This window comes from Salvelinus namaycush, chromosome 28, assembly GCF_016432855.1.
Source record: "Salvelinus namaycush isolate Seneca chromosome 28, SaNama_1.0, whole genome shotgun sequence".
Taxonomy (NCBI): Eukaryota; Metazoa; Chordata; class Actinopteri; order Salmoniformes; family Salmonidae; genus Salvelinus; species Salvelinus namaycush.
Window position 1 is genome coordinate 28321307 of NC_052334.1, and position 102343 is coordinate 28423649.

The 102343-nt window shown below is 42.1% G+C and overlaps 4 protein-coding genes across 4 annotated transcripts; 3 read left to right on the forward strand and 1 right to left on the reverse strand.

Annotated features, from left to right (window-relative positions):
- The first annotated feature begins 9203 nt into the window (after window positions 1-9203).
- Window positions 9204-53719, forward strand: LOC120023310 (centrosomal protein of 170 kDa protein B-like). The gene is made up of 19 exons (XM_038967332.1): window positions 9204-9395; window positions 12568-12705; window positions 20827-20916; window positions 21877-21953; window positions 22499-22589; window positions 23989-24139; window positions 43502-43615; window positions 44709-45194; window positions 45291-46258; window positions 46487-46636; window positions 47160-47277; window positions 47379-49073; window positions 50370-50598; window positions 51264-51399; window positions 51992-52129; window positions 52299-52387; window positions 52717-52810; window positions 52915-52966; window positions 53127-53719. Exons 2-19 carry the CDS (start codon window positions 12601-12603, stop codon window positions 53351-53353), a joined length of 5010 nt encoding a protein of 1669 aa, XP_038823260.1. The 5' UTR covers window positions 9204-9395; window positions 12568-12600; the 3' UTR covers window positions 53354-53719.
- A 3375-nt stretch (window positions 53720-57094) lies between these two features.
- LOC120023648 (5'-3' exonuclease PLD4-like) lies at window positions 57095-62706 on the forward strand. The gene is made up of 11 exons (XM_038967699.1): window positions 57095-57152; window positions 57243-57318; window positions 57483-57655; window positions 57809-57992; window positions 58072-58192; window positions 60756-60883; window positions 60983-61183; window positions 61407-61546; window positions 61668-61833; window positions 61927-62023; window positions 62178-62706. The coding sequence occupies exons 2-11, from the start codon at window positions 57244-57246 to the stop codon at window positions 62381-62383; spliced, it is 1491 nt and encodes a 496-aa protein (XP_038823627.1). The 5' UTR covers window positions 57095-57152; window position 57243; the 3' UTR covers window positions 62384-62706.
- Window positions 62707-62829: 123 nt separating this feature from the next.
- On the forward strand, window positions 62830-81587 carry LOC120023401 (signal recognition particle 14 kDa protein). The gene is made up of 5 exons (XM_038967416.1): window positions 62830-62937; window positions 63361-63433; window positions 76067-76179; window positions 80025-80057; window positions 80233-81587. Exons 1-5 carry the CDS (start codon window positions 62914-62916, stop codon window positions 80320-80322), a joined length of 333 nt encoding a protein of 110 aa, XP_038823344.1. The 5' UTR covers window positions 62830-62913; the 3' UTR covers window positions 80323-81587.
- Window positions 81588-83360: 1773 nt separating this feature from the next.
- On the reverse strand, window positions 83361-93801 carry LOC120023550 (neuroglobin-like). Its single transcript, XM_038967583.1, has 5 exons — window positions 93641-93801; window positions 89838-89945; window positions 88892-89012; window positions 88717-88797; window positions 83361-83506 (listed from the first exon to the last, which is right to left on the reverse strand). The coding sequence occupies exons 1-5, from the start codon at window positions 93799-93801 to the stop codon at window positions 83387-83389; spliced, it is 591 nt and encodes a 196-aa protein (XP_038823511.1). The 3' UTR covers window positions 83361-83386.
- Window positions 93802-102343: the final 8542 nt, after the last annotated feature.

A 102343-nucleotide genomic window follows, 5' to 3' on the forward strand; every position in this document is an offset into this window, starting at 1 on the left:
AGAATAAATGATTATTTTTGCCGATGGGACGTGGGGAGTATCAGTGGGGTCTGTAGAATCTATTTGGCATAATTTCACATGGCTATAAATAATACGGAGTGTTGCTGGCCCTTTACAGTGGTCAAAACAGCTTAAAATGGGGTGCTTGGACACAATACGGTACAAATATAGCACTGTACAGGAAACTTTAATTTGTGCCGATGTAAAAGTGGGGTGGGGAGTACTCAGTAGGCTCTGTAGAATCTATATATGGTGTAATTTCACATGGCCATGAATAATACAGTGTTGCTGGCCTTTTACTCCGCCCAGTACATTGGCCACAATGCAAACACTTACGAAAAAGATTGCAGTCAGAGTGTAGTATAACTGCAGTATGCTGCAAATACTGCATCAAAATAGTTTTGTTTACTGCAGTAATTTTGCAGTTTAACTGCAGTTATTCTGCAACTACCGCTTCCAATATACCACAAGCGACTGCAGTTACTGCACTTTTACTGCAGTTTCAAAACTGCAATCTTTTTTTGAAAGGGAATCACTGTATACCGTTGCCCATGGCAAGTAAGACCACAATTTAGCCAACGTTTGCCGTCTTTGTACACTTTTTTATCTGTTCTGGCGACTGATTCACGATCTCTGTACACTGAGATATACAGTACCAGTCAAAAGTTTGGACACACTCATTCAAGGGTTTTTCTTTCTTTTTTACTATTTTCTACATTGTGAAGACATCAAAACTATGAAATAACACATATGGGAACATGTAGTAACCAAAAACGTGTTAAACAAATCCAAATAGATTTTAGATTCTTCAAAGTAGCCACCCTTTGCCTTGATGACAGCTTTGCACACTTTTGGTGTTCCCTCAACCAGATTCATCAAGTGCAAACCAGATGGGATGGCCATGCTGGTTAAGCGTGCCTTGAATTCTAAATAAGTCACTCACAGTGTCACCAGCAAAGCATCCTCACACCATCACACCTCCATGCTTCACGGTGGGAACCACACATGCGAAGATCATCTGTTCACCTACTCGGTGTCTCACAAAGACACAGCAGTTAGAACCAAAAATCTGAAATATGGACTCAGACCAAAGGACAGATTTCCACCGGTCTAATGTCCATTGCTCATGTTACTTGGCCCAAGCAAGTCTCTTCTTCTTATTGGTGTCCTTTAGTAGTGTTTCTTTGCAGCAATTCAACCATGAAGGCCTGATTCATGCAGTCTCCTCTGAACAATGTATGTTGAGATGTGTCTGTTATTTGAACTCTGTGAAGCATTTATTTGGGCTGCAATTTCTTAGGATGGTAACTCTAATGAACTTATCCTCTGCAGCAGAGGTAACTCTGGGTCTTTCTTTCCTATGGCGGTTCTCATGAGAGACAGTTTCATCATAGCGCTTGATGGTTTTTCCGATTGCACTTGAAGAAACTTTCAAAGTTCTTGACATTTTCCGATTGACTGACCTTCATGTCTTAAAATAATGGACTGTCGTTTCGCTTTGCTTAGTTGAGCGGTTCTTGCCATAATATGGACTTGGTCTTTTACCAAATAGGGTTATCTTCTGTATACCACCTCTACCTTTTCACAACTGATTGGCTCAAATGCATTAAGAAGGAAAGAAATTCCACAAATTAACAAGGCATACCGGTTAATTGACATGCATTCCAGGTGACTACCCCATCAAGCTGGTTGAGAGAAGGCCAAGAGTGTGCAAAGCTGTCATCAAGGCAAAGAGTTGCTACTTTGAAGAATCTCAAATATAAGATATATTTTAATTTGTTTAACACGTTTTTGGTTACTACATGATTCCATGTGTTATTTCATAGTTGATGTCTTCACTATTATTCTACAATGTAGAAAATGGTACAAAATAAAGACACACCCTGAAATGAGTAGTTGTGTCCAAACTTTTGACTGGTACTGTATATAATGCTTGACACAATGGCAGAAGAGGCACAGATGTTTGATGTGGTTCCTTGAGACATTGGATGTCTGGACTCGGAGTGTTGCCGACCTGGACATCTCTCGACCTGGACTGGACAGAGCAATGGTAAATGGTGGTGAATTTTTGGCCTTGGAGATGGTCGTTCGCTTGGTGGTGCTGTTTCATCTTGGAGGAAAGCCGCTGTGCTTCGGCCTTGGTCTTGAGCCATTTGGAGAAGTCTGTCAGGTTGTACGGGTTGCCTGTTTGTCTGCAGCCTGCACCGTGCCTGTAAGTGCTCCACAAAGCTGTCCCTGTAGTACGTGGGAGTTTGCTGCACAAACTCCCACGTGGCTTGTGCATGACAGCTCTATGCCTTGGGGACCTTCAAGGGATTTCAGCATGCTGACCAGGAGGTCTACTTTGAGTGCGAAGCTCTGGAAGACCTTGGAATCGCCACCTCTGATGTCATGGGCATTGAGGATTGCAGCGATCTCACTCTGAGCCAGCTGGTGTGGTTGCCTGTACTGCATCTGCAAGACCTGCATGGCTGCAGTGTAGGGCTGCTGGTAGTGTCTACATGCTTGTGCTATCAGCCTGGCCTCATCCAGTGTCAGGTGCTCCATGAGGACCCTGTACTTGTAGTGTTCTGATAGTGCTGTATGAGGGTTCAAGAGGTAGTCCAGTGCCATCTTGAGGTCTGAACTCCCTTTCACTGTTGTGGACTAGATTAGTTGCAGGTATGGTTGGAGCGGATAAGCTAGCTTAGGTACAGATGGGTTCATTAGTTGTACAGGCTGGGCTGGAGGTTGCTGAGGTACCAGTGCATGTGGAGAATGATCAAATGGCTGAAAGGGTGCATCAAGTTCAGGAAGGTGGACTGGCTGAAGAGGTGCAGCAGGTCCAGGCAGGTAAGCTGGCTGGAGAGGTGCAGCAGGTAGTAGCTGATAAGCCCGCTGGAGAGGACCGGTCCATGGAAGATAAGCTAGCTGGGCAGGTGCAGTCCACGGTTGGTCATTTGAATAGGATCGAGCAGATGACTGAGGTTGGTAGGTGGACTGAGTTTGAGCAGCTGATGGCCGATACCCAGAATAGACCAGAGCGGTGGATGATGCAGACTGAGCCTGAGCTGCTGGATGGAACAGCTGGTGGTTGGAACAGCTGGTGGTTGGAACAGCTGGTGGTTGGAAGACTGGTCAGACAATGGCTGGTTCAGTGCGGTTAAAAGCATCCACAGGGTCGACCTCGCCAGGGCTTCCATTCCTGCCGAGGGGTATGTTAGCGGTAGAGGGACTGAGACATGGCAGCAGTGTCCTTTGGGTCTAGCCATGAGCTGAGTGTTGGATAGTGGCAGTTCATTGTACTGGGTGTGTTGTGAGGTGGTTGAAGTAGTACTGTAGGGACCTGGACCCTCACTGAGCAGGCTTGATACAGAGGAATGGATTAGTACGGCCTGACCGAGCTGGGAGGCCCTGGCGGTGATCTGGGCACTCAGGTTGACTACCCTTGATATAATGTAGTCGAGGGTAGTGAACTCTCCTTGAAATTGTGGAGACAGCGGACGTTGGGGGTGGGGGGGCGCAGGCTCGGCCTGCCCTCCGATGGGCTGCAGCTTAATGGTGCTGGCACTCTGCACCTGTACTCCTCCTGCTGGGGAAGTCAGGTAAAACTGTGGGGGCTGGTTGGAGAGGTTGGGCATGTGCTGCCATGGGTTGTTGTCGATGTTGTAGAGGTATCGGTATTCATCGGTTTTTGAGATCATGTCCTGGGATGGGATCTTCTGACGATGAGACTTTTGCTGTGTTTCTTTGCTCTTCCGCCATGTCACAGTAGGTGTGTTGCATCTGTCTTGAAGGACCAATGTAACTGAATGAAGGTTTAGGTGAGGGTGATGGTGATGGTGAGGCCCATCTACTGTGGGACTCCGACTAGAGAGCAGACGGAAGCAGAGATGCCGTTTAAGAGTATGTAGTCAGAGGAGATAGGTGACCAGGGCATGGAACATGTCATTTAGATGGGTTGTATTACAATTTTGAATAGGCTTGATGTCTTGAACAGTGCCTTGACTCAGTAACCAGCTGGTTGGTTATATAGGATAGGTAAGTATGGTTTGTCTAAAGAGGGGACAGAGAGTATAAACAATAACAATGCATAATTAATTGACTGTTCATGAGGCTAGCAACAGCAATATGCAAATGGCATGAGCATATGAATGGGTAAAGCTATACATAATATAGCAGTACTTAACAAACGGCATTGAGAGGGGTTGTGATAGCATGAAGCATGGTAGGCCGAAGCTAGAGCACGTTACATGAACAGTGGCTACGTAGCATGGCATGTGGCAAACTAACAAACGATAAATAAAGCTAATGAAATAATATTCAAGTAACAAGCAATGGCCATTAAAGCCGGGTTACAGAAGAGGGCTGCGGGCAGCTGAGCGTAAATGGAAGAAAAGTAAACTACAGGAGGCACTATCATCATTTCACTCCGTCCTCTCTACCTTCTGTTCCTCTGTATCCGCTGCTAAAGCCACTTTCAATCACTATACATTTCAAGCTTCTGCCTCTAACCCTAGGAAACTCTGTTCCACCTTTTACCCCTCAAACCTCCACCCCCCCTCTTGGCGGACGACTGTCAACCACTTTGAAAAGAAGGTTGACGACATCCACTCCTCATTCACTCAGCCTATTGAATCCACTGGTCCCACTCACAGAACTACGCCTTGGACTCTTTCTCTCCTCTCTCTCCAGATTAAATCCTGTGACTAGTGAGGTCCGGCCGCCCGACAACCTGCTCCCTTCTCGAGACCATTGAACGTGCGGTCTCTGACCAACTCTCTCGTTATCACTCTCAGAACGATCTGCTTGACACTAACCAGTCAGGCTTCAAGACGGGTTACTCAACCGAGACTGCTCTTTTCTGTCACGGAGGCTCTCTGCGCTGCCAAAAAGGACTCTCTCTCCAATGTTCTAATCCTCCTAGATCTATCCGCTGCCTTTGACACCTTGAACAATCAGATCCTCCACTCCACCCTCTCAGGGCTGGGCATCTCAGGCTCTGCACGCTGTTGGATTGCATCCTACCTGGCAGGCCGCTCCTACCAGGTGCCTCAGGGCTTGGTTCTAGGCCCTCTCTTCTTCTATCTGTACACCAAGTCAATCGGCTCCGTCATATGCTCACATGGTCTTTCCGATCATTGCGATGGGGATGACACTCAGCTACTTTTCTCCTCCCCCCCCCCCTTCTGACACCCAGGTGGGGACACGCATCTCAGCTAGGATGTCGGCTACACAACCTTAAGCTCAACAAGACGGAGCTGCTCTTCCTCCTGGGAAAGGCCTGCCTGCTCCAAGACCTCTCCATCACAGTTGACAACTCCACAGTGTCCCCCTTCCAGAGTGCAAAGAACCTTGGCGTGACCCTGGGCAACACCTTGTCATTCTTTGCTAACATCAAAGCAGTGACTCGCTCCTGCAGGTTCATGCTCTACAACATCCGTAGAGTACGACCCTACCCCACACAGGAAGCGGAGTAAGTCCTAATCCAGGCACTTATCATCTCCCGTCTGGAATAAGGCAACTCGCTGTTGGCTGGCTTGTGCCATCAAACCCCTGCAATGTATCCAGAATGCTGCAGCCAGCTGGTTGTTCAACCTTCCCAAATGCTCACCCGCTTCTCCGCACACTCCACTGGCTTCCAGTCAAAGCTCGCATCACTACAAGACCATGGTACTTGCCTACGGAGCAGCAAGAGGAACTGCCCCTCCCTACCTTCAGCCTCTGCTCAAACTCTACAACCCAACCTGAGTACTCAGTTCTGCCACCTCTGGTCTCTTGGCCCTCCCACCCATACAGGAGGACAGCTCTAGCTCAGCCCAAGATCTTCTATGTCCTGGCACCCCAATGGTGGAACCAGCCTTCCCCTGAAGCTAGAAGAGCAGAGTCCCTGTCCATCTTCCGAAAAGCCTTTAGTTAACAAAACACTCCCACTTGACTCTTCTCTCGCATTTGACACTTTTACCTCTTACTTGCTCTGACTTTGCAGATAGTTACTTTATTGAGATTTATTTAAAAAAAAATGTTTTACATACTATGACATGTGGTTGTCTCACCTATCTATCTTAAGATGAATGGACGAACTGGAAGTCGCTCTGGATAAAAGTGTCTGCTAAATGACTAAAAAGAAAATAATTATCATACAAAAGGCAGCTGCACAAAAGGTGTGTGAACTATTAACATGTATTACCAGCTACATGTAACAAAGGAACAGATCAATAAACTCACAATGACTTACCCATAAAGCTTGTGCCCTCTTCCCCATTAGCAGATGAAATCTCAAATAAACAAAACAGAGGTGAGGAAGTCCTGTTCTTAGTCCTTTTCTATGCAATATTGGATGTTGGTACTCACTGCTCACATTCAATGATGCATACTGGTTGTTGTTGGTGTGCTCAACTCTGTCTGGGTGAAGGAGCTGGCTTGAAAGGAGGCACCCTCAATGGCTGCCCATATAAATACCTGGCTATAGAGCTATATAGAGGGCACACCTGCCACGAGTGCCCTCTGTCCTTACATGACCATAGAGTTGGGTAGAGGGCACACCTGCCACAAATGCCCTCTTCCCAATTCGTCACTGATCAGGGAATTCTGTATAGGTGTATTTCATTAGCTGATATCCTGAACCCTGATATTGCATATAATTTGACATTTCTGTGTAACTGTTGATGATCAATTTGATTAATTAACGTCATTGTGATATTTGTTATGAAGTATACCAAATGTAATCTCTCTTGACTTTTTTAATAAATATATTGTACTGTTGTATAAATTCCAAAGTATACACCAGAAGGAAGATTATAAGATATTTGTATTTTACATTATAAGGTATTTTAGTGTGACAATGCACCCTATGACATAGTGCTGTATTTGAACCATATAGTGTCCATGTACCCTATTTTAAGCTGTTTGACCATAGTAAAAGTCCAGCAACACTTAATATGACCAAGCTTTTTGTTCAAACGAACCTGTTTTGTATTCTAGGGACTCTAATGACTGAACCCTGGTTTTATGGACACAAAATTGCATCCTTGAACAATAGTAAATAAACAATAATCATACAATCAAAATAATCATTTATTTTGTTTAATTTTAATTGTATATACAGTACCAGTCAAAAGTTTGGACACACCTACTCATTCCAGGGTTTTTCTTTATTAAAAAAAAAACGATTTTCTACATTGTAGAATAATAGTGAAGACATCAAAACTATGAAATAACACATATGGATTCATGTAGCAACCAAAAAAAGTGTTAAAACAAATCAAAATATATCTTATATTTGAGATTCTTCAAAGTAGCCACCCTTTGCCTTGATGACAGCTTTGCACACTCTTGGCATTCTTTCAACCAGCTTCATGAGGTAGTCACCTGGAATGCATTTCAATTAATAGGTGTGCCTTGGAAAGAAATTCCACAAATTAACTTTTAACTTCGTAATGCGTTTGAGCCAATAATTTGTATTGTGACAAGGTAGGGGTGGTATACAGAATATAGCCCTATTTGGTAAAAGACCGTCCATATTATGGCAAGAACAGCTCGAATAAACAAAGAGAAATGACAGTCCATCATTACTTTAAGACCTGAAGGTCAGTCAATCAGGAACATTTCAAGAACTTTGAAAGTTTATTCAAGTGCAGTCGCTAAAACAATCAAGTGCTATGATGAAACTGGCTCTCATGAGGACTCATGAGAATGAGGTGTGATTGTTTGGGGGTGCTTTGCTGGTGACACTGTCAGTGATTTATTTAGAATTCAAGGCACACTTAACTGGCATGGGTACCACAGCATTCTGCAGCGATACGCCATCCCATCTTGTTTGCGCTTAGTGAGACTATAATTTGTTTTCAACAAGACAATGACTCAACACACCTCCAGGCTGTGTAAGGGGTATTGGACCAAGAAGGAGAGTGATGGAGTGCTGCATCAGATGACCTGGCCTCCACAATCAACCGACAATCACCCGACCTCAACCCAATTGAGATGGTTTGGGATGAGTTGGATTGCAGAGTGAAGGAAAAGCAGCCAAGTGCTCAGTCCTTCAAGACTGTTGGAAAAGCATTCCAGATGATGCTGTCATCAAGGCAAAGGGTGGCTACTTTGAAGAATCTAAAATATATTTTGATTTGTTTAACACTTCTACATGATTCCATGTGTTATTTAATAGTTTTGATGTCTTAACTATTATTCTACAATGTAGAAAATAGTAAAAAATTAAGAAAAACCCTGCAATGTGTCCAAACTTTTGACTGGTACTGTATATTTTTTACCAGTAGGCTATTATTATGTTCTTGACATTAATATACTCTATAATATTCTATATTTTTACCAGGTAAGTCAGTTAAGAACAAATTCTTATTTACGATGACGGCCTAGAAACACTGGGTTAACTGCCTCGTTCAGGGGCAGAATGACAGAGTTTTGCCCTGTCATCTCGGGGATTCAATCTAGCAACCTTTCAGTTACTGGCCCAACGCGCTAACCACTAGGCTACCTGCCGCCCCTTTAGCTTATATAAAATAGTAGTTCTCTTTAGATTTTCCCCACATGTAGTTAGTTACCTTTGTTTAGTTTTTCATAATTGTAACATTATGCACTATGAAAAACTACAACAACAAAAAATAATGATTTCGTATCATACAAATACATTTTACCGCGGACTTTTATTTTGAAGGGAAAATCCTAAAACCGGAAGTCTTAATGTGGATAGGATCCAGCCAGTGTTCTTGCCGTTACGCTAATCAAAGTCATTGATGACGCTACTAAAGCATACATAGCGCATATAATAAAAATGTTTTCCAGTCTTCTGTGGCTTGACAGTAAAAAGAACTACATACTACATTGCATCCACCAGAAAGAACACTGTGCTGAAATCAACTGCATCTAGTAATTTAATAGGAATGCTGTCTCCATGTGGGCGAGTTATGAGATTACTGACCGTTTCTGAAACATAATTTCACAAAAACTGTTATTACAAAGTTATATTTACTTTGTTATTTATTACTTTGATGTGACATGATTTAATTCATTGTAAAAACATACTTTTTTCCATTCCCTACATGTTTGAGCGAAGTTGGACAAAACCCCATAATTGTGTGGTGCTTTTATTTAGCAACTTTAGATATTTCATTACTCTTCTCTTTCGGGTGCTAAGCATTTGAGTTGACATGTGGGACTGACTAGTTGCGTCACTCGTCTAGAGAACGTTGATCCTTGTGCGTGGCGGTGGAAGTGTAATGTCAGTTTTCGTCGGCTTGTCAAATATTGAAGGGAGGGTGTGTTCGCCATTTACCTGGACTAACATTATTGCTTCTTGAAACTACTTTACTAAAGAAGAGGACAGATACAGCTGTAAATTATTATTTATTGTGTTAACGCTGGCTACTATTCTGGAGAAAGCAGAGTCCGGATTAAAGGTATGCTTGTGAAGGGGGAGTCGAACTACTACTGTTTTTTTCTCGTTCGGGAAAACCTTTCCTATTTCCTGTATGATGATGTTTGGCCTTTAATTTAAACGGGTAACTAACTAACCAGAGAGACAGGAGCTAACGGACCAGTAATCCCAACATTCTTTCGAAATAAGATAATTTAGCTACTATAGCTAGCTTGCTGAAAGTGGAGAGTCAGTCTGCTTGCAAACTCACCATAAAGTCAAGTGTCAACTGCTGGCTAACGTTGCAACAAGTGTTGTTACAACCATTGTAACCTTCAGAATCGTTTGTTGTTTTTGTAGCTTTCCACCTGGCCTAGCTTGTTTGACAAGTGAGTTGGCTAGACATGATGAATTGCATATGCAACATTTTCCGGATATGAATATGGGAATTATTGGTTAGTAAAGTGGCTGAGACTGATAGCAACTAGCTTACTAACATTACTACAGTACAAGCCATTGACCACAGATCATTCTGGTATTATAGCATAGCCATATCATGTTTAATTAGTTGCACCTCGTTCCAAACCAATGTTGAATGGTAGGTAATTTTAAGCAAACAGCAATTTAGGTTGGCTGCATGATTGAGCAGAATTGTAGACCTAAAATCAAAGGTGATCAGAACTGAGGAGTTAGTATAGTTAAGGTACCCGAACAAACAGCCAAACTTGATAAGACCTAACTAGCTCTCAGAACCTTCTACTCGGTATGTAGGGTTTTCAGCCATTACATTCCCCCATATTTGGCTCCGTGTAAACTGACGCTGTGTTTTAACGTTTAGAAACGTCAATCATCGCTTACGAAATGGTTTTCCAAACATATGCTGATATGCCCGTTATCTTTCATGTCAGCTAGAAAGAATATTTCAAATAAGAGACTTACTGTAGCAGTTTTGCACAGATCCATAATGTGTTTAAATCCAGTTGACAAAATACACTTCCTCCCCCAAAACACACAGGTGTTCGGATCATGCTAATTAGCACAGGTGGTCTTCTGTCTGTCTTCCATTAACAAGCGCTGTAACATGGAGATATGCCCGTCAAGGAACACTAACCCTATAAAAGGTGTGTAGTAATTTCACTTTTTTATTATTATTTCTCACCGATATGAAAAGAGACCCCAGCAAAATCGGGTTTTCATTTATCTGCATGTCCAGACCTTATATTTAGCCTCACATTGGAGTGTTTAAACATTTTCTTTTCAGGACAGGCTACAGATTAAATAAATTATGATGAACTTCATAGGGCGGTGGAAGTGCACGGAATGAGCTTGATGCTCCTTTCCAATAACTGTCGAGGTTCTTGTTCTGCTGACATGGTGGTCGATGCTAGAATGCTGTTTGACAAATAAAAATATTCTCTTAACCATAATAATCTCTTCAAGTAGACTAACCTACCTGCAGAGCCTACCTGCACTGTATCTGCAAGCTGTTGGCTGTAGTGAAAGTGCTAAAACCAGAGTAGGTACATTTGTTATTTAATGCAACAGTTTGTGATAACTCTTGGTAGAGTTGAAAATGGAAACACACTGAACATTAGATTTGTATTTGTTGCATGAAAACGTAAGTGGATACCAAATGCTGTGTGCACTACATCATCATGCACTGATTTTTATCCACAACGCGTCAGTTTGGTGGAAACACCACTCGTGGGAAAATGCACATATTTTCTTTCACATCAAATCAAAGTTTATTTTTCACGTGTGCCGAATACAACAGGTGTAGACCTTACAGTGAAATGCTTACTTACAGGCTCTAACCAATAGTGCAAAAAAGGTATTAGGTGAACAATAGGTAGGTAAAGAAATAAAACGACAGTAAAAAGACAGGCTACATACAGTAGCGAGGCTACATACAGACACCGGTTAGTCAGGCTGATTGAGGTAGTGTGTACATGTAGATATGGTTAAATTGACTATGCATATATGATGAACAGAGAGTAGCAGTAGCATAAAAGGGGGGGTGGTGGGTGGCAGGACACAATGCAGATAACCCGGTTAGCCAATATGTGGGAGCACTGGTTGGTTGGCCCAATTGAGGTAGTATGTACATGAATGTATAGTTAAAGTGACTATGCATATATGATAAACAGAGAGTAGCAGCAGGGTAAAAGCGGGGTTTGGGGGGGCACAATGCAAATAGTCTGGGTAGCCATTTGATTAGCTGTTCAGGAGACTTATGGCTTGGGGGTAAAAACTGTTGAGAAGCCTTTTTGTCCTAGACTTGGCACTCCGGTACCGCTTGCCATGTGGTAGTAGAGAGAACAGTCTATGACTGGGGTGGCTGGGGTCTTTGACAATTTTTAGGGCCTTCCTCTGACTCTGCCTGGTGTAGAGGTCCTGGATGGCAGGCAGCTTAGCCCCAGTGATGTACTGGGCCGTACGCACTACCTTCTGTAGTGCCTTGCGGTCGGAGGCCGAGCAGTTGCCGTACCAGGCAGTGATGCAACCAGTCAGGATGCTCTCAATATTGCAGCTGTAGAACCTTTTGAGGTTCTGAGGACCCATGCCAAATCTTTTTAGTTTCCTGAGGGGGAATAGGCTTTGTCGTGCCCTCTTCACAACTGTCTTGGTGTGTTTGGACCATGTTAGTTTGTTGGTGATGTGGACACCAAGGAACTTGAAGCTCTCAACCTGCTCCACTACAGCCCCGCCGATGAGAATGGTTGCGTGCTCGGTCCTCCTTTTCCTGTAGTCCACAATCATCTCCTTAGTCTTGGTTACGTTGAGGGATAGGTTGTTATTCTGGCACCACCCAGCCAGGTCTCTGACCTCCTCCCTATAGGCTGTCTCGTCGTTGTCGGTGATCAGGCCTACCACTGTTGTGTCGTTTTTTTCTTTATGCGGATTTTAGAATATTCACATGCAAGTCTGTCACCAATTGGATAGAAACCTAGCTAGTAAGACTCGATCACATTTTTTGTATTAATGGGAATACTTGGGATAATATTTCCTAAACAAAAAGTAGTTTTATATCTTAATTCCTGGTGATTTTTTTTGGGGGGGGGGGGGGGGAACAAAAATCTGCCAAAATGTTTTTCCTGTATCAGCTGTATGTTAATAGATCTGAAAAGATTAATTGAGTTGTTAGTGAATGTGGTGACAACAAGAATCTACTGCGCTACATGTTGTCTAATATCAAGTCTTCTCGCCCCTCCCAGGATGCTAAGAAGGCTCTGAGTCGGGGCTCCAAGATGAGTGTGACGTCATGGTTCCTAGTCAGCAGCTCAGGCACAAGACACCGGTTGCCACCGGAGATGATCTTTGTGGGCCGGGAGGAGTGCGAGCTCATGCTGCAGGTGTGTACGACATCAAGATTCCCTAAAAACACGGCACTTCCATACAGCTACTACCAGAACTGGCTTTTTCGTAGCAGGTTAGGAGAATTAGCTTAAGGTTAGGAAAAGGGTTAGGATTAGCGAAAATGCTCTCCTAACCTGCTATGAAAAGTCACTTCCAGTCGTAGCTGTATGGAGGTGGTGTGTTTTTAGGGAGTACCCGAATGACATCCGCAGCACCTTCTGTTTAGACACCACATGCCATCAACCTGTCAACTGCCCATCCACCCTCTAGTGAAAGGATGACGCCTATATTAGGGTCCTGACTCAAGGAAAGCAAGTTTTATTAATGTACGAAAGATCTGTGGGAGTTGACCTGTGTGTATATGAGAGGTGTTTATTTGTGCACGTGTGTGTTTTAAGAGCAGTGCCTGCTGGGAGAATTGCCTCCCGCAAATGTCAAAGCAAAATGCAACTGACACATTCCACCCTGCTATTTTTCTCCATGTTTTCTGGTTCTAATAACTGTTTGGAATCATTTGCTAGTTTCTTTCTGTGTACTTCTCGCTCTTGACTTCTAGCTCTTGCCACTGGAAAAAGGAACGCTGCCTTCAAAATAGTTTATACACTTTCCTCAGTCTGTGGTTTGCTCAACATGCCCAGCCCACCACATCTGCTTGTAGAATTGAAAAGTTGCTCTTGTCCACATTCAGGCATCACTGGCTCCAGCAAAACCTCAGCCTCTCCTATTGGAAATGATGCTTACTTATAATCTCTCTTTAAGTGTGCATGCTTTCTGGTCTGGCATGTGCTACAGCCCAAGCATATTTCAGTCTTGTCCCTTTTTGGCATTGTACAGTCTTTTGTTTTTGTATTTGCAGCACAATGTAAAATGACAATACCCACAAAAACCAACGTTTGGTGACTGTCTGTAATGTGAGCATTCCGTTTGGCTTTTTGACAGATGTGGAACTGGAGCCATTTCAAATGAAAGTTGTTTAGCGTCTTGATGTTGTCTCTTTGTAAAAGTCTGTCTGAACAGTATGTGCCTCTACAAGCCCAACAAGTAGGCCATGAAGTCTTTAGAGAAACTGTATTCGTCACTCTGCAACGGCTGTGGGGTGCCAGAGGTCGCATTCGTCTCAGATAAGATAAATGGACATTCCTCTGGGAAAGTGGGTTGATGTTGTAACTGAGTGGTGTTTTATTTATTATTTGAGACCAGACCTTTTTTTTTGTCAAGGGCAATTCCATGGTAATGGAATTTTCACTTAAAATGTTTGCTAAACTAAAAATATTGATTTCAAAATGTAACAATACATACAACTCTATGCACAAGTAACACTTTCAACAATTTACACAGAAAATTTTACAAAATCACATTTACTGGAAGAACTGTGCAGATGCAAATTTTGGTAAAAGAATTTCGGTAAAATCCCCACATTTCACCACAACTTTTTTTTACATCATTTGGATGATGCAAGGTTGCCACTTTACAAAATAGTATGCATTACAATTTGTTTTACCACAGAGAATCAGATAAATGTAGGCTACAGTCTTTCTATTGGCTTATTTGCATATTCAAGCCTGTCTCAAAATACAACACTCCCCTTTTAAGGCTCTCCTGGGGGATGGTTAGACACCCTTGGTAGCCTATAACATATTGCACCATTAGGCTACAATTTAAACCAAATACTTTTTGTTTTTATAAAATAATTCTCTCCATGGCTTAACAGTAATGGCGTCCCATCATCAAAGAAATATATGGTTCAAAACGGACTCTTGGACAACTGATCCAAAATTCATACAACCACTGCATATAAAAAAAAAAAGAATTCAAAAGCAAGGAGGCTGATTGATGCAACCGATCAGACTGTTTAGCTTAAAATCGTAATGTTTTATTTCTTCTTATTAAAAGCTCAACGATGCTTACATGGCTATAGGCAATGCGCAAATGTTCCAAAATGCAATTGGCGGGAAAACACAATTCTCAAACGCGCACCCCAAGCGTAAGCAGTTTCATGTGACAGATATGAAAATATCTGTTAAAAATTAAGAAAGGGGAGCTTTGAAGGTGCTTCAGCTAGCATGGGTTACTAATATGACAAGGATTATGCCTTTGGCTGCTGGACAATTAAAATAACGTTGATTTGAAAACCAATAACGTAAACTCACTCACTTTTGTACATCGTCTTGGTCCGTACAATTGACCTTACCCCAAAAACGTCATACTTCCAGATCAACTGTAATGTCAATACCATTGTAAAGCACAATTTCTCCCCTTTCCAACAAAATCAATGACATGAGCTCCACGCTGCCCGTTTCTGCATAATTCAAGAAGGCAAGGAGCTCCGTCGGGTCTTTTTTTTAAATGGCGGGTGGGGAAGCAAAACTAATGCGTGATAGTGAGAAGGACAGATGTGTGGGAAAACTGCTTTTTTTTGTCACGGTTGCGCACATTTGTACAGAATGGGGTGAGTTTACATACATTTTTGCAAATGTATAAAAAACAGGTACCTTATTTACATTTACAGTATTCAGACCTTTTGCTATGAGACTTGAAATTGAGCTCAGGTGCATCCTGTTTCCTTTGATCATTCTTGTTTCTACAACTTGATTGGAGTCCATCTGTGGTAAATTCAATTGATTGGATATTATTTGGATAGGCACACACCTGTGTATATATAAGGCCCCACAGTTGACAGTGCATGTCAGAACAAAAACCAAGCCATGAGGTCGAAGGAATTGTCCGTAGAACTCCGAGACAGGATTTGGGTCGAGGCACAGATCTGGGGAAATGTACCCAAAAATGTCTGCAGCATTGAAGGTCCCCAAGAACACAGTGGCCTTCATGATTCTTAAATAGAAGTTTGGAACCACCAAGACTCTTCCAAGAGCTGGCCGCCTGGGCAAACTGAGCAATCGGGGGAGAAGGGCCTTGATCAGAGAAGTGACCAAGAATCCGATGGTCACTCTGACAGAGCTCCAGAGTTCCTCTGTGGAGATGGGAGAACCTTCTAGAAGGACAACCATCTCTGCAGCACTCCACCAAGCAGGCCTTTATGGTAGAGTGGCCAGACGGAAGCCACTGCTCAGTAAAAGGCACATGACAGCCTGCTTGGAGTTTGCCAAAAGGTATCTAAAGACTCTCAGATCATGAGAAACAAGATTCTCGGGTCTGATGAAACCAAGATTGAACTCTTTGGCCTGAATGCCAAGCGGCACGTCTGGAAGAAACCCGGCACCATCCCTACAGTGAAGCACGGTGGTGGCAGCATCATGCTGTGGGGATGTTTTTCAGCGGAAGCAACTGGGAGATGAGTCAGGATCGAGGGGAAAGATGAACGGCAGAGAGATCCTTGATGAAAACCTGCTCCAGAGTGCTCAGGACCTCAGACTTGGGCAAAGGTTCACCTTCCAACAGGAGAACAAGTCTCTGAATGTCCTTGAGTGGCCCAGTCAGAGCCTGGACTTGAACCCAATCTAACATCTCTGGAGATACCTGAAAATAGCTGTGCAACAACGCTCCCCTTCCAACCTGACAGAGCTTAAGAGGATCTGCAGAGGAGAATGGGAGAAACTCCCCAAATACACGTGTGCCAAGCTTGTAGTGTCACACCCAAAAAAGACACAAGGCTGTAATCGCTGCCAAAGGTGCTTCAACAAAGTACTGAGTAAAGGGTCTGAATACTTTATGTAAATGTGATATTTCATTTATTTGTTTTTTAATACATTTGCCAACATTTCTAAACCTGTATTTGCTTTGTCCTAATGCGATATTGTGTGTAGATTGATGAGGGGAAAACTATTTAATCAATGTTAGAATAATGCTGTAACGTAAATTGTGGAAGAAGTCAAGTGGTCTGAATACTTTCTGAATCCACTGTACATCTTCATTTCTGTTCCAATTAAACTGAGTGGATGAAAATTATCCCAATTTGTGACTTATTTTCCTTTCTTAGGGATTAGGGATATAGTAGCTGTGTTGATGTCTCTGTGGAATTGTCCTTTTTCAATAGCAATGTTAAGCGATTCAATAATAACTGATCCTAGCTCATCCCAAAAGTTGGGAATGGGTTCAGGAGGTTTTCCATCAATACCAGGCGCTTTATCTGTCTTCATATTTAAAAGAGCAGCTTTCAGTTCAGATAAAGTGACAGGTTCCTCTAATAAAACTGTCTCTTCCTGAGAAAGTTTGGGCAACGTAAGGTCTGCCGACAAGCAGAAACATCAAAGCTATTTGAAGAACTCTATAAATCTGACTAATATGCTATAAAACTTCTTTATTTCTGTAGGATCAGATATCAGTCCCTTAGTAGGGGATCTGAATAGCTGTATTGATGATCTTGTTTCAGCATGTTTAAGCTGCAGTGCCAGTAAGTGGCTAGGCCTACTCCCTTAAACAGTCACACCCTCTGCTCTGTTGCAACAGGTCATTAAGTTTCAGTCTACTTGTTTTTATCCCAATTTCTTTCTCTGAGTAGTTGTCTTCCTGCATTTTACAATGACTTTTCCAATTCACTGATCTTCTGAACTCTTTATTTCTGGAAATGGGAGGAAAAATGTGTAGTGTTTCCTCTTATGAAACCTTTTACAGCTAACCATACCATAGTTGAGTCCTCCACTGAGTAATAATTTATTTCTAAAAATTATTTTAAATTGGATCTAAACTGAAAAAGGAAGTCAGTTGTGTAGTGAAGTATTATTAAACCTTCATCTCAGTGCACATTTTTTAATTGGGAAGATTTGAAATTTACAGAAGAATGATCAGTTAGAATGGCCTGTAATGTTTTTATAAGTTCCATGTTACCTGTAATATCAGTAGATGTTGAAACATAGTAAATTCTTGAGAAAGTCTTAAATCTAAAAGAAAAGCATGTATAGTCCTTAGTTGTGTGATTTTGAAGTCTCCAACGGTCATTAAGATCTTTAAGAAATTGGTTAAGTGCACTGGAAGCATTCACTTGTGATGAGCTATGAGAAGGTTCATATCTATCTAGCTTAGCATCAATAATGGCATTCATGTCAGTTCCAATAATAAGCGTATAATCCGATTTAAATTGATCAGGCTTCTGGTTACAGAAGGGAGAACATCTTTGTCATATGGGTTAGGAGCATAAATAGATACAAATGCTATTTTAATTCCATACAGAGTGGAGCATATATAAGTAAATCTGCCCTGTATCATTTCCACTTTTTTCAATTGTAAAGGGTAAATTGTGTTTATGTAGGATAAGCACCCTTTTAGATATGAAGCAGGAAGCAGCTACCAGTTGGTAGTATTTGTTTTGAAGTCTATGGACATCACCCTCTAAAATATGTGTTTTGATGTATTTCTAATAGCTTGAATGACTTTTTCTGCTAGATGTTTTCTAAGACCCCTTTTTCATCTCTTTGACCAGAAATCAAAGCTTTTGCTTATTCATAATTTATAGGATGGAAAATGGTTGAAAGATTTTTTATAATAATATCTCTCTATATATACAGTTGAAGTTGGAAGTTTACATACTTAGGTTGGAGTCATTAAAACTCGTTTTTCAACCACTCCACAAATTTCTTGTTAACAAACTGTTGTTTTGGAAAGTCGGATAGGACATCTACTTTGTGTATGACACAAGTCATTTTTCAACAATTGTTTAGACAGATTATTTCACTTATAATTCACTGTATCACAATTCCGGTGGGTCAGAAGTTTACATACATTAAGTTGACTGTGCCTTTAAACAGCTTGGAAAATTCCACAAAATTATGTCATGGCTGTAGAAGCTTCTGATAGGCTAATTAACATTATTTGAGCCAATCGGAGGTGTACCTGTGGATGTATTTCAAGGCCTACCTTCAAACTCAGTACCTCTTTGCTTGACATCATGGGAAAATCAAAAGAAATCAGCCAAGACCTCTACAAGAGAAATCAGCCAAAAATTGTCGACCTCCACAAGCCTGGTTCATCCTTGGGAGCAATTTCCAAACACCTGAAGGTACCACGTTCATCTGTACAAACAATAGTATGCAAATATAAACACCATGGGACCACGCAGCCGTCATACTGGTCAGGAAGGAGACGCGTTCTGTCTCCTAGAGATGAACGTACTTTGGTGCGAAAAGTGCAAATCAATCCCAGAACAACAGCAAAAGACCTTGTGAAGATGCTGGAGGAAACAGGTACAAAAGTATCTATATCCACAGTAAAACGAGTCCTATATCGACATAACCTGAAAGGCCGCTCGGCAAGGAAGAAGCCACTGCTCCAAAACCGGCATAAATGGCTTAAGGACAACAAAGTCAAGGTATTGGAGTGGCCATCACAAAGCCCTGACCTCAATCCTATAGAACATTTGTGGGAAGAATTGAAAAAGCGTGTGCGAGCAAGGAGGCCTACAAACCTGACTCAGTTACACTAGCTCTGTCAGGAGGAATGGGCCAAAATTCACCCAACTTATTGTGGGAAGCTTGTGGAAGGCTACCCAAACCGTTTGACCCAAGTTAAACAATTTAAAGGCAATGCTACCAAATACTAATTGAGTGTATGTAAACTTCTGACCCACTAGGAATGTGATGAAATAAATAAAAGCTGAAATAAATAAAAGCTGAAATAAATAATTCTCTCTACTATTATTCTGACATTTCACATTCTTAAAATAAAGTGGTGATCCTAACTGACATAAGACAGGGAATTTTTACTAGGATTAAATGTCAAGAATTGTGAAAAATCTGAGTTTAAATGTATTTGGCTAAGGTGTATGTAAACTTCCGACTTCAACTGTAAATATATATATATATATATATATATATATTGCTTTCATTTGACATCCAATTTTGATATGCTCCATTGAACTTCACATTGCTGTTCATGGATCCTTTTAAATGGAAATTACTCAATACTGTGGAGTTTTCAAAGTGGTGATGATAATACCAAACAAACCAGGATAATGATACTAACCATTGCCCTGCCCAGTGCTGATTGAGACAGGAAAATAGCTACTCCATAAAGCCAGAGCCTCTCAAATCTCCAAATTAGTGGTAAACCAGTGGATGCTCCTCAGAGGAGGAAGGAGAGGACCATCCAACTCTGTGAACTTCAGAAAAATAGTGAAACATTTTTAGATAAAACTATACTAAATATATTCATGTCACCAAATAACTGTTTTAAAATACACTGTTTTGCAATGGTCTCCCTGAAGGACATCTACCTGAATTTGTCTAATAGAAACACTTGTTTTGCAATTGTTTTGGACTAATGGTTACACCCTAGAGGAGCTAGATGCAGGCAAGAGTGGTGGTATTGGCGGTATTGAATGCGTTACTGTCTGTCACCTTGATTACTCCAATTTTTCTATCGACATGTGCACCAATGTTAAACTTTCATTTGTAGGCTAGGTTGTAGCAACCTGATGATGGTGATAGGGAAAATTTGATTATCATGTAGTAGCCTTAACCTATCTATGTTACATTGAACTGGGTGAAAGGAAAATGAATGACTGTCATCCAATATCCTGTAATAGAAATAAGGCCATGCTCATAAAAAAATGAAGTGTCCTCCCTAATATTAAATGGCACCGACTGCCACTGTGGTTAACATGCAGCATGTGACAACAATAAGAAGGAACGATAGTAACAGTAGCAACTCTGCAAATGAGTTAGGTGGGTGAATGGTCTGTCTTTGTGGTGAAGAGGAGGCCTGGAGTGGATAATGAGTGGAAGAGAGAGCGAGTGGCTCAGCCTGCCTTAATTACTGCTTTTGTTCTGCCCGTTAATTAATGAGCAGAACTACAGTAGAGCTGTCTGTCTTGTCCTCCTGCCCTGCCGGCTGGTGGCTTGTTGAGGACCGGAATGATTGGTTGAGTTGTGTAAAGTGCTCTTTCTGCCTGTTCAGTGTCAGACTGGGGTTGTCTTCAACCAGCGGGTACCATAATGGCCCGGCGTGTATTGGTTAGGAGTAATAGGGATAATTTGCGAGAATGTAAGCAAACTCAAAGGCCTATCTGTTTGACTATGAGCACGGTGATCTACTGTACATGCATGTTGCCTTCATTGCGGATATTTTGTTTTACTGCTTATACTCATGACAGTATCTAGTCTGAAGTTTCTTAGCCATTGCCCATCAGTATGAGATGCTCAGGTATGTTCTCTGTTGCTTTACAGTCACGCAGTGTGGACAAGCAGCACGCTGTCGTCAACTACGACCCAGCCACAGACGAGCACATGGTGAAGGACCTGGGCAGCCTGAACGGGGTGAGTCTCATCATGTCCCCTGCATACAGGTTAAATAAAGGATCCAGCCAGCCACAGCCATCTCTGGAGGGTCCAGAGCACCACTACCAGTCCCTCAGGCCTTAGCACAAAAGTGCCCTCAGTGCCAGAGACAGTTGCTAGAGCTGTAATGAGTACTGTGTTTTCTGCTGGCCTGGGCCTTTTCTCTGGTGTTCCTTTCTCCCTCTCTTTCCTTCCCCCTGACACCTTCCCTCGTACTATTGCCACTTCATTGCACTGTTCCAGCCAAGCACAGGACTGAGGAGAGGGAAAGACTGTCCTTTGTTTCACTGTAGTGTTTCTCTCTGCACCAGCAGCCAACTCTAAACAGAGCAGAACTTAACATCAGTGGCTTGTTACTGAAATGTATCATGGCTGTTTCCTTTTACTTTGACAATTCTCTTTATTTAGTCTACGTATAGTGGTGAGCCCTCTTACTTACAGTACATTGTTTTAAGCACTGTTAGGCTATAACCTTCCACTAAGCGATACAGTATCTATACTTCTGGATTGTGGGTTTAACGTAGATTGTGTAATGTAATTAAGTCGTGTAGCTTTTGCTGGTGTGTGAGTGCTTTCAGTGTCAGCCTGCTCTCTACCCACCTGTCCCCTGACTGCCTTCCTCAGCCTACTCAGGGCAGATGGCCATTACTTAACTGCATAATCTCGTTAATGCCTTAATTTACAGGTAGGATAGCTTAAATTTCACTCACAGGCAACTGCTAAGCAGCACCTAGCTAGGAAAACCCCAGAGGCTGTGTGTGCAATTGAATGACCTGTTGCCAGTGTGACAACTAACTCTCATCGTCAGTATCTGTTTTTATTGCAATGGTATTGCACTAATCATGATTGTTGTGAAAACAAATAATTACTGTCTAGGTTTTTCTGAAGCTTTCAATGTAAACACACCAAAACAAACTGTTTTATCTCTTTTCTCCCCAGACTTTTGTGAATGATCTGAGAATCCCAGACCAGACTTACATCACCCTGAAGCTCTCTGATGTCATCCGCTTTGGATATGATATCCTTTTGATTATCTGATAATGATTGTAATTCTTTTGTTTTATTGATTCTTCATTGTTTGGGGACTTTCTTGATTGGATCAGAAGGATGTGTACTTTTCAACCTCTAAGTGCTCTCTGTGCTAGTTTCTTACAAACAATTGAATTCCATAAAGCTTTGGTCTATACTTGCTGGTAGAAAGGAATTTAAAACATTCATTTTCTTTTCCCTCTGTGGTTTGTGCACCAAACTCTCCCAACATGTTAATTCCCTGTGGTTTGAGTCAGGGGTTTTGGATTATGTCCAACTCTGGACTGAAAATCTTTTGGACCCTTGAACCTCTGAGCTGAAAAACATGAATAGTGAAAATGAGTTTCGATAACTGGGACAAAAGCTGCTTAAAGGTAGACGTTTAGTATGCGTTACCAGAACTTACCCTGCATGCTACATGTCACATGTCTTGAGTTCTCAGAAAGTTAGAGCTTCAAGGACTGCACAGGCTAATAATTACCCAAAATGGCAAGTGTCAGTGACATGTATTATTCTAACCCAATGGCTCCAGTTTGAATATGCTTTCCTTAACTCTGCTTCCACATTGTCATGTGTACATCCTGGAGAGGAGTCAACACAAGGTGCCAGAGGAGGCTCTCAAAGTAAGAGAACTTCCACATGTACAGTGCATTTGGAAAGTATTCAGACCCGTTGACTTTTCCCACATTTTGTTACATTACAGCCTTATTCTAAAATGGATCAAATATTTTTTCCCCTTATCAATCTACACACTACCCCATAATGACAAAGCGAAAACCCTCAGACCCTTTGCTATGATACTCAAAATTGAGCTCAGGTGCATCCTGTTTCCATTGATCATCCTTGAGATGTTTCTACAACTTGATTGGAGTCCACCTGTGGTAAATTCAATTGATTGGACATGATTTGGAAAAGCGCACACCTGTCCTATATAAGGGTCCCACAGTTGACAGTGCATGTCAGAGCAAACACCAAGCCATGAGGTCGAAGGAATTGTCCGTAGAGCTCCAAGACAGGATTTTGTCAAGGCACAGATCTCGTGAAGAGTAGCAAAACATGTCTGCAGCATTGAAGGTCCCCAAGAACACAGTGGCCTTCTCCCCCATTCTTAAATGGAAGAAGTTTGGAATCATCTAGAGTGGCCAGACGGAAGCCACTCCTCAGTAAAAGGCACATGACAGTCCGCTTGGAGTTTGCCTAAAGGCTCCTAAAGGACTCTCAGACCATGAGAAACAAGATTCTCTGGTCTGATGAAACAAAAATTGAACTCTTTGTCCTGAATGCCAAACGTCACGTCTGGAGGAAACCCGGCACCATCCCTATGGTGAAGCATGGTGGTGACAGCATCATGCTGTGGGGATGTTTTTCAGCCGCAGGGACTGGGAGAATAGTCAGGTTTGAGGGGAAAGATGAACGGCGCAAAGTACAGAGATCCTTGATGAAAACCTGCTCCAGACCCCTCAGGATCTCAGACTGGGATGAAGGTTCACCTTCCAACAGGACAACGACCCTAAGAACACAGCCAAGACAAAGCAGGAGTGGCTTTGGGACAAGTCTCTGAATGTCCTTGAGTGGCCCAGCCAGAGCCCGGGCTTGAACCTGATGTAACATCTCTGGAGAGATCTGAAAATAAAATGTGTAGTGATCCTCCCCATCCAACCTGACAGCGCTTGAGAAGAATGGGAGAAACTCCCCAAATACAGGTGTGCCAAGCTTGCAGCTTCATACCAACGAAGACTTGAGGCTGTAATCGCTGCCAAAGGTGCTTCAACAAAGTACTGAGTGAAGGGTCTGAATACTTAAAAATAAAATTAAAAAAAGTGTAAAATCCTAATTTTGCTTTGTCGTTATGGGGTGTTGTGTGTAGATTGAGGGGAAAAACGTAATCAATTTTAGAATAGTGTAACAAAATGTGGAAAAATCGAGGGGTCTGAATATTTTCCGAATGCACTGTACATGTCATCTATGAATGTGAGTGGTAGGGGCTTCTTCATTTCCCGTTTTCCTTTTTGTGTTTATTAGCATGAGAAGTACACCAGCCAGCTGCAGATGAGTATGAAGGCCCTGGAGGCCAGGAAGAGGGAGAAGGAGAGGCAGCATGCTGAGGAGAGAACCAGAGACTCATTCCGCTCCAAACAGGAGAAAGCTGAGGGTAAAGCTGCCCTCGCAGCAGGTAAACCTTGCCCAGTCCTGTTGTCCTTTTCTTCTAGAGACCACAGTATAGGTGCTATCCTACATTATAGACCAGGCCTATGAATTTTCTCTGCAAATGTAGAAGAATGGCGCTGGAGATGGCTGACGTTTTACGGGCTCCTCACCAATTGTGTTTTTTGGCTTTGTTTGTAACTTATTTTGTACATAATGTTTCTGCCTTTGTCTCTTAAGACCGAAAAGAGCTTCTGGATATCAGAACAGCGATTACTCTCCTCGAACTGGACAAATATGTTTTTTTTCTTTAACAAGTCGGACGTGAAGAATTTACTCCAGTTACCCAACCAGGCCCAAATCCCCATCATTTGAATGAAAGAAGATGCCGATACAGGGGACGCAGGTGCGGGTGCCATTATATTGGCCAACGTGCAATCATTGGAGAATAAACTGGATGAGCTCGGTTCGAGACATTCCTACCAACGGGACATTAAAAACTTGAATATCTTATGTTTCACCGAGTCGTAGCTGAACGACAACATGGATAATATACAGTTGGCTGGTTTTTCCGTGCATCGGCAAGACAGAACTGCTTCCTCCAGTAAGACAAGGGGTGGCGGTCTGTGTCTATTAGTCAATAACAGCTGTTGTGCGAAATCAAATGTTAAGGAACTATCAAGGTTTTGCTTGCCTCACTTAGAGTATCTCATGATAAGCTGTAGACCACACTATTTACCAAGAGAGTTTTCATCTATATTTTTCATAGCTGTCTATTTACCATCACAAACTGATGCTGGCACTAAGACCAGTCTCAAAAAGCTGTATAAAACTGTATAAGCAAACAAGAAAATGCTCATCCAGAGGCTGCGCTCCTAGTGGCCGAGACTTTAATGCAGGGAAACTTAAATACGTTTTACCTCATTTCTACCAGCATGTTACATGTGCAACAAGAAGAAAACAACTCTAGACCACCTTTACTCCACACACAGAGACGTGTACAAAGCTCTCCCTCACCCTCCATTTGGCATATCAGACCATAATTATATCCTCCTGATTCCTGCTTACAAGCAAAAACTAAAGCAGGAAGTACCAGTGACTCGCACAATACAGAAGTGGTCAGATGACGCAGATGCAAAGCTGCAGAACTTTTTTGGTAGCACAGACTGAGATATGTTCTGGGACTCATCATTGAGGCATTGAGGAGTACATCACATCAGTCACTGGCTTCATCAATTAGTGCATTGATGACGTTGTCCTCACAGTGACTGACCATACATACCCCAACCAGAAGCCATGGATTTCTGGAAACACCCTCACTGAGCTAAAGGGTGGAGCTGCCGCTTTCAAGGAGCGGGATGCGTATAAGAAATCCTGCTATGCCCTCAGACGAAACATCAAACTGGCAAAGCGTAAATACAGGACTAAGATTGAATCCTACTACACCGGCTCCAACGCTCGTTGGGTCTGGCAGGACTTGCAAACTATTGCGGACTAAAAAGGGAAGCCCAGCCGTGAAATGCCCAGTGACTCAAGCCTACCAGATGAGCTAAATGACCTCTATGAGTGCTTCGAGGCAAGCAACACTGAAGCTCTATACTAGCTGTGTGATCACGCTTGCCGTAGCCGACGTGAGTAAGACCTTTACACAGGTCAACATTCACAAGGCCGAAGGGCCAGTGGTTTACCAGGACATGTACTCCGAGCATGCGCTGCTGTACTCCCTGTTCACCCATGACTGCACGACTCCAACACCAAGTTTACCGACGACACAGCGGTGGTAGGCCTGATCACTGACAGCGATGAGACAGCCTATAGGGAGGAGGTCCAAGACCTGGAAGTGTGGTGCCAGGACAACAACCTCTCCCTCAACATGATCAAGACAAAGGAGATGATTGTGGACTACAGGAAAAGGAGGGCCGAGCACACCCCCGTTCTCATCAACAGGGCTGTGGTGGAGCAAGTTGAGAGCTTCAAGTTCCTTGGTGTCCACATCACCAACAAACTATCATGGTCCAAACACACCAAGAAGGTTGTGAAGAGGGCACGACAATGCCTATTCCCCCTCAGGAGACTGAAAATATTTGCCATGGGTCCTCAGATCCTCAAATGGTTCTACAGCTGTACCATTGAGAGCATCCTGACTGGTTGCATCACTGCCTGGTATAGCACCTGCTCGGCCTCCGACCGCAAGGCACTACAGAGGGTAGGGCGTATGGCCCAGTACACAGTACCAGCATATCAGTCTGTTATGCCTCAGGTAAAATATAGCTGCTGACGTCTATTCTAATATCTTATTCAAGTGAGGAAGATTGTCTCCTCATAAGCATTTTATACCACAAAGTGTTAGATGATCTGTTAAGATGCACACAGCTCTCCTTGTTAAGTCTACCCTTAGTGTGCGATCAAGCAATATTATGAGATGACAGGGTCAAAGGTTCAATCCAGTAGGGTCGGACAAGCAGCATTACTAATATGGAACACCAGTTGGCAGGATGAGTGAAGTGACATTGGGCTTGCCTGCTGAGCATGTTGAGCTGGGACAGTTACAGCCTTATCTCTGTCTGCCATGCCTCTGGACTGGGGAAGAGTGCTGAACCTACTCCTGGTGCCGCTAGCTCAAGGTGTGTGTGTGAGGCTGTGTTTTTCCATGCCACGCGAGCGTCAGTGGTCGGTTGGTTAGGGGGATTGTAGTTTTGCTATCTCTCACCTTCCAGTACATACAAGTGTCCTTCTGTCCTTGTCTCCACTTTTTGGCTGCATCTTTTTGGCTGTTATGTATAGCCCGACCGATATATCGGTTCACCAATATTATTGCCGTTATTCGCCTTTTACGTTTATATTGGTATCGGATAGGGCTGTGGCGGTCATGAAATTTTGTCAAACTGTCATTGTCAAGCAAATAACTGCCAGTGTTATAGTAATTAACCGTTAATTAACAAACACATTTATCATCTCCTGGCGCATGGACACGCATAGCCTACAAGCCACCAAAGCAGCCCTTTGGAACATCTACATTTTAAAAAGTCTAACTTTTAATATAGCCTACACCATCACAATAAATCCATTTTATTTTAGACTGGTCTAAAGAAACATATGAAGAAAATATAGTAATATTTTTGAAGAACATACTATCATACTTTCTTTGTTAGGAACTAATATGACTATGCCATATTGCTGTGGGCTACACTAGTTCATTTAGCAGACAAGATTTGCTCAGAATTCCGTGGCATAATTTTTTTCTTGTTTTATAGTATGAATAATATAATTGAACATAGCTGAAAAAAATAAAATGATATTTCCTTCAAATGATTTCCAAGGAAGTGCACACTTCCTTGCTGAGCAGTTAACAGGACCTTCTACAGTGAATTCAGAAATTATTCAGACCCCTTGACTTTTTCCATGTTTTGTTACATTACAGCCTTATTCTAAAATCTATAAGGATTTTTTTTTATCCATCTACACACAATATCCCATAATGACAAAGCAAAAACAGGTTTTTAATCATGTTTGCAAATGTATAAAAAAATGATAAAATGATACCACATTTACATAAGTATTCAGACCCCTTACTCAGTACTTGGTTGAAGCACCTTTGTCAGCATTTACAGTCTCGAGTCTTTTTAGGTGTGACGCTACAAGCTTGGCACCTGTATTTGGGGAGTTTCTCCCATTCTTCACTGCAGATCCTCTCATGCTCTGTCAGGTTGGATGGGGAGCGTCGCTGAACAGCTATTTTCAGGTCTCTCCAGAGATGTTTGATCGGGTTCAAGTCCGGGCTCTAGCTGGGCCACTCAGAGACTTGTGCTGAAGCCATTCCTGCTTTTTCTTAGTTGTGTGCTTAGGGTTGTTGTCCTGTTGGAAGGTGAACCTTTGCCCAAGTCTGAGGTCCTGAGTGCTCTGGAGCAGGTTTTCATCAAGGATCTCTCTGTACTTTGCTCCGTTCATCTTTCCCCTCGATCCTGACTAGTCTCCCAGTTGTTGCCGCTGAAAAACATCCACACAGCATGATGCTGCCACCACCGTCCTTCACTGTAGGGATGGTGCTGGGTTTCCTACAAACATGACGCTTGGCATTCAGGCCAAAGAGCTCAATCTTGGTTTCATCAGACCAAATAATCTTGTTTCTCATGTTCTGAGAGTCTTTTAGGTGCCTTTTGGAAAACTCCAAGCAGACTGTCATGTTCCTTTTACTGAGCAGTGGCTTCCGTCTGGCCACTCTACCATAAAGGCCTGATTGGTAGTGCTGCAGAGATGGTTGTCCTTCTGGAAGGTTCTCACATCTCCACAGAGGAACTCTGGAGCTCTGTCAGAGTGACCATCGGGTTCTTGGTCACCTCCCTGACCAAGGCCCTTCTTCCCCAATTGCTCAGTTTGGCCGGGCGGCCAGCTCTAGGAAGAGTCTTGGTGGTTCTAAACTTCTTCAATTTAAGAATGATAGAGCCCACTGGTGTTCTTATAGACCTTCATTACAGCAGAAATGTTTTGGTACCCTTCCCCAGATCTGCGCGTGAACACAATCCTGTCTCGGAGCTCTACGGACAATTCCTTCGACCTCATAGATTGGTTTTTGCTCTGACATTTTTTTCCCCCACCTTTTATTTAACCAGGTAGGCCAGTTGAGATCAAGTTCTCATTTACAACTGCGACCTGGCCAAGATAAAGCAAAGCAGTGCGACACAAACACAGAGTTACACATGGAATAAACAAACGTACAGTCAATAACACAATAGAAAAGTCTATACACAGTGTGTGCAAATGAAGTAAGATTATGGAGGTACGGCAATGAATAGGCCATAGTGGCAAAATAATTACAATTTATCAATTAAACACTGGAGTGATAGATGACCAGAAGATGAATGTGCAAGTAGAGATACCGGGGTGCAAACGCGCAAAAAATAAATAGCAATATGGGGATGAGGTAGTTGGGTGGGCTATTTACAGATGGGCTATGTACAGGTGCAATGATCTGTAAGCTGCTCTGACAGCTGATGCTTAATGTTAGTGAGGGAGATTTGAGTCTCCAGCTTCAGTGATTTTTGCAATTAGTTCCAGTCATTGGCAGCAGAGAACTGGAAGGAAAGGCGGCCAAAGGAGGAGCTGGCTTTGTGGGTGACCAGTGAACTATACCTATTGGAGCGCATGCTACGGGTGGGTGCTGCTATGGTGACCAGTGCCAGTGGGTTTGACCTGGAGCCAGTGGGTTTGGCGACGAATATGAAGCGAGGGCCAGCATACAGGTCGCAGTGGTGGGTAGTATATGGGGCTTTGGTGACAAAACGGCTGGCACTGTGATAGCAAATTGGATGCAGTCTGAGTAGAGTGTTGGAGGCTATTTTGTAAATGACATCGCCGAAGTCAAGGATCGGTAGGATAGTCAGTTTTACGAGGGTATGTTTGGCAGCATGAGTGAAGGATGCTTTGTTGCAAAATAGGAAGCCGATTTAATTTTGGGTTGGAGATGCTTAATGTGAGTCTGGAAGGAGAGTTTACAGTCTAACCAGACACCTAGGTATTTGTAGTTATCCCCATATTCTAAGTCGGAGCCGTTCAGAGAAGTGATGCTGGATGGGCGGGCAGGTGCGGGCAGTGATCGGTTGAAGAGCATGCATTTAGTTTTACTTGCATTTAAGAGCATTTGGAGGCCACGGACGGAGAGTTGTATGGCATTTAAGCTTGCCCGGAGGTTTTTTAACAGTTTCCAAAGAAGGCCCAGAAGTGTACAGAATGGTGTCGTCTGCGTAGAGGTGGATCAGAGAATCACCAGCAGCAGGAGCGACATCATTGATGTATACAGAGAAGAGAGCCGGTCCAAGAATTGAACCCTGTGGTACCCCCATAGAGACTGCCAGAGGTCCGGACAACAGGCCCTCCGATTTGACACACTGAACTCTGTCTGAGAAGTAGTTGGTGAACCAGGCAAGGCAGTCATTTGAGGAAATCAAGGCTGTTGTCTACCGATAAGAATGCGGTGATTGACAGAGTCGAAAGCCTTGGCCAGGTCGATGAATACGGCTGCACAATATTGTCTTTTATCGATGGCGGTTATGATATCGTTTAGGACCGTGGCTGAGGTGCACCCAAAAGGACTTGAGTTCCTGTATGTTGTTATGATCACACCACGTCTCGTTAATCATAAGGCATACACCCCCGCCCTTCTTACCAGAGAGATGTTTGTTTCTGTCGGCGTGATGCGTGAAGAAACCAAGTGGCTGTACCGACTCTGATAACGTATCCTGAGTGAGCCATGTTTCCATGAAACAAAGAACGTTACAATCTCTGAGGTCTCTCTGGAAGGCAAACCTTGCTCGGATTTCATCTACCTTGTTGTCAAGAGACTGGATATTGGCGAGTAGTATACTCAGGAGCGGTGCGCGATGTGCCCGTCTACGGAGCCTGACCAGAAGACCGCTCCGTCTGCCCCTTCTGTGGCGCCGGTGTTTTGGGTTGCCGGCTGGGATCCGATCCATTGTCCTGGGTGGTGGGCAGAACAGAGGATCCACTTCGGGAAAGTCATACTCCTGGTCGTAATGTTGGTGAGTTGACGTTGCTCTTAAATTCAATAGTTCCTAACGGCTGCATGTAATAAAACTTCAGATTTCCTGGGGTAACAAAGTAAGAAATAATACATAAAAAAACAAAATACTGCATAGTTTCCTAGGAACGCGAAGCGAGGGGGACATCTCTGTCTGCACCGGAAGCTTTAGTGTCCCAGAACTTTTTGGAGTTTATGCTACAGGATGCAAATTTCTGTTTGAAAAACCTAGCCTTTACTTTTCTTACTGCCTGTGTTTATTGGTTCCTAACTTCCCTGAATAGTTGTATTTCGCGAGGGCTATTCGATGCTAATGCAGTATACCACAGGATGTTTTTGTGCTGGTCAAGGGCAGTCAGGTCTGGAGTGAACTAAGGGCTATATCTGTTCTTAGTTCAATTTTTTTTGAAAGGGGCATTCTTATTTAAGATGGTGAGGAAAGCACTTTAAAAGAATAACCAGGCATCCTCTACTGACGGAATTTACATTTACATTTTACATTTTAGTCATTTAGCAGACGCTCTTATCCAGAGCGACTTGCATACATTTTTATTACATTTTTAATGTTTTTTTTTTTTTACATATTACATATTACATTTTTTTTACATACTGAGACAAGGATATCCCTACCGGCCAAAACCTCCCTAACCCGGACGACGCTATGCCAATTGTGCGTCGCCCCACGGACCTCCCGGTTGCGGCCGGCTGCGACAGAGCCTGGGCGCGAACCCAGCCCAGCCTGGGCGCGAACCCAGAGACTCTGGTGGCGCAGCTAGCACTGCGATGCAGTGCCCTAGACCACTGCGCCACCCGGGAGGATGGCGCAGTGACCTCATGGAATGAGGTCAATATCCTTCCAGGATACCCGGGCCAGGTCGATTAGAAAGGCCTGCTTGCTGAAGTGTTTTAGGGAGCAGTTGACAGTGATGAGGGGTGGTCGTTTGACCGCGGACCCATTACGGACGCAGGCAATGAGGCAGTGATCGCTGAGATCCTGGTTGAAGACAGCAGATGTATATTTAGAGGGCAGGTTGGTCAGGATGATATCTATGAGGGTGCCTGTGCACTGTCAACTGTGGTACCTCAATATAGACAGGTGTGTGCCTTTCCAAATCATGTCCAGTCAATTGCATTTACCACAGGTGGACTTCAATCAAGTTGTAGAAACATTCTAAGGATGACCAATGGAAGCCGGATGCACCTGAGGATGCATTTCGAGTCTCATAGCAAAGGGTCTGAATACTTATTTACGTAAGATATTTCTGTTACTTTATTTTTAATACATTTGCAAAAATGTCTAAACCTGTGTTTGCTTTGTCATCAAATCGTATTGGTCACATACACATATTTAGCAGATGTTATTGCGGGTGTAGTAAAATGCTTGTGTTCCTAGCTCCAACAGTGCAATAGTATCTAACAATACACACAAAAAGTCAAATAATGGAATTAAGAAATATATAAATATTAGGAAGACCAATGTCGGAGTGGCATTGACTAAAATACAGTAGAATATAATACAGTATATACATATGAGTAAAGCAGTATGTAAACATTAAAGTGACAAGTGTACATACATGTAGATATTACCTCGACTAACCGGTGCCCCCGCACATTGACTCTGTACCGGTACCCCCCGTATATAGCCTCGTTACTGTTATTTTACTGCTGCTCTTTAATTATTTGTTACTTTTAGTTTTTGCGCATCGATTTTTTTACTTAACACTTATTTAAGCATTTCACTGTTGTATTCGGCACATGTGACAAATATTTGATTTGATTTGTTCCATTTATTAAAGTGGCCAGTGATTCTATGTACAGTTGAAATCAGAAGTTGACATACACTTAGGTTGGAGTCATTAAAGATTGTTTTTCAACCACTCCACAAATTTCTTGTTAACAAACTATAATTTTGGCAAGTCGGTTAGGACATCTACTTTGTGCATGACAAAGTAATTTTTACAACAATTGCTTACAGACAGATTATTTCACTTATAATTCACTGTATCACAATTCCAGTGGGTCAGAAGTTTACATACACTAAGTTGACGGTGCCTTTAAACAGCTTGGAAAATTCCAGAAAATGATGTCATGGCTTTAGAAGCTTCTGATAGGCTAATTGACAGAATTTGAGTCAATTGGAGGTGTACCTGTGGATGTATTTCAAGGCCTACCTTCAAACTCAGTGCCTCTTTGCTTGACATCATGGGAAAATCAAAAGAAATCAGCCAAGACCTCCACAAGAGAAATCAGCCAAAAATTGTCGACCTCCACAAGTCTGGTTCATCCTTGGGAGCAATTTCCAAACGCCTGAAGGTACCACGATCATCTGTACAAACAATAGTACGCAAGTATAAACACCATGGGACTACGCAGCTGTCATACCGCTCAGGAAGGAGACGCGTTCGGACTTTGGTGCAAAATGTGCAAATCAATCCCAGAACAACAGCAAAGGACCTTGTGAAGATGTTGGAGGAAACAGGTACAAAAGTATGTATAGCCACAGTAAAACGAGTCCTATATCGACCTAACCTGAAAGGCCGCTCAGCAAGGAAGAAGCCACTGCTCCAAAACCGCCATTAAAAAAAGCCAGACTACGGTTTGCAACTGCACATGGGGACAAAGATCGTACTTTTTGGAGAAGTGTCCTCTGGTCTGATGAAACAAAAATATAACTGTTTGGCCATAATGACCATTGTTATGTTTGGAGGAAAAAGGGGGAGTCTTGCAATCCGAAGAACATCATCCCAACGGTGAAGCATGGGGGTGGCAGCATCATGTTGTGGGGGTGCTTTGCTGCAGGAGGGACTGGTGCACTTCACAAAATAGATGGCATCATGAGGGAGGAAAATTATATGGATATATTTAAGCAACATCTCTAGACATCAATCAGGAAGTTAAAGCTTGGTCGCAAATGGGTCTTCCAAATGGACAATGACCCCAAGCATACTTCCAAAGTTGTGGCAAAATGGCAACAAAGTCACTGTATTGGAGTGGCCATCACAAAGCCCTGACCTCAATCCCATAGAAAATGTGTGGGCATAACTGAAAAAGCGTGTGTGAGCAAGGAGGCCTACAAACCTGATTCAGTTACACCAGCTCTGTCAGGAGGAATGGGCCAAAATTCATCCAATTTATTGTGGGAAGCTTGTGGAAGGCTACCCAAAACTTTTGACATAAGTTTAAACAATTTTAAGGCAATACTAATTGAGTGTGTGTAAACTTCTGACCCACTGGGAATGTGATGAAATAAATAATTCTCTCTACTTTTATTGAGTTTGAGTTTATTTTATTTTTACAGGGACAGTGCACACCAATAAATGTTTCAGTAAAAGTGCCAGTTTTAGCCAGCTGGCTAATTTTCAACCGCATTCCCTGGGCAGGTTATTAAAAACAATTACAATATAGACAATCATTGAGCAGTGAGCACATGCAGAGCAACATAGGACAAGCAAGACATAGAACAAAAAGCAACAAGACAAAATCCATAAAAGCAACAAAGTGTTTCCACCTCACAAGCTACAGACAACAGACAACATGGAAAGCCGCAATACACAGCTAGGGATTATGTTCACAAATCTGATTGACCTTTAGCCATGTCTTCATGCATTTTGTGAAAGTGTGATATGTGGTGCAGTTATGTGTGTCTGATGGCAGTGTATTCCAGACATGGGAAATCTCTCACAGAGAAAGCGGATTTACTAACGGTGCTTTTCCTTAAGGGAACTATACAGTCACCTCTCATGGCAGACCTTGTGGATCTGCTGCCATATGTTTGGGTTTTCTTTTTAACAAAAATACTGAGTGGAGGGGGAGCCAGGCCATTTAGGATCTGGAATACAAGACATGCGTCGGTGTATTGCACAAGATTTTCCCAACTCAGGAGCTCATGCTTTCTGAGGATGTAACAGTGATGATGGCTATTGGGCTTCCTATCAAGCACTTTGAGAGCCTGTTTGTAGACACTGAATAGGTTTTCATGTTGTACAGCAAGCTTGGGCCCAACTAGTCAAGCAGTATGTTAAGTGGGGAAGTACAGTTTTGCTACCTCTGTAGTCAAACAGTTTCATATAAATCGGAAATTAGCTAGGTTGAACTTGGTTATTTGAATGACCTTTTTCACATGCTTTTTAAAAGAAGAACATGCAAACTGTTTTTTTCACATTGAGATGCAAACACGAGTCACTGAGCCACTTTGTAACCTGGACCATTACAGTAGTGAGTTCTTGTGCAGCTTGTTGTTTGCTCTTTGCATACACATATATCACTGTATCATCTACATACATTTCAACTTCAGACCCAGTACAGACAGAAGGCAGATCATTAATGTACAGGCTGAACAGGAGGGGCCCCAGTATTGACCCTTGGGGCACGCCCACATCATAGCTAAGAGTGGGCGACAGCTCATTGCTCACTCTGACACACTGAGTTCTGCCTTCAAGGTATGATTTCATCCATCTCAAGGCATCGGGGGAAAAGTTGAACTTGGACAATTTTGTGATGAGAATCTCATGGTTAACAGTATCAAAAGCCTTTCTTAGGTCCAGAAACACAGCCACAACAACGCCCCCTTTGTCCATCTTGGACTTCACATTTTCCAGAAGAAAGCAGTAGGCCGTTTCTGTGGAGTGTTTCGCTCTGAAGCCAAACTGCATGGAGTGTAATGTGAAGGGGCTGTTGTTGAGGTGGGCAATCAGTTGTTCTGCTACACACTTCAACAACCTTCGACACCACAGGTAGTATACTAATGGGCCTGTAGTTACTCACGTCAGCAGGGTCGCCTGATTTAAAGATGGACGTTATTATGGCCGACTTCCATACCCTTGGAAACACCCCCAGACCAATAGATGTGTTGGTGACCTTAGTAATGGGGCCAATGAGTGACTCTTTGTAGTTTTTAAGAAAGGTAGAGTCCAGCCCAAACATCTTTGGCTTTAGAGTTCTTTAGTGAGCTAATCACCTTGTTCACCTTTGACTCAGAAACCTCCCTTTATGATTTTATTTTATTTTATTTGGATCTCTTTTAGTCCCTATTTGGACTAATCTTCCAAGAGTCCTTAAACATTAAAATACAATTTATAATACGAACACATTTTCACATATAACACACTATTACAAACATACATAATATACTAACATAATGACCCAATAAATACTCAATCTAAAAAATATTGATTCTTCTACTATAGTCCCACAACATTTCTATATATTATATTTAAATAGTTTTAAAATAATGTTTAAATTTATATATTGAAAGGTTTCTGGTTTGCTCAGTTAATTTATTCAATTTCTTTATTGCTCTAAATAGAAAAGAGAAATATGTTATTTTGCCTTTCTGTCTGGATAACACGTAGATGGTGGACAATCTATTCCTAGTATTTACGGAATGTGTGTCTCTTACCAACTGAAAACCGTTGTGAATAGAACTTGGCCGTTTTAAATTATGTATATTATGAAATAAAATAAGCATGTTTTTTTCAATTATGTTGTCGATTGATGACCAACCAAGAACACTGCGCATGACTGCAACAGAAGAACCATATCTTCACCTTAAAACAATCCTTGCTGGTTTGTTCTGTGCATTTTGCAGCCTCCTAACTTCACTTGATGATGCATTTCCCCAGACCACAGAACAGTAGTTCACCTATCTCTCAATTAATGCTTGTGTTATTTGCTGAATAATTTTTCCTGGTAAATATTTAGCTATCCTTCTGATTATGCATGCTGTTTTTTTTTTTTTTTTTTACATAGATTAGTTATTTGAGACGACCATGATAAGCAGTTGTCTAGTTTCTGCCACTTCTTCAATTTGTACTCCTCCCATACTTAATTGTATCCCATGCTGTTTTAGCCTTTTCCTAGTGGAACAGACCAACATAACTTTGGTTTTCTTGGTGTTTAAAACAAGTTTGTTTTAGCAAACCCACTCCCTGATTCTCCAAATCTCCTTGTAAAGCTTGCTGTACCTGTTGAACCGATTGTCTTGCTGCATAAATTGTAGTATCATCTGCAAATATAGTAGCTTGAGTTTCAGCTAAGGCATAGGGAAGGTTGTTGGTATATATTAAATAAAGAAGTGGCCCAAGGCAACTGCCCTGCGGTAGTCTTATGATAAAGACAGGTTGAGCATCATTCACTAGCACTGAGCCCAAGAAACCAGTGGAGGGGTTCTGTGTCAGTACCCTGACAGAGTCAATAAAGTAGGAATTGAAGGCTATTGCTATTTCGATTGCATCCTGTGTTAGATTGTTATTCACCATGATTTCTAGTCGTTTTCCAGTGTTACTATGGTCTTTCCCTGTTCTCCCAGATCAATTTATTCTGACATTTCACATTCTTAAAATAAAGTGGTGATCCTAACTGACCTAAGAGAGGGAATTTTTACTAGGATTTAATGTCAGGAATTGTGAAAAACTGAGTTTAAATGTATTTGGCTAAGGTGTATGTAAACTTCCCACTTTATATCCAACTGTATATAGGACAGCAGCTTTTAAGTTGCAGGGTTGAGTAACCAGGTGGTAGCCGGCTAGTGATGTCTATTTAACAGTCTGATGGCCTTGAGAGAAGCTTTTCAGCCTTGTCCCAACTTTGATGCAAATGTACTGACCTCGCCTTCTGGATGATAGCGGGGTGAACAGGCTTTGGATCAGGTGGTTGATGTCCTTGATGATCTTTTTGGCCTTCCTGTGCCATCGGGTACTGTTGGTGTTCTGGAGGGCAGGCAGTGTGCCCTGGGTGAAGCGTTGGGCAGACCGCACCACTCTGATGAGCCCTGCGGTTGCGGGGGGGGTGCAGTTGCCTTACCAGTCGGTGATCCATGATGCTCTCTATTGTGCATTTGTAAAAGTGTTTGTGTGTAGATTTCTGTGGAACATTTGTTATTTTACCTATTTTAGAACAAGGCTGTAACGTAATAAAATGAGGAAAAGGGGAAGAGGTCTGAATACTTTCCGAATGCACTGTATATGCTTAATTTAAAGTTATTTATGAAACTTTAGTTGATACATACGTTGGGCTATATGTTTTGATTTTTAATACATTCTAAGGCTGCAAGATGCGACTCTAATGATGATGCTTTGAAAAATGTTGCATGAAAGGCATGACTTCAGCTTTGTTTCTTGTGCAGGCTGCACACAATTCATCAGTCTCTCATTCCCTATTTAGCAAGCCCTTGATAATATTCCCACCAGGCCTTGAATTTCCTGGCAGCATCCCCCTTGTGTGTCCATAATGCCCCCTAAAAAATCAATACCTTTTGTGACCAAAGTGGCTGTTGTGGGCTTAATAAAATAATTATAATTCCCTTCTCCCGGCTGCCATGCTCCGAAGCACCTCTCACTCACATGGCTCTCTCAGATATCTCAATTCTTATAAGCCAATGCCCGTCACGTGATCGGGTCCTTCTCAAAGCATCTCAGCTAAGAAGTAGGCTACAAGTGAAGACGCACACATCGGGGACGCAACTGCGTATTTCGAGGCGCATATTGAAGATGCAAGAACTGTCCACGTTTAGCCTACTTTTCGTCAGCCAACAAGATGAGTAGGCCTAACGAACAGCAAAAGCACTGGCCTATGTCAATATGCTATCGCCCGTAGTACAAAAGTTGACCTATTCTATTGGAAGAAGAAATACATTTTCCAAACATACTCTGGGACAGTTGTGGGATGCGATAGACCCCTGATTATACAACCACTCGCATCAACATTTTTTTTAAAGCAATGAGGCTGATGCAACAGATCAGAAGGTTAGCATAATAGTTTATCAACATTTTAAGCTTTTTCTTCCCATTATTGGCGCAGCAATGCGCATAAGGCAGTAGGCTATAGGCATGAATGTTCCAAGATGCAGTCAATTAGCGGGAAAACGCTGTTCTCATAAGTAACCGCAAATGTGATTATTCATGTAATACTTTATTATAAAGGTGCACTTTTATGGTGTAAATGATCTTCCCCAAACGTGAAACTCATGCACCGCCTATGTATGCCAGTTAGGCTCTTCACCGGTTGTAAAGCAGATTAATACGCTTAATTTTAAGTTATTTGGCCACTTTAGTCAAAACATATAGGCCTATGGGCTAGGCTACATGAGGTGTGCGACTGAAAAGTTGCGCACAAATAAAAAGGCATGCGCTTTTTCTTTCCTTGCTGCACGCACTGGGCATCATTCACAAGTGATGATACATCATTCACAAGTAATAGGCTAATATTATCACCCATCAGACTATTCTTAATTTCATGTGGTCTTTACCTACACTAAATAATATGTGTGAAATAAGTTTTGATTTAGAATGGACCATTATCATGCACTCAGGGGCATGGGGAAAATAAATGCATGTCATCTATGCACTTAAATAGCGAATGGAGAACGCGTTTCCCGTGGTTCATTTTCATGCCAGCCAGGTAGCCTATACTCCTGTTGCAAAGCAATGTGCTTAATATTAAGAAAATTCAGAAATAAATATAGTAGGCCAAGCCTATAGAAAGATGATAGCATTTATTTATAAAAGTGGAGGACCTATCAAAACTTTGTTTTCTCACGCAATTGCAGAGCCTATAGAAATGTTGCGCAACATGAGCTCATTGGCTCTCATGAAGTGTTTTGATTTGAATTTAGAAAAGAATTTGCATTGATGTCAGAGTGATTAGAGGGCCAATAGAGTGCTGAGTACCAGGCAGTTAGCAAGTTTGGTAGGCTAAGAATGACCATCGGCAGCATCAGAGCTTGGAGAAGCCTAGTTACCGTGACTAAACGGTCACGTGGAATTTGTCTGTGGTCATGACTCCTGACCGCCGATGTGGTGGTAATACTTTCACCGTTACAGCCCTAGTATCGGACGATAATTCAACCAATATTCAATAAATAGGATGAAAAAAGGGTATTTCATGCTTATTTGAACACTTGCTTATCTGAACACTTGCAACCATTCTCATGATGTCATTATTGCCACAATGTATGAAATCAGCATTTGAAGCATAGTTATAGGACAAATGCTCTTTTGGATGGAAATTCATGAGAATTCAGTGTGGGAAAATTACTTTGTTTTTATTTCCCCGCTGTAAAACACTAGTCAGATATGTCGGTATCAGTAATTTTTGTCTCCCAAGAATCGGACCCGAGAAAACATATTGGTCGGGCTCAACTTTAATATGATTTTCAGGGCAGTTATGTTCCTAAATCACTGAGGGATGTACTGTCTGATTCCAATGAGTGATATCTTATTTTTTATCTTCATTTTCAAATCTTGTAGAGATGTTCATTGTTCACACACACAGTCAGTACATCTGGCAAATTGCTAAACATCTAAATAACACAGGGGAATCGAAGTTTCAGGCACTGCATTTTGAATGAGTTTCAGAACACACACGACTGCTGTTGGCTGAGCAATTTCCACACTACTCTCAGATAGTTTCCATTTACAAGATGCAGACATGAACTCTACTTGACAAAAGAGCTCTTTATTCCAAACGATTGGGGCACATTTTTTTGCACGATCGCTTGATGTTTTCTCTTGAATTCTCATCATACCTGTACATAGCCTTGATGACTTGAATATTGGATTTGGAATTTGGGTATGTCAGTTGGTTGTGTAAGCCAGCCAAGCATACTTGGAATGATCATATACTGTAACTCTTCATAAGCAGTACTGCTGTCTCGCTCCACAATCTTTAAAACTGGATGTCATAGCTCCCATGACTGTAAGTTGATCAACCATGTTGTATGACAGTAGAGTAAACCCTTTAACCCAGCTGATCCCACTCTGTAATCCAGCTCATACAGACCCATTATCCAGCAGTGGAATGCAAGGATGGACCATCACTAGTGGCTTTAACTACTGACAGTCAGAAGGTTATGACACGCCAGACTTCCAGCCATTTATACTTAGTTTAAATGTTTACATTCAGCCTTCATCCCACTCTGCCTGTATGTGATGGGGTAATGTAGCTGCTGACTGACTCTTTATTTCCTCCTGATGAAGCAGCTGGACTGGTGAGGTGACCAGTGTCCCGGTACCTACAGGCCACACCCTGTTGACAGTCCAGTTACTCCACACTGTGAGGCTCAGAGATGTCTGTTTTTCCTGAAGCCTTACAGGGTGTGGACTGTGGAGGTAGTCTTCTCCTCCTGCTGTCTCTAAAGCCTGCTGGCTCTCTGAGGTGATCTTGTCTGGCCTACTGTAGTCTACCCTGACAGGCCATGTACTTTTTAATATATACTGAACAAAAATATAAACGCAACATGTCAAGTTTTGGCCCAGTGTTTCATGAGCTGAAATAAAACATCCCAGAAATGTTCCATACGCACAAAAAGCATTTTGTGCACAGTTTTGTTTACATCCCTGTTAGTGAGACATTCTCCTTCGCTAAAATAATCAAAAAATCTGATTTTAAACGGCATGATCATTACACAGGTGCACCTTGTGCAGAGGACAGTGAAAGGCAGCTCTAAAATGTGAAGTTTTGTCATACAACACAATGCCACAGAGGTCTCATGTTTTGAGGGAGTGTGCAATTGGCATGCTGACTGCAGGAATATCCACCAGAGCAGTTGCCAGAGAATTTAATGGTCATTATCTACCTTAAGCGGCCTTCAATGTTGTTTTAGAGAATTTGGCAGTACGTCCAACCAGCCTCAACCGCAGACCACGTGTAATCACACCAGCCCAGGACCTCCTCGTCTGGCTTCTTCACGTTTGGGCTCATCTGAGACCAGCCACCCGGACAACTGATGAAACTGTGGGTTTGCACAACTAAAGAATTTCTGAACAAACTCTCAGAAACCGTCTCAGGGAAGCTCATCTGCGTGCCCGTTGTCCTCACCAGGGTCTTGACTCCAGATCGGCGTTGTAATCGAATTCAGTGTGCAAATGCTCACCTTCGATGGCCACTGGCACACTGGAGAAGTGTGCTCTTCACAGATTAATCCCGGTTTCAACTTTATCGGGCAGATGGCAGACAGCGTATGGCATTTGTGTGGGGTTAAGCGGTTTGCTGATGTCAACGTTGTGAACAGAGTGCCCCATGGGGTTATGGTATAGGCAAGCATAAGCTACGGACAACAAACAAGTGCATTTTATTGATGGCAATTTGAATGCACAGAGATACCGTGATGAGATCCTGAGGGCCATTGCCGTGCCATTTATCCACCGCCATCACTTCATGTTTCAGCATGATAATGCACAGCTCCATGTCACAAGGATCTGTACACAATTCCTGGAAGCTAAAAATTTCCCAGTTTTCCATGGCCTGCACGCTCACCAGACATGTCACCCATTGAGCATGTTTGCGAAGATGTTGCGCTGCATGAGGCAAATGGTGGTAACACCAGATACTGACTGGTTTTCTGATCCACACCCCACTTTTTTTTTAAGGTGTCTGTGACCAACCAATGGAAGTCTGTATTCCCAGTCATGTGAAATCTATAGATTATTTAAATTGACTGATTTCCTTTTATGAACTGTAACTCAGTAAAATCTTTGAAATTGTTGGATGTTGGTTTTTATTTTTGTTCAATGTAGAACATAATGTGGAAATGTATCCTTATGGTTTCCACTGCCTGAGAAGAGCTCTGGATTTAAAGTTTATTTTCATGTCTTTCATTAGTGGTTTCATCATTCCCGATACACACCAACATAGAAAAGCTTAAAATGACTCAGTGCAGCACTAGAGAGAGTCCACAAACCATTTTAGGCTGTGTCATCCATCCTGTGTAGCTAGAAATGAAGCATTGGGTAAGCCACATGGAATTAGTGACATGCCCTTCTGTTTCCTTCCCTCTCTCTGTTGATGTCTTATTGTGTGTCCTGGGCAACAGCACTTTGGAGTTGTAGTGCTATGGTTTATTTAGGCCAGTGTGAGAGAGCCCTAATGTGTCTGTTTAGTTTTCACAGACACCAGGCATGTGGATAATCTGATTTATGCCATATAGGCTAGCGTCCTGGGCTTGCCAGCCAGCTGTTAGATGTCATCACATTAATGAGGGTGACAGGAAATCTGCCCTAGTGCCCTTATTGGTCAGATGTAGGGGATGGATAAAAACAGATTCATATGGTTTGTTAGTGCAATTTTATATAAAAGAAAGAAAATGTAAAGAATATATTTTGGTTTATTTGTTACTGAATTATAAACCACTTACCAACCTGGAATCTGTGTGACAATCAATTAATATTTATAAGCAATAAATATAATTGAACTGCGTCAGCAACCCCTCATCTCATATATGGAAACGCGCATGGAACCAACCTGTATTTTGGCGTCTATAGAAGTGGCCTTTTAGAATCTAGGGACCACCACTACATGGATCAACCATGATAATGCATTCAAGCAGGACAGCAGCAAGTACTGTATGACCATATACTGTAGATGGAAGGTTATCAGTTTGTCTCAATGTTCTGCTCTGAAGAGATGAGTCATCGTTAACCAGTGTTGTTTGAAAAGCTTCATATTTGTTATAATTCTGCATCTCCTCCCTTTAGTGAAGATTAGGATTACCATGTCCAGTCTCATTCTCCTCCGAGGAGGATTGTGTATCACGTGACCTCATTTATAACTCCAGGCCCCTCTACCTGCTTTGTCAATGGCTGATTCTTATCAAAGTTATTAAATTGATGAAACATTTTAGTAGGACAAAATGCTTAATATTATCCACTGCGACTGTTTGTGCTACGCTTATTTGTAATGTTTCAATGTACAGCTTCACTTCAAACCCAGACATTATAGGGTTTGCAATCATTCTGCCATGTGTCTATTACATCATTCAGTTTTTGTATTTATTATAGTCCAGCTAAATTAAGGAAGTTGCTGCTATACTCACTCTGTTCTCTCTCTGTCCATGTATCTGCTTGTGTGTGTGTCTGTTAGTGGCCAGCGAGGCTCCAGTGTCCAGACCTACTCCTCTGTATGGGCAGCCGTCGTGGTGGGGGGAGGATGATGCTGAACACGGTGAAGGACAGCGGCCAGACGAGGACCCGGCAGGTCTGGAACAAACACTTCTCTACTATTAGTATACTATCAGTTCATTTGTTTCTCCTGATATGTGAGAGTGAGCATGTCACTCTGAAAGAGGCCTGGCACTTCAATATTGTTATTAGCTGTGCTAACTCATAAAGGTCACAGCCATTGTATTTGATTAGAGTGGCAAGCATATTACTTTGTTATGCATCACACCAAAAGTTTTCAATACATCCATTGAGAGATAGATGGTGTTTAGCTCTGTAGTGCCTACTGGTGACCAGGAGCTGCCAGTGTCACACTGAGCCAGGTTGGTCCAGGGCCATCCCAGGCCAGCGGGCAGTGCCTCGTGATGGATTACCCCTGTAAGACCAGGGGACAGGGTGGAGGAGAGAGGAGGGAGGGTGACTGTTAGCGTCATGCTGCCCAGCCTGGCTGGAACAGATTACCACTCTCCTTTGGACTCCATGCTCCCACAGTGGCATTTCTTCACGGCCAGCTGGCCTGGCACCCATTAATTGGCTGATGTTTTTGTTTGTTTACTTAGTCAAGCCACCTTATTATTTGTGGCTGCAGATTTATAGGGAATACTTGGCAGACTGAGTTTTTCTGTGATTTGTTTTCCTTTAAGTATTTCATTAGAGTAGTGACTGTGTTTCCTTCCCTTAACCACCTCATACTGCATGTCCTTTGTGCCTGCAGTTTACAGTAGGGCTGGGAATTGCCAGGGACCTCACAATACGTTATTATCATGATACTTAGGTGCCGTTATGATATGTACTGCGTTTCTCATGATTCTCACAATTCTGTGTATTGTGATTCGATATTGCGATTTGATGTTCCAAAAATATTGCTCACTAGATGTCTGCTGCAGAGAGACGAGAGAGCATGATAAAAAATAGTTTTGATCAGTCAGGGAAATAAAAGTGAGTTTTGGCGCCCACAAGCGCTAGCTAACGCTAATGATATCAAATATATCAAATATCGATATAATATCATCCAAAATAATATTGCGATATGTAACTTTATCGATTTCCCCACCCCCCCAAAATCACTAGTTTACAGTATTGGTCTATATAGTATTGATCTATATTGTCCCCTGTGTCTGCCCCTACAGAGAATACTAAAGAGAGCTACAAACAGGAGGCCAACGGCTCCCTGTCAGACAGCCAGGCCAGGTCCATCTACTCGCACCACAGGGAGCCCAGCTACTTTGAGATCCCCACCAAGGAGTTCCAGCAGCGGGAGCTCCAGGAGGTTCCCACTAAGGACACTGACCCCCCTGCTGTCCCTGTTCTCCCCCCAGCCCCCACCCCCACACCCCCTGTGGTGCAGAGCCACGCCTCCTTCACCATCGAGTTTGATGAATGCATGCCGGGCAAAATCAAGATCAAAGACCATGTGACCAAGTTCTCCTTCCGCCAGCAACGCAAGCTCCTGAGTAAGGAGGCGGTCACCGCACCCACTGAGGTGATGTCAGCAGAGAGCAAGGTGGCTGATTGGCTGGACCAAAGCGACGTGCGCATGATGCAGAGGTGGTCTCGGACAGAGGACATTTTCAGCACCAACAGTGACCTGCCCATCTACAACAATGCTTCCACAGGTGAGTGACTCAATGATTTATACACTGAATCCACTGTTACTATCCACTGTTACTGTCAGAGCTTTCAAGCTAACATGTTTCTGTATTTATTGTCAGGCCATCACCATGAGGATGGGACTCGGGGCAACTCTGAGGATTCTGTTGTGAACGGGAAGCAGGTTATCCAGTCAAAGCCCCCTAGACCCCCTAGACCCTTCACACCCCCTGACTCAGAGGAGCTTCTGTCCAGCTCCCCTCCAGAGACTCACTCCCCTCCTCAGAGCCATGGCAAAGAAGACCCCCAGCAGGCCTTCGTCATCGAGTTCTTTGATGACAATCCACGCAAGAAGCGTTCACAGACCTTCACCAACAACACAGTCCAGCCCGACAGCCCGGCCCTTAGGAACAAGCTGGAGAAGAAGTTGGGCCCCAGCACCCCCACCCAGCAGTATACCATACCCCTGAAGGGCCCGGGCTCTGGAGGCCCCCAGAGGGCCGGCTCCCTGAGGCGGGAGAAGATGGAGGATCGGATCAATACTAGCTTCTCTTCCCAATCTTCCTCCATACAGCCCAGGCCCTTTAGAAGTGTGGGCCGCAGGTCCAAACTGGCCCAGGACTTCACTGCTGAGTTCCTGAGGGAGTCCAGACAGGAGACTAGACCGAGCATGAACACAACCTGGGAGAGGAAGACTTCACCTGTGTCTCCTACCATCAGCCCACCACCAACAGAAATGGCACCAGTGCCCAACTCCCACCATACCCCACCAAGCCCCCCTCAGCCCCCTGTCCCATATCTGACTCAGACCTCCACCGTCAACCAGCCTGTGCCCCTGAAAGCCCCTCTAATATCCCTGGTCAACCATACCCTGGAGGCCGCACGTACCCTGGAGGCCGCACGTACCCTGGAGGCCGCACGGAGCCTGGAGGCCACATGTACCCTGGAGGCCACACAGAGCCTGGAGGTTGGAAGCCCCAGACGCTTGGGGAATGAGGAGGATGATGCCTTGAGTGAAGCAGGCACCTACACCATCGAGACAGAGGTCCAGGATGAAGAGGTGGTAGAGGCACGCAGCAAGATAGACCAGGCAAGTCTCTTTGCCTTACTCTCTGTAATAGTCTTATCTTTCCAAGTTTGTTTTAATATCACACCTTGTCATGCCATGAGCTTCAGCCTGAGAACCTGCCTTGTCAAGTATCCGACAGCCATGCTATCTAACAAAAGCCACCATGGTTGTCACACAGGAGCGTAGAGGACTTGGCAGCCTCCAGCCCTGGAGCGACAGCATTCACACATCATGCTTTGTTTCTGACAGGTGTTTGGGGTTGTTGAGGGGCCAGAGCAGCCCAGCCACACTGCAGCAGCAGCATATAAGCCTGTTAAGGCTCAGGACAGGGAGGAGCGTAGGGAGAGTAGCTCTGTGGATCTAAGGCCAGCTCCAGGGCAGGGACAGAATCAGCTGCAGGTAAACCCCCAGCCGGCCTCCGTTTGGTGACAGATTCCCAGAGCTAACACAATCAAATAAACAATCAATCAGTCAATTAATTCATCTACTGGGTCAATAAGCTGGGAAGCACAAATCTGCATGTTTTGGTCTCTTGATTCTCCATGGTTTCTCCTTATCTCCCTCGCAGATTTTGTGTAGTCTCTTTTGGTTTCTGGGGGTGTTGGTGGTGTAGTTCTTTACTTCCTGCTGGTTTTGGATGTGACCAACTGGTTTTCTCTTGTGGTGTCCTTGGTTTCAATCTGAGGAATAGGAATGGCTTTGTGGCGGCTGGCATGTTTTTGCTGTCATAGGATATTTTTTTATATCTGAAAATGACACTAACATCCCAAGCCGTAAATGTGTCTATTCCCTAATAGATTTTTAAATCGTAAATTATACTTTCTTGAACGGGATTATGTGTTATTTTTCCTTGTATTGTAAGCGTTATTGTGTTTACTGACTGCTGTTGTGACATGAATAACTAAAGTGATCCTTCATGCAGGTGTCTGGTGGCTCTAAGTGGGTGTCTCGCTGGGCCAGCCTGGCAGACAGCTACACAGACTCTGGCCCCGCCTCAGGCCTCTTCGACATCCCCTCACAGATTGAGCTGTCAGGAGGAGGTAAGACACCTGATGGGAATTTGCACAGAATTTGAAATGATAATGAGTTATAGTCCTGATTATCAACTTCATAAAAAATGCATCCTTCTGTTTCCATTCAGTTGGTGGGAGGACCGGCTATCAGGCGATGCTCAGTCGCAACGTCAAAAATGTGGAATCAGAAGGCCAGAGTTCCAGAACACGGCGGATTCTGCCTCAGGCACCGTTGGTGGAGAAGAATGAGACTCCAACTCCCAGCATTCTAGTCCATCAGGACACTTACTCTACCTATGATGTCAGAGAGAAGAGCTCCAGAGCCCTCTGTCCACAGGAGGGACTCCACAACCTGTCTGTACAGGACGACCTAGACCCAGACAGCCTGAGTGATGTCAGTAAGTCAGACGACGGCTCCATCGTAGAACAGAGGACGACGCCCACACCAGATATGACAGACAAGAGTTCATCTCAGAGCAGAGAAGAGGAGAGGCCCAGACTCCCACCCAAGTCTACATCATTCTACATCGACTCTGAGAAGCGGGGATCCAGACCCAATACGCCCAGGACTGAGAGAAAACTACCACCTCCTCCTAATACACCACAGCTCTCCACAGCCACCCTGACCAAACAACGGGGTGGACAGGACTCACAGAAGACTGTGAAGCCCAACCCGTCAGCTCCCAAGCTGGACTACCAGGGTAGAGTCAGCCCTCAGCCCAAGGAGATCTCAGTGTGTCTGGTCAGGCAGGAGAGCTTCACTAAGGACCAGCCAAGTGATGCTGCACAGGTCACCAGACTCCCCCACATCTCCAGCCAGCCTGCTCTGAATGACCCAGACCCTGCTGAGGTGTTCCAGGGTATCTGCAGCCAGGACACCCACTCCTACCTCAAGGAGACTGAGGACGCTCTGGCTGCCCTGGAGGCCAAGCTCCAGGCCCAGACTGATGTAGTTCCTTGTCCCATAGATGACACTCTGTCTGGGGAGTCTGACATGGACTCAGCTAGCACTGCCAGCCAGCGCAGCAACCAGACTGCCCCCAAGACCAGATCTAAGAAGCCCTCTATCACCTGTGGCCTTCAGAGGGAGAGGTCCTCTGCCAGCTCCTTCACCCAGGAGCCCAGTCGCCTGCCGTCAGCCCATAATCGCCTGTCAGAAAAGCAGCGGTCTCAGGGAGAAGATAGCAGAGATAGTAAGCCTGAACCAGGCAGGAGACTGGGGATGAGACGCAGTGTGGGCAAACATGGCTCCATGGACCTTAGCGATGACCCCCAGAGCTCCAGCTTACCCTACTGGCCTGATACCATTTCCTCAGACCAGGAAGGCTACCGGCCCACTACACGCAAGAAGTACACCGCCCCCCTGCAGAAGGAGGAGTCTTCTAAGTCCTCCAAAGTGTCCCAGGCCCTGAGCCGCTCCAACAGCATGTATGCCCCAAGGCCTACTAGAGCCTCCATGCTTCGTCGGGCTCGCCTGGGCGAGGCGTCCGACAACGAGGGCACAGAGACGGACAGGATCTCCCAGGAGGCCAGTGGGCCCACCAAGGCCTCCCAGGACAGTAAGAAGCAGCTCTCCAGGCTGGACATGCTGGCTCTGCCCCGGAAGAGGACCAGCTCCTTCCACACTCCCAGTGATACAGAGTCCTCCGCACCCAGGACCGGCTTCTCCAACCGCAGCACAGAGTCCAACAGCGGCTCTGGGCGTAAGGCCTCTGTAGCCGGACCCAGCTCTAAGCCTGTGCTAGGCAGGGCCTCTGGAGCTCCCTGCAAGCCCATCACCCGCGGCCGCTCCAGCAGTGCCAAATACACCAGCAGCACAGCCAGTGAGTTACACACACAGTCTACTCTTTGCAAAATATGATATAACATTACAGTCTTTTGACAAAGTGGTCATTACAGGTAGAAAAATGTGTCTTAAGTGTTTAAATATGTCCCAGACAATCTTGAAATGTTACAGAAATGTAATGAAACATAAACATGTCAACTTCTGGATTGGAAGCATCACAATGTAGGTTTGCGTAAAGGAGACCAGTCCTATTAATGATCTGGATGAATTGGTTTAAGTGAGTTTGAGACAATTAGTTCAACTAACAAGTTACAAGGGGGCAAGCCTAGGTTGTATTCTTCTGGAGATTGGTTTCATGAGCCATGGTTTAAAGGTCCCTGACCTTTGGCTTTTAATAAGGACCTTCACTAACAACACTTATGCTGTATTGCTATTTGTAATTTAAATATAAACCCTGCAATATTTTCTATAGGGGCAATTTCACGGTAACAGATTTATGCTGAGATGCTGGTTTTTCACTTTAAAATGTATGCAAAACAAAAACCAATGATCGCAAAGTTCAACAAACTATACAGCTCAATGCACAGACTTAACAATTTCCACAGAAAATTTTACAAAAACACATTTAGTTGAAGAACAGTGCAGATGCAAAGTTTGGTAACAGAATGACAGCACAAACCGCCATTCTGTTACTGTGGAGTTGTATGGTCTGTCTGACTGCAATTATAGTTTTTTGTGTGACATAGCTTTTAAGGTGAAATCAGTCTCAGCATCACTCTGTTACCGTGGAATTTCCCCTAGAATACCTGTGGTGAAAGTGGATACCATCTGCTCAATGTTCTCATAATCATTATATAACGTTCAATCATAACACGACTGTCTAGAAAATTGTTGTGAGAGTATTGTGGGTCAGATGTCGAATACTGTACGTACACTATCCTTTGAGCGATAACAATTACATTTCTCTTTACTTTGTGTGACTTCTTCTATGGTCTTCAACAGCATTACTATTTTTTACAGTAGCCATTACTATTGTTGGGTTGAGTGCTCATTTCAGGTTGTGAATGTTTTTGAATAAAATAAAATCCTAATGAATAACATATACAGAAAGACTTAGGTTGTGATCTTGCATCAGTACATTTACCATCTGAATGAGCACTTCTACAAAACCCTTCTGTATGGGTCTCTGGGGTATATTTGGGTGTTATGGGATATGTGGGGTTTGTACTTTTTTTGCGGTGTCCTTTTCATGGTGTCTTTGTCTTTTCCTGCCTTCCTTCTCCTCATCCTCCTAACCTCACAAACACCGTTCAAACCAATTCATGGCTCCAAGGCTCCAGACAACGGCAGAAAGGCTCTGACTACACCTCCACCTCGGAGGAGGAGTATGACTCTGGTAACCAGATCACCCCTAAACACAAACGCTCCCAGACCCCCTCAGCCTCCCGCTCCCAGCACCTCATCCCCCCGCGCCCCAAACCCCGCTCAAGAGACTCGGACCAGGAGAGTCACGAGGGAGACGCCTACCAGAACTGGTCCTCCCACAGTGCTGAGATAGCAAAGTGAGTTGAGATAGCAGGGGGACAACCAGGGCTGGCTCCAGGCATAAGTGGTCGCTTAGGGCACCAGACCCTTTTTTTGTATTTATTTTTAGGATCTCAATCGGTGTCTCAACATTGAGTTCAAAATTTGGTTGTGCATCAGCATTTTTTCTCTTTTTATGTCAGCCATTAGCAGTCACTCAATGATGGCTAGCAATTATTTGATTGGTAAGTCAGTCTAGCAAGCTATCTAAACATGTAGTAATCATGGCCAAATACTGATCGGGCACGCAGGGCATGTGCTCAGGGACCCTGACATCCAGGGAGCCCCCATGGATTTTGTTAGTCACTCTCACTTAGATATAATTAACATGGCATTAGTCATGGCAAAATGTATAGAATTCCAGAAAATTGGCTTTAAAACTGAAAAAGAATTCTCTCCACCCCATGACAATTTTGTGGGGATATTATAGGAAATTAGCTGTAAAAATGCCCAAAACAATATCTCTGCCCCATGGCAAAATTAAAAGAACAGCATTACATTTCTTATAAAATTGTAAAAATGTCTCTCCGCCCCATGGCAAAATGTGTAAAACCTCTGAAAACTTGCTTCAAAACTGCAACACTTTTTCGCTCTTGGAGGAGTGCCTGAGGTGTCCCTATATTGGTCTGTTTTCCCCTTCTAGACTGAGTCAGGACCTGGCTAAAGATCTGGCCATCCTGGCCAGGGAGATCCATGACGTGGCTGGTGATACTGATCCTCAGAGCTCTTCTGGAGTGGAGGCCAGCACACCTGCCTCTACCATGACCACCCAGGATGAGGTATGTTAACCACACTGCCAAGTCACACACTTATGGGCCTGATGGAGAGCTTTTCAATTTATATATTTTCTTTAGCACCCATTAAAGTATATTTACATTTTTACATTTAAGTCATTTAGCAGACGCTCTTATCCAGAGCGACTTACAATTACATACATTCATACATTTTTTTGTACTGGCCCCCCGTGGGAATCGAACCCACAACCCTGGCGTTGCAAGCGCCATGCTCTACCAACTGAGCTACACGGGGCCTTCATATATCCTTACCTGTCTTCACTGGTTCATGTTACAATGGCTGGAGAAGACATACTCAACCTTTAAACCAAGAGTTTCCATTCACTCCATGCTATCAGACAGCACAGCCATCTCCTCAGGCTGCTCAGCCTTCTCAGGTGCAGATTTATCAGTTCACTCTCACAACAACATTTCAATTGGTTGCTCTCACATCTGGGGCCAATGCAAAACATTCCGCTGTCATTAATGGGGTCGTATCCATGGATTCATCTTGATCGCTCTGTTTCTATATGTTACCTTATGATTGGCACATATCATAACCACCCTTAACTAATGTCTGGCTCCTGTTATATTGCAGTTGGTTCATCCTATTCCTGAGGCTGGTGTGAACTACCAGAGAGCTCCCCCTGGTTCACCTGCTGCCGGGGACCCCGACCAGACCATGATGAATGAGCAGGAACACAACTCTAAGCACAGAGGATGGAACCAGGAAGAGGTTAGGCAATAACATTGTTCATACCGCTTCAATCCATTTTGAAAATTTACATTTAAAAAGCAAATAGATTGTCTCTTGATAAGTTGCTGTTTAGCCCAGCGGTGATCAGCCTTGTCTTTGTGAAGTGGAGAGCTGACTGAATGTATTTGTCTGTCATCTCTCTCTCCAGGTTGTTATTGATGACCTTATGCTGAATCCAGTGTCCCAGATCTCTCTGGCTATTCGAGAAAACACAGAGCAACTAGCTGAGAAAATAAAGTAAGAATGTATACCTAGACAAGAAGCATGTGCAAAAGTTCACAATACTTTGTCAGGCCATTCTCCCCACAGCTCATACCAGAACCAGATGAGAAGTTGTATTAATCCTCTCTGATATGCAGTTATCTTGTTAGCTCTGCATGACTAAGTGAGTGATCACAGCCTGCCAGCATGGTTAATGGACTGAGAGTGAGTAGAATATGCTGTGTTGGGCAGATAGTCTATCCTTAGGGAGATATGGGACATCAGATATTCAGTTTAGTAATTCCTCATTTTATACGTGGTTGCTCTGTCTGTACTCGAGTTCGTTTTTTTTTTTGTGCTTTCAGGGTACTATTCCACAACAAACAGGACGTTTGGGAGGAGATTGAAGCAAAGATCAATGCTGAAAATGACATCCCTGTCCTGAAAGGCTCTAACAAGGTTGGTATTTCCTCAAGTTTGGACCAGGTGTTTATAGGTATTTCCGATGATTTGCTGTATTGTTTATTTCCCTCGGCAGTGTAAAATGCCTATCTGTATTTCAGGAAATCACATCTATTCTCAAAGAGCTCAGAAGAGTTCAGAGACAACTTGAAGGCAAGTGCACCTTCATCACAAATATTGAGTAAATACTCCATGTAAACAAGCATCACTTAAAAGCTTTTTTTATTTTATTATTATTTTTTTGTTTGTCATTTGCTTTTCTCCCTCAGCATTTCAGATGTGTTGATTTATGCCAAATTTGTCTGTCTCCCAGTCATCAACACCATCATTGAACCCAGTGGGAACCTTGAGCCAGCCAAAACCTCCACTCCTATCTCCCCCTCCTCAGCCAGCGTAAGGCCATCCAGGGCCCCTTCGAGAGACTGGAGGTCATTAGGTTCCCAGCGGGGTGAGGGTGGGGTCTCCTCTTCCAGCTCCAGGTCCAGTGAGAGTGTCAGGAGATCAGCTATGGCCTCAGAGGCAGAGAGCTATGTGGTCTGAGGTTCTGGAACACAGTGCCTCCTCTTCACTGCTGCGCCACAATCCCAGGTGTTGAGAGAGTGGATTTGAGAGGGGGAAATGGGCACTGCAAGAGAGAACTGTGGCCCCACTGCACGAAGACACTACTGCACTGTGTGTACACTACTAGAGAACTGAAATGCGTATTTAACTGCCATGGTGTGAGAAGGGGATTGTACAAGACACACTAAAGCCATGCATTGGTTAGTTCAGCTGAGAGAAAACCCCTTTAAGGCAAGGCCATTATTGTGCCATATACAGTGCATTCGGAAAGTATTCAGGCCCCTTGACTTTTTCCACATTTTGTTACGTTACAGCCTTATTCTAAAATGTATTACATAGTTTTTCCTCCTCATAAATCTACACACAATACCTCATAATAACAAAGCAAAAACAGGTTTTTAGACATTTCTACAAATGTGTTAAAAATTAAGAACTGAAATATAATATTTACATAAGTATTCAGACCCTTTACTCAGTACTTTGTTGAAGCAGCGATTACAGCCTAGAGTTTTCTTGGGTATGACGCTACAATCTTGGCACAATTGTATTGTTCATCATTCCCTCAATCTGGACTAGTCTCCCAGTCCCTGCTGCTGAAGAACATCCCCACAGCATGATTCTGCCACCACTATGATTCACCGTAGGGATGGTGCCAGGCTTCCTCCAGACGTGACGCTTTGCATTCAGGCCAAAGAGTTCATTCTTGGTTTCATCAGACCAGAGAATCTTGTTTCTCATGGCCTGAGATTCTTTAGGTGCCTTTTCGCAAACTCCAAGCAGGCTTCATGGGCCTTTTACTGAGAAGTGGCTTCTGTCTGGCCACTACCATAAAGGTCTGATTGGTGGAGTGCTGCAGAGATGGTTGTCCTTCTGGAAGGTTCTCCCATCTCCACAGAGGAACTCTGGAGCTCTGTCAGAGTGATCATCGGGTTCTTGGTCACCTCCCTGACCAAGGCCCTTCTCCCCCGATTGCTCAGTTTGGCCGGGCGGCTTAGTGGTTCCAAACTTCTTCCATTTAAGAATGATGGAGGCCACTGTGTTCTTGGGAACCTTCAATGCTGCAGAAATGATTCGGTACCCATACCCAGATCTGTGCCTTGACACAATCCTGTCTCTGAGCTCTACGGACAATTCCTTCGACCTCATGGCTTGGTTTTTTGCTCAGAAATGCACTGTCAACTGTGGGACCTTATATAGACAGGTGTGTACCTTTCCAAATCATGTCCAATCAATTGAATTTACCACAGGTGGACTCCAATCAATTTGTAGAAACATCTCAAGGATGATCAATGGAAACAGGATGCACCTGAGCTCAATTTCGAGTCTCATAGCAAAGGGTCTGAATACTTATGTACGTAAGGTATTTCTGTTTATTTTTTTATACATTTGCACAAAAGTCTAAAAACCAGTTTTCGCTTTGTCATTTTGGGGTATTGTGTGTAGATTGATGAGGAGAAAAAATATAATTTAATACATTTTAGAATAAGGCTGTAACGTAACAATGTGGAAAAAGTCAAGGGGTCTGAATACTTATCTCAGTTAATCTCACTTTCACAAAAGCATACTTGATTATATGCATTTTATTGACCTGTTTCGGTGATTTTCATTAATTGGGAAAATGTTGCTGCAATGAACTTAGAGCACAGTATATTTCAAATCCGCTTGAGTATGTTTTATTTAATTAAGTATCTCTTACTAATGCAATTAAATACGATGAAAATTCAAGAATATTTTGACTTTGATTTGGTGAAATGTATGAATAAGTAGAAAGGCGTTCTCCAGGATCCCTTGATAAACCAGTGACTGGGTTTATCAAAGACTTCCCCACTGTTTTCTTTTTCTATTGACCACTTTTTACCTCTATGGACCAAACTTGAAGAATGTATATCAAGTATTTAATTGTCATGATTTATATAGTATTAACAAGTTTATAAGTTGGCACTTGGACACTTGCTTTGAGCTAAGAGAATAATGTTATTTGTCTAGTCTTTTAAAAGAGACTGAAGCATTTTAGAGATGAAATGTAAGAATGGGTCTAGGAGTCACTGTTTCACAAGGTATTTCACGTTGCCAGTAGAAACATGTCATGATCAGATGTGTTTTGTGCCTTTTTTTAATTCTTTAGAGTCAAAAGTAGCAATTAGGTCTGCCTCATGTCTGACATTAGAAGTTTCCTTGTTCTCAGAACTGAACATCTGTGTGGAATGTACTGTATGGTTGGGTGGGCAGTGCAGTGGGGCTTAGTGGTGCGGTAGAACATCTAGGTTTAATCACCTGACAACAGCCAACTGTCTGGAGTGAGTAGTTGCATAGCTCAGCCCAGAGATTTTAAGCTTTAACACCGAATAAAACACAGGACTCATTCAGGACTTCTACCAGCTAGCGCCATTTGGAAAGTGTTTGTTAGTATTGCCGATAGGTTTGATTGTCAACCTGTCAGTTGATTGCACACCTGTCAATACTGTGGTCAGCGATATCGCAGTGCTGTCTACTTTCTGTTCCCTTCTTGATTCCCCTTTCTCGGTTTAAACTGTGATCCGTGGCTTCAATTTTACCGTTGAAGTTTACCGTTGAAACGTCTAGTAAAAGTTTTTGTGTGTGTCCTTTCAAACTATATAAACTAGTGACACTGTACACTCCTTCATTAAGCACACCACACTACCTGGTCTCCTGTGTTGTTGATGCCAGTTTATTAGGCCTATTAAGTTCAGTGTCAAAAGCAAGATGCACATGCTGTTCATTGTTTTATTATAATCTAATTATAATTGTGAGTGACAATTAGCAGAAATTCTGTGCAATTATAAATTAAATAAACATGTCTTATGATATGTGTACGTATCTAAAAGTTTGATCTGGAGATGACCTCCATCTAGTATTTTGCACTATTGTAATACCATCAGGACCCTTCAACCTTATATGCTGAGAAGCTACACTTTAAGCCCTCTTTTTTTACTAATGGGGTTGCGTTCATTCTTTTAAAGATTGTATAAATGCTCTCCTGTCCAGAATGAGAGGAGGCTGAAAGTTCAATGAAATTAAAGGACTGCAGTCCACAAGTGCTTTCCTCTTTTCTAACCAGTTTGTGTAGTTGTACATGAAGTAGTAACCGCAATTTCCCTCAGTGCCACAAAGCCTTTTGGGATATATTGTTTCATACCACAAAGTACAGTACTTGTTTACACCCATGAGCTCAGTTAAATCTGTCTCTTTGAGCTTTTGATTGCTATGGCTCTGTGCTATCCCTTGCAGTTCTTCATCAAAAGCGCCAGTCAAATTAGATATATCTTGATGTAAGTTATGAGTCCCATTTTGTTAAACCAATTCGTATCCCTTCAAAGTCGTCACCATAGTTTGGTTTTTTGGTTGTTTGGCTCTTGCACCCTAAACAAAAAAGTTTCCACTTTATTTTTTATTGATGTTTTCCAGAATTAATCTATTGAAAAAGTTATAATTTTGTGCATAATTTAGAAAATGGGATTCCATTTTTTGTAATAAACTGATTTGTAATCAATTATGTGGTGTACTGTCATCTTCATAATTTTTATTCCAAAGTCACTTGTTTGATATAGGCCTAATATTGTAGAACTCAACACATTTACATGTTTTACAAGTCATTGTATTTGTATGTCCTGATCTGTCAGAAAGAGAAATGAAAGAAAAAACAGGAACCATGTGTGTTACTGTGTACAGTAAATATCATACTTCTTAGTTTCATATCAGTTTCTGTGGATTAGAGGAAGAACAAATCGCTTGTAGTAGACAACACCTGCTTTACTCTGTAAGTCGTTTTTTTATGTTAAATGCTGTTTAAATGTATGTTTAAAATTATATTGATGATCAATAACATTTTAGGTCTGAATTTCAACAGGATGTCAGGAACATTAGTGCCAGAGATGTCTTCTCCTTACAAGACTTTACATGATGGCTATGTTCCCAACCGAAGGGTAAGAGTTGCTTGTCAAGCATTTGTCAAACTTTTCAGTAGAATCTTATCTGTTGATACAACTGAAGTCTGTTCTAACTATTATTCATATTCATGTTGAAATAAAAATAATTCTGTCCTCATTTTTCATAAACATCACACTTGGTTGTGTGTCCGTGCTCTCAGGGCTCAAAACGGCTTGTGTCTATAGCTGTGGTTATGGGATGTTTGACTGCTTTGGGTGCACTGCTCTCCTTTTCTATATTGGACAAGTGCACAGAAGAAGAGCATTTCCAAAATGACAAGCTCTTCCAAGAAACAAGAACTGATCAAAATAACATTTCTGATGAGCAAAGCCGGTGAGCTTCATGTACACAGTATACGTTTTTGCTTTAACACAATTGACAATGTAAAACAGTGCCATTTTTTTCAAGGGAATTGGATGCTTTGTTTCCAGTTTGTAATCATCCCCAAAGACTAGTAATTAAGAGGTCCTGTTGTGAATTCCTCAGAATTATCCTTGTGGAGAGCATTCCCCTGTATATGAAATATGACGACAATGCAACCTTTGGGACCCCAGTGGACAAGGCCTGGAGAGATCTCCTGTCCATGGCAACTAACCAAGTCGATGTGGCTTCCTTCTACTGGACTCTTACCGGTGATGACATCAATATGAACTCTTCCACTGACTTACCTGTGAGTTCTAAAACAGCCACTGCAGGCAAATTCATCCCTTTAAATTTGCCTGCACTTTATCTAATGTCACCATCAACAGGGAAAGGACATACTGGAGCAGCTTGGAGCTTTGCCTTCCAGAAACATATCAGTGAGGGTTGTGACGAGTATTCCCTCTATGCTGACAAACTCCACAGATCTACAAGTTCTGAGACAGAAAGGTCTGAAAACATCCCTTAAACCAACCCTGGTCCTCCAGTAGCCCCTACAGTAGACATTTTTATTGTAACCCTGGACACACACACCTGATTCAACATGCAAACAAAAAAAAATGACGGCCTACCGGGGAACAGTGGGTTAACTGTGTTGTTCAGGGGCAGAATGACAGATTTTTACCTTGTCAGCTCGGTGATTCGATCCTGCTACCTTTCGGTTACTGGCCCAATTCTCTAACCATTAGGCTACCTGCCGCCCCAAATCATCATGCCCTCGATGAGTGAGATGCATTTGTCCAGGGCTACAATGAAAATGTGTACTGTTGGGGGAACTGGAGGACAAGGGTTGGGAAACAAATCACATTTTATTAGTCACATGCGCCAAATACAACGGGTGTAGACTTTACAGTGAAATGCTTACTTACAAGCCCCTAACCAACAATGCAGTTTAAAAAATATGAAAAAGAATAAGAAATAAAAGTAACAAGTAATTAAAGAGCGTTATAGAGTTATTAAAATAACAATAGCGAGACTATGTACAGGGGGCAGCGGTACAGAGTCAATGTGCGGGGGCACCGGTTAATCGAGGTAATTGAGGTAATATGTACATGCAGGTAGAGTTAAAGTGACTATGCATAGATAATAAACAGAGAGTAGCAGCAGTGAAAAAGAGGGAGGGGGGGGCAATGCAAATAGTCTGGGTAGCCATTTGATTAGATGTTCAGGAGTATTATGGCTTGGGGGTAGAAGCTGTTTAGAAGCCTCTTGGACCTAGACTTGGTGCTCCGGGTACTGCTTGCTGTGTGGTAGAGAGAGAACAGTCTATGACTAGGGTGGCTGGAGTCTTTGACAATTTTTAGGGCCTTCCTCTGACACCGCCTGGTATAGAGGTCCTGGATGGCAGGAAGCTTGGCCCCAGTGATGTACTGGGCCGTACGCACTACCCTCTGTAGTGCCTTGCGGTCGGAGGCCGAGCAGTTGCCATACCAGGCAGTGATGCTTTCGATGGTGCAGCTGTAGAACCTTTTGAGGATCTGAGGACCCATGCCAAATCTTTTTAGTCTCCTGAGGGGGAATAGGTTTTGTCGTGCCCTCTTCACGACTGTCTTGGTGTGCTTGGACCATGCTAGTTTGTTGGTGATGTGGACACCAAGGAACTTGAAGCTTTCAACCTGCTCCACTACAGCCCTGTCGATGAGAATGGGGGCGTGCTCGGGCCTCCTTTTCCTGTAGTCCACAATCATCTCCTTTGGTCTATTTTATTTAACCTTTATCACTTTGAGGGAGAGATTGTTGTCCTGGCACCACACGGCCAGGTCTCTGACCTCCTCTCTATAGGCTGTCTCGTCATTGTCGGTGATCAGGCCTATCACTGTTGTGTCATCAGAAAACGTAATGGTGTTGGAGTCGTGCCTGGCCGTGCAGTCATAAGTGAACAGGGAGTACAGGAAGGGACTGAGCACGCACCCCTGAGGGGCCCTTGCGTTGAGGATCAGTGTGGCGGATGTGTTGTTACCTTCCCTTACCACCTGGGGGCGGCCCGTCAGTAAGTCCAGGATCCAGTTTCAGAGGGAGGTGTTTAGTTCCAGGATCCTTAGCTTATTGATGAGCTTTGAGGGCACTATAGTGTTGAACGCTGAGCTGTAGTTAATGAATAACATTCTCACATAGGTGTTCCTTTTACCCAGATGGGAAAGGGCAGTGTGGAGTGCAATAGAGATTGCATCATCTGTGGATCTGTTAGGGCGGTATGCAAATTGGAGTGGGTCTAGGGTCTCTAGGATAATGGTGTTGATGTGAGCCATGACCAGCCTTTCAAAGCACTTCATGGCTACAAATGTGAGTGCTACGGGTCGGTAGTCATTTAGGCAGGTTACCTTAGTGTTCTTGGGCACAGGGACTATGGTGGTCTGCTTAAAACATGTTGGTATTACAGATTTCGGACAGGGAGAGGTTGAAAATGTCAGTGAAGGCACTTGCCAATTGGTCAGTGCATGCTCGCAGTACACGTCCTGGTAATCCGTCTGGCCCTGCGGCCTTGTGAATGTTGACCTGTTTAAAGGTCTTACTCACATCGGCTGCGGAGAGCGTGATCACACAGTCGTCCGGAACAGCTGGTGCTCTCATGCATGTTTCAGTGTTATTTGCCTCGAAGCGAGCATATAAGTAGTTTAGCTTGTCTGGTAGGCTCGTGTCACTGGGCAGCTCTCGGCTGTGCTTCCCTTTGTAATATGTAATGGTTTGCAAGCCCTGCCACATCCGACGAGCGTTGGAGCCAGTGTAGTACGATTCAATCTTAGTCCTGTATTCATGCTTTGCCTGTTTGATGGAGGGCATAGCGGGATTCTTATAAGCTTCCAGGTTATAGTCCCACTCCTTGAAAGCGGCAGCTCTAGCCTTTTAGCTCAGTGCGGATGTTGCCTGTAATCCATGGCCTCTGGTTGGGGTATGTACGTACGGTCACTGTGGCGACGACGTCATCGATGCACTTGTTGATGAAGCCAATGTACCTTGTATATTATCCTACTGTATTTGAATCTTTAAATGTAATTTCATTGGTTTTCTGTAGGAGTCCAAGTCAGAAAGGTGCACTTTGGGCGTTTGACTGGGGGTGTACTCCACAGCAAGTTCTGGATTGTTGATAGGAGACACATATTCCTAGGAAGTGCCAACATGGATTGGAGGGCTCTTACACAGGTAAAGGTCTAGTGATGATATAATAGACTTACCTTTGAATACTCCACTCGCTTTGCTCCTACATGTGTCATGACAGGTAACAATGCACTATCATCTTAGGTTAAGGAACTGGGAGTGGTGATCTACAACTGCTCCAGTCTGGCTGAAGACCTCCAAAAGATATTTGAGTCCTACTGGGTGATGGGTCATCTCAACAGCTCCATCCCAGACCCTTGGCCCTCCAAATATGACACTGCCATCAACAAAGAGCATCCCTTGCTGCTGAAGGCTGATAATGTTTCAAGCAAAATCTACATTACAGTGAGTCTCTTCTGTTTCACTTCCCCATTCTGTGCTTTCAAAGGGCCCAGATCATAAAACCAATAGCATCTGAATAAAACCTGAGAGAATTAAAGAGCGTGCACATTGTCCAACACATAACAGATTGAATGGAGATTTCTTTATCATCTAATGACCATCACATCACAGTTCTACTCCTCACAGACCTCTTCTTCCCATGGCATGTCTGTCCTCTCTCTCCTAGGGTTCTCCTCCCTCTTTCTGCCCGACATCTCGGACTCAGGACCTGAATGCCATCCTCTCAGTGATATCAGGGGCGCAGCACTTCATTGATGTGGCAGTCATGGAGTATTTTCCCACCACACGCTTCATACACCCTCAAAGGTGAACCTACTGTCCTACCAGGCTTATAGCATTTTTCAATATGCCCTTGAGTTTTACTTACAACTCTGCCTTCTTGTTTTATTGTTAGATTCATTTAATCAACCTCTAATTTATCCTTTAGGTACTGGCCGGCCATTGATGATGCATTAAAGAGAGCTGCTTTTGAGCGGAATGTTAAGGTCCGTCTGCTGGTCAGCTGTGGACGTGATTCTGATCCAACCATGCTGCCTTTCCTTCAGTCTCTAGCCTCCCTGAATTACCCTGCCCATAACATCAGCATTCAAGTGGTAGGAAGACACATATAGCATACTGGTATTATTATTCAACCATGTGGTTGTCTTCTTTTCTGTACTGTAATGCCAGATTGTCCTCTTTTTCAGAAACTGTCCATTGTGCCAGTAGGGAACCAGTCAGAGATTCCCTACTCCAGAGTAAACCATAATAAATACATGGTGACTGATAGAGTGGCATATATTGGTAAGTGTTAGACAGGTCTAACAACAAGGCCTACAGTAGACTTTTCAGAAAATAGTTTAATATGATGCTACTTTATTGTGAACAGACACAGTTGTATATATGAAGGCATTACATGTAATGAACAGCCTGAATTCCAAATCCTTCTGCCCCTCAGGGACATCTAACTGGTCTGCTGACTACTTCAACACCACAGCTGGAGTGGGGCTGGTGGTTTCCCAACACACACCAAACTGGCCCTGGGGGACCCAGGCTCTGCAGGGGCAGCTCAGAGCAGTGTTTGACAGGGACTGGCACTCTCAGTTTACTGTATGTTTTGCTGACTTGGGCCATCACCCTGACTGTGCACTCTCAAAAGGATAGGCGCTTTGACTACCATCCATACACTTAGCTATAACAATGTTTACTTTAGAAAAGTATGGCTTAGGGAAATAACAGTAAGCCTGTTCGGCTGCTTTTTCTAGCCTTGGGGTTGTTTCTATAAGGGACGTTGCAACTGAACACATGATTTGCATCATCATTTGTTTGTTAGACCACTTGTTACCTTTTTCTCCTACTGAAAATGTACTTTTGGAATGTTTCATACGTCACTGTGTTACCTTTCACAAGCTAATAAATGCAGTTTCATGATGTACTTTATTGCTCATTATTTTTGCAACGAAATTGTATTATACAAGTTCATTAATTTTAAATAAAGGCAGCAAAATACTGAGCTCTGTCTAGTTTATTTAAGGATTTGTGATTTTTTTCCTCTACAGTAGATGGCAGTAATGTAAATTATTCAGCGTGTACTTTGTAAGTTGAAAGGTCACGGAGCAGAGTTTCATGTTGTAGTACGTGTGCTTCTGACGGGCTAGCCATCTAGCTGAAGCTACAGAATTGCAGTGGGAATCATGGTACTACTTGAAAACGACTCGGTATGATAGAAAGCCCCATCGACTAATGTAGTACATCTTAGCTAGATACTGTCATTATTAGAATACTGGTTTAATTTGATAAGTGTTGTGCATTGGCATAGTGGAAAATAAACCACGGCTGCCTGCCGCCATAGTCACTAGCTAGCATTTGCTAACTATTCGTTTTGATTGCTTCTGTGGTCAGCTTTTTAGAATAAGAAATACTGGACACGTTTTTAGTTAGAAGTAGCTAGCAAGATAGCTAGGTCGTAGAGAGTGAGTTCGAATAAATATATCTAACGTTACACACACATGGACATATGTCGGCGAGTTAGGTAGCTAACGTTAGCCAGCTGGCTAGTATTAACATAACGTTAATACTAGCTACCACTACAGTTTATCACTGTTAACAAACCTAAATTACATCAGATTATTTTCCTCTAGTTTTTGACAGAGCTGACACGGCTGTTCCAGAAATGCAGGACCTCAGGCAGTGTTGCCATCACGTTAAAGAAATGTAAGTGCTCAGATCTTGTCAGCTGTGACTTATTTTGTGGCCGAGTTTATCCTTCAGTTCTTCCAGGAAATGTTCATGTTAGGCCTATATCCTCTTTTGAGCTCAACCTCAGAGGTTTACATTTACAGTGAGTTTAAATGTATTTATACATTTTATTTTACTTTTTGCAGTTTTTTTTACAAGCAAACATGCATAGACAAACAATAAACTTAAAGCAGCAATATGTAACTTTTTGGGCAACTCCACCAAATTCACATAGAAATGTGAGTTAAAGAACTATCATTCTCATTGAACGCACGTCTCTTAGAAACGGTAGATATGTTATGTGTGCTATGCTTCCCGTTAAGTAAAAGTTTTTCCTCTTACTTTCAGTTTTGTACACCAGCTTTAAACAGCTGAAAATACAATATTTTTGGTTATGGAAAATATATTTCAGAGCGGTTTAGACAGTAAAATGATACTCTACACTACACTTGCTTGTTTTGTCACGCAAACTATTTAAATGTTAGCAAACATGAGATGGCGTAGCGATTCTGCATATTTAACATGCATACATTTTTAGGGCTGACCCCAATTAGTCGACGGGTCTATTGTTTGGCTGTTGGTCGACCTGAGATTTGTTTTAGTCGAGCAGTAGCAAATATATGTTTTATGGCACGAGACGCCTGTTTGATTCGCGCCCATCTCAGTGAACTAATCCATTGCGGAGGCTGAGACTAATCTTAATCCATTGCGGAGTGGATGGCACAGTCCAAGAAGGTCTGTGAGGCTAAAATGCACGTCTCACTCCAGAATGCACTCTACTGCCAATTTGTGCACGTTCATTATTTCGTAACTTAATTGTGTGAATTGTTTGCCTTGATTGTTAGTGTATCAATTCCCCATTACATATACACTGCTCAAAAAAATAAAGGGAACACTAAAATAACACATCCTAGATCTGAATGAATGAAATATTCTTATTAAATACTTTTTTCTTTACATAGTTGAATGTGCTGACAACAAAATCACACAAAAATTATCAATGGAAATCAAATTTATCAACCCATTGAGGTCTGGATTTGGAGTCACACTCAAAAATTAAAGTGGAAAACCACACTACAGGCTGATCCAACTTTGATGTAATGTCCTTAGAACAAGTCAAAATGATGCTCAGTAGTGTGTGTGGCCTCCACGTGCCTGTATGACCTCCCTACAACGCCTGGGCATGCTCCTGATGAGGTGGCGGATGGTCTCCTGAGGGATCTCCTCCCAGACCTGGACTAAAGCATCCGCCAACTCCTGGACAGTCTGTGGTGCAACGTGGCGTTGGTGGATGGAGCGAGACACGATGTCCCAGATGTGCTCAATTGGATTCAGGTCTGGGGAACGGGCGGGCCAGTCCATAGAATCAATGCCTTCCTCTTGCAGGAACTGCTGACACACTCCAGCCACATGAGGTCTAGCATTGTCTTGCATTAGGAGGAACCCAGGGCCAACCGCACCAGCATATGGTCTCACAAGGGGTCTGAGGATCTCATCTCGGTACCTAATGGCAGTCAGGCTACCTCTGGCGAGCACATGGAGGGCTGTGCGGCCCCCCAAAGAAATGCCACCCCACACCATGACTGACCCACCGCCAAACCGGTCATGCTGGAGGATGTTGCAGGCAGCAGAACATTCTCCACGGCGTCTCCAGACTCTGTCACGTCTGTCACGTGCGTGTGAACCTGCTTTCATCTGTGAAGCGCCAGTGGCGAATTTGCCACTCTTGGTGTTCTCTGGCAAATGCCAAACGTCCTGCACGGTGTTGGGCTGTAAGCACAACCCCCACCTGTGGACGTCGGGCCCTCATACCACCCTCATGGAGTCTGTTTCTGACCGTTTGAGCAGACACATGCACATTTGTGGCCTGCTGGAGGTCATTTTGCAGGGCTCTGGCAGTGCTCCTCCTTGCACAAAGGCGGAGATAGCGGTCCTGCTGCTGGGTTGTTGCCCTCCTACGGCCTCCTCCACGTCTCCTGATGTACTGGCCTGTCTCCTGGTAGCGCCTCCATGCTCTGGACACTACGCTGACAGACACAGCAAACCTTCTTGCCACAGCTCGCATTGATGTGCCATCCTGGATGAGCTGCACTACCTGAGCCACTTGTAGACTCCGTCTCATGCTACCACTAGAGTGAAAGCACCGCCAGCATTCAAAAGTGACCAAAACATCAACCAGGAAGCATAGGAACTGAGAAGTGGTCTGTGGTCACCACCTGCAGAACCACTCCTTTATTGGGGGTGTCTTGCTAATTGCCTATAATTTCCACCTTTTGTCTATTCCATTTGCATGTGAAATGTATTGCCAATCAGTGTTGCTTCCTAAGTGGACAGTTTGATTTCACAGAAGTGTGATTGACTTGGAGTTACATTGTGTTGTTTAAGTGTTCCCTTTATTTTTTTGAGCAGTGTATAATCAGTAATAGCTTATATTTACCGTTAATTTCTAATCTACAGTTTTTGTTTGGTTATGGTAATTTCTGTTAATACATTCAATATATTATTATTCTAGTCTTTTACCATTATCATTGTCAGAGTGGAAACGTTGTTTGAAGAGCGCACAACCTATGCTACACTTGTGCGAAACAAGTTTTGGTTCATTACATTTACAAGTTATGTCAATTTAGTCATTGTCTTTGTTTGGAGCGCTACTGTGAATGTTGAGTAAGGACTCGAACTGATTATGCATAGAGGTAGGCTACCTGGCCGGGGGGCAAATGTAGGCATATAAATGTGCCCATTTGGGGATATGATAGTATTTCTGATTGGCTTAACGCACCACCACTAATGAGCTGTGGAGCTTCTCAAAGTAATGTGTTCTTCACCTCAAACAGCAAGCAAACAAAGTCTGTTTTTACATACATTGAGAATAACAATAGTTCCTCAATGTATTTGAAAAATCTTTCCAGGGCTCACTGGCGCAGGAAACTGATGGCCCAGAATATTTCATAAGTTGCAAGTTTGCTAGCGTGAACTTCTGGCTGGACCCAAGTTGATAGTTGATACAATGTTTCAAGTCCGTTGCAGAAAGGCCATGGGTAGACAATATTTATTTTTATTAGGATATTTTCTACCTGCAGGCTGCAATGTTTTTATTTGTTGCTTTGTGTAGGCTATTTTTTTCATATTTGGCAATAGAAGTTACTTTTTGGGTTTGTATCATTTTTATTTAGATTTCGATAGAATTTTGGTTAACCACATGACAATGATTTTTAGATACGAAGACGTTATTATAAATTAAATGAAACTGTTCCACGAAAATGTGCATAAGAAAACCATAACTGGTACGCAGGTTGGTAGAAATTGTAAGATAAATTGGCATTCTACATGAGAAAGGTTACTGACTCCTCGTGTAGCCTATTACCGCCACCTTCAGGAGAGTAACGGCTGCGAAAGCCAGTAGGACCTGAAGGAGAATAGTCGGGGTTAGGTTAAGGTTTTTCGCTTCTGGTTATCTTGATCTCTGGCTCCCTCTTGAGTCATTTGTGGTGCATTTCATCAAACTGCATCAGACAAGCGTATATTTGATTTCATTAAAAAACATAGGGTGTGTCTATATATGGAAAAATACACTGTAAAACATTTCTACCAATCAATTGGGTGAAAGAACAGGCGACTTTCGGTCACACAATATTTTTTTTAGTCTGGCACAGCCGTAATACCTTTCCACCTAGATGAATAACATCACATATGCTCAGACCCAAATGTCCCCAACGTATCCACACCCAATGTTGTTTCTAATACTTTTAAGACTACCGCATATGACTTTATATTGTGTTATGTTTTTCTGTTTGTTGCCAGACTTTTTTTCAAATTTGAATAATAAAGCATTTGATTCTTCCATTCTCTTAACGTTGGAGTATCATTTAACTTCCAGTATTTAAGTAATAGCTTCTTCAATATAAGTGACACTCAATGGTTTGGACAATATTGTTTATCTCACCACACTCCCATATGCCATGTCTTGAAATATGCCGATAGACGGATTAAACGTACATTTACATTGTAAAACTTCCTACAGCCAGCTTTCTAATTCTGCTCATATCTTTTGGACTTTATAACACTCCCAGAATGCATTAATTATTGAGTCATTGTTAGTTTTACACTTACTACATGACTTTGCCATGGTGCTGTATAATTTGAATTTTGTCTCTTGTATAATACATTCGATACATTAATTTATACTGGATTAGGCATACATTTTTGTTAACTGTAATTTAGTTTTTTATATTCAAACACTCCCTACATCTTGTGCCAATATCAGTTATTTTTATTTGTTGGTTCCAATAGTATACATTTTTTCTGATTCAAATAGGATTCCCTCAATTTTGCTCTGATGCCCCAATTTTGACCTGAAAGCTTATGTGAAATAAATCTTTTAAGTTGCATACAGTATATTTGATCATGTCTACATTGGTCAGTCCAAAATTGCTTTTTAATTCTGTCATGGAAATATTTATTTACTTTTACCACGTCATTTACGGTTTCTATGCCTTTAGTTTTCCATGCGAGTCAATTTATCAGTGAATTCTGAAAAGCTATCCAAGGATTGTTCCATAGTGTTGTGTTTTTAGGGAGTAATATTGGTTCTTTGTACAATCTGTTTCATTTTCTTCCATGTTATAGTGTTCTTAACTAAGAAGGTGTTAATGTTCTTAGCTCCATCCTTTGGGGATGAGCATGGATATCTTCAATATGTTCCTCTTTAAATCAAATCAAACTTTATTTGCCACATGTGCCAAATACAAGTGTAGACTTTACAGTGAAATGCTTACTTACAAGCCCTTAACCAACAGTGCAGTTCTAGAAGAAGGAAGTATTTACCAAGTAGGCTAAAATAAAAAGTAATAATAAAAAGTAACACAATAACGAGGCTACAGTGGGGCAAAAAAGTATTTAGTCAGCCACCAATTGTGCAAGTTCTCCCACTTAAAAAGATGAGAGAGGCCTGTAATTTTCATCATAGGTACACTTTAACTATGACAGACAAAATGAGAAAAAAGAATCCAGAAAATCACATTGTAGGATTTTTAATGAATTTATTTGCAAATTATGGTGGAAAATAAGTATTTGGTCACCTACAAACAAGCAAGATTTCTGGCTCTCACAGACCTGTAACTTCTTTAACTTCTAGTTCCTCCCAAACCCGGATCCGGGAGCACCCCCATCAGTAAAAAAGCTGACTAGCATAGCCTAGCATAGCGTCACAAGTAAATACTAGCATCTAAATATCATTAAATCACAAGTCCAAGACACCAGATGAAAGATACACATCTTGTGAATCCAGCCATCATTTCTGATTTTTAAAATGTTTTACAGGGAAGACACAATATGTAAATCTATTAGCTAACCACGTTAGCAAAAGACACCAATTTTTTTACTCCACCATTTTTTTACTGCATCAGTAGCTATCACAAATTCGACCAAATAAAGATATAAATAGCCACTAACCAAGAAACAACTTCATCAGATGATAGTCTGATAACATATTTATTGTATAGCATATGTTTTGTTAGAAAAATGTGCATATTTCAGGTATAAATCATAGTTTACCATTGCAGCCACCATCACAACTCTCACCAAAGCAACTAGAATAACTACAGAGACCATCGTGTATTACCTAATTACTCATCATAAAACATTTCTTAAAAATACACAGCGTACAGCAAATGAAAGACACAGATCTTGTGAATCCAGCCAATATTTCAGATTTTCTAAGTGTTTTACAGCGAAAACACAATATAGCATTATATTAGCTTACCACAATAGCCAGAAACACAACACCATTTACCAGCAGCAAAGGTTAGCGATCGTAACAAACAGGCAAAAGATATATAATTTGACTAACCTTGATATTCTTCATCAGATGACAGTCCTGTAACATCATATTACACAATGCATATAGGGTTTGTTCGAAAATGTGCATATTTAGCGGCACAAATCGTGGTTATACAATGTGATTAGTGGCCAAAACTTCAAGCAATCTGTCCGGCGCCATCTTGGAGAGGCACCTATTCTAATCGATAAGTAATCATAAACTTGACTAAAAAAATACAGGTTGGACAGCAAATGAAAGATACATTAGTTCTTAATGCAACCGCTGTGTTAGATTTTTAAAATTAACGTTACTGCGCAATACAGCGTGCGCTAAAGCGAGACCGCACCGAAATTCATGGCGGAATTATTATTTGACATTTGTCAACATAAATACGAATTAACAGCATAAAGACTGCTTACTATTTGCTGAGCTTCCATCAGAATCTTGGGCATGGTGTCCTTTCTCCAGAACAATCGTCTTTTGGTTGAAAGATGTCCTCTTCTCCTGTAGAAATAGCAGCTAACGATAGCCATCCACTGGAGAGGTGTCCAACTCGTGATAGCGCGTCACAAAGAAATCCCAGAAAATCGCAATAAACTGATATAAACTGCTATAAGTCGGTTTAAATTAACTACCTTATGATGTCTTTAACACCTATAACGAATAAAAACATGACCGGAGATATAGAACTGCTAAAACGAAAGCTTTTGCAGGACGCCATTGTGATGTCCCTCTTGCGCCAGGCGCCCCGTTGAAAAGAACGGTACTTCCGTTCCATGAACTTTTATAGTGCCCGAGATGGTGCAATCCACTCCATTCAAATTCTCACCGCTTACTGACATCTAGAGGAAGGCGTATGCAGTGCATGTAGCCCCATAGCTTACATGGGGACTTATAAACTGACCCTAGAACAGGGACCTCGATTTCAGAAATCTCACTTCCTGACAGGAAATGTGCTGCAGAATGAGTTCTGTTTCACTCAGAGAAATAATTCAAACGGTTTTAGAAACTAGAGAGTGTTTTCTATCCAATAGTAATAATAATATGCATATTGTACAAGCAATAATTGAGTAAGAGGCAGTTTAATTTGGGAACGAATTTTTACAAAGTCGAAATGGCGCCCCCCTATTGACAAAAGGTTTAAATTCTCACGAGTCACAAACCCGGATCTGGGATCCCCCCCCCATCAAAAAAGCTGACTAGCATAGCCTAGCCTAACGCGACAGGGATATCATATAATATAATTTTCATGAAATCACAAGTCCAAGACACCAAATGAAAGATAAACATCTTGTGAATCCAGCCATCATTTCCGATTTTTTTAAAGTTTTACAGCGAAAACACTGTATTTCTATTAGCTAACCACGATAGCAAAAGACTCAACCGCATATTTTCACAATTTTTTTATCGCATAGGTAGCTATCACAAATTCGACCAAATAAAGATATAAATAGTCACTAACCAAGAAACAACTTCATCAGATGACAGTCTTATAACAGATTTATTATATAGCATATGTTTTGTTTGAAAAATTTGCATATTTCAGGTATAAATCATAGTTTTACATTGCAGCCACCATCACAAATCTCACCAAAGCAGCTAGAATAACTACAGAGACCAACGTGAAATACCTAAATACTCATCATAAAACATTTATGAAAAATACATGGTGTACAGCAAATGAAAGACAAAGATATTTTGAATCCAGACAATATTTCAGATTTTTTAAGTGTTTTACAGCGAAAACACAATATAGCATTATATTAGCTTACTACAATAGCCAACAACACAACCGCATTCATTCAACGCAACGGTAGCGATAGCGAAAAAAACAGCAAAAGATATACATTTATTCACTAACCTTCACAATCTTCATCAGATGACAGTCCTATAACATCATATTACACAATACGTATATGGTTTGTTCGAAAATGTGCATATTTAGCGGTACAAATCGTGGTTTTACAATGTGAATACGTAGTCAAAATGCACAAAAATTGTCCGGAGAAATCTTGAGGCACCTAATCTAATCAAATAACTAATCATAAACTTTACTAAAAAATACATGTTGGACAGCAAATGAAAGATACACTAGTTCTTAATGCAACCGCTGTGTTAGATTTAAAAAAATAACTTTAGTACGACATACAGCTTACGTTATAGCGAGACAGCGCCCAAAATCAGGGCGGAAAATACGACTACACATTTTCGACAGAAATACAAAATAACATCATAAATGGTTCCTATTTTTGATGAGCTTCCATTAGAATGTTGTACAAGTTGTCCTTTGTCCAGAATAATCGTTGTTTGGTTGTAGAATGTCCTCTTCACCTGTCGAATTAGCAACCAAAGCTAGCCATGTGGCGCAGGAGTGTCCAACTTCACCATAACGCAAAGAAATAAAAATGCCGAAAATCGCAATAAACTGATATAACTCGGTTTAAAATAACTACTTTATGATGTTTTTAACACATATATCAAATAAAATCAGAGCTGGAGATATCTAACGTCTTTACCGAAAGCTTTTCAGAACGCAATCCAGGGGTCCTTCCCGCGCCTTGCTGAACAAAGGAAACTTGGGGTCATGTCATTCCAAGAGCTCTCATTTGACCTCAGATCAAGCTATACACCCCATTCCACCTCTCACTGCCTATTGAAATCTAGTGGAAGGTGTATGCAGTGCATGTAGATCCATAGATTTAAGGCAAATTAATAGGATGGCCCTGGAACAGAGCTCCGATTTCAGATTTTTCACTTCCTGACAGGAAGTTTGCTGCAAAATGAGTTCTGTTTTACTCACAGATATAATTCAAACGGTTTTAGAAACTAGAAAGTGTTTTCTATCCAATATTAATAATAATATGCATATTGTACGAGCAAGAATTGAGTACGAGGCAGTTTAATTTGGGAACGATTTTTTACAAAGTGAAAATAGCGCCCCCCTATTGAAAAAAGGTTGAGGCTCCTCTGTCCTCCACTCGTTACCTGTATTAATGGCACCTGTTTGAACTTGTTATCAGTATAAAAGACACCTGTCCACAACCTCAAACAGTCACACTCCAAACTCCACTATGGCCAAGACCAAAGAGCTGTCAAAGGACACCAGAAACAGAATTGTAGACCTGCACCAGGCTGGGAAGACTGCATCTGGAATAGGTAAGCAGCTTGGTTTGAAGAAATCAACAGTGGGAGCAATTATTAGGAAATGGAAGACATACAAGACCACTGATAATCTCCCTCGATCTGGGGCTCCACGCAAGATCTCACCCCGTGGGGTCAAAATGATCACAAGAACGGTGAGCAAAAATCCCAGAACCACACGGGGGGACCTAGTGAATGACCTGCAGAGAGCTGGGACCAAAGTAACAAAGCCTACCATCAGTAACACACTACGCCGCCAGGGACTCAAATCCTGCAGTGCAAGATGTGTCCCCATGCTTAAGACAGTACATGTCCAGGCCCATCTGAAGTTTGCTAGAGAGCATTTGGATGATCCAGAAGAAGATTGGGAGAATGTCATATGGTCAGATGAAACCAAAATTGAACTTTTTGGTAAAAACTCAACTCGTCGTGTTTGGAGGACAAAGAATGCTGAGTTGCATCCAAAGAACACCATACCTACTGTGAAGCATGGGGGTGGAAACATCATGCTTTGGGGCTGTTTTTCTGCAAAGGGACCAGGACGACTGATCCGTGTAAAGGAAAGAATGAATGGGGCCATGTATCGTGAGATTTTGAGTGAAAACCTCCTTCCATCAGCAAGGGCATTGAAGATGAAACGTGGCTGGGTCTTTCAGCATGACAATGATCCCAAACACACCGCCCGGGCAACGAAGGAGTGGCTTCGTAAGAAGCATTTCAAGGTCCTGGAGTGGCCTAGCCAGTCTCCAGATCTCAACCCCATAGAAAATCTTTGGAGGGAGTTGAAAGTCCGTGTTGCCCAACAACAGCCCCAAAACATCACTGCTCTAGAGGAGATCTGCATGGAGGAATGGGCCAAAATACCAGCAACAGTGTGTGAAAACCTTGTGAAGACTTACAGAAAACGTTTGACCTCTGTCATTGCCAACAAAGGGTATATAAAAAAGTATTGACCAAATACTTATTTTCCACCATTTGCAAATAAATTCATTAAAAATCCTACAATGTGATTTTCTGGATTTTTTTTCTCATTTTGTCTGTCATAGTTAGTGTACCCATGATGAAAATTACAGGCCTCTCATCTTTTTAAGTGGGAGAACTTGCACAATTGGTGTCTGACTAAATACTTTTTTGCCCCACTGTACAACTGTTATGCATGGAATTTTAGATCCACTTCTCCTTAATGCAACCGCTGTGTCAGATTTCATAAAAACTTTACGGAAAAAGCACACCGTGTAATAATCTGAGTACAGCACTCAGAGCCCAAACAACCCAAACAGATATCCGCCATGTTGTGTAGTCAACAGAAGTCATAAATAGTATTATAAATATTCACTTACCTTTGATCTTCATCAGAATGCACTCCCAGGAATCCCAGTTCCACAATAAATGTTTGTTTTGTTCGATAATGTCCATCATTTATGTCCAAAAACTTCCTTTTTGTTCGCGCGTTTAGCCCAGTAATCAAAATTCATGAGGCGCAATCACTAGATGCAGACAAAGTCAAAAAGTTCCGTTACAGTCCGTAGAAACATGTCAAACGATGTATAGAATCAATCTTTAGGATGTTTTCAACAAATCTTCAATAATGTTCCAACTTGAGAATTCCTTTGTCTGTAGAATTGCAATGGAGCGCAAGCTAACTATCACGTGAACGCGCGTGGTCAGCTCATGCCTTTGGCAGACCTCTGACTCAATCCCCTCTCATTCGCCCCCACTTCACAGTAGAAGCCTCAAACAAGGTTCTAAAGACTGTTGACATCTAGTGGAAGCCGTAGGAAGTGCAATATGACCCCATAGACACTGTGTATTCGATAGGAAATTAGTTTCCTGGTTGGATTTTTTTCTCAGATTTTTGCCTGCCATATGAGTTCTATTATATTCACAGACATCATTCAAACAGTTTTAGAAACTGCAGAGTGTTTTCTATCCAAATCTACTAATTATATGCATATTCTAGCTTTTATGGCTGAGTAGCAGGCAGTTTAACTTGGGCACGCTTTTCATCCAACGTTCCCAATGCTGCCCCCTACCCTAGTGAAGTTAAACAACTCCTTTGTAAGATACATGTTTTAAAATGAAACATGTATGGAAACAGGTGAATTAAAACTCCTCAAAACTTACCAGGAAGCATGTAGTCCTTGGTTCAGACTGTGTAGTAGTGTTGGCTCAATAGCATCTCATTAGTGTGCAAGATCTTGAGAATCAGCTGAACATGTGATGGAAGTGTGCACTGCACATGTGATGGAAGAATGCATTGTGCATGCAGAGGGTTGCAATTCCATTGAATAGGGGATAGTTTAACCAAAATATGGCACAAGACCTAGAATTGCCTTTACTGTTCACTGTTATGAGCACATTTTTAAATGAATTTAAGCCCTGGAATTTGGGGAATTTTGCTTAACTTCCCATGGAAAGTTTCCGACCCTTTGCAACCTAGGTATGACGCTACAAGCTTGACACACCTATATTTTGGGAGTTTCTCCCATTCTTCTCTGCAGATCCTCTCAAGCGCTGTCAGGTTGGATGGGGGAGCATCGCTGCATAGCTATTTTCAGGTCTCTCCAGAGATGTTAGATCGGGTTCAAGTCCAAGCTCTGGCTGGGCCACTCAAGGACATTCAAAGACTCGTCCCCGAAGCCACTCCTGCATTGTCTTAGCTGTGTGGTTAGGGTCGTTGTCCTATTGGAAGGTGAACCTTCGCCCCAGTCTGAGGTCCTGAGCGCTCTTTTCACGAAGGATCTCTCTCTGTACTTTGCTCTGTTCATCTTTCCCTTGATCCCAGTCACTGCCGCTGAAAAACATCCCCACAGCATGATGCTGCCACCACCATGCTTCACCTTAGGAATGGTGCCAGGTTTCTTCCAGATGTGACGCTTGGCAGTCAGGCCAAAGAGTTCAATCTTGGTTTCAACAGGGTCTGAATACTTAAGTAAATAAGTATTTTTTTTATTTTTTTATAAATTTCCTAAAATTCTAAACCTGTATTCGCTTTGTCATTATGGGGTATGTGCTGTAGTTTTGCTTTAGGATATTTATATATTTTAATTTATATATTATTTCAGCTGGGAAGTTAAATGCTTCCGAAGACGGTCAAAAGCATTTTTTGCATCAACAGCCATTATTGATAAATCTACATCTTGTTTTTTTGCGTATTGTATTATACTGAGAAATGTTCTTGTATTTTAAGTGTCTATTTAAAAAAATAAAAAAATAAAAACTGATGAATATGTATCAAATCTGGAAATACTTTTGCCATTCTGTTGCCCTTGAGTTTAATTATTGTTTCAATTTTATAAAATGTATGGGTCTAATCTGTTGGGAACTCCAGAATTTACTGGTTTTAATATAACTGAAGTAACTGTTTGATACATGGACCTAGGAAGCACTGAATTGAGTGACATGAGTTGTTATTTAAGTAAATAGAGGCGCTACTTTGTCCCAAAATATAAAATACAATTCTATGGGAAAGCTGTGCTTTTCTCAGCGCAAATGTTTTAATTGTGTAATATTTTTCTGTGATTTTCCATTTTTTTGTGACTTTATCTGCTGGTAGTTGCTTCAGGGTTATTGAATCTAAGGCTGTCGGATCAGTCCAACTACAGTGAGTAATCCTGTTGACCTGTAGTTTGTTGTCACGAACTTTACAGATGACGGGAGAACCAAACCAGTCCCCAGAAAAGGCCAACAAGAAAGTTATGAACCAGCAGACAACAAGTGTCTACTCAGAGCGTCAGACGGCAAGAAGAAAATCAGCACAGTGGTAAGTCTACAACATCATGTGGCAATGAAGTGATTTATGATGGTTTGGTTGATATTTAGAATAAAATATTTTTCTTACCTAGTCAGGCAATTAGTCCATACATCTCTACTTAGTATTTAGCCAGACTAGATTCCGACTTCACGCTTGCGTACAGCTGCACTGGGGTCGGACAGACTTCCTGTTTCGATTAAGACACTGCGGAACCGGTGCGAGATTGCTTGTTTTTCAGGAAACTGCCCTTTTCGTCCTCATGCATGGTTGCATAAGCCACAGCCATTTTGTAATGGCAGTGTCAGCCAATCAGCTCCTTTGTTGTTCGAAGCGACGTGCCATTCCATAATGGTTGCTGTGGCTACTGCTAGCTAGCATGAGGATGAAAACAGCAGTTTAATTAAACTAGCACTTTACTCAAAAACTTAACATTTCTGAGCGCAACGCAATTTCACATCCCTGGGTTGAGGTGCGATTTCCGAGCCGGATCTGCGGTGGCTTAATGTAAACAGGAAGCCTATTCGACCCCAGTGCAGCTGTAAGCAAGCGTAGGGTCGGAATCTATTCTGTCTACTTAGTAATCCGATGTTGTCAATTGATCTTGGGTGTTCTGACATCAAATCAAAGTTTATTTTTCACGTGCGCCGAATATAACCGTTGTAGACCTTACAGTGAAATGCTTACTTACAGGCTCTAACCCAGTGGTTCTTACCATTGTTGGAGGTACTGAACCCCACCAGTTTCATATGCGAATTCACCAAACCCTTCTTAATTGGAAAAATAAAATGTGATTTTTTTTCAAATTCAAAACATAGGTATATATTTTACTGGTGCACAAAATTAACCCGTGCATCAACATCAACACCGTGTGTTCAAAGAACAAAATCATCAAAACATGATTTTCACACAAAAACATAATAATGAATATTTACTGCAAATCAGTGTGACTTCTGCTGTTGCCTTTCAGAGACCAGTTCAGAAATGCGCGGCTTCACCTTGGCAAGTGCCACTCTCATGTCATTTTCGCAACAAAGTCTGTTCCTTTTCTTCGTTTTTATGTCCAGCATCCTCAAAGGATTGCTCGCAAAGATGTGTTGTAACAAACGGTATGAAAATCTCCAGAGCTTTCTTAGCAATAACAGGGTACGTTACCATTTGTTGACACCAAAACGTTGAAAGCGTTGTTGCTCTGAAGAGTTGCTGTTGAACCTGGCTCTGCTGAATTTCAATGATTTCATCAAGGTATTCATCATTGACATCTGTTGTCTCAACACTAAACGTGAACGGCTGTCTCACCCATGCTGGATATGACTCTCTTGTAGGGAAGTATCTGTTGAGAGACTTTGCAAGCTCATCTAAGTGCGTGGCAATTGCTTGCTTCAGTTCCGCGGGTACAGAAATGTCTCCGATTCCAGATACATCTTCGATCTTACTCACACAGTCGTCCAGCAGGGGAAAGTTTGCGAAGTTATCGTTCTCTGTTCGTCGTTTCCATAACGGTAGCTTTTTTTGAAAAGCCTTCAGGTTTTCCTCCGCTTCGATGATGTTGACTCCACCGCCCTGCATCTTTTGATTGAGATGATTGAGAGCTGCGACGATATCAGCCATGTACGCTAAAATGAGAATGAACTCAGAATTTTTGAAGCAATCTGCATGACAATGTTGGTGCTCTTGCAAAAACAGGGCTAATTCCACACGCACGGCAAAAACACGATTCAGCACCTGTCCCCGGGATAACCACCGAACGTTAGAATGGTACAGAAGTACCTCGAATTCAGAGCCCATTTCTTTACACAGCTCACTGAAGATGCGGTGCCTCAGAGCACTAGTTCGCACATAGTTCACGCATTCCACTACAATTTTTAATACTTCTGCCAGTTTTGGAGGCAAGGTTTTTGTTGCAAACGCATGCCTGTGCAGAATACAATGCGTAACAATGATGTGTGGTGCATCGGCTTTCACTAGCGCACCAAAACCAGACTTTCTTCCCAGCATGACTGGAGCTCCGTCCGAACAAACTGCAGAAACCATATCCCACGAAAGATTGTTGTCTTTGAAGAAGTCATCCACAAGTTTCTTCACATCGGCTGCCTTAGTTGTTGTTGTAAGAGGCTTACAAAATAAAAAATCTTCCTTTATCACGTCATCTTTCACATAGCGCACGAATACAGCAAGCTGGCTTAGTTTGGAAACGTCTGTGGGCTCGTCGAGTTGAAGGCTGAATTTTGCCGGGCTTGAAATCAGATCTGCAACTACTTGAGCCAAGATGTCTTTCCTCATGTCCTCTATTCTGTCGCTGATGGTGTCATTTGAAAGAGGAATTTGGGATAATTTAACTTCAGCCTCTTTTCCCAGCATGATATTCGCCATCTTCAACACAGCTGGTTTTATGAGTGTTTCACCAATGGTGTGTGGTTTGCCCTGCTTTGCGATCAGGTAAGCAACTTCGTACGATGCTGTGAGGATCGGTTTGTTGATGGGTACAAAGCCGAGAACAGGCAGAGTAGCCTTTTCATCGAATCTGGCTCTCTTCACCTTGAATTCAGCGAGCGTTGTGTTCTTGTATTTTCCATCTCCATGCAGCTTAAGGAAGTGTTCTCTTAGTTTTGCCGGTGCTAGACTAGAATTGCTCAACTTGGCATTGCAAATCGTGCAGTTAGGACGCTGACTCCCATCACGTTCCGTTATACATGTGAATCCATATTGTACATATTCGTCCGACCACTTTCTTTTTTTTCTCTCGACATAGTAAGTATGAAGGGATTAAAATATTAAGAAAGAAATCACAAGACTTACCATCACGACAGTCACAAGTCGACTACTGAGCGCACCAAATTCCCTGCAGCACAGATAGGCCAAGCGATGTAGCGTGATCACCTGCAGCCAATGATGGCCAAGCGGGGCGTGTCATCACGAATCATATGAGTCGGATGTGTGTCTTGACCTCCGCCGAACCCCTGAGACTGACTCACCGAATCCCTGGGGTTCGATCGAACCCAGGTTAAGAACCACTGCTCTAACCAATAGTGCAAAAAAGGTATTAGGTGAACAATAGGTAGGTAAAGAAATAAAACAACAGTAAAAAGACAGGCTATATACAGTAGCAAGGCTACATACAGACACTGGTTAGTCAGGCTGATTGAGGTAGTATGTACATGTAGATATGGTTAAAGTGACTATGCATATATGATGAACAGAGAGTAGCAGTAGCGTAAAAGAGGGGGTTGGTGGGTGGGACACAATGCAGATAGCCCGGTTAGCCAATGTGCGGGAGCACTGGTTGGTCGGACCAATTTTAGGTAGTATGTACATGAATGTATAGTTAAAGTGACTATGCATATATGATAAACAGAGAGTAGCAGCAGCGTAAAAAGAGGGGTTGGGGGGGGCACACAATGCAAATAGTCCGGGTAGCCATTTGACTACCTGTTCAGGAGTCTTATGGCTGGAGGGCCTTCCTTTGACACCGCCTGGTGTAGAGGTCCTGGATGGCAGGCAGCCACTGTTGTGTCATCTGCAAACTTAATGATGGTGTTGGAGTCGTGCCTGGCCATGCAGTCGTGGGTGAACAGGGAGTACAGGAGGGGACTGAGCACGCACCCCTGGGGATCTCCAGTATTGAAGATCAGCGTGGCAGATGTGTTGCTGCTTACCCTTACCACCTGGGGGCGGCCCGTCAGGAAGTCCAGGATCCAGTTGCAGAGGGAGGTGTTTCGTCCCAGGATCCTTAGCTTAGTGATTAGCTTTGAGGGTACTATGATGTTGAACTCTAACTTAGCTGTTGAAATAAATCCATATGATTTGCTATACCTTGCAGACAGTAGTGCTAATCAAAGTTTTCCTTTTATCTCCAGGTTAGCACCAAAGAAGTAATCAAGTTCCAGATGGTAGGTACTGACTTTGTGGTATGGTTTTTGTAACAAATGCGTCCCTGGAGCACTGAATGCACATTGTCTTGTTTGACTAGATCTATGAAATGCTAAAAATGATTTAGCCAATCATTTAAACACGTTCCTTTTGACAAACTCCTCTTGTCTGCTTTCTCTCTTTTCAACTTGTCAGGCATACTCTAACCTCCTGAGAGCACATATGGATGGCCTTAAGAAGAAAGACAAGAAAAGCAAAAGCAAGAAAACCAAAGCCACCCAATGAGCAACAGACTCTTTCATAGCATACTGGGGGAACCCAGACTGGCCTGTACCACCTCCAAGGCGCTCCAACTATCATCTCTACCCCCATCCTTCCTGCTGCTGGCTGCGGCCCACAATCTTCCACCTGGGGACTGCTTTGACATCATGCCATTGTTTACACAGCAGTGTCTCATCCCTGGCCAGTGTATGGCATCGGTCTATAGGGATGAAGGGAAAGCTGAGGAGTTTAACACTCAGAGAGGATACAATAAGTGAGCTGCCTTTTTAGATCAACCCCCCCACCCCCATGTCAACATCTCTGGTCTGGATCCAAATTACACAGAGCTGCATCGTTTATGTAGTCACGGAAAGGATGGAGCGCGTTGATAAAATGCCTTTCAAATCGTTTTCATTTTAACTACTATCTATTTAGTCAGTTCGGTTTGCATGCATCAATTTGATTACATGTTCACTAAAGTGCTGATTTACTTTCCAACTGGACCTTGTCTTAACCATTTATGGATAGATGATTAAATGTATAACTATATACTAACTATGAGTGAAGCTGCCACATGCATTTGTTAGGGTTGGGGCTGAATGTTTTTTTTGCCATTCGGAAATGTTAGATTATTATATTTTATGGTGGAAAGTGAGATACAGAATTGTTTATGTTTTTACTTAAGAAGAAATTATTAAATGGGTGAGTTCCTTATTGGTCCAATTAGTTCTTTGTCACTCATGTGTCTACTTAATGAAGGTGGTAAATTCATAGTTAGCTAATCTGTAAAGAGAGGATCCAAAAGTTAGCTGACACATTGTAAGGCCTCTATTGTACTTTTGAAGTGTGTACTGTTATGTTGTATTATCAATTCAAATGCAGAAAAGCTGCAGCCTCTTAATTTGTAGGATGTATTTGCCATGTGATGGAAGATTGAGTGAGGGAAAAAGTATTAAGAAACTTCTGAATAATATAGTATATTTGCTGGTGGCTGAAAGGCATATTTGATTTATGGATACAGAGAGAACCTTGTACTTGATAAATTTAGTTTTTAATCAACAGGCTTGGTTTTCCTTACTGGGTGTAAACCTAACCATGATAATTATCATTAAGGATTATAATTACTTTCCAGTGAATGACAAACAGCTGCAGCTTTTAACACAAATGTCAGATGAATGATGTCATGTCATCGTTTATCACAATGTCATTGATGAGGAATACAAATTGTTACTGTAAAAGGAGAAATAAGTGCTTTGTTGGAATAAATAACAATCTGGCAGCGGTTTGTTGAAATAAGGAATACGCCGTTTAACTTTACATTGTAGTCTGATAACACTATGCCTAATAATATGAGCTACAGTTGAAGTCGGAAGTTTACATACACCTTAGCCAAATACATTTAAACTCAGTTTTTCACAATTCCTGACATTTAATCCTAGTAAAAATTCCCTGTCTTAGGTCAGTTAGGATCACCACTTTATTTTAAGAATGTGAAATGTCAGAATAATAGAGAATTATTTATTTCAGCTTTTATTTATTTCATCACATTCCCAGTGGGTCAGAAGTTTACACACACAATTAGTATTTGGTAGCATTGCCTTTAAATTGTTTAACTTGGGTCAAACGTTTCGGGTAGCCTTCCACAAGCTTCCCACAATAAGTTGGGTGAATTTTGGCCCATTCCTCCTGACAGAGCTGGTGTAACTGAGTCAGGTTTGTAGGCCTCCTTGCTCACACACACTTTTTCAGTTCTGCCCACAAATTTTTTATAGAATTGAGGTCAGGGCTTTGTGATGGCCACTCCAGTACCTTGACTTTGTTGTCCTTAAGCCATTTTGCCACAACTTTGGAAGTATGCTTGGGGTCATTGTTCATTTGGAAGACCCATTTGCAACCAAGCTTTAACTTCCTGACTGATGTCTTGAGATGTTGCTTCAATATATCCACATATTTTCCTTCCTCATGAAGCCATCTATTTTGTGAAGTGCACCAGTCCCTCCTGCAGCAAAGCACCCTCACAACATGATGCTGCCACCCCCGTGCTTCACAGTTGGGATGGTGTTCTTCGGCTTGCAAGCCTCCCCCTTTTTCCTCCAATCATAAAGAGAGTCATTATGGCCAAACAGTTCTATTTTTGTTTCATCAGACCAGAGGACATTTCTCCAAAAAGTACCATCTTTGTCTAAATGTGCAGTTTTAAATCGTAGTCTGGCTTTTTTTATGGCGGTTTTGGAGCAGTGGCTTCTTCCTTTCTGAGGGGCCTTTCAGGTTATGTCAATATAGGACTCGTTTTACTGTGGATATAGATACTTTTGTACCCGTTTCCTCCAGCATCTTCACAAGGTCCTTTGCTGTTGTTCTGGGATTGATTTGCATTTTTCTCACAAGTACGTTCATCTCTAGGAGACAGAACGCATCTCCTTCCTGAGCGGTATGACGGCTGCGTGGTCCCATGGTGTTTATACTTGCGTACTATTGTTTGTACAGATGAACGTGGTACCTTCAGGCATTTGGAAATTGCTCCCAAGGATGAACCAGACTTGTGGAGGTCTACAATTTTTTTCCTGAAGTCTTGGCTGATTTCTTTTGATTTTTCCATGATGTCAAGCAAAGAGGCAATGAGTTTGAAGGTAGGCCTTGAAATACATCCACAGGTACACCTCCAATTGACTCAAATGATGTCAATTAGCCTATCAGAATCTTCTAAAGCCATGACATTTTCTGGAATTTTCCAAGCTGTTTAAAGGCACAGTCAACTTAGTGTATGTAAACTTCTGACCCACTGGAATTGTGATACAGTGAATTATAAGTGAAATAATCTGTAAACAATTGTTGGAAAAATGACTTGTGTCATGCACAAAGTAGATGTCCTAACCGACTTGCCGAAACTATAGTTTGTTAACAAGAAATTTGTGGAGTGGTTGAAAAACTACTCTGACCTAAGTGTATACAAACTTCCAATTTCAACTGTATGTAGAAAATGAATACTGTAAGCGATAAATACACGATATACACAGCTAAAAGCCACGTGCCACATTTTTGTGCTATGCTCAACAGTCTGGGTGGAGGCCAGCCATAGCCAGGCCTCTCATCTGGGTGTGTTCCTCTTCTCTGGCCTTTCCTTGCGGGATTCTGCCTCATGGTGATGTCTGCTTGTCTCCTCCTGGTAGCCCTGCTTCATAAGCCTGCTCAGGTACAGGAACAGGGTCTGGTTCACCAACACAACACACAAGGAATTATGAGGATACCTGTAATAATGTAGAATTTGAATCAAGGTGTCTGAATGCAGGGTTCCCCCAACTGTTGATTTTAATAATTTTGGAAATCTGTTCCAAAGTATTCCCGCCCTTATACAGTGCCTTCAGAACGTAGTCATACCACCCTTTGACTTTTCCCATATTTTGTTGTGTTTCAGCCTGATTTTAAAAATGGATTAAATTGAGATGTTTTTGTCAATGGCCTACAATACCCCATAATTGAAATTTTTGCAACTTAATAAAAAAAGAAAAGCTGAAATGTCTTGAGTCAATAAGTATTCCATCCCTTTGATATGGCAAGTTCAGGAGTAAAAATGTGCTTAACAAGTCATAAGTTGCATGGACTGAGTCTGTGTGCAACAAAAGTGTTTAAAAATCTATTTTAATGACTACCTCATCTTTGTACCCCACACATATAATTATCTGTAAGGTCCCTCAGTCGAGCACTGGATTTGAACCACAAAGACCAGGGAAGTTTTCCAATGCCTTGCAAAGAAGGGAAGCCTATTGGTAGATGGGTAAAAAAAAAGATGGCGGAGTTATTAATTACACTTTGGATGGTGTATCAATACACCCACTACAAAGATACAGGCGTCCTTCCTAACTCAGTTTCCAGAGAGGAAGGAAACAGCTCAGGGATTTCACCATGAGGCTAATGGTGATGTTAAAACAGTTAGAGTTTAATGGCTGTGATAGGATAAAACTGAGGATGGATCAACAACATTGTAGTTTCTCCACAATACTAACCTAATTGACAGAGTGAAAAGAACGATACCTGTACAGAATAAAAGATTCCAAAACATGCATCCTGTTTGCAACAAGGCGCTAAAGTAATACTGCAAAAAATGTGGCGAAGCAATTCACTTTGTGGCCTGAATACAAAGTGTTATGTTTGGGGCAAATCCAATACAACACATTACTCTCCATATTTTTAAACATAGTGGTGGCTGCATTGTGCTATGGGTATGCTTGTAATCGTTAAGGACTGGGAGTTTTTCAGGATAAAAATAAACAATGGAACTAAGCACAGGCAAAATCCTAAAGGAAAACCGGGTTCAGTCTGCTTTCCACCAGACACTGGGAGATGGATTCACCTTTCAGCAAGAAAATAACCTAAAATACAAGGCCAAATCTACACTTGAGTTGCTTACCAAGAAGACAGTGAATGTTCCTGAGTGGCCGAGTTACAGTTTTGACTCAAATCTATTTGAAAATCTATGGCAAGTTCTGAAAATGGTTGTGTAGCAATGATCAACAACCAATTTGATGGAGCTTGAAAAGAGCTTGAAAAGAATAATGCACAATACAGGTGTGGAAAATTCTTATATACTTACCCAGAAAGACTCACAGCTGTAATCATTGCCATAGGTGCTTCTACAAAGTATTGACTCGGGTGTGAATACTTAAGTAAATGAGATATTTCTGTATTTATCTAAAAACATGTTTTCACTTTGTCATTATGGGGTAATGTGTGTAGAGGTTTTATTTATTTAATCCATTTAGAATTTAGGCTGTAACACAACAAAATGTGAAATAAGTCAAGGGGTATGAATACAGTGCCCTCCACTAATATTGGCACTCTTTGTAAATATGAGCAAAACAGGCTGTAAAAAATTATATTTATTGGTTATCCTCTTGGTCTTTCATTCAAAATATTCACAGAAATCAAACTTTCAATTAAAGTAAAATAATTGAAAGAAAAAATAAATTCCTAACATAAAACAAATATTTTTCTCACATATATGTGTGCCACAATTATTGGCACCCCTTCATTCAATACTTTGTGCAACCTCCCTTTGCAAAGATAACAGCTCTGAGTCTTCTCCTATAATGCGTAATGAGGTTGGAGAACACATGGCACGGGATCTGAGACCATTCCTCCATACATAATCTCTCCAGATCCTTCAGATTTGAGGTCCAAGCTCATGGACTCTCCTCTTCAGCTCATCCCACAGGTTTTCTATGGGGTTTAGGCCAGGGAACTGGGATGGACATGGCAAAACCTTGATTCTGTGGTCAGTGAACCATTTTTGTGTTGATGCTTTGGTTCATTGTCCTGCTGGAAGATCCAATCAAGGCCCAGTTTAAGTTTCCTAGAAGAGGCAGTCAGGTTGTGATTTAATATCTGCTGGTGCTTGATGGAGTCCATGATACCATGTATCCTAACAAATTGTCCAGGGCCTTTGGAAGAAAAACAGGCCCACAACATCAAAGATCCACCACCGTACTTCACAGTGGGGATGAGGTACTTTTCTGCATGGATATCTTTCTGTCTACGCCAAACCCACCTCTGGTGTTTGTTTCCAAAAAGCTCTATTTTGGTCTCATCTGACCATAGAACCCGGTCCCATTGAAAGTTCCAGTAACGTTTGGCAAACTAGGCGCTTGAGTTTGTTGTTTGATGACAGCAAAGGATTTTTTTATGGCAACCCTCCCAAACAACTTGTGGTTACGTAGGTGGTGTCTGATCGTAGTTTTGGACCCTTTCTGAACCCAAGACCCAACTAACGTCTGCAATTCTCCAGCTGTGATCCTTGGAGATTTTTTGGCCACTAACCATCCTTCACTGTGCGTGGAGTCAATAAAGACCGAAAAAAAGGTCTGTGGTAAACACAGGCTTATGGAGATCTTGTACATTTTGTTCTATGAAATCATCTTCATTAGCTAACGTCACTTTTTGTGAATTTTTAAGCATTTATGTATTCAAAACAAGCACATAAAGTCTTCATAATTCATAAAGGTCATGTTAACTGACTGATATTATCTTATAGATCAAAACGTATAAGATCTCCCGTGTTAACCTCAGATCTTATTTTTGGCGTTTATCCCTAAACCCCATTCTTCCCCATTCATTTACCCCATAGGAATGGCTGAACGAACCAGAGGTAACTCATTTACGTTTTTTAGGACTGGTAAGCACAAGGTTGGAGTTAAGGGTAGTTCTCCATGAATCCACTAGAGGCAAGTACAGACAGTTTCAATGGAACATTTATGGTAAAATACAGAGCTTCATTCACTCATTTCATTTTATTTATAATAGCCAGGCTAGTTCACTCAGTAAAATTAGCCATTGTTTTCATGGAGTCATGTAACACATAAAACTAATTAGAAAACACAGTGACTATCAAAAAAACAAAACATTATTCACATCCTACACAGTAGCACACACAGCGCAGTTTTACATTGTACTGAAACGTATATTTTATTTAATAAGAGTGTATGATATAATACTTTGTTAGTTATGTAAAGCAGGGTTACATGATGTGACAGAGCCATGCACTGGTTTCACAATATGGTCATTTCTGGTTAATTGAATTTGAAATGTTCATGTCAGTCAACCTATCTCATCCACTGGTGATCATTTCCATCTTGACATGAATCATTGGATGTGAATAACTCTGGCACAGCAGAAAGCCAAGGGACCTCTTGGACGATAATTGGTTACACATGATTATACCAATTCAATGCATTCTGCTGAACATTTATACTGGGTGAATTCCTAGAAGAGCATGTGAATGACACCCACATACAGTGGGGCAAAAAAGTATTTAGTCAGCCACCAATTGTGCAAGTTCTCCCACTTAAAAAGATGAGAGAGGCCTGTAATTTTCATCATAGGTACACTTCAACTATGACAGACAAAATGAGAAAAAAAATCCAGAAAATCACATTGTAGGATTTTTTATGAATTTATAAGCAAATTATGGTGGAAAATAAGTATTTGGTCAATAACAAAAGTTTATCTCAATACTTTGTTATATACCCTCTGTTGGCAATGACAGAGGTCAAACGTTTTCTGTAAGTCTTCACAAGGTTTTCACACACTGTTGCTGGTATTTTGGCCCATTCCTCCATGCAGATCTCCTCTAGAGCAGTGATGTTTTGGGGCTGTTGCTGGGCAACACAGACTTTCAACTCCCTCCAAAGATTTTCTATGGGGTTGACTGGCTAGGCCACTCCAGGACCTTGAAATGCTTCTTACGAAGCCACTCCTTCGTTGCCCGGGCGGTATGTTTGGGATCATTGTCATGCTGAAAGACCCAGCCACGTTTCATCTTCAATGCCCTTGCTGATGGAAGGAGGTTTTCACTCAAAATCTCACGATACATGGCCCCATTCATTCTGTCCTTTACGCGGATCAGTCGTCCTGGTCCCTTTGCAGAAAAACAGCCCCAAAGCATGATGTTTCCACCCCCATGCTTCACAGTAGGTATGGTGTTCTTTAGATGCAACTCAGCATTCTTTGTCCTCCAAACACGACGAGTTGAGTTTTTACCAAAAAAGTTATATTTTGGTTTCATCTGACCATATGACATTCTCCCAATCTTCTTCTGGATCATCCAAATGCTCTCTAGCAAACTTCAGACGGGCCTGGACATGTACTGGCTTAAGCAGGGGGACACGTCTGGCACTGCAGGATTTGAGTCCCTGGCGGCGTAGTGTGTTACTGATTGTAGGCTTTGTTACTTTGGTCCCAGCTCTCTGCAGGTCATTCACTAGGTCCCCCCGTGTGGTTCTGGGATTTTTGCTCACTGTTCTTGTGATCATTTTGACCCCACGGGGTGAGATCTTGCGTGGAGCCCCAGATCGAGGGAGATTATCAGTGGTCTTGTATGTCTTCCATTTCCTAATACTTGCTCCCACAGTTGATTTCTTCAAACCAAGCTGCTTACCTATTGCAGATTCAGTCTTCCCAGCCTGGTGCAGGTCTACAATTTTGTTTCTGGTGTCCTTTGACAGCTCTTTGGTCTTTTCCTTAGTGGAGTTTGGAGTGTGACTGTTTGAGGTTGTGGACAGGTGTCTTTTATACTGATAACAAGTTCAAACAGGTGCCATTAATACAGGTAACGAGTGGAAGACAGAGGAGCCTCTTAAAGAAGAAGTTACAGGTCTGTGAGAGCCAGAAATCTTGCTTGTTTGTAGGTGACCAAATACTTATTTTCCACTATAATTTGCAAATAAATTCATTAAAAATCCTACAATGTGATTTTCTGGATTTTTTTTCTCATTTTGTCTGTCATGGTTGAAGTGAAAATGATGAAAATTACAGGCCTCTCATCTTTTTAAGTGGGAGAACTTGCACAATTGGTGGCTGACTAAATACTTTTTTGCCCCACTGTATTAAATCACAGGGGGCGCCAAGAAAGACTGAAATCTGTACCTTCCATGCCTCCTCAAGCTCAGGGGTCCATCTCTCTTTGAGAATGGGTTGGACAGCACAGATGAATTCTGCTCCTACATACTGGAAAGAAATCACACCAGAATAGAAATGTATACAACAAAAAAATGATAACTCTAACTGTGCTTAAGATGCACCATCAGTGTGTGTGTCTTACGCTGTAGTATTTGGGTGGGGCGTTGTAATGGTAATGGCTCATCCCTAGTTCCACAGCCAGAACCTCTAGTCTCTCCAGCTGGTCCAGTCTGGCCACACTTTTCTCAACGAAGGACATTACTCTGAGAGGAAACACAGGCCTGGATATTAGGACCCACAGGCACACCTTGGATTATCACCATCATTTGATCATACAGCAGGCACTTAATGTGATCCAATTCATTTAGTCATCTTTTATCCTCTCTTTCAACAATTGTTCTCCAACATTAAACCCTGAAACTGAACATGGTTTCGTTGTTGCCCGTAGGCCTGTCTTTTACGCCAAAGAGCATGTTAGGGAGAGTTTATGCAGAAAAGATAAATATGCACAAAAATAATAAATGGGTGTACTCCCTCTGGGGGCCAGTGAGGACATTCTGCACTAATGCCTGTGCAAGTGATTTGAGGGGCACTTGGCCTTTTCCTGGGTGTATAAGCTCGGAAGGGCCGTGTGGAGATGTAGTGTACATATCCCTGTCTGTCTCCTGTAATGCCACTGTAGCCTTCATACCTTTGATTAAGTGGAGTCCTCAGGCTTAATTAGGTTTATTGGCCTTTTGTGGGGAGAAAAACTAAGAGGCTCAGCATACCCCAGTGACACAACAGAATGGAGAAAACACATCATTGGGAGCTGCATATGGAGGATAAGTGTGTTCTTCACTGGCAGCAGACCTGATAACTAGCCAGATAATGATAATCTCATATAGGGACACAAACAGTGTTGACAGATCTTTGAAATAGGAAACTTAATCTCTACAGTATGTCATACATTAGTTTGCTTCAATGTAATCAGTGATGGTACATTGTGAGATTTTGAGATATATGTAAAAATACCATTCCCTCTGCGGTACACCGGCTGTGGTGTATTGAACTTAAGAGTTGTACAGCGTTGTGGTGTGGCGACTGACCGTAGGCCATGCGACCTCAGCTCCCGGCTGGTACGTAACGTCTCAAGGTCCTCCACGTCTCGGAACAGGAAGAATACATCCTTGCATTCTGGATGGGTCTCAAATAACCTGTTACCAAGACAACAGAAATGAGCCTACAAGAGCCAAGCATGCCTTAACTAAACTGACTATTCATGCCCACACACAAATATCCCTCCGTCCTCCAAATTCTCCCACTGACTACGTAACAGAGTTCAAGCAAGGCTGTAAATAAGGTCTTGAAAGTCTTCCACTATGTTTTCTTTTATAATGTAAGTGTTGATATGGTCCTCTAGTTAAGCCATGCCTGTCTCTATCCTTGTAAATATCTTCAAGGTGGCATTTAAAGTCATCACATCTCATCCACACAGTGATTTTAAGAAAATCTCTATGAGATCTGATTGTTCGTTTGAGCCCCTTGCAGTTATCAGTCCTGGCTGCTCTCTAACCCTCAGTCCTTGCCTGCTTTGCTCTAGGCCTACTATGGGCTGCAATCACAACATCAAAACACTCAGTGCCAGGGGGTGTAAACCCACTTGTCCTTCTCCTCGTAGAGCTGCCTGTATTGAGTTCCCCTACCCTTTAAGGTGTCATAATTCGGTCCCCAGATGTGGTGATCTGGCCTTGGCCGTAAGAGTTCCCCTTGCCTTTCAGACACATTCATGTATGGCCTTTCTCATAGACTTTGTTGCTTTCATGATATGGTTCGATATATATTTTATTTTATTATATTTTCTATTTTATTTTATGCATTTTGGGCCTGATTCAGACTTAGTAAATCGTTTCATTTTTTATTCGTGCAGACAAAAACGTGATTTTCCTCTGTTTTATATATATTTCCACACTATGAGGTTGGAATAATAGTATCAAATTGTGAAAATTGTGATAATGTCCTTTTAGTGTAAGAGCTGTTTGAAATGACCACCGGAAATTGTTGCCTGTTTTGATGGGCTGGAGTTTTGGTCTGCCTGGTGACATCACCATGCAGTAAATAAGTTAATAGAGCAATAAGAAAGAAAGTTCCAAACTTCTCTGCCAATGACAGATAGTTTTCAATTTCCCCTTCCCCACTCAGACCACTCCAAGACAGTCCTATAAAAAGTCTTGCTTGAGAAATAATCTTTGCTAAGAAGCAATTTTTTTGACCATTTTAATTGAAAACAATCACAGTAAGGTACTTAATTGTTACCCAGAAATTATTTTATATTGAGATAAAAATGGCTTCATTGGACCTTTAACAAGAGATTTAACTCATGTTGCAATACTATCAGGGAGCATTTCCAGCAGAGGTGTCCACCTTAAATATAGTCATGAAATCAGATACCCTGCTGTGAGTTCCATAATGTATACATCACCATTTATGGTATATACCATTAAAGCTCTGTAGGATCTAAAGGAACCATGCATGAATTACTTGGCTTTATAATGCTAATTATGTTCATAGTAATCAACCAATCATCTCCTCTTTTTTTGTGTTTTCCCTCATCCCTCATCCCTCTAGTCAATCATTTTATGAAGTGAGGTACATACACTTTGATTTGCACCTCTTACTGCCTCTGTGCGTGAGGGAGAAAAAAACGTATTTACACTCACAGTTGTATCTCAGTCCATTGCTACTGTCATAAACACAAGGCCCTTGAAATAAATGAATAGGAGCAGAGAAGAGGTGTGTGAGATGATTTCAAAATAAGTCTCTCTGAATGGTGGCTATGTTCTTGCATTAAAAATGATTGCTTTTTTATGCATTTTGGCTGATAATAAAACTTGTACTATAAGTGATACGTATCAGGGGACTTAAGTTGACACATGAATTATATGGAATTATGCCACAATTACTAGAACCTTTAAAGAATAACAGTGAATGACAAGGTATGAACAGGGAAGCAAAGTAATACATGCTGAAGAAAAAAACATCATTTTCTGGACATGTGCTGCACTGAATGCAGACCTGAATAAATTGTACAATTCTGTGGCTAGGTGAAATGGATGTCAAGATAAGTGGATTTCGAGATGAGTCCTATTCCGGGCAAAGCTGTTAGAGGACATATTCTTTACTGTGAATGTCATTCTCACTTTATAGGCACAATGTAATTCATACCACACCTCACTGATGTGAGAGCACAGGGGAAATGACCCTTGTCTCTTTTTCTCCCACACACAGAAAACCACGGTTCAAGAGCTCGACACTTTGATCTACAGTGTATTCCCTGTACTTGAGGGGTTTGAAGTGGAAGTGGAATTCTAATTCCTGCTCTCTCATATGCAGTAGGTATTTCAAAGGCTCGCCTCTGATTGAAGAGTTTACATTTCCTCACATAGCATGCACACAGCATGATCTCTACAGTCCATCAATTACATTTCCACTGTCAGCTTATAGAAAATACATTCCCTGGTGAGACACTCTTGGTCTAGTAGTACACAGAGCAGAGGAGGGCAAAAAGGTGGAGTCTTCACAGTGCTGCTGGTCTAATTGAATGTGCATGCTGTTAACCTGAGGACAGCCTTGCTGATAACCTGAGGACAGCCTTTGTTTCTAGGGGCCTTGAAGTGACCTTAAACCATGGAAGGCCCCAGTGGTCCCAGGCCAACACGCTAAGGTCAATCTCTTCAACTCTCTGGATCTCCTCCAGGCCAGGGACACATTGCCCTGATTGGGCTTGAAGCCATCTGCTGTGCTGTGCCTGGTGGTCTCTCTCTCTCTCCATCTCTCTCCACTAACAGCCATAATGTCTGACTACATTAGCACCAAACTAGGAATGCATTGTGCACTCAATATTCATGTTTTTTTCTCTCTCTGCAAGCTATTACATTTCAAAGGCTGGCCATTGTGCTCGTTGCAATGTATTTTCTTTGCTGTGAATGTCTTTGTTTGTCAATAGATGGGAAGAGGACTGGTGCTGTATATTTGTTATGCAACATTGAGATGTAATGTTGGATGATGGGAGGGAGGGAGGCAACACCCTCCAAACCCTTCATAAAAGTCTCCAAGCCCCAAGGCAGAAGGATGTGGCAGCGGTTAAAGAATAGGACTATGTACAGTTGCTTGCTTGTGAGCAGAGGTTAGGCACAATGTCACAGTCACATTCAATCATTGAGCCCTGAGACTCCTCTCTGTTGTGAACCAAATAATGTCTTTCCCTAAAATGCCTTGAGAGCTTTTTGGGCAGCACAAGGAGTGACATAATTTTATTAGGATAATTCTCATACAATATAACAATTATAATGTGTTGATCCTACATTTTGATCCTACTGTTTCCACAAAGGCATATATATTGCAGCTATAATTAACACACATAGACAAATAACTACTGTGTAATAACATACAGTTTGAATAATGTGAAGTTGGCATATTCTTTAATTTATAGTCATGTATGGGCCTGAGGGCACACATATAGTGTGTTGTGAATTCTGTAATGAATGTATTGTAATGTTTTTAATTTTGTATAACTGCCTTAATTTTGCTGGACACAATGAATAGTAGCTGCTGCCTTGGCAGCTAATGGGGATCCATAATAAATACAAATACGTCATGAATGATAATAAACGTAGCATTAGTCACTTACAGTATCATGCAGTCCCTGCGGTCAAACTGTCTTTGTTCTAGCCAATTTATTCAATCATTTCTGGAATGTATTTATCTCTGTTATTTCAAGTTGAGCGCAATAGTGTTGAAGAGTTTTGCCTTTCTATGAGCGAGATGTGTATTATGAAAATGTTCAGTCTGATAAAGCAAATGTCTAACTTTCTTACAAATAACTAAAACAAAATTATTCAAAACACCTCACCTGACGAACATAATAATTCCAACTTTCGCAATGTCCTCCTGGATAACTTTCCAGGACTCTTTGATCATCTGGATTTGCTTCTCGTTGAGATGCGCAACATCTTCTTCCGTTTTTGTCTCTCCAAGTGTTTTTGGTGCCAGTCCTGATATTGCGCAGCCCATGCTTCTTGCTACAGTACAATTAACTTAAATGTAGGTAATCTACTTTAGTAATACACAACAGACGCAAAAATAACTGAATTACTGCCGTGAGAAAGGTCTGCTCCCCTGGCATATGGTTCACGTATACTCCTCTTGCGCGTATAGCTGTAAATCTAGGCTACACCAGAGGTTCCCAAAATGTTCCGTTCCGGGGACCACCAAATCGCATTCAAAAGCTCGGGGATTCGTATTTTTTTTTTTACATAAAATATTTTAGCAGTTCATTTTTAGAAATGAATGTAACACATTCAAATGCTATTTTTATTATTAAACAATTTTGATTGTGAAAAGTAAAATAACATTTCTTATAATAACATTAATAATCCCAACTGTTATTAGAATTCATTTATTTATCATAAAACATCTAAAATAGTCACAGACGACCTACAATACCCCGGAACACAGATTGGAAACCACTGGGCTACACCATCCAGCATGAATGGGATTCAGTGATATCCAGAGCGCAGGAGTGCTTCGTAATAAGAGTTAATTTTCTGTAACCTTGAGGGGAGGGGTAACATTTTTTCCCATAACTACTGCCAAAAGCACATCGATGAATACTGTAGTAGTCTATGCATCTTATATATGTATTTTATAGGCTTCATATAGGTAAATATGACCATTAAAACAATGTAGAGATATATGATTAATCAATGAAATCAAACTGAAGATGGTTTATAATATTTCTATCATATTTCCAAGATTTGGGGCGTTTCCCAGATTTGAAGACATTGGAGGCTTAGCCCAAAGCCAGAGGTGGAACTGTAGTAGAGGTGTATGGGGGAATCCTTCCCCAGAGAAGAACAATTTAATTTCAGCAGCTAAATGCATTAATCTGGTGTACTTTGAGATTAACATTGAGAGATTAGAGCACTAAGAATTTTGTAAAGAAAAATATAAAATAACATTCATTAATGTGGATGAACTATGCCTTTAAAATAGGACTTGAAGAAAGACCTGCAGGGGGGTATGTTTCCCAAGTGCAGGGGGTTTGAAAATGTTAATTCTAACAATTAATTTCTCCAAGGTACCCCACCTTCAATACAAATCTAAAGGTGGTTGAGGCTGACTAGTTGCTGACACTTGTCATCATGCAATACATAGGCAAGATATTTTACATTTAAGAGCTAATGAGAGTCCCCTTACCATCTCTGCCTAGCTGCTTATGCACACTACTAAAATGAATAAATAATTAAGGTAACAGACATTTCAATATAGTCTATTCTCACTTTTATAACTGACAATCAACATAGAACATAACATATGAATGCCGACAAAAATGAATAGCCTCTTGTAATTTATTTTTAAAGACACAAGTAGGTGTCACGACTTCCGCCAAAGTCGGTTCCTCTCCTTGTTCGGCCCGGAATAGGACTCATCTCGAAATCCACTTATCTTGACATCCATTTCACCTAGCCACAGAATTGTATAATTTATTCAGGTCTGCATTCAGTGCAGCACATGTCCAGAAAAATGATGTTTTTTTCTTCAGCATGTATTACTTTGCTTCCCTGTTCATACCTTGTCATTCACTGTTATTCTTTAAAGGTTCTAGTAATTGTGGCATAATTCCATATAATTCATGTGTCAACTTAAGTCCCCTGATACGTATCACTTATAGTACAAGTTTTATTATCAGCCAAAATGCATAAAAAAGCAATCATTTTTAATGCAAGAACATAGCCACCATTCAGAGAGACTTATTTTGAAATCATCTCACACACCTCTTCTCTGCTCCTATTCATTTATTTCAAGGGCCTTGTGTTTATGACAGTAGCAATGGACTGAGATACAACTGTGAGTGTAAATACGTTTTTTTCTCCCTCACGCACAGAGGCAGTAAGAGGTGCAAATCAAAGTGTATGTACCTCACTTCATAAAATGATTGACTAGAGGGATGAGGGATGAGGGAAAACACAAAAAAAGAGGAGATGATTGGTTGATTACTATGAACATAATTAGCATTATAAAGCCAAGTAATTCATGCATGGTTCCTTTAGATCCTACAGAGCTTTAATGGTATATACCATAAATGGTGATGTATACATTATGGAACTCACAGCAGGGTATCTGATTTCATGACTATATTTAAGGTAGACACCTCTGCTGGAAATGCTCCCTGATAGTATTGCAACATGAGTTAAATCTCTTGTTAAAGGTCCAATGAAGCCATTTTTATCTCAATATAAAATAATTTCTGGGTAACAATTAAGTACCTTACTGTGATTGTTTTCAATTAAAATGGTCAAAAAAATTGCTTCTTAGCAAAGATTATTTCTCAAGCAAGACTTTTTATAGGACTGTCTTGGAGTGGTCTGAGTGGGGAAGGGGAAATTGAAAACTATCTGTCATTGGCAGAGAAGTTTGGAACTTTCTTTCTTATTGCTCTATTAACTTATTTACTGCATGGTGATGTCACCAGGCAGACCAAAACTCCAGCCCATCAAAACAGGCAACAATTTCCGGTGGTCATTTCAAACAGCTCTTACACTAAAAGGACATTATCATAATTTTCACAATTTGATACTATTATTCCAACCTCATAGTGTGGAAATATATATAAAACAGAGGAAAATCACATTTTTGTCTGCACAAATAAAAAATGAAACGATTTACTAAGTCTGAATCAGGCCCAAAATGCATAAAATAAAATAGAAAATATAATAAAATAAAATAAAATATATATCGAACCATATCATGAAAGCAACAAAGTCTATGAGAAAGGCCATACATGAATGTGTCTGAAAGGCAAGGGGAACTCTTACGGCCAGGGCCAGATCACCACATCTGGGGACCGAATTATGACACCTTAAAGGGTAGGGGAACTCAATACAGGCAGCTCTACGAGGAGAAGGACAAGTATTTAAAAAAAAAATTAAAATTAAATTGAAAAGTGGAGAATGCATATGTGCTCACACCTTTTGCTTGGAAGCCCCTAAAAAAGATCTGGTGCAACCAAGTACCTTCAGAAGTCACATAATTAGTTAAATAAAGTCTACCTGTGTGCAATCTAAGTGTCACATGATCTGTCACATGATCTCAATAAATATACACCTGTTCTGAAAGGCCCCAGAGTCTGCAACACCACTAAGCAAGAGGCACCACCAAGCAAGCGGCACCATGAAAACCAAGGAGCTCTCCAAACAGGTCAGGGACAAAGTTGTGGAGAAGTACAGATGAGGGTTGGGTTATAAAAAAATATCCAAAACTTTGAACATCCCACGGAGCACCATTAAATCCATGATTAAAAAATGTAAAGAATATGGCACCACAACAAAACTGCCAAGAAAGGGCCGCCCACCAAAATTCACGGACCAGGCAAGGAGGGCATTAAATCAGAGAGGCAACAAAGAGACCAAAGATAACCCTGAAGGAGCTGCAAAGCTCCATAGGACCACTTTAAGCCGTACACTCCACAGAGCTGGGCTTTATGGAAGAGTGGCCAGCAAAAAGCCATTGCTTAAAGAACAAAATAAGCAAACACGTTTGGTGTTCACCAAAAGACATGTGGGAGACTCCCCAAATATATGGAAGATGGTACTCTGATCAGATGAGACTAAAATTGAGCTTTTTGGCCATCAAGGAAAATGCTATGTCTGGCGCAAACCCAACACCTCCATCACCCCGAGAACACCATCCCCACAGTGAAGCATGGTGGTGGCAGCATCATGCTGTGGGGATGTTTTTCATCAGCAGGGACTGGGAAACTGGTCAGAATTGAAGGATTGATGGATGGCGCTAAACACAGGGAAATTGTTGAGGGAAACCTGTTTCAATCTTCCAGAGATTTGAGCCTGGGACGGAGGTTCACCTTCCAGCTGGACAATGACCCTAAGCATACTGCTAAAGCAACACTCGAGTAGTTTAAAGGGGAAACATTTCAATGTCTTGGAATGGCCTAGTCGAAGCTCAGACCTCAATCCAATTGAGAATCTGTGGTATGACTTAAAGATTGTTGTACACCAGCAGAACCCATCCAACTTGAAGGAGCTAGATGTGCCAAGCTAATAGAGACATACTCCAAGAGACTTGCAGCTGTAATCACTGCAAAAGGTGGCTTTACAAAGTAATGATTTTGGAGGGGTGAATAGTTATGCACGTTCAAGTTCTGTTTTTTTGTTTATTTCTTGTTTGTTTCACAATAAAACATATTTTGCATCTTCAAAGTGGTAGGCATGTAGAGTAATTCAAATGATACAAACCCCCCAAAAACGTATTTTAATTCCAGGTTGTAAGGCAACAAAATAGGAAACATGACAAGGGGGTGATACCAAGTTGGATTCTCCTGCGCCTGACTTCCCTGCCACCTACACACACGTTGTTACAGTAGGTATATTTGATTTCAAATACGTACAGTGGCTTGTGAAAGTATTCACCCCCTTGTCATGTTTCCTATTTTGTTGCCTTACAACCTGGAATTAAAATACGTTTTTGGGGGGTTTGTATCATTTGAATTACTCTACATGCCTACCACTTTGAAGATGCAAAATATGTTTTATTGTGAAACAAACAAGAAATAAACAAAAAAACAGAACTTGAACGTGCATAACTATTCACCCCTCCAACATCATTACTTTGTAAAGCCACCTTTTGCAGTGATTACAGCTGCAAGTCTCTTGGAGTATGTCTCTATTAGCTTGGCACATCTAGCTCCTTCAAGTTGGATGGGTTCTGCTGGTGTACAACAATCTTTAAGTCATACCACAGATTCTCAATTGGATTGAGGTCTGAGCTTCGACTAGGCCATTCCAAGACATTGAAATGTTTCCCCTTTAAACTACTCGAGTGTTGCTTTAGCAGTATGCTTAGGGTCATTGTCCAGCTGGAAGGTGAACCTCCGTCCCAGGCTCAAATCTCTGGAAGATTGAAACAGGTTTCCCTCAACAATTTCCCTGTGTTTAGCGCCATCCATCAATCCTTCAATTCTGACCAGTTTCCCAGTCCCTGCTGATGAAAAACATCCCCACAGCATGATGCTGCCACCACCATGCTTCACTGTGGGGATGGTGTTCTCGGGGTGATGGAGGTGTTGGGTTTGCGCCAGACATAGCATTTTCCTTGATGGCCAAAAAGCTCAATTTTAGTCTCATCTGATCAGAGGGATCAGAGGATCACCACTTTATTTTAAGAATGTAAAATGTCAGAATAATAGTAGAGAGAATTATTTATTTCAGCTTTTTTTTCTTTCATCACATTCCCAGTGGGTCAGAAGTTTGCATACACTCAATTAGTATTTGGTAGCATTGCCTTTATATTGTTTAACTTGGGTCAAACGTTTAGGGTAGCCTTCCACAAGCTTGGCACAATAAGTTGGGTGAATTTTGGCCCATTCCTCCTGACAGAGCTGGTGTAACTGAGTCAGGTTTGTAGGCCTCCTTGCTCGCACACGCTTTTTCAGTTCTGCCCACAAATTATCTATAGGGTTGAGGTCAGGGCTTTGTGATGGCCACTCCAATACCTTGACTTTGTTGTCCTTAAGCCATTTTGCCACAACTTTGAAAGTATGCTTGGGGTCATTGTCCATTTGGAAGACCCATTTGCGACCAAGCAAGACTGATGTCTTGAGATGTTGCTTCAATATATCCACATATTTTTCCTGCCTCATGATGCCATCTATTTTGTAAAGTGCACCAGTCCCTCCTGCAGCAAAGCACCCCCACAACATGATGCTGCCACCCCTGTGCTTCACGGTTGGGATGGTGTTCTTTGGCTTGCAAGCCTCCCCCTTTTTCCTCCAAACATAAAGATGGTCATTATGGCCAAACTGTTGTATTTTTGTTTCATCAGACCAGAGGACATTTCTCCAAAAAGTACGATCTTTGTCTCCATGTGCAGTTGCAAACCGTAGTCTGGCTTTTTTATGACGGTTTTGGAGCAGTGACTTCTTCCTTGCTGAGCGGCCATTCAGGTTATGTCAATATAGGACTCGTTTTACTGTGGATATATATACTTTGTACCGGTTTCCTCCAGCATCTTCACAAGATCCTTTGCTGTTGTTCTGGGATTGATTTGCACTTTTAGCACCAAAGTACGTTAATCTCTAGGAGACAGAACGCATCTCCTTCCTGGGCGGTATGACGGCTGCGTGGTCCCATGGTGTTTATACTTGCGTACTATTGTTCGTACAGATGAACATGGTACCTTTTTCTGAGGTCTTGGCTTTTGATTTTCCCATGATGTCAAGCAAAGAGGCACTGAGTTTGAAGGTAGGCCTTGAAATACATCCACAGGTACACCTCCAATTGACTCAAATTATGTCAATGAGCTTATCAGAAGCTTCTAAAACCATGACATAATTTTCAGGAATTTTCCAAGCTGTTTAAAGGCACAGTCAACTTAGTGTATGTAAACTTCTGACCCACTGGAATTGTGATACAGTGAATTATAAGTTAAATAATCTGTCTGTAAACAATTGTTGGAAAAATGACTTGTGTCATGCACAAAGTAGATGTCCTAACCGACTTGCCAAAACTATAGTTGGTTAACAAGAAATTTGTGGAGTGGTTGAAAAACGAGTTTTAATGACTCCAACCTAAGTGTATGTAAACTTCCGACTACAACTGTATACATATACAGTACCAGTCAAAACTTGACACATTCTCATTCAAGGGTTTCTCTTTATTTTTCTTCTATAGAATAATAGTGAAGACATCAAAACTATGAAATAACACATATGGAATAATGTAGTAACCAAAAAAGTGTTAAACAAATCAAAATATAATTTATATTCTTCAAAGTAGCCACCCTTTGTATTGATGACAGCTTTGCACAACTCTTGGCATTCTCTCAACCAGCTTCATAAGGAATGCTTTTCCAAAAGTCTTGAAGGAGTTCCCACATATGATGAGCACTTGTTGGCTGCTTTTCCTTCACTCTGCGGTCCAAATAATCTCAATTGGGTTGAGGTCGGGTGATTGTGGAGGCCAGGTAATCTGATGCAGCACTCCATCACTCTCCTTCTTGGTAAAAATAGCCCTTACACAGCCTGGGTGTGTGTTGGGTCATTGTCCTGTTGAAAAACAAATGATGGTCCCACTAAGCATAAATCATATGGTATATCGCTGCAGAATGCTGTGGTAGCCATGCTGGTTAAGTGATCCTTGAATTCTAAATAAATAACCAACAGCTTCAGCAGCAAAGCACCATCACACCTCCTCCTCAATGCTTCACGGTGGGAACCACACATGCAGAGATCATCCGTTCACCCACTCTGCGTCTCACAAGACACGGCGGTTGGAACCAAAAATATCAAATTTGGACTCCAGACCAAAGGACAAATTTCCACCGGTCTGATGTCCGTTGCTCATGTTTCTTGGCCCAAGGAAGTCTCTTCTTCTTTTGGTGTCCTTTAGTAGTGGTTTCTTTGCAGTAATTCGACCATGAAGGCCTGATTCATGGAGTCTTCTCTGAACAGTTGTTGAGATGTGTCTGTTACTTTAACTTTGTGAAGCATTGATTTGGGCTGCCATTTCTGAGGCTGGTAACTCTAATAAACATATCCTCTGCAGCAGAGGTAACTCTGGGTCTTCCTTTCCTGTGGCGGTCCTCATGAGACCCGATGAACTCCGCATGTGGTTCCCGCCGTAAAGCATGCTTATCTAATCAAGATATACAGCGCCTTCGGGAAGTATTCAGACCCCTCGACTTTTTCCACATTTTGTTGTTACAGCCTTATTCTAAAATATATATTTTTGAAATCCTCAGCAATCTACACACAATACCCCATAATGACAAAGCGTAAACAGGTTCTCAGAATTTTTTTGCAAATGTATTCAAAATAAAAAAACAGAAATACCTTATTTACATAAGTATTCTGACCCTTTGCTATGAGACTGGAAATTGAGCTCAGGTGCATCCTGTTTCCATTGATCATCCTTGAGATGATCAATTGATTGGACATGATTTGGAAAGGTACACACCTGTCTATATGAAGGTCCCACAGTTGACAGTGCATGTCAGAGCAAAAACCAAGTCAAGAGGTTGAAGGAATTGTCAGTAGAGCTCAGAGACCGGATTGTGTCCAGGCACAGGTCTGGGAAAGGGTACCAAGAAATGTCTTCAGCATTGAAGGTCCCTAAGAACACAGTGGCCTCCATCATTCTTAAATGGAAGAAGTTTGGAACCACCAAGACTCTTCCTAGAGCTGGCCGCCTGGCCAAACTGAGCAATCGGGGGAGAAGGGCCTTGGTCAGGGAGGTGACTAAGAACCCATTGGTCACTCTGACAGAGCTCCAGAGTTCCTCTGGGGAGATGGGAGAACCTTCCAGAAGGACAACCATCTCCGCAGCACTCCACCAATCAAGCCTTTATGGTAGAGTGGCCAGACGGAAGCCACTCAGTAAAAGGCGAATGACAGCCCACTTGGAGTTTGCCAAAAGGACTCTGACCATGAGAAACAAGACTCTCTTGTCTGATGAAACCAAGATTGAACTCTTTGGCCTGCAAGCCAAGCATCTGGAGGAAACCTGGCACACTCCCTATGGTGAAGCATGGTGGTGGCAGA

Excerpts from the sequence above, each read along its gene's own strand:
- LOC120023310 (XM_038967332.1), top strand. The coding sequence starts at position 12,601 with ATGAGTGTGACGTCATGGTTCCTAGTCAGCAGCTCAGGCACAAGACAC. Across the intron at positions 43,616-44,708 it reads GCCAGACGAGGACCCGGCAG|AGAATACTAAAGAGAGCTAC; the intron begins GTCTGGAACAAA and ends CTGCCCCTACAG. Across the intron at positions 46,637-47,159 it reads AGGGACAGAATCAGCTGCAG|GTGTCTGGTGGCTCTAAGTG; the intron begins GTAAACCCCCAG and ends TCCTTCATGCAG.
- LOC120023648 (XM_038967699.1), top strand. The coding sequence starts at position 57,244 with ATGTCAGGAACATTAGTGCCAGAGATGTCTTCTCCTTACAAGACTTTA. Across the intron at positions 57,656-57,808 it reads ATTTCTGATGAGCAAAGCCG|AATTATCCTTGTGGAGAGCA; the intron begins GTGAGCTTCATG and ends TGAATTCCTCAG. Across the intron at positions 61,547-61,667 it reads CGCTTCATACACCCTCAAAG|GTACTGGCCGGCCATTGATG; the intron begins GTGAACCTACTG and ends TTTATCCTTTAG.
- LOC120023401 (XM_038967416.1), top strand. The coding sequence starts at position 62,914 with ATGGTACTACTTGAAAACGACTCG. Across the intron at positions 63,434-76,066 it reads TGCCATCACGTTAAAGAAAT|ATGACGGGAGAACCAAACCA; the intron begins GTAAGTGCTCAG and ends CGAACTTTACAG. Across the intron at positions 76,180-80,024 it reads AGAAGAAAATCAGCACAGTG|GTTAGCACCAAAGAAGTAAT; the intron begins GTAAGTCTACAA and ends TTTTATCTCCAG.
- LOC120023550 (XM_038967583.1), bottom strand. The coding sequence starts at position 93,801 with ATGGGCTGCGCAATATCAGGACTGGCACCAAAAACACTTGGAGAGACA. Across the intron at positions 88,798-88,891 it reads CCCCACCCAAATACTACAGC|TATGTAGGAGCAGAATTCAT; the intron begins GTAAGACACACA and ends ATTTCTTTCCAG. Across the intron at positions 83,507-88,716 it reads AGCTTGAGGAGGCATGGAAG|ACCCTGTTCCTGTACCTGAG; the intron begins GTACAGATTTCA and ends TTGGTGAACCAG.